The sequence below is a fragment of the Osmerus eperlanus genome, chromosome 21 (assembly GCF_963692335.1).
Source record: "Osmerus eperlanus chromosome 21, fOsmEpe2.1, whole genome shotgun sequence".
Taxonomy (NCBI): Eukaryota; Metazoa; Chordata; class Actinopteri; order Osmeriformes; family Osmeridae; genus Osmerus; species Osmerus eperlanus.
The window spans coordinates 895,193-1,033,090 of NC_085038.1; the positions used below are offsets into that span (position 1 = coordinate 895,193).

The window sequence follows — 137,898 nt, forward strand, 5'->3', positions numbered from 1 at the left end:
GTGACATACGAGGAACGTATGATTATGATGACATACACCTACTTTAACAGGGCTACTGGTTATTAATACAAATGTGGTGCAAAAGGTATCTTGACTTTAAGGCAGATCTGATATATCCTACTTTGTCATAAGAAATTAGCTTCGGGAGAGTAAGACCACACTGGTAAACTCCACACCCTGGAAATGTAATCCTATGTGATCATGTTATTTAACACGTATGGCATGACAGGCAGTGCGCACCTCAAGGAAAAGCCGAGTCTGTTACAGTGACACTATATGTTCAACATAAACGCCAACTGGCAGAAAATTCACATATGAAACAGTTTACTTCAACTGCACAAATTGATCAAAATGAAACAAGATTTGTATGAGCAATCCTACGGTAGATTATCAATCTGTATTCATTCAGTTATTATTCGTGTTAATCACATTAGGATGGTGTAAACCATGATAATATATCATAATCATGTCGTATATAGTAAATGATATGTCTCTTAGATAGATCCAATAGTTAAGACACAATAATACATTTTTTTAAACATTGTCATATTCAAAGGCATATTCTGAAAATAAATAAAACAATTTGCCGACAGCTAGTGAAAAGTTTGTAAAAATATAAATCAAAAGGAAGTTTGTATTCCATTTACATCTGTCATATAGCCTACAGTTATTAAAAAAATGTTTTATAGCCTACGTCACTTCAGGGCTATATTTAGTGTGACCGAACAATGTATATATGTATTTGACAAAATTATTCCACTAACTGCTACATTGAGACCATTTCCCTCCCTTCGGAATTTACATCAACAAATTGCTTCAATTGCCGACAATCGTGCATTGGCTACATTTTTCTTAAACTTCATATGACGTCATGATAGTAGTCTAACATTTCTTTCCGAGGTAAACTTTCTCTAGCCTGTGTAGCCTAAAACATGGGATGCGTTTTCCTTCAAGAGTGAGGCGCTTGGGGAATTTAAATCAACCAAGATGGCGAAAGGCTTGTTGTTTGGAAGGGCAGAAAAATGGAGGATATTGTAATGTACACAAAGGGATAAATTTCAACAACTCGACCAAGCAGCAGCTGCTCCTCGTTTGAGGAAGCAACAAAGATGTCGCGCGGACCAGTTGTAAAGAAGCCTCGAACTCGGCGGAAAATACCACACCGGTCAAAAGTGTTTTACCAATTCCATACACAATCTGTTGAAAAGGAAGAAGAGTGTATTTGTCCTTACTAATTATTTTATTTTCGCATTGAGGAACTATTAGCTGGCTGGATTTTGCCCTGTCTGTAAACGGACAGCTAAGTAGACCAAAGGTAGCTGTGTGCTTCCCACCTTCATTGACTCCCACAATATTGTGTCTTTACGATTCCGGTCAAAAATAAATAACCGGATACAACAGCGCATTATAACAGCAGCATTTCACTACAAAGTTAACAATCTGAACTTGATACAACTGTTTATTTTGAGGCATAACTGTTCAATTTAACAGCACAAGAGAGGACACAAAGACGGTTCCGACTATCAGGTCACCACTGGCATGATCCGAAGAACGACAAGCACTTCGCTTTTTAATCTAGCAAAACTTTGTATTATTCCACAATCGTAGAGTATATAAACAGCATGTTTGCTTGTATTATCAGTCTAACTGTGATAACTTTCTATCAATCTTCAATTGACGATTGAGGGACACACGCAGAAGGCAACGAAACTACAGATCGCACTCGAAAGAAATCAAGCCAGCTCCACACACATCGCTTGTTCTATGATATAACAGAACGTCTTTACCCGACCTCGAAATAAACAGACACCTACCTTTACTTTCGACACTTCTACTTATTTCCAACGGGATTTTAGTTCAAGTAATACTTCGGAGAGCCTTCTGGTCTCTTTTCCTTAGCGATTTCGTTTTGGTAGAGGTCGGTAAGAGATGATAAAGAAGGGAATTGGGCAGTAATTGAGTCGCGGTGTGAGTGAGTGTGTGTGTTAGTTACTAAGAGCAGATTGAAGCGGACTCTTCTCAAGGTTTATTCAGCTCCACTTCAAGGAACCTAAGTGACGTCAGCCTACAAGCTGCCACAAAGAAAACTTAAATCTGTGCCTAATATATATATATTACTGCACATGGAAAAATGGCAAATTGTTTAAATAGACGAGTCAATATTTATACAGTGAGTATAACTCAGTAGAAGTCATGTAGCGTGAGTAAAACCAAAACAAACAGAACCATCCTCGTTTAACCTATACTGTATTTGGGGAGATAGTTGCCCTAATATATCTATATTTAGTAATAACTCTAACGGACATGTTCTTGTCCCAGAAACCTGTTGTTCTAAAATGAGAATGATTTGATATAGATATGTTTCTTAAATAAACTCATTATTTTAGTGTCTCTTGTTGGTTTAGGTTATTATTTAGATCCCAAATCCCAGATAAGGATGAATAAATGTATACATGTTTTCTGCATGTAATTCATCTTTTTCAGATTTTTCTTTTTTTTGGGACTGCCAAACTTTCTGGATTGTGGTTCCTTAAAAATACTTCATTTCACATGTTAAAACAAACAACCAAAATGTTGAGTGAGAGTTATCAAAGTTTATCATCTTCAAATATTTTGACACGTGCAACTCCTGTGGAATTTCATTAGGGTTTTGATAGAACAAGCAAAACTGTAATCTCTCTATATGTTTGTGTGCCCCCAGAGAGTATTGTGTAATATTTGATCAAAGGCTCCTCTACCCATCCATATCATTGAAATGAAGGCACTTACAGCAAGAACCAAAATCCCTTTGGTTTCTATTACAATGCATTAGCCTCCCCCTCCTAAAAAACAGAAAAGAAAAAAAAAAGAATACAGCATAAATAATCAGGATAGTAGAGACAGATCTCTCTCTAAGCTAGAGATCAATACACTGCCTGGCTAAGTCGCCATCTGTGTCTAATTGTATCTTGTATTCTACCTCCTTCTCTGGAAACACAATAAGCAACAGGCTGAGCACAGGCTCTATGACCCAGACGGGCTCGAGACATGGCTTCAGATTATTTTCATTCAACTGGAAAACAACAAGGGGGCGGGGTGTATGTGTGTGTGTGTGGTGTGTGTGTGTGTGAGAGAGACAGAGAGGGGGTTGAACATGGACTGGACTGTTTGCCCGCTCCACCCTTGAAAAGATAACCAGTCCAAAGATGAGCTTGCTGAGTGTAGGACTGCCCTGCTAACTGCTGCCTGGACAGTCGACTAATCAAAAATTAGTTATTTATTGTGTATGCTTCATGAAGGGTTATTACAGGACTTATGAACTTATAGTCACAGCCTGACAGACCACCGATGATTGAGTAATAAACCAATACTAGTCACTGGTAAATCCATACAACTGCATCGTAAAGAAGGTTATTGATGTATATCAATATATACTGTATGTTTTCTTGTTTTGTTACGTTATTCATTTCACTGTAGGCATTTAATAAAAATGTGATTACAAATTAAAAGGACAAATCATGTCGGTTGATGGGTGCATTATCTCTGAACAACACTAGGCCTTTAAGTAACTGATACATTTAAATTATGCATACATATTATCTCTCAAGGCTGCAAATGTTTATATATATTTTTTAAGTCATAGAAACATAGCTTTCCCAGTGTTTTTCAGACACCAGTCCTTGTTCAGCTGTCTGGTGCTTAAAAAGCCATTTTATACAAGCTTGTTCTCCATGCTCTTTGGACATTGATTTTTCTTCATCCCCCCTTTCATTACCTGTTGGGGGTGTTGGGCCTCCTCTCTCTTCCTGTCCTCTCTCTTCCTGTCCTCTCTTTTCCTGTCCTCTCTCCTCCTGTCCTCTCTCCTCCTGTCCTCTCTCTTCCTGTCCTCTTTCCTCCTGTCCTCTCTCTTCCTGTCCTCTCTCCTCCTGTCCTCTCCTCCTGTCCTCTCTCTTCCTGTCCTCTCTCCTCCTGTCCTCTCTCTTCCTGTCCTCTCTCTTCCTGTCCTCTCTCTTCCTGTCCTCTCTCCTCCTGTCCTCTCTCTTCCTGTCCTCTCTCTTCCTGTCTTCTCTCCTCCTGTCCTCTCTCTTCCTGTCCTCTCTCTTCCTGTCCTCTCTCCTCCTGTCCTCTCTCTCCCTGTCCTCTCTCCTCCTGTCCTCTCTCTTCCTGTCCTCTCTCTTCCTGTCCTCTCTCCTCCTGTCCTCTCTCTTCCTGTCCTCTCTCTTCCTGTCCTCTCTCCTCCTGTCCTCTCTCCTCCTGTCCTCTCTCTTCCTGTCCTCTCTCTTCCTGTCCTCTCTCCTCCTGTCCTCTCTCCTCCTGTCCTCTCTCTTCCTGTCCTCTCTCTTCCTGTCCTCTCTCTTCCTGTCCTCTCTTTATGATGCAGCTGAGAGCAGAGCCAGTGTCTTCACCTTCCCCCTCCCCCAGCAGCACCAGAGATGAGCCAGGAGAGAAGACTGTATCTGTGTTTGTCATCCAGTAACAGGAGGGATGACGGAAGTTGTGTTTGTCATCCAGTAACAGGAGGGATGACTGTGGTTGTGTTTGTCATCCAGTAACAGGAGGGATGACTGAAGTTGTGTTTGTCATCCAGTAACAGGAGGGATGACTGTGGTTGTGTTTGTCATCCAGTAACAGGAGGGATGACTGAAGCTGTGTTTGTCATTCAGTAACAGTGAGGCGCAGGGATTTTTAATTGCGTTGGAGAATCTTCATTAAAGAGAGCGCATGGGGGCGAGTTTGAAAAAGGCGGGGGTGGGTTGAGGTGGGGGGGAGGTGCTGGTGTGTGTGTGTGCTCTTAGCAGTGTCATTAAATGAAGAAGGCACTTGCAGCCAGGCCCTCTTTGCATGCACAGCGAGAGTAGCGGCCGTACCTTGGTCATTTGTAACATAATAAGTGCCTCCACAATGACTGCAACACCAACAAGCCCGCCACAGGGAACACAGGAGGGGGAGGGGAAACGCACTGTCTCTCTAAAAAGGATTTTTTAAGAGTCTTGATTAGAAAGTATAATGAGACACTAAGAACTGGTAAAAAGAAGATATCCCCCGAGACTGATGGAAAACAAATTAATGTGGTGATTTGGATTTAATTATTATTTTCTATTAGTCCACGGCAAGACAGGGGCGGCCATCAGTACAGGGAGCCGTGCTTGCATTTATTGATTTTTTGACACATTCAGGGAATACAGATTCATCTATCCCCACACAACCAGTAACAACACTTGGACTTTCCAGCAGCTCCGAGGCCTTTAATTTGAGCTCACATTTCTGTTAGACTAAAATAGGCTTCTCACAGAAAAAGAAAACTGGCCTTAGGTTGTCTCTTAATATAATTGAATTAAAAGTCGCTCTTGTAATGCCCTATAAAGTACCGACTGAACAGCAAATTCTGCAATTAGGATTAAGATAAAGACTATTCCTCTGATGTTATATTTGGTCATTCTGTGATTATCTTTGTGAAATGATGACATTAAGCTATTATGTACAAATCTTCAACTGACGCATGTCTCATGTCATCTTTACAAAATTACACGGGATAAGATAGGACGGATACTCTGAGCAACGATTCACAAAGTCAATTAATTGAACTGCCTACAATTCTAACACCAGGGACCAATTGCCTACAATTATAGCACACTATGTGTGCTACATTACTATAACCAATACATTTAGATGTCTTGACACTCCGCAATTAAGCCAAGATGAACATAGCTATTGATCACTGTCATCCATCCCTGGGTGAAAGAAATGTGTAATAAATATGGCTGCCACTGTTCCCCCTCCCCTGTTCCTGAATGGCCCACAGGAGTGGAGCTAGCCTAAGTGGCTCATGGGAATTCATTGTGACAGTGAAGAATGTATCGACCTTTGACCTCAGCGCAAGGCCATCTACAGGAGGCGGGTCAGGGGATGAGGAGAGATGCCTTTGTACCTTAAGTGTTTTTGGACCCGGCAAGCACTTTTTAGTCGTCCGTCACAATGCCTGTGGAGAATATATAAAGTGAGTTTGGTCATGATGCAAACATGCAGTGGTCAGAATAATACAGTAGTTAACTGCTGCTTCATGGAAGGAATTACTATTGTAGTTTCTTCCTGTGAAGGGTAAGCCCAAGAGAAAAAATAATCATAATATAAGTATCCTTACAAAGTGTAAGCATGTGAATTTACAAAAGCAGTTAAGTGGACTTTCATTTGTGTAGAAAATGACAAATGAAGATGTATTAACCCTTGTGTTATCTTCGGGTCATTCTGACCCATCAGTCATTGTGACCCACCGTCGTATTGCTACAAATTTACTGCATACAAAGACAAAGTGAAGCATTTTCTTTTAACAGCTAGGCTGTCTCAGACCCCCCACATTGCAAAGGTTAAAAGAAAATTATTTTAATTTGTTTTTGTATTGGGTAAAATTGGGTAAACACAACGATGGTTCGTTATGAACCTTTGGGTCATGTGACCCGAAGGCAGCACGAGGGTTAAGCTCTCATTTAAAACATTAAAATTATATTTAAGTATACTCTTTTTCCACGTGGGTGTTAATGCAAGCAAGATGGACAGAGAAGTGAAGCTGTTTGTTGCATGATGTAATAGCCAGAAAGGAGAAATCATGTAATCATGGTAGCAGAGTTGTAGTGAATGATTCACTGATGAGACACTCAAAGACACATGCAGAAAGATAGAGCAAGAGAGAGAGAAAGAAAGAGACTCGGCGATAGATAATGCTAGTGTGTGTGTGTGTGTGTGTGTGTGTGTGTGCGCGCGTGTGTGTTTGAGTACAAGAAAGAGGGAAAAGGGAGAGGAGCAAGAAAACATATTGTCGTGCTTCTTTTTCTGGGAAAGCAGAGTCATTAAATTGGCAAGCCGGGAAAGTGGAGAAGCCCGACCCTGAGCGGAGTGAAACACCTCCTCAGAGGATGAGATCACAGCTCGTCACCATGACCTCCACTGAGACAAGCGTGCAAAAAGACAAAACAGACAAACACATCTTTACCCAGATCAAAGGTAGACAGAAGATCCCCCATTTGTCAGTTACTGACAGACTGGCCAAGAAAGACAGATGTGTGTACAAGACTGTCTATACTAACTGATGCAGATCACAGGCTATTGTCCATATGACATGCACTTAGCATGTTAAGAAGACAACTGGGGGATAATAATTGTTGGCCAATGCTCGCATGTGCATTTTTCTCACTGAGGGAAGAAGGACTTGTCCATTGAGGCGACATTAGCAAGATTGAAATGGAGAGAGAGCTGGCTGAGTATGGATTGACTACTCTGAGAGGGATAGTGAAACTAAATCTATGAGGACAACTAGAGTTCTGGATCTTGGCAGATAAAACACATAGTAATATGTCACCGGATGGTTAGGGGGGTCTTTAAACTGCAAATACATTCTTCCAAGATTGGCTTTCACTTTCAGTGCCTGCCCACATATGTTAGGTTAATTTAATTTGATGGTCGCTTCATAAGGTTTTAAACAATTTTTTGTCTCTAAGAAAAGTGTTTGCCTGAAGCATTTCTCTCCTTCAGGTAGTCCCCACTATGCCGCCAAGCACACAGGACGACATCGACACAAGTTGATAACATTAAAATTGGCTTAGGGCATTCTTTAGGACAAAGGCTGTCTTTTGTTATGTAAAGTGTTTCCGGTGTGTGGGGGCCAAACTCTTGTAGAATAAATACAGCACAGCCATGACATCTATTTCAATTATTCAAACAGTACAGCACCTCAGTTTAAGACATCTTTAGTACAATACATCTGTGCAGTTAGAATTCAGTGCTCTCCTCAATGATGGTCGTTTTTCTGCCTTTTTGACAGCTCCCCTTCTTGATCTAAAATGACACATAATTCACGGCTGGTGAATCCACAAGTCTCCCTCAACTGTGAGAGCTTTTGTCATTGTTTCTAAAGCAGTGTTACACAGTCTTTTGTGTCAGCCTGTCTTAGTGCTTGTGCAAATTGGGCCTGTTTTAATTAAAAGTGGCAGGTCGCTGCTTCCAGAGGCAGAGCTGAAGCGTTCTAGACGACCCTCTGTGATGCCTGGTCAGAAATAGGCCACCACAGCACCCAGTAATGATCACCACGGTGACATCACCGCTCTCGAAATGTACGCTCTCCTTTTTCCTGCGAGCTCTAGTGAACAAAGAGGAGCAGGGAGGGTCTGAGTGGGAGAGGCAGATGTCAGGAGAAGAGGGCATATGGGTTTCAGCAAAACGAACACAAACAAACGTTTCAGCTTGGAGGCTCACTGACTCAAAGAGGAGGAGGTGGAGAGCTAATGTTTCACAAGTGCCTCTGGTGAGATTTCACCTGACAAGATACAAGGTCCTAAAGATACAACGGCTGAAAGTGAAAAGTTGTTGTAGAAAACAGCACTGACAATCGTGATTCAGCAGATCTCCTCAGGTGTTTATCTACATTCTTGGTGAAGGATTGGCTTCAAGCAAGCAAGCAAAAACAAGGAATCAAATATGGTTCTGGTGAACTGAAACACAGTTGACACATGCAGACGACCTCTGTGTTCTGGACTGTGCCCCTTCAACATGTGGTCCCAAGTGTTAACACGTGTCTGTGGTTCAGAAATTTTCCTGACTGATCTGTGTGTCTGAAGCAGGCCTGTTAAAGTTTGCTGCAGCAAGGTGACACGGTTGGTCTTATTAAACAATTTAATTTTAAGGCATTATCTCTCTGTTCCAATAGAATATCTGGGAATTCAAGTAAGCTGCTCAAACTACTTTGCCCAAATCACAAGTAACATCATCTCATTTCCTGTATCCTCAAGGATAGTGTTTCAAGAATTCCACTCATGTGATTCACACCAGTTTCAAACCAGGAAATAAAAAAATTCTCCTAGAATTCCTTTTTTCTTTTTGCTCCTTCCTCCAAGATTAGACTAGACTTGAGGCATCCGTTCTGTGTGCTGGAGACTGCCACGGTATTGTCCTCTCCACTGATAAATTAACCTTTGTAGTATATTCATGTGTCTTTGGGAACTGAGAAGGGAAATAGTTTTTTCGGGTCCCAGAGAAACCGTGGGAAAATACGGGACTGTGGAAGAGGAAAAGCAGAAATGTCCCAGGGCATTCCTTTGTGATTACACATAGCTGGAGAAATCCAGACATTCTTGGAAACCGTTCAGTGTCTTTAGAACTCTTTCCATCGCCAAGCCCGATACAAAGCCCACTTTTAAAGTCATAAGCACAGTTGTTTACAGTTGCTAACACGACACGTTTCCTCATGCTCGAGGTGGAACTAGCTCGGCCGTTCATTCACAGACTACGGGTTCACACGCGAGCTGGAAAACTCCATCTTGACGTCTTCGTGTAGACAAGATTTCTATTTTGAAAGAGATGGTACCCCCTGATGGACAATGTCACTCCCTGTTCCCTGTTAAACATTCTGAGAAGCAGTTCTCAGGAATGCTCCTTTGTTGTCCAATCAGCACAATTGGGGGAGGAGAGTGCAGTGAATAGAGACATTGGCCTCCGAGACCTGTAATGGTTTCAGACTACTTTTCATTTGTGATGGATCCAGTGAAGAGAAACGTCCACATCGTGCCCGACAGAATTAACAGTTTCACTTGTCGTTCAACAATCACACTGTCTCAGGTTATAGTGTCTCCAGAACATTTCAATTTCCAGAGAAGCCACACAGAGAATGATACACCGGGCATCGCTCCCCTGCAACGTTTCCCAGGTCACGAGGTGTCCTTTTTGTCAGCAATTAATCAGTGGCACAACACACTCTCTCCTTCACCTCTCGTTCGCCTTCGCTGGATATACGCCTGACTGCGGCCCCACTATGTCCATGGGGTTAATAAGGCCTGTCTCAGCCAACCCATGTATGAGCTGTGTTGAGGAAGCGCGATGAGTATCTTGTTGACCTTGCACTGTAGACTACATATTCAGTTGTTGTTCTACACCTATGTTCACCCTTCGAGACCAAAGTGATTTCTGAACCGCATAGTAGGCCTAATGCGTTAAAATCATGAAATCGCACTACACAGCTTTATACATTTCATTAATATAAAGTGATATTGGTATTATGAGGCTACGAAAAGGTATCACACTTTAAAATTGTCAATGTGCCAAAAAGTGATGACTTGTTAATTTGTTGTGTTCAAATATGCAGAATTGGCTGAAATACTGCCAAGATTCTTTTTATTTACCGTGATGGAAGAAAAAGCGGCCCATATGAATACAGAAAACAAATATTAAGCATGAAAGCGTAGGAAGCTAATATCCGTCCTCTTGTTACTTTATATAGGATTTACTGTCATTACAGGGTCAAAAAATACTTTTATATCAATGATTAAAATTAATCTAATTAGTGCTGTTGGCAATGGCTTTAATTACCTCTCTGCCAACACAAACATGAAGCTCCAGAATGCAAATAATGGAAGAGCACAATCTGTTTTCCAAAGTGCTTGTGCAAAGTGTAAGGTAGGCTACTACCTCGCGCCCTCTAGTGAACATGTCTATGAACAAACGGAAAATGCAATAAATAATTGTTTTTTCCAGTTTTGGGCACATTGGTCTCATTTAATTGTTCACATTAATGTAGTCTTTAAGTTATTGTGTTTTAATTTGTATTATTTCTGAAAGCATTATTGATACACTGTTTTTTTTGTACTCGTGCCTAAGACTTTTGTCTTAGGCTTTTGAGACTTTTGAGTACAGTATTTTTCTTGGTGATCCAAATCACCAAATCATCTTTAACACCATGTCATCCTATTCTTCATCACGATTATCATCATCTACACATACATTTTCTCAACATCTTAAATTAAATCGCCAATAAGCCTGTTAACTGATCAACCTCCACTGGTCCATATGTAAGAGGCGGGTTCAAGATGGCTAACACAAATGTTATTGGCTAGAGCACATGCCAATAACTCTTGCTTTTTACGTATTTCCTTTTGGTGTCTGGTTCCATTGTTGTCACATGGCCTTCTGTCAGGGACAGCTAGAATAGTCCCGTCATGCGTGGCGAAAATGACTGATACACTGACAGGGACGATTTTATATTAATAAAAAAGGCCGAAGCATAAATACAGATGTAAATACTAGCCTACATAAAGTTGAAGTGCGTTGTTTATTGGTTACAATAACGAGTTAAACCAAAAAGTGTAATTGGTCTACTATCATGATCATTAAGTAAACATTGAAGTCATAAGAAATAATTGTGCCAAAGTCTTCAACACAGTTGCATTTAGAATTTTTATCACAACGTTTTGCAAGCCAGGTGCTATGTCAGCCTAAGGTTAAGAAGACTATAAGACACGCGATGTCGTTACCTGGATTCGTCAGTTTTAATTCGATTATGGACATGCTGAAGACTACTTAACATCAAAATAACATTCTCAGATGAGCGCCAAATCAAAGATCTAACCTTATTGTTAAGTTTAGAGTGTACATTTTTGTTGTACTTTAAACGCTATTTTGCTATATTTACAAAACAGACAAAAATACATAGTTTCCGGGTCCGTACAGCAGGAGTGGAAGAGGCGGATCTTCAGTGCTCTATATAAACACACAGACGCCATCGTTGTAAAATTTCAATGCAGAATCGTGGAAGTAAAGGTGAGCTTGTGTTCATGATGACATATTTAGGCATCATACTGTGTTCAGAATTTCGACCTAACTAGACTGCAAACATAGATTTACACGTCGAATTTACTTGACACCTTGCACGATTTCTTTTTTTGCATCGCGCAAGCTTCTTTGCTAGAACAGTGACATTGTAGCAAACTGCAAGGCTGCTGTCAACATAAAGACATGTACACGGGCTGCCTCTGTTTTCGCTAACCTAATTTTAGGCGTGCTTAAATTAGAATAATCTAGCTACATGTCGTTCGACTACAATAGTATGTTTAATTGTAGGGCTATGTCTGGAAGTGTTATTCAGTTTAGTCGTTTTTGCTGGCTAACTAGCAAACTAGCTTTGTAACATTGCGTTGAGGGCCACAGCAGAGCAGATAACAGCTCACTGCAGCCAGATACTTCCTGTTTGTGTAACTTGTCTATCTAGTTGTTCTCCTATAATCACGCTGGAACATAGACATTGATTTTGTTGTCACTTGGATTACTGTTAATAAACGACGCTTTGGGGCTAGGTCTTGTCAACAGGACACTACACAGCCACGTTATCGCTAGTACAGGACATTTTTTACGGAGTTGTCCATGTAGGTTGGGCGTCTTTTAGGCCAAGTGCTGTACAGAGTCAAACGCAGTCGTACATGGGGATTGCATTAGCTTGCAACTCACCGCAAATTTCGTGAAAACACGTTGTAGTGAAAACAGGCGTTGGTCAGATCCTTTCTGAGGTGACATTGCAAGGCCTTGCTGACAGGCCTTGTTATGTTTTCGTTTAAAGGATTCAAAGTTTTCCTCAGAACTTTGCCCCCAACCCTGAAGTAGATAACGTGCCAATTACCTTTCAACATGACACACACGACAACATGACGTGTGTGTGTGTATATATATATATATATATATATATATGGGGTTGTGGATTTTTACTAAGGATGACAGGTTCCAAGGAGAAAAGTAAAACTTAAGTCTTCAGCAACCAGCTGCAACTCTGATCAATGCTGTTTACAGCTAAGTCTGAGTGTTGTAGCTGAGCTGGCAACTTTAAGGTTTGGAGTCGCCAGCTACACTGTTGGCAGACCTGGTTTGTGCAGGTGCACTCTGATTCGCCAGCCTTAACGGTTTGACCAAGTTTAGCATCGCCTAGGTTTTATAACGTTGAGTGCAGCCCAGCTCGCGCCCCTTGCTCACAACGGCAATGGTCTATTTTAGGGCAGTTGTGGGCAGCATTACTATTTAAAGCAGAGCACCTTGGCCCCTTAACTAGGTCGTCTATCAGACTGAGCCACTAGCAAGGAAAACACAAGCAAGCTAATGAAACTCTGCTTGTTTTCCTGAGCAGGATCTGGGTGGGGCAGGCTTCATAAGAGGAGAGACTCGCCTCTCCCTGCCTATCCCTGCCTATCCCTGCCTCCTGCATGGTGCCTCTGTGGTCTTGCCTCGCACAGGAATGTAGCGTTAATAAATGATGTTGCTGTAGCTGTCTCACGTCCAGTCCCCCCCCCCCCCTCTCTCTCTCTGGAAATGTCACAATCAACTTCTCCAATCCGGTTCCAAGGACATGCATGTGACTTACTGTTCTGACTGTGTATAAACACGCTGCTATCTGCTACCTCAGCACTCCTGCCATGACTGCCCCTGCCATCACATCTCACCTGGCTCTGGTGTCTTCCTGGTATCAGCTGTAGGTGACAAGGAGTCACATTCTGAAGCTGGTTTAAAGGCGACATCAGTGACACATGCAGGACTTAGTCAGGACTGCCTGAATGTGTCATGTGCCTAATTGGAAGTCATTAATGTACTTTTTGGTAGTAAGATTCTCTCTCCCTTTCTGTTGTTGGTTCAGCAGTTGGATCAGTGATGGATTCCAAGCCTCGTAGACTTCCCTTCACGGTGTCCAGCTCGTCTTCCTACTTGCCGTCTTCCTCCTCGTCCTCCTCCGCGCTGAGGCCCAGCAGGGACAGCTACACCCATGCCAAAAACCTCAAACTAGATGCAGACTACAAGGTGAGGAAGCACCTTCAACCTAAACGAGGCTTTCATTTTTAATTAGGTGCAATGATCTGTGTTTTTGAAGACCGATACAAGTACCAAGTGTTTTTTTTAGAACGCGTGTTTACTTAAGTGTCATACACCGCCAGCGGAAGCAGTATCTGAAGTCCTGGCTGCTGTCGATGGCATGCAAGGTTAGGAACACCAACAACAGAAAACAACAACTGTTGTTTAAGATTCCAGGTCGTTCTAGTGAGTTCTCCCCTGACGGGACCCCTCTGTTGGGCCCCAGCGCGACGCTCGCCTCCCTCGCGGGTCTTTTTATAGGCCGGGCCCATTCCTGGGAGAGCAGCCGGGGGCTGGTATCAGCCTGCTCGTCAGACGGTCCTCAGATAGGGTTACCTCTGGCCTGCCAGCGCTCAGCTTGGGTCTCCAGGAGGGGAAAACCAACAGGCTGTGATGTCGGTGGCACGTGTGGTAAACAGACCTGGAACTCCTGAGCAGACTCCAGCATGTTCTCTCTGCAGCGTGACGTCACTGACCTGTCTGCATGGGGTGCACACACACACACACACACACACACACACACACACACACACACACACACACACACACAGTGCCTGGATAGATCACATACCTGTACATCCCATGACTGTCTCTCTCACTCCTCTCTGTCCCCCCCACCAGAGCTCCTGGCTTCAGCTCCCGTCTCGAGACTACACCCCATCTGATGTCCGTCCCTCCTGGAAGACCCCCTCCACGGCGCGTGACGCCCCCTGGTCCCAGAGCTCCCTGTCCAGCCGGAGCAAGCTGGTGGGTACTGACTGACCTCCAGGGTCTGAGGGGAGGAACACAAGTGAAACACTTAAACAAATATCAGTTCCTGTGGTTGAGTTTGGTGGAGCAGCACATGACTCTGTCCCCCCTGCAGACGGAGTCCGAGCGGAGGCTGGGCACGTACTCTGGCCTGGTCGGCTCCGCAGACGATGGAGACACCAAGAGAGCCAAGCTGTCCTACATGAACCGGACATCATCGTACACCAGAACCCCTTCCTCCTCTCTGAGCAGCTCCTCCTCTCTGAGCAGCTCCTCCTCTCTGAGCAGCTCCTCCTACAGCTCCACCTCCCCTCTCACCAGCACCTCAGGTACACCTCCCCCCTCACCAGCACCTCAGGTACACCTCCCCCCTCACCAGCACCTCAGGTACACCTCCCCCCTCACCAGCACCTCAGGTACACCTCCCCCCTCACCAGCACCTCAGGTACACCTCCCCCCTCACCAGCACCTCAGGTACACCTCCCCCCTCACCAGCACCTCAGGTACACCTCCCCCCTCACCAGCACCTCAGGTACACCTCCCCCCTCACCAGCACCTCAGGTACACCTCCCCCCTCACCAGCACCTCAGGTACACCTCCCCCCTCACCAGCACCTCAGGTACACCTCCCCCCTCACCAGCACCTCAGGTACACCTCCCCCCTCACCAGCACCTCAGGTACACCTCCCCCCTCACCAGCAGTCAGTAGAATCAGTCTTCATGTTTTGAATGCTGCTGTTTAATGTCATAGAATAATGACATTAAAAGCCTTGTTTACTCACTCCACTGATTTCTTTTACCCCCCAACTTGTCTTTTCCACCACACAGGTGAATAACAAACTGCCACCTTGTGTTTAGATTCCTCCTGGAGAACATACCGGCCTTTGTCCCACACCTCGTCCTCCTCCTCCTCGGAGGCGCTGCGCTCGTGGAGGGAGCGGGAGCAGAGGGCTGACAGAGGCCTGAAGGAGACCAGCTACAGGAGTAGCAGCCTGGGGCTGGGCTCCTCTCTGTGTAGGCCTCCACCACACACCACCCCTCACGCACCACACCCTTGATCTCTGGCTCTACTTAATATCCACTATCCTCAGGTCACTTTGCTCCAAAGCCAGCAGAACGCAGTGTGAGGACGTCCTGTCAGAACAGCAGACATCCTCACTCGCCTCTCTCGTTTCAGATCGTCCAGACCGCCTCTCCTCCAGCTACGCCCAGGGTGCCCGGCCCAAAGAGCCCCTCTACTCCACCTCCTCCTCGGTCCGCGAGGGCTCCTCCCTCAGTCGCCACCTCTCCTCGGCCTACCAGCCGTCCCCCCCGGCCCGGGACCCCCGCCCCCCTGCCCGCTCCCTCTCCTCCACCTCTTCTTCCTCCTCCTCCTCCACCCTTCGCCCCTCCCTGCAGCAGGTCAAAGAGGAGCACCCCCCCACTCAGGCTGTCTCCTCCTCCTCCTCCTACTGGTATTCCCCGGCCTCCAGCCCCCCTCCCCCGGCCTCCAGCCCCCCAGCCCCCCGCCCGGCCCCTGAGGGTGGAGACTCTGACGGCCGTCGTTCCACCCGCCGCCTTCTCTCCCGCCTCTTCTCCCGGCGCTCCAGCCAGGACCCCGCCCCCCCTCCCCTCCCCTCCTCTCCTCCCCCTGCCCCCCCACTCCTCCCTTCCTCTCCTCCCCCCGCACACCCATCCCTCCCCCACTCCTCTTCCTCCACGGATACAGCTCAGGCCTTTGCCTTCCTCCGGCGTAGCTGCCAGGGCATCTCCCCTGCCCAGGAGAGAGAGCCCCCCCGCGGAGGACCGAGCCAGCCCAGTCAGGAGGCCTGGCGCTCGGGCAGCGAAGGCCCCGGGGCCCCCTCCTGGCTCCGTTCGCGCTGCACTCCTCTCTTCTCCCGCCACAGGAGGGAGGGACGCGACGAGAGCGCCCTATTGGCCAGCAGCAGTTCGGAGGAGGGCCTCCGAGGCTCCCAGTATCCAACCAGGAGACGGAACGAGCCCGAGCCCAACCCACAGGAGGAAGATGAGGACGATGGTGAGGGTGCTGCGGGGGTGAGGGCTGCTAGCGCCGCCCTGCAGGAGGAGTTGAGGGTGGCGGGGAGGAGCCAGCGACTGGCCCGGGTCATGAGCAGCCCGCTCACCCTGCGAGGCATGATGGCCATTGACATGATGGGCATGGCCAGGAGCCAACCAGAGGGCCAGGAGAAGGACAAGCCCGCCCCTTCCAGAGATCCAGAGAAACTGCGCAAGATCCAGGAGAGGTGAAGGATCTCTGATTTGATGGGTGTGAATCTAAACACCCCCCATCCTCAGTCACATTTATCCATTTATAGGAAAATCTCAGGTGACTCTTTCAATCGTTAATTTTCTCCCCTCCCAGCCTGCTACTGGAGGACAGTGACGAGGAGGAGGGGGATCTGTGTCGGATCTGCCAGATGAGGGAAGAGTCTCCGGCCAACCCCCTGATGGTGCCGTGCCGCTGCACAGGCAGTCTGCAGTTCGTCCACCAGGACTGCATCAAGCAGTGGCTCCGCTCCAAGATCAGCTCCGGTACCTGGGCGCAGGCCTACCCTCTAGGGTCCTCGGGATGCCAATCCCACATTGTTCAGCTACATTAGATGTTTGTTTTATTACCTTTAAGTTGACAAACGGTGCATGTAGGAAGGGACCACGTCTAGGGTTGATGGGCTCAGCAGGTGATTGGTGTTGTGGTGTGTCCTGGAACAGGAAGTGATCTGGAGGCCATCACCACTTGTGAACTGTGCAAGAAGAAGCTGCAACTCAACATCGAGAACTTTGACGTCAACGAGCTGTACAGGACCCACGGCAGGGTAGGCCTGCTACACACACCACACACACGCCTAAAACTACTATCACATTGTCTGAACTCCCTCTCTCTCGTGTCCTTTCTCCCCCCCCCCCTCCAGTCAGAGTATGAGTTCATCTCCTGTGGGCTGTACCTGGTGGTTCTCCTACACCTGTGTGAGCAGAGGTTCTCTGATGTTCTGGGAGCAGCCAATGATGCAGGGGTAGGAGAACCGCCTCATCACACAACTGTTTGTTTAGGGGGGATTTGAACCTGCAACCTCTTGATTCTGTCTCTAATGCTCTACCCCTGAAGCTGGGTAATGCATGTAGACACCATCTGTATACAAGGACACCGGCCTGAACAGCCACATACTAATACTGTAGACATGGTTATTTGGTAATCTGAGTTTGTTGCCTACATTCATGTCCCTCAGAAATGGGGCCAAAGAACTATTGAATCACACTGGTTGAAATGCAACCAGACATGTTTGATACCCAGTGTGGCAGGGGTCCTTGTTCTGAAACTATTCTCCCCTCTCGCTCAGTTTTTCAACCTGGCGAGAACCCTCCACGAACACATGGACAATCTGGAAAGTACGTTTCTAAACCCATTCTCCCTCGTGTTTGATATTGGCGGTAGTGAGTTAGCCGAGCGGTTGTGATGCTAGCGGTAGTGAGTTAGCCGGTGTTGTGGGCTCCAGGTGATCATGACGCTGCTTCCTGTTCCAGGTTCCTATAGCGACTCAGACGAGGAAGAAACTCAGGACACCCGGCCCTCTATCGACTTCTGTGACCTTGACGACGACCTGGAGGATTGATTAGGGGAGGTGTGGGAAATGTGATGTTTTCTAGGTGAATGGTTGTCTTTGTTTTGTCTGTCTTATTTCAATGTAGCGGTATTTTCTTTTGCTTGGCCCTAAACAACGGTTTTCTTTATTTTACTTATTGCAATAAAGTTTTGAATGTATAAACTAGCATGTCTTGTTTATATAACCTAGATTTGATTAAATCTACACCAAATGAAGACGATGATTTTCAGGGAAAAACAAACCAGTTTATTGAAGAAAATGTCAGCAGGGTTGCAATTTTGGATTTTCTAAAGTATTTATTTAAACATTTTGCGGGTTTACCTTTTTGATATGATTTGGTTAAGAAGCAACTAAAAGACAGGTATGTCACAAGTCCAAAGCATCTTTGGTTTAAGTTTGGAAAACAAATTATATTTACAAGGCATTTTACAGCAGTTGAGGCAGTTTCAGGCCTCTAGTGCGATTGGCTCAGGAAGCTAAATCTTAGTTGGCTCTCGAACACAGAACTATTGTGCATGAAGATGGCAGGAACTGCTTGTAAGGCAACACTTGTAGGAACACAACTTTTTTTTTTTTTTTTTTTTAAGTGCATCATTATCAGTAGCTTTAGTGCAAAGGACAGGAAAGAGGCAGTCTAGCACAAACCCAACAACACGTTATAAATCAAGCGGATCGTTCTAGAATCTAGAACTACGCTTCGTTCTGCGGTTATATAGGAAGATTGGATGTCTGCAGCGTTTGCTGAGGAAGGGTCAACTTGGCACTCCGGTAAAAATAAACGCGCCCGAATGATTACATGACTTCCTACAGTAATATTCCAATCCACATAACTGAACATTTGCAGTGGTCAATATTTACATGACTGACAGTATCAACAATACTTTCATCTGACGTACCACTAAGACTTTCACTCAAACCAAATAGTGTAAGAATTATTCACAGGTCAGCAGAAGAGGGAAACGATCACTATTTGAAAGTGCAATGCAGATACTTTTCTGCAAGAATTATTCATTAAAAAGAGTTTGAAAGTGTAGCCAACCTTTCTAAACGTACAAAAGCAATAAACAAGTTAAACCAGACGATCCAGTGCTTAAATATTAACAGCCAAGAAGCCATTTCAATCCTATTTGACGGCTTGTTCCACAAACACTGGACAGACCAGCTTCCTCATTAACATTCATATTTAAAACAACTGCACTTTCAGGTCACACAATCCTGTCAATATTTACAACTTAAAAGACACTTCTTGGTCTGTCTACCTTTGTGTGTGTGGGGGGGGGGGGTCAAGGAAATAAATAACTTTGTCGTCAAAGCTGCGCTGTCATGTTTGGGGTTTGTGTGGGACAGCATCACTCGTCCTCGTTGATGATGCTGGTCGTGTCGGCTTCATCGAAGTTCCTCTTGTAGCGGACGGTGGAGGAGAAACGAGTGCGGTTCTTCTTGTACACGATGAAGGCGACAGCAGCCAGGAGACTGAGCAGGAGGATGATGAAGAAGCCCAGAGCCACGGGCAACCCTCTCGACCCTGCGCAGAGAGAGAGAGAGAGAGAGAGAGAGGGAGAGAGACACACACAGAGAGAATCAGCTAGGGTGTTCTCTCTTAGAAAAGATGACCTCTGACCTAAGACAAGCCTGTCAGCATTGATGTGTGCGTGTAGTGAAATCAGTCAGACTTGATGTGTGCGTGTAGTGAAATCAGTCATCCTTGATGTGTAGTGAAATCAGTCAGACTTGATGTGTGCGTGTAGTGAAATCAGTCAGCTTTGATGTGTGCGTGTAGTGAAATCAGTGAGCTTTGATGTGTGCGTGTAGTGAAATCAGTGAGCTTTGATGTGTGCGTGTAGTGAAATCAGTCATCCTTGATGTGTAGTGAAATCAGTCAGCTTTGATGTGTGCGTGTAGTGAAATCAGTCAGCTTTGATGTGTAGTGAAATCAGTCAGCTTTGATGTGTGCATGTAGTGAAATGTGTTGGCTCCTCACGTGTGCTGGTCTTGCAGACGAGGCGGCTGAGGCTGTCCTTGCAGCTGACCGTGGTCCAGGATCCTGCATCCGTAGACACCATGACCACACAGGGGGGCCCCACGCCCCGCCCAGACCCCCAGACCCCCGGCCCAGACCACTGCCCGCCCGGCCCGAAGTTGGAGAAGCTCACTGTGGATCCGTCCATCCAGGACACTGGCTGTCCTGGATGAGGAGAGGAGGAAGAGAGACAGGAGTGGAGAGAGACAGTAGTGGAGAGAGAGAGACAGGAGAGGAGAGAGAGAGACAGGAGAGAGAGACAGGAGAGGAGGGAGAGAGACAGGAGAGAGAGACAGCAGAGGAGGGAGAGAGACAGGAGAGAGACAGGAGAGAGAGACAGGAGAGGAGGGAGAGAGACAGGAGAAAGAGACAGGAGAGGAGGGAGAGAGACAGGAGAGAGACAGGAGAGAGACAGTAGTGGAGAGAGAGAGACAGCAGAGGAGGGAGAACAGCAGGAGATTAAGGATCAGGTGAGGAGTTCTAACTGTGTTTCATTGGTCAGTCAACAAACGCTCTGTATCTGGGCCAGGGTCAAAGGTCAGTCCCTGACCCCAGGGTCAGTGTCAGAGGTTAGCCCCTGACCCAGGGTCAGTGTGCGTACCCTCTGTGTCCAGGTCCAGACCCAGCCAGGCACGGCTGGTGATGAGGGGGCTCTTCTCCATGTAGTCCCTCACAAAGTCATTCTCCTCCTTGGTCTTGATGGTCAGCACCTGGGCACCTGAGGACCAATGACAGGCGAGCGTCTCGTCATCGTCGTCCAATCAGAAGTGACAGCAGGGACAGGTCAGAGGTCATGAGGGGGAGGAGGCTCACCCAGACTCAGACAGATGTCCTTGGCCTGCTCCATGCTGTAGACGGAGTAGTTGTAGAAGGTCATGTCGAAGGCGTAGCAGTGGTCCTGGAACTCCACCCACCTTGACTGGCCCTGGCTCTCTGGACAGTTGGTGGTCGTCGGGGGCAACTGCTGGGTGGCTCCTAGCAACCCCGCCACAATGAGAAAGACACAGTTTTAAAATGGTATTAAGTGTTAGTGTAGTTTATTAAAACAAAGTTTGAGGTGGGTGGTTGGTGAGGGAGATGTGTGGAGGGAGGGTGTGGAGGGAGGGAGGGAGGGTGTGTCGAGGGAGATGTGTGGAGGGAGGGTGTGGAGGGAGATGTGTGGAGGGAGGGTGTGGAGGGAGATGTGTCGAGGGAGATGTGTCGAGGGAGATGTGTGGAGGGAGGGTGTGGAGGGAGATGTGTGGAGGGAGGGTGTGGAGGGAGATGTGTGGAGGGAGATGTGTGGAGGGAGATGTGTGGAGGGAGGGTGTGGAGGGAGGGTGTGGAGGGAGATGTGTCGAGGGAGATGTGTGGAGGGAGGGTGTGGAGGGAGGGTGTGGAGGGAGGGTGTGTGGAGGGAGATGTGTGGAGGGAGATGTGTGGAGGGAGGGTGTGGAGGGAGATGTGTGGAGGGAGATGTGTGGAGGGAGATGTGTGGAGGGAGGGTGTGGAGGGAGGGAGGGAGGGTGTGTCGAGGGAGATGTGTGGAGGGAGATGTGTGGAGGGAGATGTGTGGAGGGAGATGTGTGGAGGGAGGGTGTGGAGGGAGGGTGTGGAGGGAGATGTGTGGAGGGAGGGTGTGGAGGGAGGGTGTGGAGGGAGGGTGTGGAGGGAGATGTGTGGAGGGAGATGTGTGGAGGGAGGGTGTGGAGGGAGGGTGTGGAGGGAGATGTGTGGAGGGAGATGTGTGGAGGGAGGGTGTGTCGAGGGAGATGTGTGGAGGGAGGGGTGTGGAGGGAGATGTGTGGAGGGAGATGTGTGGAGGGAGGGTGTGGAGGGAGGGTGTGGAGGGAGATGTGTGGAGGGAGATGTGTGGAGGGAGATGTGTGGAGGGAGATGTGTGGAGGGAGGGTGTGTCGAGGGAGATGTGTGGAGGGAGGGTGTGGAGGGAGGTTGTGGAGGGAGGGAGGGAGGGTGTGTCGAGGGAGATGTGTGGAGGGAGATGTGTGGAGGGAGGGTGTGGAGGGAGATGTGTCGAGGGAGATGTGTGGAGGGAGGGTGTGGAGGGAGATGTGTGGAGGGAGATGTGTGGAGGGAGATGTGTGGAGGGAGATGTGTGGAGGGAGGGTGTGGAGGAAGGGTGTGGAGGGAGGGAGGGTGTGTCGAGGGAGATGTGTGGAGGGAGATGTGTGGAGGGAGGGTGTGGAGGGAGATGTGTGGAGGGAGGGTGTGGAGGGAGATGTGTGGAGGGAGATGTGTGGAGGGAGGGTGTGGAGGGAGGGTGTGGAGGGAGGGTGTGTCGAGGGAGATGTGTGGAGGGAGATGTGTGGAGGGAGATGTGTGGAGGGAGGGTGTGGAGGGAGGGTGTGGAGGGAGGGTGTGGAGGGAGGGTGTGGAGGGAGGGTGTGGAAGGAGGGTGTGGAGGGAGATGTGTGGAGGGAGGGTGTGGAGGGAGGGTGTGGAGGGAGGGTGTGGAGGGAGGGTGTGGAGGGAGGGTGTGGAGGGAGATGTGTGGAGGGAGGGTGTGGAGGGAGGGTGTGGAGGGAGATGTGTGGAGGCTGTGTGACGGCGTGCGGGAGGGGTGTGTGAGGCTGTGTGTGGTCTCACTCTGAAAGGGGGTGGAGAAGGTGGTGTTGTAGCAGATGGCTCCGTCCACGATGTCGTGGCAGTCCTTCCTGTCCCAGGCCCCGGAGGGCGTCACCAACACGCAGCCCTTCAGACCCGGGCTCAGACGCTGGTAGTCGTTCTTGGTCCCGTCAGACCACTCGTACACAGAGCCCTGCGCCTGCACACACAGCATGGTGTCACCCCCCACAGCATGGTGTCACCCCCCACAGCATGGTGTCCCCCCCACAGCATGATGTCCCCCCCACAGCATGGTGTCCCCCCCCACAGCATGGTGTCCCCCCCACAGCATGGTGTCCCCCCCACAGCATGATGTCCCCCCCACAGCATGGTGTCCCCCCCCACAGCATGATGTCCCCCCCACAGCATGGTGTCCCCCCCCACAGCATGGTGTCCCCCCCACAGCATGGTGTCCCCCCCCACAGCATGATGTCCCCCCCACAGCATGGTGTCCCCCCCCACAGCATGGTGTCCCCCCCCACAGCATGGTGTCCCCCCCACAGCATGGTGTCCCCCCCACAGCATGGTGTCCCCCCCCACAGCATGGTGTCCCCCCCACAGCATGACGTCACCCCCCACAGCATGGTGTCCCCCCCACAGCATGGTGTCCCCCCCCACAGCATGACGTCACCCCCCACAGAGGGTTTACAAGTGAAAGCATATTATATTATATATTTATCAATATGTTACTTGAGGCTGTGTTGACGGTTTAATATAAAAGTGTAATATTATTCTCACGTCCTGACTGGACAGGCCGATCCAGAGTGGGAAGCCATCTCTCCTGGCGATGAGCTTCACGTGCGCGTCGTTCTGGGCGTCGTGCACGCTCGCCAGGTGCCCGCCCCGGGCGCCGCATGCCCGCAGCGCCTCGAACCAGCTCAGCTTGCTCCGCACCACCGAGTAGCTTAGGTTACCGTAGCGCTCGTACGCCATGGACGACTGGTTGTAGTCCGCTTTGGAGTCTGGAGGGGAGTGGTAATGTGGAGGGAGGGGTCAGTATCTGTTGACTACACAATGTTGTGTGTGTGTGTGTGTGTGTTGGGGGGGTGCGTACCGTTGTCCAGTTTGCAGGCCACGATGCTCCGCTGTTTGAGGGGGTTGAAGAGGCGAGCGTTGGTGAACATCTCCCACTCCCCGTCTGTGTTGAGGGCAGCCATGAAGTCTGCCTGCACCGGAGGGCGTCCGCCTCGCCAGTTAGAGAACTGCACGTTAGTGCCGTCATACCACTTCATCTGCTGGTCTGGGGACAGACAGGGTCATACAAGGTCACACGCTGGCCACTCACACACACACACACACACACACACACACACCACTCACCGGCGTGGTCTGTGAACACCCCCAGCCAGACAAACTGAACCAGGTTACTGAAAGGCAGCAGCTGCTGCTGGATGAACTTGTTCTCCTCGGCAGTCCTGATGGTCAGGATGTCAGCGCCCGCATCTGCAGACGCACGCGTGTGAGAGCGAGAGAGAGAGAGCGTGTAAGAGCAAGACCGAGCGTGTGAGTGGAATGGATTTCTAGAATTCTAAAACGTTCTAAATATCAACTACCAGGTGTCAGTGCCCTCCCTCCCTCCCTCACCTAAGTTCTTGCAGGTGTTTTGAATCTGTCCTTTGTCGAACTCGTCCCACCTGGACGAGCTCAGCTGGAAAGTGTAACAGTTCTGCTTAAAGGGGATCCAGTTGGGTCCGCCGATCTTGTGAGGACATTTCACAGCTCTGTCCTCCGGCGTTGCAACGGTCTCGTCTGAAATGGAAGGATTGGAAAGGAAGTTTCTCTCTTATAAGAGTCAGTAAACCAGTAGGTCACAGAGACACACTTCCTGACTGGATCCAGGGGGGTCTTACTGTTGGGGATGTGGCAGATGGCTCCAGCCAGCACCTCCTCGCAGGCCGTGGCCCTCCAGAAGCCCTGCGTGTCCAGGTAGACGCAGTGGCCGCTGTCGGGCTCCGACGACCAGCGGCTGAACAAGGTGTGGCTGTGGTCCGTCCAATGGTAGTGCACCCCCTCCTGGAGCAACACGGCGACACGGTCATCAACAACAATAACAACAACAACATCAACAACAACATCAACAACACTAACTAGTCCAGGAGAACGTACGTCTTGGCTGCTCAGACCGATCCACATGGGGCTGTGCGCTCGGCTCACGTGCACGCTGAGGACGGCCTGCTGCAGGGCGTCTTCCACACTGGCCAGGTCCATGCCCACAACCCGGCACTCCACCAGCGCCTCGAACCAGGTGAGGTTCTGGTGCAGCAGCTGGAAGGTGTGCTGCCTCACCTGGAAGGGCTCCGTGGAGACGCTGGGAGCCTCAGGCTTGTCTGGGAACGTGGCAGCAAAGAAAACAGATTTTTTGTTTTGTGTGTGTTACTTGTCTTTTGCTATCTCCATGTAAGTGTCTGTGCTAGCTGTGTGTAATAAGCATGTGTGTGTGTGTGTACCCGCGTTGGGTGTGTGTGTGTACCTGCGTAGTGTGTGTGTGTGTGTGTGTACCTGCGTAGTGTGTGTGTGTGTGTGTGTGTACCTGCGTAGTACTGGCAGAAGGACAGAGTCTTCTCGTCTGAGCAGGAGGTGTAGTCCCAGGAGCCCAGGATGGAGGAGTGGGGGTTGCTGGGGATGAACACACACAGGTCCATGCTGTCTGGGTCCAGGGTCTACACACACACACACACACACCAGGAACACAGGCTCAACAACAACACAGGGAGACAGGGTGCAGCTCAGTGGTTAGAGCACTCAACTGCAGATCAAGAGCTTGCAGGCTCAAATCCTCACTTTTGACTAAGGTGTCTCCTAAATGAATATGTGATAATATCACAGAGGTGTCAGTGGGGAGGGCAGGGGAGGAGAACTTGCATTGACGACCATGGGTCGGAGGAGGCCGTGAAGCAGGGGGTTAAAGTTAAGGAAGGAGACCGCTGTGTTGTCCACCCACTCAGGCTCCGAGTGTCTCAGCTTCAGGCCGATCCAGGAGGCCTGGGGCTCCGCAGGGAGCAGCGTGGTGACCAAGTCTAGCGGTGACACACACACACACACACACACAAATACATACACACACTTTGTCAACACTTTGTCAACAATCGTTGGAACCCAGTTCTAAGCCCACTCAGCAGGATGCAGCTGTGAAGCTGTTTGTTGCCCTCAGTCTGTGCTTATTGTAATATTGGCGTTGAGATGTTATTCTTGTTTGCGATGTGCCTGGTAAAAATACAGGACGTTCCTTGATTGTAGTAGTCATAACTACGCACTTCTGATCCTTTATCTTCTGTTGTGCTTTTCTACACAGACTATTTGTACTTTGCTTAGGATAACAGCGTGTGCTAAATGAAGACGGTTCAGGAGCAGAGACCCACCCTGCTCCATCTGGTCAGAGATGGACAGCAGCGTTCCTGTCAGGGACTGGCAGAACTCGTTAGCTTTTTTGAACGTGAAGACACTGGGCTTGACCACCTTGTAGCACTGGAGAGAGACACAGCAACACATTAAATACAGACGCCAGTGACGATAGTCTTTTATTCTGTTGTTATACCCGTCTCAAATCATAACTCACTGTGAGAGTGTGTACAGATTATGTTGGAATGGGGTGACTGTGGTATGTGTGTGTACAGTTTATACTACACTGTGTGTGTGTGTACTGGCAGGGGTCAGGCATTGACCAACCTTGTCTCTGAAGGCGATTGAATCGTTCCTGCAGGGCGTCCCCCAGGGGTGGGGATGAAGAGGGTTCCTCTCCACCAGTGTGCTGTTGTGTTTCTCACACACAAATGGCAGGTGGGTCCCACAACTACGCTCGTAGTCTGGTTTGGAGGAAGAGTGTGTATGTGAGAGAGAGTGTGTGTGTGTGTGTGTGTGAGAGAGAGAGTGTGTGTGTGAATAAGTGTGTGTGAAACAGAGGGAGAAGTCAGTACAGCACCACACTAATGATCAGTCAAGCTCTGTGGAGGGTCACTTATATCCAGACTTCAGACTTCCCAACGCCCCAGTCTGAGGTAGGAGCAGATGACAGCTGTACAGCCTCTATCTCTGGACAGGAAGCAGGAAGTGATGCGTACCTGGGAAGACACTGCCCAGTCTGAAGGAAGTACACCGGCCCAGGAAGTTCTGGTGGAAGTGTCTCATCTGGTTGAAACTGAGGAGACATCTGTTCATCAGCCTCTGGGGTTCTTGCTGTGTATGTGGAGCGTGTGTGTGTGTGTGTGTGTAACTTACGTCATAGGGAAATAACTTCCTGGATCCCTCAGATCAACCCACCAACTAGTCTCTGGCACCTGCTCAGTGATGTCACAAGACACAACAGTGAAGGCAAGGACAACAACCCACACACACACACACACACACACTTGTGTCCACACGCACGCACACACTGGTGCTGTCCTCACCTTGGGCAGGTGTGTGTTGATGAGCCTGGCTGAGTCGAAGTTGCGGGGAGAGGCAAGCCGGCTCCCGTTGGAGGAGCAGAAGAGACTGGCCTCCTCGTACGGCAGCACAGGCTCCGACACCAGCCAGAACTCTGAGCTGTCCATGAAGAAGGACGTCTGGTGGTGGCCGTCTGACACACACACACACACACACACACACACACACACACACACACACAATCACGTTCCTACGCCCTGGACTGCTCTTGACATTTGTACTTTTTTGGTGTGCACACGAATGTGGCATGTACATTTAGTCATTTAGCAGACGCTCTTATCCAGACATGTATGTTCGCTGAGAAGTATTGACCCCTGTGCTGAAGTGAGTGCTGAGTTTAGGCTGGGTGAGAGAGTGTAGGGGTGATATGTGGGTGTGGTGTCTGGGTGTGGTGTCTGGGTGTGACAGTGTAGGGGTGGTGTCTGGGTGTGGTGTCTGGGTGTGACAGTGTAGGGGTGGTGTCTGGGTGTGGTGTCTGGGTGTGACAGTGTAGGGGTGGTGTCTGGGTGTGGTGTCTGGGTGTGACAGTGTAGGGGTGGTGTCTGGGTGTGGTGTCTGGGTGTGGTGTCTGGGTGTGACAGTGTAGGGGTGGTGTCTGGGTGTGGTGTCTGGGTGTGGTGTCTGGGGGTGAGCTGTAGGTGTCGGTTGAGGTTCTCACCAGGGTTGTACCACTCGGGGGTCAGAGGAGTCCTTCCTGTTGAGACAAAACCAATCACACCATGAACTGAGACCATCCTGTGACCTCTGACCCTTGCTCCTATGACCCCAGGTTGTCAGGGGTCATCAGAGGCACACACAGGTTCTCGCAGAGACATACAGTACCAGTCAAAAGTTTGGACACATTTTCCCATTCAATTGACACTGTACTGTCACACACACACACACACACGCACACACACACGTAGACAGAGACACACTCACAAGCACAGATCGACAGGAGCGCACACACACACACACAGTGTCTAATCTTACCCCTGGGTATCTGGCAGATCCACTCCATCTTGGCGTCACAGTGGAAGGGGGAGGTGAAGAAGGGCTTGGGAGGAGGGTCTCGAAGCAGGTAGAGGAACAGGCTCCGGAACGTTCCTCTCGTCGTCTGTCGAGGAGGAACAGACAGACGTCACCTCCAGATGAACTGATGGTGGCTGGATAAGCAGCTCTGTCTTTCTGATGAGGGCTGGTGTGTTACTCACAAATATCCTCACTTTAGATAATAGGTGACCTGAATTCAGATCAGCAGTTTTCAGACTTACAATAGTCTCTTTATACAGACCTCTCTCCCTCTCTCCGGATGAGCCAACACCCCACGCCCCACACCAGGGTCAGTCTGGGTCACACGCCACGCCCCACACCAGGGTCAGTCTGCGTCACACGCCACGCCCCACACCAGGGTCAGTCTGGGGCCATCACACCTACCTTGAAAGCGGCACAGTTGCGGTCGTACTCGTCATCATGGTGGAAGTCCTGGTGTAGCACGTCCATGGAGACCTACCAGGAGAGACACCGGTAGAGAGGAGGAGAGAGACCAGGAGGGAGGAGGAGAGACACCAGGAGGGAGGAGGAGAGACACCAGGAGGGAGGAGGAGAGACACCAGGAGGGAGGAGGAGAGACACCAGGAGGGAGGAGGAGAGACACCAGGAGGGAGGAGGAGAGACACCAGGAGAGAGGAGGAGAAGGCAGAAGAGAGGAGGTCAGACTGCAGCCAGTAGACAGCTCGACAGTTATCAAAGATAAGACTTCTTTGTGTGAGGTGTGTGTGTGTGCTCCAGAGAGGGTTGTACCGGCCGGCCGTCGCTCCACGTCCAGGCAGGGTCAGCGGGGTTCCTCCGGTTCAGCCCCACCCAGAAGAAACGGTCGTTACTGCAACAGGAAGCAGGAAGTGACACGCCACGGTCAGGGAGGTTCTGACAGACCTCATTAGGTTATCCATGTGTGTGTGTGTGTGCGTACCTGATGGTGTCCCTCATGACAGAGTGCAGAGCAGACATCTCCCGGGGGTGGAGGAGGCTGGGGAGGTGAGCCCCCAGACCCTCACAAAACCTCTCAGCCTCCTCCCACGACCTCTTCCTCCCCAGCCTCTCCTTGTGGAACACCTGACACACACACACACACACACACACACACACTTAATGAAGGTATACACACCCTGTAATAGAACAGGCAGGTAGACAGGCCCACACACACACACACCCTACTCCTTGCAGACCTCAGCCTCACCTTGTAGCAGTAAGATATTCCGTCTCTGGAGACCCAGCTCTTTGGGCAGGGCAGCGAGGGGGAGGGGGGCGTGGGGGCTGGGGGGGGCGTGGGGGCCGGGGAGCCCACGTCTGTCCTGCAGATGGAGCCGGCCCTGAACGCACTGCAGTTCCTCACCTCCCACCTGCCCAGCTGGGCTGAGGACATCACCACGCAGCCCCCCACCGTGGCTGCAACACACAACAAGTTTGGTTTTCTATCCTCAATGGGCTCGAACATTCAAAAGTGTGTTATCTGTAATCCCTAACCCTTGATGTAATTATAATCCTAACCCTAACTCTAAAACTGTTAAAAGCATTTGAAGTCACAGGGTCCAGCTAAAGGCCCCCAACAGGTGAAGTCTTTCACGTCTCAATACGCTTGTGACAACATTTGGTCTCCACAAGGGTAGCTAAACAGGAACACAATCTCAAAGCCCCACACCACATCCTCACCGTCAGGCTGGTTCCAGCCCCAGTTGGCGTAGCTGAGAGGCTGAGGGCGCTGGGAGGGGCGGGTCCACAGGAACTCCCCAGTGTTGTTGACATCCTGCAGGCTGGTCCAGAAGAAGAGGCTCTGCTGCTTGTCCTGCTCCCCAAGCAGCCTGCTGACGAACGCCTGCTCATACCTGCAACACCCACGCAGGAACCAGAAACACACACGAGAGACTGAGAGATAAAGACAGTGAGACACAGATAACAGAGAGAGATAAGTGAGACCAAGAGACAGAGAGGTATGTAGAGAGAGAGAGAGAGAGAGAGAGAGAGAGAGAGAGAGAGAGAGAGAGAGAGAGAGAGAGAGAGAGAGAGACAGAGACAGAGACAGAGACAGAGAGAGGTATGTAGAGAGATAGTAGTCCTGTACCTGTTCCTGATGCTGAGGTTACAGCGCTCCTCGAAGGCGACCTGTTTGAGGTCCACTTTGTAACAGGAACTTCCATGTCTTTGCCACCCCTGGAAGAGAGAGGGGAACATCAGAGCCCTGCGCTGGGCTGTGTGTGTGTGTGTGTGTGTGTGTGTGTGTGTGTGTGTGTAAGGACGAGGGGCGAGTCCTCACAGGTAGGCATCCTGAGGCGGGGGTGCAGGGCTCCTGGCCGGGCCGCTGGCAGAGGAAGGACAGCTTGCGGTCACAGTCCTCCACCCTCCAACCATGAGACTGGAGAACACGATGAGAGACTCAGGTGGCAAGACAGGACTGGACATGCTCGCTGACACACACACACATCCGCCCTCACATTTAGTCATTTAGTCATTTTAGTCATTTAGCAGACGCTCACACACAAGCTCTCTCACAGACACTCCTTTACACACACACACACACACCCTCCCTCCCTGGTACCTCTCCTGAGTAGCAGACACAGCTGGTGTTTGCGGAGGGCTGCGTGGGCTGACTGGGCCCCCAGTGTGTGAAGCGGACAGGGGACCCGTCAGTCCACCTGAACACCGCTGGGTCCTCGCTGGCCTTCAGACCTGTCCACACGTCCAGACCCTCGCCTAGGACACACACACACTGTCACTACACACCCCGTCACTACACACACACACCGTCACTACACACACACACACACTGTCACTACACACACACTGTCACTACACACACACACACACACACAGTCAGTCTCTACACACACTGTCACTACACACACACACACACTGTCACTACACACACACACACTGTCACTACACACACAGTGTCACTACACACACAGTGTCACTACACACACACAGTCACTACACACACACAGTCACTACACACACACAGTCACTACACACACTGTCACTACACACACACACTGTCACTACACACACACACACAGTCCCTACACACACAGTCGTACAGCTCTTTAACAGAGGTGTGTGTAGTCCGGGTCACCTGTGTGGAAGTGTGTGTGTATCATCTCCTGGCTGTCCAGGCTGTGCAGGCTGCTAAGGTTCCCCCCCAGGGCCACACAGAGCACCTGGGCCTGCCTGAAGCTGGAGGCCTCCTTCCCCAGCCGGTAGCAGCTTCTTCCCCAGGACACCCAGCCTTCCTCACACACACACGACTCCTCTGCAGGGGCTGCAGGGACACAACCAGCACAGGAACTCAGGAGATACATACATGTTACATTAGACATGTTATATGTTATATATACATGTGTTTCAACTGCTTTTTTTGGTCTATTTTAAACAGTGCTGTCTTGTCTTGTTATTTATCTAGTTGAACTATGTTACCAGCAAGGGGGCTGGGGGAGGCTGGGGGAGGCTGGGGGAGGTGGTACCTGCAGGGGGAGGCTGGGGGAGGCTGGGGGAGGCTGGGGGAGGCTGGGGGAGGTGGTACCTGCAGGGGGAGGCTGGGGGAGGCTGGGGGAGGTGGTACCTGCAGGGGGAGGCTGGGGGAGGCTGGGGGAGGCTGGGGGAGGCTGGGGGAGGTGGTACCTGCTGGGGGAGGCTGGGGGAGGCTGGGGGAGGCTGGGGGAGGCTGGGGGAGGTGGTACCTGCTGGGGGAGGCTGGGGGAGGCTGGGGGAGGTGGTACCTGCTGGGGGAGGCTGGGGGAGGCTGGGGGAGGCTGGGGGAGGTGGTACCTGCAGGGGGAGGCTGGGGGAGGCTGGGGGAGGCTGGGGGAGGCTGGGGGAGGTGGTACCTGCTGGGGGAGGCTGGGGGAGGCTGGGGGAGGCTGGGGGAGGCTGGGGGAGGCTGGGGGAGGTGGTACCGGCTGGGGGAGGTGGTACCTGCAGGGGGAGGCTGGGGGAGGCTGGGGGAGGCTGGGGGAGGTGGTACCTGCAGGGGGAGGCTGGGGGAGGCTGGGGGAGGTGGTACCTGCTGGGGGAGGCTGGGGGAGGCTGGGGGAGGCTGGGGGAGGTGGTACCTGCAGGGGGAGGCTGGGGGAGGCTGGGGGAGGTGGTACCTGCAGGGGGAGGCTGGGGGAGGTGGTACCTGCAGGGGGAGGCTGGGGGAGGTGGTACCTGCAGGGGGAGGCTGGGGGAGGCTGGGGGAGGCTGGGGGAGGTGGTACCTGCAGGGGGAGGCTGGGGGAGGCTGGGGGAGGTGGTACCTGCAGGGGGAGGCTGGGGGAGGCTGGGGGAGGCTGGGGGAGGTGGTACCTGCAGGGGGAGGCTGGGGGAGGCTGGGGGAGGCTGGGGGAGGTGGTACCTGCAGGGGGAGGCTGGGGGAGGCTGGGGGAGGTGGTACCTGCAGGGGGAGGCTGGGGGAGGGTCTTCTTGCAGATGTAGGGTAGACGTTGTCCACACGCCTCCGCTTCAAAGCTGTGCTGAGAGTTCATCACCCCACAGTCCTGCTCCGTCAGAGAGGAGGGTGGCATCCCTGTTACACACACACACACACACACACTTCCTGTTCAGCGTCCGCTCTCACACACACACACCTAGCCAACAACAGCATGAACTCTAACCCTGGCCTCCAACCCTGGCCTCCAACCCTGGCCTCCAACCATGGCCTCCAACCCTGGCCTCCAACCCTGTAACATACTGAAGCTAGACCATGATACTATCCTCCACCACTGTAACATACTGAAGCTAGACCATGATACTATCCTCCACCACTGTAACATACTGAAGCTAGACCATGATACTATCCTCCACCACTGTAACATACTGAAGCTAGACCATGATACTATCCTCCACCACTGTAACATACTGAAGCTAGACCATGATACTATCCTCCACCACTGTAACATACTGAAGCTAGACCATGATACTATCCTCCACCACTGTAACATACTGAAGCTAGACCATGATACTATCCTCCACCACTGTAACATACTGAAGCTAGACTATCCTACTGGTGCACTCACCTGTGTCCCAGCGCAGGTAGGACAGGGGCGAGCCGTCAGACCACTGCCAGCCCTGGGACGAGTCGAGCTGGTGCAGGCCCACCCACACCCGGTCAGGCATCTGGCTGTGGCCCCCGTCCGCTGCAAGGCACAGCAAGGGCAAAACTACACAGTCACTACATTTGTTTATTATTCATTACAAAGTCAAGCGGGCCAGCACTGTCTGACGAAAAGCCTGTGATTAACTTGAAGTACGTCCTTTATTACAATGTGAAAATAATTTGTAAAAGTTTATAATCATTTTGCTTGGATTCAGAAGCAGCCATTTAAGTTCTCTCTCCAAAATAAACTTTACAATGATGATAATAATAGCCATGGTAACAGTTCTTTTCAATTGTGTGTGTGTCAACAAAAACAGCGCAAGCTCCACAGCACCCTGTAACGCAAAACAAAAGACATCCTGTTGGGTTTGAGATCACAGAGAGAGAGAGAGAGAGAGAGAGAAACAGAGAGCGAGAGCGAGAGAAACAGAGAGAGAGCGAGAGAGAGAGAGCGAGAGCGAGAGAAACAGAGAGAGAGCAAGAGAGAGAGAGCGAGAGAGAAAGTAGGTCTGTGGCAAGACTGACTGTTAGAACACTGCTGCTGCTGAAAATGAAAACCACTCTACCTCACCCGGTCCTGATGGCTGAGTCACTCTCTCACACCCCACACGTCCTCTCTCTCTCTCCCTCTCTCTCTCTCACCCCCCCAGATGAGCAGGTACTTACGGAGGGGGAAGGAGGCTCTGTCAGGGTTGCTCATGCTGAGCAGGTCGGACCCCTGGCTGCGACATGAGTCCAGTGCTTCCTGCCAGCTCACCGCCGCGCTGAACACAAACTGGTAGCACGGCCCTGTGCCCTGGAACGACTGCCCACAGCCTTCCTCTGCACAACACACACACACACACACACACACACACACACACAGCTGGGCGTCAGGACGAGGGTGTGTGTGAGATTTAGTGTGTGTGAGAGAAAGATTTAGTTAGTGTGTGTTAGAGCTTAGAATCGACTGTGTGTACATGAATGAGCCTGTATTAGATGGTGTGTGCATGTGTGCAGTGTGTGTGTGTGTGTGTGTACAGAAAGACAACTGTCCAAACGTGCCAGGAGTGAGACAGACTCCCCACTTGCGGTCGAGGTCGTAGTTGGAGGAGGTGGAGCACCAGGGCTGGTCGTGGTCCTGGTCGGACAGACAGCTGTGGGTCCAAGCCCCGGCATACAGGAAGGGGAACACACATGGCGCGCCTGCAGAGTTCCCCTTGCTGGTGTGGATGACTGGAGGCGGAGAGACACACTGTTTAGAAACCAGCATCCGCTAGAGAACTGACAGCTGGGGCCCCCCTCCCCTGGGGCCCCCCTCCCCAGGGGCCCCCCTCCCCAGGGGCCCCCCTCACCAGGGGCCCCCCTCACCAGGGGCCCCCCTCCCCCTGCACTAGTAGCCCCCCACACTAGAAGCCTCCTCACCAGAAAGAGAAACTTCCTGAACACCTGGAGGAGCTGCAGTCATTAGAAATTACATCTGTTGCTTAATGGATTTGTCCGTCACTCATAATATTCTTCCGCTACTTGCTGTCAAGTCATTCTAAAGTCATTATGTATTTACAGTAGGCCTACTTCCCCATTATGAAAGCTCTTCGAAATAGTCAATGAGTACACCCAGGAAGATAACACACGCCACAGACCAAACAAACTTCATTTTGTGTAGATGTGTGCTCACAATAAAAACAGACAGTCGGATTGCTTTCGGTGTGTACAGCAACATGGACATCAGAACAGGCGGTAGCATTTAGGGACTATACCAAGACTACTTGATTATGTGAAACTAAAAGGGTTTATTAGGTGTTGAGTCATTCGGGCGTTGGCATGGAAGTTGGTGGAAGAGAAACAATGTCACATGACATGGAGGTATTCCCCTCATGTTGCAAGAGCAAAACCCACTTCTTGGCTAAATCATATTGGCTGGTTAGATCAATTTAAGTAAAAAAAAATAATAATATATATATATATATATATATCCCGATCGAAATTCATGTAACTTCAAGTGTACCGTTACAGAATAAGTACACGGTAACAGGTGAAATTCACACAGAAAAGCAGCTGTAGCGTCATTTGGCTTGTTTACAAACAAGCCGTCTGAAGAGGAAAGACTTCGAGAGAGACTTCGAGAGAGAGACTTCGAGAGAGACTTCGAGAGAGAGACCTACCGCGGTACGGACGCTGGCAGATGTTGTCCTGAGACCCGCCCCTCATCCAGACATCGTCCGAGTCTCGCCGGGCCTGGACGCTACTCCCGGCTGCCACCAGTGATATCTGGTACTGGGTGTACACGGCTCCCCCGCGGCAGAACCATCTCAGCAAGTTGTTTCCCGTGGAGTTGCAGGGATACAGGCCCAGAGTCTTGGAGCGCACCTCCACGCCCAGGCAGCGGGTCGAGTCCAGGTGGAACAGCTGCTGTGACGAGCCCCACTTCCACTTGGCCTTTGCGTCGCACGCCCCTAGAGCCATCCCCAAGCCCTGCGGCAACATGCACTGCCCGTTGCCGTTGTGCTCGATGGTGAAGATGTCGTCTTCAGCTGGGGGAGTGGGCAGTGGGACAGGGTTCAGTATCCGGGATATCAATCAAGATTTTCAGGTTATTGCATTTTTTAGGTTATTTTCCGTGTTGTGTGGGGCGGATGCTTGGAGTTGCTAACTAGTTTTGCAGCCAGACGACCCAAAACAATACCGGTAGGACATTCTAAGGCTATGAAATAATGCTATTATACAAAAAAATATATGTAAACAAACCAACCTTATAAAGACAGAAAGCAAAAACATGAAACAAAAACAATAACGTGGGCAACACTGTTCTACGACTAGAATTGTTCCCTTATTCACTGAAATAAATACAGGTTCACTGAAGCAAAGTTGTATTACAAAAACAAACGCATCTGGTGATCGTTTGTAACTTGAGCATTAGAAACAGAGCTGTCTATTAAGCGGTGACTCGCACATTTCTAGTTGTAATGACTTCAACCCGCCCTAGTCAGGCTGACCAACCGCCTCTGCGCATTCCATTCTTTCAAAACAAAGTTTGATGTGACGATCGTCTTAGGTTAGTTTAGGTCAGTCATGCTGAGAAATTGAATAAACAACAGAATTTACCGCTACACTTGTTGTCCCACGTGCTTTTCCGCGGACTATACATTCAGGACTCAAACGCTATCTTAGCTTACTTCCTGCTTTTCCAAACTGAACAAAGGATTTGGCCCTTTTCGACAATGCGTTGAATATGCACTGACCATTTCTGCTATCAAGAGTAGGCTGCAACAATATTTCTTGAGGTATTGAATGTGCGTAGTTAACCGCTACGTTTCATTTCGCCGACTTGTATGCTTCAATACTATCAGGGCACAGCAATGGAAACCACCTCAACTTACCAAAACTTCCAGCTAATGCGCAACATCCAAACCAAATAGTTTGCTCCCAGACAAGTAGAAATAAATATAGGCACACCGTTCCTTTAAATCTTTTCTCCATGATTATAACACAATTCTTCTGTTTCGATTCATGTGTCCGTCGGCTTCTAGTTGTGCATTATCAGATGTGCTTGACTGTGTGAGCTGTAGTTTCACATTCAGAAGTGACAGCTGCTGTATTTACCCCTCGCCCCGCCCCGCTCCCACGTGGTGTTTGACGCTAAAGACAACGTCTACGTGATTGGCCAACAGTTGGTTACGCCTCTCCACCGTAGCTTCATCAGAGCCTGTCTAACTGTCAGCTGTGTTGTCGATGCCTCGAGAGAAAAAAGGAAGTGACCAGAACTTGCCGTAAAGCAGTATCGCTGGTCGTACGATGTCATTTACATTTTAAAAGGCTTTTTAACACCCAGCAGTGTGTATTTGTTTTGCCTCCCCTTTCGAATTCAACATTCAAATTACTAGACAAAAAATTATATCCTGAGAAAAGTGGATTTTGAAGGGTATAGCTCCATAGACCTCCATTCATTCTGCATTCGCCTATTAGCTCCCTCATATCAAAGAGGAAGTTCTTTGCTCATATGGAACTACAGTGGAACTGCAACCAGTTCAGAACCCGGAAGTTTCCCGAGAGTGGCAGTTCTCCCCATAGTTCTCCCCTATTAAACGTTCTCTGGCTTCATTTAGCAGAGCAACCAGCTTCCGATCACGAAGCCTCTTGCTAATCACATCAATTATTCATTGTTGTGGCATTAACATGGACATTGATATCTGAAATGATGATCAGGCATTAATTCGTTGACTGGGACGTAGCTTGAGTTTATTTACATAAACAGCAAGCCAGGAACATGAGCAAAAGTGTGCATTTACGTAGGCCCCTATCATTAACATGCACATTATTGAAATTATACAATTGGTAAAAAAGGTAAACTTTCAAGCATCATAATGATCCTCACGGAAAAACCATGAAAATTAACACTGACGTATATTGTAGTATCTAGTCTACTCTTCTCAAAAGCTTTTATTTAAACGCAATAAAAGTAACAGAATAACATTCAGATCGTTTTTGTTGTTGTTTTTTAAAGTGGTTTGCCAGGAAGTAACAGAGCTACGTGAACAATTTTGATAAATAACCATAAATAAAATGTCGTAATTGTCACATGGCACAAATTACGTTTTTCCAGAGTGTGTGTGATTGTGTTGTAACATTACAGAATAGCATCAATGTAAAACCTACTTGCATAAAAGTCATGTTGCTTTTATAAGATCAGATCCATAAGATACTGAGTGCTGAGATCAGTGGTTAGAGCATTTGTCTGCAGATCAAGTGGTTGCAGGTTCAAATTCCCCTGTGCTTTGGACAAAAACATCTGGTAACTGAATGCATTATTAATCAGGTTTGGTCTATTAAGTAAAGTGCTAACAAGGAGCATTTATTAAAAACTATGTTCAAACCGTCCATATTCACCTGTACCTTAGGATGTAGAATTAAAGCAGTGTTCCTTTTCTTTTTTACAATATTAATCATACCGTTTCAACAACTTCATGTTAACCGTTTCAACAACTTCCTGTGAAGCTCCTCAAACTTTCAGGTACTTCTTTACACAGATGTCACTTCCTGTGGGCCCTTCCTCCCCACGCAAACATAATTCCACACAAGTTTGACGCTATCTTTAAGCCAAAACAAGTTCAGTACCATCAGGCTTAACGATCATAAAAAAATAATTAAAAAAAACAGTTGTGTGTTATCAACTTCATTGTTCTGAATTCTGATGTGTGCTATCGCTATCAGTCTGTCATCACCCTGAGGAATACTGCTTGTCTTGAAGCCATGACACGGCAAGCTGGACTGCAAGTGGAACGGAGACAGTCACAGAGAGAGAGAGAGACAGTGAGAGAGAGAGAGAACGCAAGAGAGAGAGAGAGGGAGACAGTCAGAGAGAGAGAGAGAGAGAGAGAACGCAAGAGAGAGAGAGAGACAGTGAGAGAGACAGTCAGAGAGAGAGAGAGAGAGAGAGAACGCAAGAGAGAGAGACAGTGAGAGAGAAAGAGAGAGAGAGCGCAAGAGAGAGACAGTGAGAGAGAAAGAGAGAGAGAGCGCAAGAGAGAGAGACAGTCAGAGAGAAAGAGCGCAAGAGAGAGAGACAGTGAGAGAGAAAGAGAGAGCTACTCTCCAGAGAGAGAGACAGTCAAAGAGAGAGAGAGAGAACGCAAGAGAGAGAGACAGTCAGAGAGAAAGAGCGCAAGAGAGAGAGAGACAGTCAGAGAGAGAGAGAGAGCTACTCTCCAGAGAGAGAGACAGTCAAAGAGAGAGAGAGATAGTCAGCGAGAGAAAGAGAGAGAGAGAAAGAAAGAGAGAGACAGAGAGAGAACGCAAGAGAGAGACAGTCAGAGAGAGAGAGAGAGAGTGAGCTACTCTCCAGAGTGAGCCTCCAGCTCAGTAATGAGAACGTTTCCATCTGAGTCTGTTGTCTGGGAGCTGTCCTGTCTGTAGTACGCGTTGCCGAGCGTCGGAAGTCTCCGGAAGCGCGCCGCGTTCCTCTTGTAAACAAACCAGACCACTCCCACCAGCACAGAGAAAATCAAAATGGCCACCAGGACTGCAGCTAGAACAATCACATGATGAAACCCTGGAAGAAAACAATGGGTTTAAGGGAAGACAATCCTTATGTGAACTAGTATTTATATCCTGCAGTCAGTCAGTGATTACATGCAAAGAGCATGGTCGTAGGAATGTTTTGGGGATTTAGCTACAGTAAGAAAATCAAGACAAAAGCATCAATTGCTCTTAAAAGTTGAACTGTTTTTAGATGACAGAGGACATAGTTCCTACCATTTAATGGTTCAACTTTCACCTCAGTCCTGATGCCTGCAAAGAAAATCCTTTAGTTTCCAACTGGAATTTGCATCTCTATCAGCAACATTCTACCAAATCAGCCTTGTTCAAATCTTATGCCTTATGTTTTAATCAAAAGGCAGGTAACACACTTAATCTTCAGGACAGAGACACACAAATAGAGGTCGAGAGACTAGAGAGAGAGACTAGAGAGAGAGACTCAGCGAAAGAAAAAGGCATGTGAGGGCATGTGAGGGTGCGCTCACCAGGGTGTGCTTCACAGACGAAGCCGAGCCGTGCGGAGCAGGTGGACACGTGCCACACTCCGTCCACTATCCTGCTGGACACGCAGGCGTCCACCTTGAAGTCTTCAGGAGACGGAGCCTTGACGTTCCAGCTGGTGAACTCCACAGGAGAACCGTTCAACCACACCATGGCTTCCGCTGAAACAGACCCCCAAACCCAATCAATCAGTCAAGCTTATTTTTTGCCATTTCCTGCATCTCCTCTCATCTCTCTCTCTCCTATACATCCCCTGTCTCTCTCCACTATCATGAAAAAGCTGAAAGAAATATCTGAAACGATGACCAAGCAGTGTGTCAGAGACCAAAACCACATCTCAGCTACCAGGATGAGTGCAACCACAGTAACATGTCAGTGTGTGGAGCGAGCAGGGGTGTGGAGGAGAGCGAGCGTACCGCTGGTGTCATACAGCATGCCCAGCCACATGGCCTGGTGGCGGTCGAACCTGAAGGTGGACCACAGCTCCTCTATCTGGCTCATGATGAAGCGCATCTCCTCACGAGTCTCCAAGGTCAGAACATCGGACATATTCGCTGGAAAAAATAAAATAAAAAATACTACTAATGTGCTCCTTTAACAGATGCTTTTATCCAGAGCAAAGGTGTGTGTGTGTGTGTGGGGGGGGGATATGGTGCATCAAACAGCAAGAAAATGTGTGGATTGTAGTGATCAACAAGTTTGGAACACATGCAGATAAACCAGTTTGGCTGCTGTCGGCAAAAAGTACATGTGAATAAAAAGAAGACATAAAATACAAGCCTGAATACAGAGGCTTTGGAAACGACCATACAGCCTATAGGGGGTGCTATTACCAAACATTTGAATAAAGTCCTTTCAGAGAAAGAGAGAGGAAAAGAAAGGGGAAGAGAGCGAAAGAGAGAGAAAGAGAGAGCTAAACAGCTACCTTTGTTTCTGCAGATGGCTCTGGCCTCCTCCAGAGTGACTTCCTGGAGCATGGTGTCAAAGCTGTAGCAGCCATCTTCAAACTCCACCCATGCTGACGGACAAGCGTCCCCTGCTGATGCAGTGGGCTTCTCTGTCTCTACAACACAACACACACAACACTGTCTCTACAACACAACACACACAACACTGTCTCTACAACACAACACACACAACACTGTCTCTACAACACAACACACACAACACTGTCTCTACAACACAACACACACAACACTGTCTCTACAACACAACACACACAACACTGTCTCTACAACACAACACACACAACACTGTCTCTACAACACAACACACACAACACTGTCTCTACAACACAACACACACAACACTGTCTCTACAACACAACACACACAACACTGTCTCTACAACACAACACACACAACACTGTCTCTACAACACAACACACACAACACTGTCTCTACAACACAACACACACAACACTGTCTCTACAACACAACACACACAACACTGTCTCTACAACACAACACACACAACACTGTCTTACATGAAGGACACACAACACTGTGTAACATGAAGGACACACAACACTGTGTAACATGAAGGACACACAACACTGTGTAACATGAAGGAGGACGTTAGGACCGTAACCAGTCACAGACACGCTGCATGACCCTGGGCTATCACTTCACAGGAGGCACCTGTAGTTCGGAACTCGCTAAAACACACACATTCCTCCATGTAAATATCGCCCTGCTACAAATACAAGAAACATTCCAGCGCTATGACAATGTATGATGGGAGTCAGGTGGCTGAGCGGTTAGGGAATCGGGCTAGTAATCAGAAGGTTGCTGGTTCGATCCCCGGCTCTGCAAAATGACGTTGTGTCCTTGGGCAAGGCACTTCACCCTACTTGCCTCGGGGGGAATGTCCCTGTACTTACTGTAATTCACTCTGGATAAGAGTATCTGCTAAATGACTAACCCTAAATGATGAGATCTGGGTCTGCGTCCTGACTGAGGGACAGGGTGCATTGTGGGATACCCACTGTTAGGGGGGACGTGACACAGGCCTCCGGACAGCGGCGTGTCACAGTCTGCTCTTCTCCAGCCCCCGCTGCCGTCCATGTACACGCAGTCTGCCTCCACAGTGTCCCCACTGTCAGCTGCGTCCCAGTGGCTGAACACCGTGTCGCTCCCGTCCGTCCAGCGGTAGCTGAGGGAATCCTGAGAGGGAAACCAGGCACAGACAGAAAGTCAGACAGACAGGAAGTCACACAGACAGAAGTCAGACAGACAGGAAGTCAGACAGACAGAAAGTCACACAGACAGGAAGTCACACAGACAAGAAGTCACACAGACAGAAGTCAGACAGACGGAAGCCAGACAGTAGAGATACTGGGCGTGGCTGCAGGGCTACGTACGTCCTGCCTGTAGAGGCCGATCCAGAGCGATGCGTCCAGCCTGTTGACCAGCACAGTGAGGAAGGCCTGGTGGAAGGGGTCAGTGATGCTGACCAGGTCAGAGCCGTCCTCCAGACACACGCGCAGAGCCTGGTACCAGCTCAGGTTCCCCTGCAGCACTCGGTAGCTCCGCCCCCGGTACTCCGGACGCTCAGGCAGGGGGTGGAGGTAGGAGTGGGTGGGGGGGCTGGACGGGTCTGGGAGGGGGGTGGTGGGGAGGTGGTGTGTAGGGAGGGCAGAGGAAGAGGAGTAGGCAACAATGCATGAACACAGTTTATAAATAATTACAGTCAAAATAAGACAGACAAACATGCAGACAGACAGGCAGTGTGTCAGACAGGCAGCGTGTCAGACAGACAGGCAGCGTGTCAGACAGACAGGCAGCGTGTCAGACAGACAGACAGCGTGTCAGACAGACAGGCAGCGTGTCAGACAGGTAGCGTGTCAGACAGACAGACAGCGTGTCAGACAGACAGACAGCGTGTCAGACAGACAGGCAGCGTGTCAAACAGACAGGCAGCGTGTCAGACAGACAGGCAGCGTGTCTGTCGGAGAAATTGAGAATGTAACGTTTTATACTGAATAATACTTGTGATCAGATTTGTCTCCTTGCCAGCAAGCATTAAACTATTGTACTTTCTTTGAATCCGACGACTCTGTGCATTACTTGATAAAGGAATGATCTTAACAGTGTCTTACCTTGGGGCTTCTGACACACGAAGCCGTAGCCAGTCTCAGTGCAGACGTCATCGTACCACTTCCCTGTCAGGTGGACGTTGTGGTTGTTGGAGAGCACCGTGCAGAGCGGCTCATCTGCTGCTAGAGACCCGCTCAGCCACTCCTCCGACTGACACACACACATACACAGAACAACATACACCAGCACTTAATTGCTGAATGTAGCTGAAATTGTAAAGTGCATGTTCTGATCAGATGATGAGCTGTGTGTGTTCAGAGAGAGTGTGTTCTCACAGAGGGAGAGTTCTTCGGTTCCACCGGAGACCAGTTTGTGTAGCTCACAGGTCTGCCATTGGCCCATTTCATGGTGTCCTCATCTCGTAGGCCAATCCACACGCCCACAGCTCCACCCTGAAGGAGCATGGTGATGTAGGCTGAGGGCAGCAAACAACAACACAATATACAACGTTACGATATGATACAATCCGATATGTTACGATATGATACAATCCGATACGTTACGATATGATACAATCCGATACGTTACGATGCAACACGATACGATACATTACCATACTATACGGTCCAATATATTGCGATAGAATACAAGACAATACTATTGCCCATCCCAACAGTACAACCCACAGTACAGGTGATTTATGTAGCAGGATAATCAAGGTTGTTTAAACTAAAGTGTCTGTCGGCTACCTTGCTCTATCTCGTCCTCGATGGCCACCAGCGAGCCCTGGAAGGAGGAGCAGATGAACTGGGCGTCCCGCCAGCTCTTCCCCTCAGTCGGGCTGCTGGGGAGGTGCAGCAGGAGACACTGGGGGGGGGGGAGAGGTAGGCAGGGAGAGGCAGGCAGGGAGAGGGGGCAGGAGCAGGGAGAGCCGTCAGGACAATCTGGGGCTGCTGTATCACTCGGAGAGTGGTGATGTGTGCGTGTGTGTGTGTGTGTGTGCGTGTGTGTGTGTGTGAGAACCTTGTGTCCGAAGTACAGCCACCTCTCGGGACAGCCTCCGATGTAGTGAGGCTCTCTGGGGATCTCCACCACCGACACCGTCCGACGCTTACACACGTAACCATGGAGACCGCCGCACTCCCTCGCCGTCCACCTCCCTGTCCGCACAACGTTACAGAGCATGAGTGTGTGTGAGTGTGTGTGAGCGTGAGAGTGAGTGTGTGTGTACTAACCTGACTGGTAAGACATGGTAGTACAGCGTTTCTGTTTGACAGGAGCAGAATGGGAGCTGCCTTCAGCCCAGTGATGATAGTCCAGCTCTGACCCATCACTCCAGCTGCACACACACACACACACACACACATTAATCCCCCCCCAGTGACACATTAATCCCCCCCCAGTGAGACAGAGAGTTATGGTGTGTGTGACCCAGAGAGGCTGATCACCTTAACTTCTCTGTCACCGAGTCTGTAGACAGGCCGATCCACCAATCAGAGCTGCCCAACTGGAAAAGAAGAGAAAACAGGAAAAGGTAGATTCTCTCATTTAATGTTCCTCTTATCCCGTTTGTGAGTGTGTGTGTGTGTGTATGTGTGTGTGAGTTCCCCTCACCCGCCCCATGCGCTCTTTAACAAATCTCAGCTCCTCTCTGGAGTGGATGGACAGCAGGCTGGCACCCATCATCTGACACGCCAGCGACACCGCCTCCCAGGGAAATGGCTTTTTGGCCAACAAATATTCTGCTCCTTTGTAGAAAACCCAGGGTTCATCCTCTGCAGAAAAAAGAAAGATGACCCAAATATACAAACATGTCCCAAGTTTGATCAGCTTGAGGGGTTAGGAGGTTGTTCTTGTCCACATACAGGAAGTGAGGAGGTCATGTGATGATGTCACTCACGTTCTGTGTACCAGTAGGGCTTGTTCAGCTCAGCACCTGACGAACAAAGACACAGTACCCTCATTCACCTGCACTCCAAAACCTCCGCTCTGACTCATCTCAGAGGTCATGCGTGTGTGTGTGTGTGTGTGTGTGTGTGTGTCGTGAGTAGTAACACCTCGTGCCACGTTGCAGATCCACTCATGCTGGCCGTCACAGGGCTGAGGGAGCAGGGAATTGGTCAGATCACTGAACACAGCACAACTATGACTGTCACCCTCCTCGCTCTTATCCTCAATGAACGATGACACCACCTGGGGGGGGGGAGGGGGGGACATTAACATGGTACAGGGCAGCCCACTATGCGTGAGTGCATTTGCTTGTGATAGAACTACACCATCATCACCAAAACAAACAACAACTAACAACCTTAAAGGCTCAAGACGCACTTGTTCCGGGAGTACAACGGTACTTAGGAATGGTTCGCTTGACCCAATGTTAGTTTCCTCAAGGATCACAATGACTCTTGCTCAGAGACTTGTTGCTCTTGTGGTTAGTGGTAACTGATTTAACATTTTTGTACTCGCTGTGATATATTGTTTTTATTATTGTTGCTTGTTTTTGTTTTTTTTCCACAGGTACACTTGCACTTATAGCGGTTCATGTTGTTTAATTGTAACTTGTTTAACTACATGCTCTTATGGTTCTTCCCTTTGGCACTTATTTTGGTTGTTCACAATGTGTGCTTCATGTTTTGGCTACTCGCAATGTTTTTGTGGCTATCTTGTTGTTATGATCAGTGACCTGTGCACTTTGTAAAGCTCTCTCTTGGAAGTCGCTTTGGATAAAAGCGTCTGCTAAATGAATAAATGTCAAATGTAAATGTAACCAGAGAGTCTTACGGGCGTCCGGTCTGACCACTCCCAGGCTCCAGCCAGCTGTGGATCTCTCTTGTTCAGGCCCACCCAGAACCAGCGACCCTCTGTTCTGGAGAAGCACCACCACACACACACACAACACAGCTGGTTGGTTCACCACGCCACCCGGTTCCAGTGGTTCAGTAGAAGTACAGGACAGACGGAGCTGCTAACCCTTCCAACGTGTCCTGCAGCAGCTGCCGGACAAACTGCTGGTCCTCGTAGTGGTGGAAGCTGGCCAGCTCAGCACCCACCGCCTGGCAGAAGTAGTCAGCCTCCACCCAGGAACGCTTCATCAGGATCTTCTCACTGTGGAACACCTGAGGAGGAGGAGACAGGGAGGAGGAGACAGGGAGGAGGAGAAAGGGAGGAGGAGACAGGGAGGAGGAGACAGGGAGGAGGAGACAGGGAGGAGGAGAGAGGGAGGAGGAGACAGGGAGGAGGAGAGAGGGAGGAGGAGAGAGGGAGGAGGAGACAGGGAGGAGGAAACAGGGAGGAGAGAGGGAGGAGGAGACAGGGAGGAGGAGACAGGGAGGAGGAAACAGGGAGGAGGAGAAGAAGAAAAAGAGGAAAAGGAGGAGGGAGAGGTCAAACAAAAGAGATCATATCTTCAAATAGCTAAAAGGCATCAAAGGAGAACAAAAAAGCAAGGGCGAAAGGAGAGGGGGAAGAAAGAAGAGAAAGATTAAAAGAGAGAGAACTCAGACAGAACAGTGTGGTCTGACCTTGTAACAGTGAAGCAGACCAGAGTGTGATTCCCACCCCAGGGGACAGGGGGCGTACGCGTCGATGTGCTGCACTGGCAGCTGCACTTCCTGGTAGTTGCTGATGCTCTGCTTACACACCGACAAGGCCTTCTGGGAAATGCAGTCTTTCACCTCCCAGTGACCCAGGGCCTGGGCACCCGACATGGCAACACAACCACCTGAACTGACTAGAGAGAGAAGGGGTGAGAGCGAGAGAGAGAGGGTGAGAGAAGGGGTGAGAGCGAGAGAGAGGGGGGGTGAGAGAAGGGGTGAGAGCGAGAGAGAAGGGGTGAGAGCGAGAGAGAAGGGGTGAGAGAAGGGGTGAGAGAAGGGGTGAGAGCGAGAGAGAAGGGGTGAGAGAGAGAGGGGGGGGGAGGGATAGAGGGAGGGAAGGAGTCAGACATTTAAATTACATTAGGCAACACCTGCCATTAAGGTTACATTTACTAGCAAGTAATTACATAGCAACTCCCATAGCAACAGTTTTTCCAGTCTTCTCTGAGGGTTGAGGCTGGTTATAGGTGTTGATCGGTGGGCATCTGGGAAGCCCTCTGTGACAGTGCTTGTAAACAGGGCTGAACAAACACAGTCAGCTGTGATGATGGTGTGATGACTAGGAGGGTTAACGACAAACACTGGAGGGCAAAACAAACATCTTCTCCAGACTCCTTCATTCTTAGACTGCTCACCTGTGAGAACAAGCCGCAGGGACAGTGAGTCAGACCTGACAAAAGGTGTGTGTTTGTGTGTGTGTTTGTGTGTGTGTTTGGGTACCTACTGTGAGGGTTGTGTGTGATTGCATACACAGATAGGATAGATAGGTATTTCCCCTAGGGGAAATTGAAAGTGTGTATTGTGCATTTAAGTGCCTGTGTGTGTATTGTGTGTGTGAGACTGTATGCGTGCTGTCTGAGCATGAGTGTGTATATGAGAGTGTGTGTATGTGAGACAGTGTGTGTGTGAGACAGTGTGTGTGTGAGTGTGTGTGAGACAGTGTGTGTGTGTGAGACAGTGTGTGTGTGAGACAGTGTGTGTGTGTGAGACAGTGTGTGTGTGAGACAGTGTGTGTGTGAGTGTGTGTGAGACAGTGTGTGTGTGTGAGACAGTGTGTGTGTGAGACAGTGTGTGTGTGTGAGAGAGAGTGTGTGTGAGAGACAGTGTGTGTGTGTGAGACAGTGTGTGTGTGAGACAGTGTGTGTGTGAGACAGTGTGTGTGTGAGTGTGTGTGAGACAGTGTGTGTGTGTGAGACAGTGTGTGTGTGAGACAGTGTGTGTGTGTGAGAGAGAGTGTGTGTGAGACAGTGTGTGTGTGTGTGAGAGAGTGTGTGAGACAGTGTGTGTGTGTGAGAGAGAGTGTGTGAGACAGTGTGTGTGTGTGAGACAGTGTGTGTGTGTGAGAGAGAGTGTGTGAGAGAGAGTGTGTGAGACAGTGTGTGTGTGAGACAGTGTGTGTGTGAGACAGTGTGTGTGGTGTGTGAGACAGTGTGTGTGTGTGAGAGAGAGTGTGTGAGACAGTGTGTGTGTGTGAGACAGTGTGTGTGTGTGAGAGAGAGTGTGTGAGAGAGAGTGTGTGAGACAGTGTGTGTGTGAGACAGTGTGTGTGTGAGACAGTGTGTGTGTGAGACAGAGCGTGTGTGAGAGAGAGTGTGTGTGAGACAGAGCGTGTGAGAGACAGTGTGTGTGAGAGACAGAGCGTGTGCAGGTTGTGGTACCTGGTTGGTGCTTGTTCCAGTTGGTGTAGGTGAGAGGGAGGGAGGAGCCGTTGTGCCCCAGCCAACTGTACTCCCCGGTGTTGCCCTGGTCTTGGAGGGCCGTCCAGTAAGAAGTGCTCTCATTGGCTCCCAGCTCGTTGATCAAACTGTTGACAAACGCCTGCTCGAACCTGTCAGGGAGGAATAAGATGGTGAGGAGGCGGACACAGGGAGGAGGAGGGAGTGAGAGGAGATGAGCGAGGGGTGGGGTGAGAGGAGCGAGGTGAGATGAGCGAGGGGTGGGGTGGGGTGAGAGGAGCGCTGTGTCCCACCTGTCCTCCAGGGTCAGCAGAGGGGCCTTGCAGTAGTACCCCCGGACAGCGTCCTGGAACGTCTGAGGGTGAGAGGTCACCGTGTAACAGGAGTGACCCCACCGCCTCCAGCCCTGAACACAACATCACCACGGTTACTTTATACATTACATTCTTGTTATGGTTAGGACTGTTAATATGTTTTTTATTCAACAAACCCTTTTATCCCCAGTGACGTGTATATAGTGCAAATAGAAAGGACAGCAGGAGATCGGGTTCAAACTGTGTTTCTGTGGTCAGAGTCAAGCTCTGTATTTACCAGCCACATCGCAAAGTAACTCTGACAAGAGCAGCACCATAGTCCTGCTGTGATGGAAACACACTTTTGGACACCACTTCCCTTCAGAGAATTCCACATGGTGATATTAACCAATATTCTTCTAAGCTGAACACACTGGGAGATCACAGTTTAATGTACCCCATTGCCCCCTTCACACACCTGAAATAAGTGAGTTTTTTAGGAGCTGTCTACAGCACCACCACTGGATAGAGTACACCGACTATCAGGAGCAAGACTGTGGAACTAGCCAAGAACGGACTGCTGCTACTACAAGCTAACAGAGCAGCAGAGAGTAGAGAGAGAGAGAGAGAGAGAGAGAGAGAGAGAGAGAGAGAGAGACACAGAGAGAGAGAGAGAGAGAGAGAGAGAGAGAGAGAGAGAGAGAGAAGAGAGAGGGAGAGACACACAGAGAGAGAGAGAGAGAGAGAGAGAGAGAGAGAGAGAGAGAGAGAGAGAGAGAGACACAGACAGAGAGAGAGACACAGACAGAGAGAGAGAGAGAGAGAGAGACACAGAGAGAGAGAGAGAGAGAGAGAGAGACACAGAGAGAGAGAGAGAGACACAGAGAGAGAGAGAGAGAAACACAGAGAGAGAGAGAGAGAGAGAGAGAGAGAGAGAGAGACACAGAGAGAGAGAGAGAGAAACACAGAGAGAGAGAGAGAGAGAGAGAGAGAGAGAGAGAGAGAGAGAGAGAGAGAGGAAATGAGGAGTAGACAGGAGGGGCTGGAGGGTTAGGGGGGCTGGAGGGTTAGGGGGGGGCTGGAGGGTTAGGGGGGGGCTGGAGGGTTAGGGGGGGGCTGGAGGGTTAGGGGGGGGCTGGCTCGGGGGGATTGAGGGGTTCCAACACCAGTGGTGCAGGGCAGGGCAGGGTGGGGGCTGCATGCGGATATGAATTGGTGGAGCTGTGTTTTCACAGGTGGTCTCCATTTGACCCCTCCATGCCCCCAAGATTAACCCCAATGCACTTGGTGACCAACCACCCCAGAGCCAACACACTCGCGTGTGGAAGGAATGCACAACAAAGGAGCTGTTCACTGGAGCCCTCCTTTCAATAAGGAACAGTGGAAGTATTCTGAATCAAGTGGCATGAATTAGTATTAGTGATGGTATTAGTAATAGTATTAGTATTCATTATCTGAATCAGGTAGCATTTTTTGCTGTCACTGTAGTATTCCAACTCATTTGTTCTCAAATCAGACTCAAGTTTCTGGTCAAGCGAAGCTTCGGTTAAAACAAACGCGCTTAATAAAAAACGTCCTTTATGAGTTCTAAAAACGGATTCCATCCTCAGAGCTGTCGAGCGCGTCCACAGACTCTCCTCAGTCCGGAGCACTGAAGAAGCCTTCATGACTCCAGATGTCAGTAAACAAGCTTTCTTCTCGCCACAATAGTCAGACAGCACAGTAGGCTACGTCTGTCGGTGGTCGTTGAATCAGCTCATTGTTCGTCAATGCAAAACAGACTTTCCCGTCACTATAAAACCGATGTTCTATGGGCGACGTTCCACCAACTAAGTTAACCAACTAGTCGACGCTAACCAACTCACGGAGATGAGATCTGTTTCCAGATTTTTGTCCGAAACTGAGAAATGCATTTTACTTTACACTAGCTATGCATATAGAAAAAATATGACTGGGGACAAATTATTTGTGTGAGTCAACATGAAAGACTAGCAAGTAAGCTGACAGATAATTGAGTACATTATAATGTAGCTAAAAATTCTTATCCTAGCTAACGTTACTGCTCAAATTCTAGCTAAATAGCTAGAGCTGGCCTAGCTAGCACTAGCTACTTTTACCGTGTGAGTTAGCTCTCGATAAACCTTACCTTCGTAATTGTCGATGTTGCTCGAAACGTACAATTTGAACCCCTTTTCCCTCTTGCTTGAAGGGCAGCAACATAGACTCCTATGTACATCGTTGATTGTCATTTTGGGAAGACAACCCGAACTGCATTTTGTAACTTCTTTTGTAACTGCTCGCTACCGGAAGTTGGTCACCTGTCTTATGCATTATGCGGAGGGGCGGGGGGGGGGCGTATGCAAGTTCAGGCGGAAATGTCAGTTGTTTTTTTGTCAACGTGCCAAGCGTAACTATTTCCGTTTCGGTCATGATGAATTCAAGGCAAAATGTCATTTTAAAATTAGTAAGATTTGTAATAATCATTTAACAACAGTATATATATAGATATTTTTTATATGTATTCATTTTTCATACTTTATACTTTAGTTTTCATTGGTTTGGCGGTCCACCTGTATTAACCTAGCGGACCACTAGTGGGAATCGCTGCTAACCGGTTAAGCTAACGACCCAACTAACAGCTAACGACAGAGGATTTTCAAATGTCAACGCTCTCTAAATATGGGCATCAGAAGAAGATTGGTGCTGAATTTGCTGATCAGAAGATGAGATATAAGAAATATGTTGTGAGAGCACTTCAGAATTCAGACAGTGGCTCAGCCCAAACTGTAGGCTTACTGTAGCAGACCCTTATCAGGCTGTGGTGGGGAAAGTGTTATGTTGTTTACGCTGAATAATGATGGGTGTGTGTGTGTGTGCATGGGATGATACATGTGTGTGTGTGTGTGTGTGTGTGTGTGTGTGTGTGTTGACCTACCACAGGACAGCCCTCATCCCAGTCTTCTGACTGATGGGGAGGCAGAAGACCAGGTTTCCTGCACACTGCAGGCAGCCATGCATCACAGGGAGCCAAGGTCCAGCTGCCTTCCTGCACACACACACCACACACACACACACACACACACACACCACACACACAAACACACACACCACACAAATACGAACGCACAAGCACACACACCACACAAATACACGAACGCACAAGCACACACACCACACACGAACGCACAAGCACACACATACACACACACACACACCACACACATACACACACACGAAGCACAAGCACACACACCACACAAATACACGCACACAAACGCACAAGCACACACACCACACCATAATTTGCACTGCCTCCTCAAATGAACCACATTCTCAAAATATGTTTCTTGGCTCTAATTTATAGACACAGTTGGAGAGAGAGAGGAAATGCAGGAAATGTCCATGGCCGGAATCGAACCCGGACCCCTCCGTTAGGGGCTTAGCAGCACGCAGTCTTACCCGGTGAGCCACTGGGCACCCTTCCTCTCAGAAACCATGCACCAGGACAGTGGTAACAGCTTGCGTAGAGAGAGAGAGAGAGTGTGTGTGAGGTACCCACCTTCCTGTCAGCCTTGGCGCAGAGCAAGCCATTGCCATGGTGATAGACGGGCTGTTGAGGGTGCCAGAGGGTGAGGGTGACGGGGGAGCCGTCCGACCACTCCACCTCCGCAGACCGCACCTTCTTCACCAGACCGATCCACACCTCCGAGTGGGCGTCGGACACTGGAGAACACACACAGTCAGTCACAACAATAAAAGTAACTATGCTAACAGTAAAAGTGGTTTCCAGGGTGACAGCAGTTACTACAGTAAAAGTGGTTTCCAGGGTGACAGCAGTTACTACAGTAAAAGTGATTTCCAGGGTGACAGCAGTTACTACAGTAAAAGTGGTTTCCAGGGTGACAGCAGTTACTACAGTAAAAGTGGTTTCCAGGGCGACAGCAGGCGGTAGTTTCTCACGGTTTGCCAGCAGGCGCAGCAGTAGCTTGACCTCAGACAGGGAGTGGAGGCTGGCGAGCCCGGCTGCATCCGAGTCACATGCCGCCAAGGACTCCTCCCACGATCCTGCCTCCACTATCCGGTAGCAGAAACCGTTGTGGGCCAGCCAACCCTCCAAACACTCTGTACGATAGTACTGCCAGTTACCTGTGGAGGGGAAGGGCTGACTCAGTGCTCGGTACTATACACTCTCATAAAGTAAACAAGCACGTTTTAAGGAAAGTGGTCCTGATCCAGTTCCTACTTAGCGGTTCGGCCCGGCGGGTGTTGTTAGGCATCTTCTTACAGATGTAGGGCAGAGCCGACTCACACGCCAGGCTGTGCCACGGGGAGCGGCCCCCATGGGAGAGGTACACCCCGCACTGCCTGTTCTCCTTCAGGGGGGTGGGAGACAGCCCTGGAGACACACCAGAAGAGCCCATATTCACCTATCAAATATACAGACTAACAGTGTCCATGTGGTCTGTCCTGCCCTGGTCTGTCAGTGACCTGCCGAGCCTCACGTTACCTGAGGTGAAGTTGACCAGGCCAAGAGGAGAGCCGTCTGACCACTGCCACCCCTCTCCCTCCCTCAGGTGGTTCAGTCCGATCCACACCATCACCCCCAGGTCACCACCAAGACGCTCTGAAGGGGGGGGACACAAATATGAGTGTGTGTGTGTACCCTGGATGTATCTGTGCTCGGCCAGGTCTGTATACAGTTTACACAGTGTGTGTGTGTGTGTGTGTGTGTGAGCCTACCCTGGATGTATCTGAGCTCGTCCAGGTGTGTGATGCTGAGCAGGCTGGCTCCCTGGGCCAGGCAGGACAAGTGGGCCTGGCTCCAGGTGAGGATGGTGTACAAGTTGAACTGGTAGCACGCCCCCAGCTCCTGGCTCGCGTCCCAGAACGTGTCACAGCTGGAGTCTGCCATGCCCACACACACACACACACACACACACACACACACACACACGTGTTACCTTGGCTAGGACAGGTGTGTGTGTTACCTCGACTGGGGCAGGTATGTGTGTGTGTTACCATGGCTAGGACAGGTGTGTGTGTGTTACGTCGGCTGGGGCAGATGTGTGTGTGTGTGTTACCTGGGCTGGGGCAGGTGTGTGTGTTACCTGGGCTGGGGCAGGTGTGTGTGTGTGTTACCTGGGCTGGGGCAGGTGTGTGTGTTACCTGGGCTGGGGCAGGTGTGTGTGTGTGTTACCTGGGCTGGAGCAGGTGTGTGTGTTACCTGGGCTGGAGCAGGTGTGTGTGTTACCTGGGCTGGGGCAGAAGCCCCACTTCTCGTCGTAGCGGCTGGTGGTGGAGCACCAGAGGTGATGGTCCTCCCTGCCCTCGGAGGTGCACTCTGAGTACCAGCGGTTGTTGTACTTGAAGGGCAGAGCGCAGGGCGTGCCGTGGGCATTCCCCAGAAGAGGGTGGATCTCTGCAGGGGAGAACAGCCTTCATGAAGCTTGTCACCATAGCGATCTACCAGGGTTCTAGGGTTCAATGGACATTCTGAAGTCGGCAAATCCCCCCCCATACCCCTTTCCACACAAACACTGTTAAGAAAATTACATTTAATGGTGCATCTTCAGTTATTAAACAAGCTTTCCCTTCCACATTTGGAAACCAACCTATGCCCCTGCGATCAACAATCACGTTTACAGTGAGTGTGCGTTTGGAGAGGCACTGTTTGTATGTCGCTTTGGATAAAAGCGACATATTCATCGAAACCAAAACTCTTCTTCAACGACATGGACACTAATTAGTTTAACAGACGCTTTTATTCAGAGACATCAAGGATTAGAAGTGCAACAGTATTTTGGTGTCGATTCAAGGAATGGTCTTAAAAGACATTCATGTTTGTTCATTAGTTGACTGCCCCAATCCAAACCATGGTGATCAACGAACCCACTCACCTTCGTACGGGTAGGCGCACGGGCCCTCCCCGAGCGTGGATAACTTCCTCCACTTGTGGTACGAGTTCTTCTTCACAGCCACCAACCGTCCCTCCACAGACAGTTTCAGCTGGGACGCCCCGTAGAGCGTGTTGCCGTTACAGCGCCACCACAGGGTACGGAGAGGCGAGTCGCACTCGAAGGTGCCTAGCGGGTTGGTAACGTCGCTGATGTTCAGGCCCAGACACAGACTGCTGCCCAGGTTGAAGAGGCGGTGGCGGGAAACCCACTTCCAGAGCATGCGGCGCGTGGGCCGATCGCAGCTTTCGAGGGTCAGGTTGGAGTCACCGGCGCTGACGCAGCGCTTTAGCAAGGAGCTCTCCAGAATGAACAGGCCCTTGTCTGGGGAGGAGGGGGGATGGATCACCAGGATGAATTCTTATGATAAAAGATTATTCTTTGGCAAAGTTACGTCCAGCGTTGCGCGCCAGGATGACAGTGGGTGTTATCAGAAAATCTGAACCATTCTGAATGATTAGGCTACCGGACAGAGGTCCTGGTTCATATTTCACTCATGGAGAATAGTGCTTCATGGTCTAGACATGTGAGGCCCCTCAAGACAACCTCTGCTAGGGGCCATAATAGTGAAACTGGATCATGTCTTGTGGCACAAAGACATGTCCAAAAAGGAGGGGCGGTTATCAGTGATATGCACGTTGTGTGTGTGTAAAAAAAAGAAAGAACCAATAGCCTACTTGGTTCTAAGAACATACGTTTAACAGCTTGCATTTAACCACGTACTAAACATCTGTGTAGGCTAACTGATGAACGTTCACCGTTAAACATGTAGGCCTGCCATAATGATTTGAGTACAATCGTTAGGGTCAGCCAATTAGAAAATGTACATCTAGTGTTTGTGTTCTGCGAGTGTGTAATACATTTTGCGAGTGTCATGGAAGTCAAAGTGCGTGCGTGCGGCTGTGCGCGTTTCGTTGTGGAACAACTTTCACTAACCCTATTCATTACAAGGTCTCGGAACGCACAGATTTTTTGGTTCTAATATAGTGGCATGACGCTGTAACCTATGACTGAAACGTAACCTACTAAATTAGAATTACAATATATGGTTATTCAGCACAGCGCAAGCCATCCAACATGTAGGCTCATGCAAGTTGTCACAGAAACCTACTTAGGCTACTTTTAACATGAACCATGCACCATAGTAGCATAATGTTATTTTATATAGCCTACTTTTCCAGGTGTGCATGATGGTTAACTCGCAGTAATGTGCTGCTCAAACAAACAAAAAATTGTGAACCGGGTAAACTTACTGTATAATTCAGAAAGTTGATTTTTATCCAGAACTTCATCTTCACTAGCACATGCACAGTGATTCACCAAAAACAAAGCCAAGATAGAACCCAACAATGCTGAAAACTCGATGCCACGAGACCGCTGTATTCTCATGTCGACGACTAGTTGCAGTATAAAGGCAGCGGTTCGTACATTCCGAGGATTTCTAAGTCTGTTTCGGGTTGTTTTCTCCACAACTTTCCGCAGGTTTTGGAAAGCGCGACGTCACATCCCAGTAAGCCCACGGGGTTGCCTCAGTGGCCAGTCAAGACATAAGTTTTTCATGGGCGGGGGACAGACAGAACTGATGCCGAAAATCAGAACATTTCCAATCAATACTCATTTTTCAATAGTCACATTTGCACTAACAATTCGTTGATGTTTGTTCGTCGTTTGGATACTGTTAAACAAGTTTTAGCCCCACTGTTATGGACTTAACAGTCTAGTAAAACAAAATGTTTTACTCAAAAAGTTCAACTTTATTATTGCGTCACACAACATGAAAAAACACGTTCACTTCATTTCCCCCAAACAAAATACTACATCGTCACTCAAGGCACAGCCTCGATTTAAATCCAAGACAAAACATTACACAAAAAATACATATTATTGCAGTGGTTTCCCACTGCAATAAGATCTATGCCCAAATCCCAACAGTATTCTAAACGAGAAAAGAAATAAATCCAGTGTTAGACTATCATCCAGAGAAACCCCGTTAAGCAGCAAAGTCATCAAGATGGATGCTAAATGCTACTGTAGACATTTAGTATCTCCAAAAATTATTAAGATCTTTTGGTTACTGTCTACATTACCATGAATTTACTCTTACTCACTCACTCACTCACTCTCTTTCTCTCTCTTTCTCTCTCTCTCTCTCTCTCTCTCTCTCTCTCTCTCTCTCTCTCTCTCTTTCAAGCACACACAAACACACACACACACACACCTTACGTAAAAAATAATTGTAGGCTGTCGACTGTCTTGCTTGGCACAGACATCAGTGCACTTTGCAGGTCACCCTCTCCGCTCTGAATTCATCAGTAGCGATCCATTGAAATGCATTTTTCTCTTCCATTGTTCTTATAGGTGACGTTTTTAAACGTTGACGTGGAGCTTCGAAACAGAGGGTTAGTTCCCTGCGAGATGAAAAGAAAGGTGAAACTGAAATATGGCCTGGCAAACTGTAAATACAACTGTAGACTGTTATGATTGAGTGCCAAGCTATTGTACACTTTGCCACCTGAAGTCTAGTACAATAGGTAATGCTAACACGACCAACAGGGGGCAGTGTTCAAAACAAAAGGAAGCTTAGAGGGTCCCCGTTCGCTTCGTGTCCCTTGCAGACATTCCTTATACATGTACAGAGATGGCAAAAGCACACACATCCCTCACTCAATTAAAAGTACGGATATTCATGTTTAAAAATACTCTGGTAAAAGTTGAAGTACTGACTACACTTACTCTGAGAGGATTACAGAGTAGAGTAAAACAGAGCAGAATACAGTAGAGTACAGTAGAGTCCTCATCAAGTACTTATCAATTATGCAACATTTTTTTCGAAACTTTTTTTTGGGGGGGGGGGACTTTTCAAAAAGTTACGTTTTAGAACTTTTTTCCAAAATATTTTTTCAAAGGTTCCAAATATTTTTTTCAAAACATTTTTTCAAATTACCTAAAATAATAAAAGCAATGATTCGTATTTTCACCTCAGCAACACTCAAAACCATCATTAACCTTCAACAAGCCTGAGCACTTTCCATAGAAACTGACGAGACGCCATCTTTAACCAGCTTTGATTCTGGGTTTATTTAATAACAGGTCTAGCTGGAACTCCCTTTTTCTCTTCCTGCTCCCAACTGTCAAGGTCACATGTGTGTTTCTCTCTCCTTCAGAACAAGCTGTCATCTCACCTCAGCTTGGGGAGATATGCTATTTTGAAGAAGCAGAGAATGAAACACTGTCTTGTGCCCTTGACTGCTGGGAGGAGGAAGACAAACAGGGAGTAGAAGTTGGACCCTGTTATCTAGTGGCTCTGGATGGCAACTATTTCTGCACATACACAGCATCAACAAAAACGATACATTCACCTCCTGGACATACTCCTTTTAGAGCGCCACCTTAATTACACAGATATAAACAACACAGATCAAAGGAGAAAGTGAACACCTACTGACTGCCATTTAGCCTTGGCCCTCTCTGCCTCAAACTTGGCGACCTCCTTCCGGTCGTGGACAGAGACCAGAATCTTCCACACACCCAGAAGGATCAGGCCGATGGTGAGGATGGAGAGAGACACCCCCAGCACTATCATGGCTATGTTGGGGGGCTGTGGGCAGTCTGGGGGGAGGGAGGTGGGGAGTGGGGGAGGGAGGAGGGAGAGATAGATTTGCACAACATTTCCTTGGCTAAAAGCAAGTTGCACAAAAATCGAATTCAAAATAAATACACGGAACACCATACACAGTATTTGCTGTATATGCGTATATACAGTGTGTGTATGTGTATATATCTATATGATTATTGTGTGTGTAGGAGGACACCACACAGATCCATGGGCTGTTCCTCTGGAAGCGTGAGAGCTTGAGGTGAGAGTCTCAGTGTAGCAGAGAAGTCCGTACCGTGAAGCAGCAGGTTGGACACTGTTGTACCAGAGTCTCCGACCTCCACACTGAAGGAGATCAGACACTCGTTGTCACTCTGCAGGGTACACAGCATGGCCTGACTCCCATCGTACCCTGGAACAGAGATGTGGAGATGAATCAGCCATATATCAGCTTTCCTCTGTGTATTGTAGGAGCTTGTAAGAGGATATGCTTGTTGTTTTTCGGCTGCCAGTGTAATTTCCATATCAAAGGTAAAAATATTTTGGTGTGTGCGCGTATCTATATGTGTGTAAAGGATAGTGTGTGTGTCTGTATATCTATGTGTGTGTAAAAGTGTATGTATGTATAAGTGTGTGTGTATGCGTACATGTGTGTGTCCATGTGGGCTCCACACCATTGTTATACCTTCTTATCAGAGTCGTGACGATGATCAGATATGCCTCTCTGCTTACACTAAGAGGAACCAGGTTCAAACTAACCCTGCCTTCAAGAAAACCCCCAGGTCCTTCTCTATTCACTGCTACCACAAAAGGGTTGTCTGTCCGACAAGGTAAATAATGTTTTCTATTGTCCGGTGTCAGGAACCTAGACCCAGATAGTGTTCTGTGGGGGAGGGAGAAGGGCAAGGAGGGACACTTGAGTCGAAGCATGTTGGCATACCTCTGGCTCCCTGACCCATGGGGGAACTTAGCGTGCTAGTCTGTTTAGCCTCCTTCCAGTGTTCTGACCCATGGGGGAACTTAGCATGCTAGTCTGTTTAGCCTCCTTCCAGTGTTCTGACCCATGGGGGAACTTAGCATGCTGGTCTGTTTAGCCTCCTCCCAGTGTTCTGACCCATAAGGGAACTTAGCATGCTACTCTGATAGCCCCCTACTAAAGGATGTGGGTGCCCATGATGTGGAAACAAACTCCAGGTTAGGGCATTAGTTGCGGAAAAGTGAGTAGTAATGTGTCTCCTGCTGTTGCTGTTCTATAAGTTGTGTGTTTGTCCCAGTCCCCATTGTTCAGTCCAGGTGTCCCCACAGAGTTGGAGGAGAGACGGTATGTACCTGTGGTCTCGTTGACAGAGATGTTAGACACACTGCACTTGTGAAGACAATCCGCAGGGTGTTTCTCTGACTGGATGTGGCACTCCACACAGGCCCTGAGGACACACACACACGTCTGAGAGCTTGTCCCTAGGGTCCAGGAATTTCTATTCACATGTGGAGAGTAGAGGAGGAGGAGAGTAAGAGCCTGGGCTGTTTCCCAGAGTTCCCAAAGGCTGTTCTGTCTTTTTCTCTCTCTCTCTTTCTCTCTCTCTTTCTCTCCCTCCAGTCTCCATCCAGTCTGCCACAAAACATTGGTGTCAAATAGACTATGTCTGACAGGTCTTTTACAATGGAGAAAGGAGATTCTTTAGTTCAGTGTTGGGGGCATTAGCAGTCTTTTGATGCCTCCTGGATAGAGTAGGGAAGTGGGAATAAGAGAGGCAGAAACTAATATCCTTGTGCTCCGAAACAAGCGACAAACATGCGGTCGGAGAGGAGGAACTACCTCTTCCATCGGCAAGATGACCTGGTGACCCCAGAAATCAAATGTGTTTGTAGAGCCCTTTTTACAAGCAGTGTCACCGAGGACTTCACATATGCCCACAGAACTGCACCCTAACCAACCTCAACCCTCGAGGAAGCACTCCCAGGAAAACTCACTAAGGAAGAAATTGGAAGAGACCATGGAAGAGCGAGGGATCCCCCCTCTCTCTCTCTCTCTCTCTCTCTCTCTCTCTCTCTCTCTCTCTCTCTCTCTCTCTCTCTCTCTCTCTCTCTCTCTCTCGTCACACTTTACTTAAAAATCGGCAAAAACAAATAGCATAAAAATATAGTTCACCTCCTCCTGAGTGTCCTGACTGGACCTGGTGCGGGTGTGGCCTCACCTGGCTGAGCTACAGCTGTCTCCGCAGGTGGGGCACTTCTCACAGGTGTCCCCGGAGGCTCCAGGTATGGCACACACACACCTGCCGCACACACACCTCCCCCTGCCACTGCACAGTGCTCCGTCCTCCGACACACACCTCTCCGTACTGGTGCTGCAGTTACAGTACTCCCCTGTCCATCCACTCTGACACACACACTCTCCACAGTCACAGGCCCCATGGCCTACACACACACACACACACACAGACACATTTACATTTAGTCATTTAGCAGAGGCTCTTATCCAGAGCGACTTACAGTAAGTACAGGGACATTCCCCCCGAGGCAAGTAGGGTGAAGTGCCTTGCCCAAGGACACAACGTCATTTTGCACGGCCGGGAATCGAACTGGCAACCTTCAGATTACTAGCCCGATTCCCTAACCGCTCAGCCACCTGACACATGCACCCAGAGTTAGAAAGGCCTGGAGGAAGATCAGAAAAGTTGCTAGATCGGCATTGATTGGGGTGACTGGATTGTTAAGCCATAAAGACTGTGATGCCCAATGTCTATCGACATGTTTATGTTAACTTGAATGATCAATAAAAACATTAAATACAGAAAGGCCTGGAGGAAACAGGGCTAACATCTCTGTCAGCGGTCTGAGCGACCCACCTCCACAGAGCTCCCCCCGGAAGCGCAGGCAGGAGAAGTCGTCACACTGGCAGTAGGGCCCGTACACATGCCCGAAGCTGGACGGCTCGCACACACACCTCCCGCAGGAGCACTCCCCCTGTCCTCCGCACGCCTCCGCCTGCCCCTCCGCCCGGCAGTCACTGCTGTGGGGGCCCTTCTCCTCGCACTCACACCTGGAGCCCACGTAGCCCGGACGACAAACACACACCCCGCACTCCAGTGCCCCCTGGCCCTCGGAGCAGAGGCTGCTGTTGGGGGCCGAGGCGTCCTGGCAGGGGCAGGAGCACAGGGCCTCCAGGGTGACCTCCAGGGAGTCCTGGACACCCACAGGCTTCAGGGAGAAGCGCCGCGGCCCGGACAGGCAGGACGGCAGCTCCACGGTCACATTGAAGGACACCTTCAGAGGGGAACAGAGTCGAACTGGTTAAACTCACTCCTCGGTATGAATACAGCCCACCCGCGCCTTCGAAGAGATAGCTTTTGGGTGGCATAGTCGGTTAAAGCAGTGTTTGTAAAGGTGGTGGTGGCGTTGTGTGGCACAAGTTCAAACCGTAACTGACCGTGGCCCCGGCCTTGACGTTGGAGCAGCGTTTGAGGCCGGGCTGGGCCTGTCCGTCGGGGCAGGAGGAGGAGAAGCTGATCTGAAGATCCTCCGTGTCGCCCAGCAGCTCCAGCTCGATCTCAGAGCGAAGCTCCTGGAGGATGTGGAGAAGAACCACAAGATGAACACGTCTGAGGACGAGGACATGAACCACACAGATCAACACGTCTGAGGACGAGGACATGAACCACACAGATCAACACGTCTGAGGACGAGGACATGAACCACACAGATCAACACGTCTGAGGACGAGGACATGAACCACACAGATCAACACGTCTGAGGACGAGGAGATGAACCACACAGATCAACACGTCTGAGGACGAGGATATGTCAAGGGAAAGCTCTCCGGAATCTCTCTTCAGATGCCCAGAATGGCCTTCAGAGCGGTTTAGTAGCAGTAGTAGTTTAGAAGCATTTTATAAACTTCATCAGTTCGTATGAATTCATAGTTTGATGAATCTTATCAGTTTGTAGGATTTCTGGACTGTGTATTTGATCCCAGGACAGATCAGACGTCAGCTAAACATAACAAAGGCCTCAGTCAGACCCAGTGAGAAGCTGGTGGACTTCCCCCAGTGAGAAGCTGGTGGACTTCCCCCAGCCAGTCAGGTCCACACATGGGCCTGCAGCTGTCTGCGTGAGTCAGGATCAAGGCTTCTCCAGGTGAGGAGCGCAGGGCCTGAGGATACACCTGAGCTCCAAGCTGGGACAGGGAGCTGACGGAGGGTTCCTGCACGACTCATCCCGAGGCTGGTGTGGTCTGAGGTCATGGGAGGTTTAGTGGTGCCACGGTACGCTGCAGCTCACCAGAAAGCTCAAGATATCATCCTCAAACCTCAACACACTGTAGAAATATGACGATTGTCTGTCTCTGACCTTGTGTGACTCTAACCCTGGCTGCCTCTAATCCTGGCTGCCTCTAACCCTGGCTGGCTCAGACGTGGCTGTTAGGGTTGCAGAGGAGGCATCTGATGAAGGGATTTAGGGGCAGCCCGGCCCCTCAGCCAGGAGGGGGTTAGGATGGAGGAGAGGAGGGGGTTAGGATGGAGGAGAGGAGGGGGTTAGGATGGAGGAGAGGAGGGGGAGGGAGGGAGGGAGGAGAGGAGGGGGAGGGAGGGAGGGAGGAGAGGAGGGGGTTAGGATGGAGGAGAGGAGGGGGTTAGGATGGAGGAGAGGAGGGGGAGGGAGGGAGGGAGGGAGGGAGGAGAGGAGGGGGTTAGGATGGAGGAGAGGAGGGGGTTAGGATGGAGGAGAGGAGGGGGAGGGAGGGAGGGAGGGAGGGAGGAGAGGAGGGGGTTAGGATGGAGGAGAGGAGGGGGTTAGGATGGAGGAGAGGAGGGGGAGGGAGGGAGGGAGGGAGGAGAGGAGGGGGTTAGGATGGAGGAGAGAAGGGGAGGGAGGGAGGGAGGGAGGGAGGGAGGAAGGCTGAAGCAAACAAGAAAAAGCTAGAGGGGGTTCAATCAGCAAGGGCATGTACAGGCCTGCTGACAACATACTGACGCTCTGGACAAAGAGAGAGAGACACAGAGAGAGAGACACAGAGAGAGAGAGAGAGAGAGAGAGAGAGAGAGAGAGAGAGAGAGAGAGAGAGAGGGGGGGAGAGAGAGAGAGAGAGAGAGAGAGAGAGAGAGAGAGAGAGAGAGAGAGGGAGGGAGGGAGGGAGGGAGGGAGGGAGGGAGGGAGGGAGGGAGGGAGGGAGGGAGGGAGGGAGGGAGCGAGGGGGAAAGAGAGAGGGAGAAAGAAAGGGAGAGCAAGTGCAGGAGAGAGAGAGGGGAATAGGCTGGGGAGAGAGACTGAGTGAAAGCAAGCAAGATGTAATGCAAAATGGAGCAAAAACATGTTATCAGATACACCGACGGACAGAATCTATCTCACTATCTCACTGACAAGGACCTAGCTACATTGCTAACTCCTTTATAAAACTACACACCAGCTAGAACACTGCGATCATCAAATGCAGGCCTATTAGAGGTCACCAGAAGCAGTCATAAGAAGATTGGTGATTCGGCCCTTGTCAATTACGCCCCAAAACTATGGAACAAATTACCCATAAATATTAGGGAAGCAAACACTCTAGACATTTTTAAAAGACAGCTTAAAACCTACCTTTTTACCAAAGCATTTAAGTAATTTTATCTCAAAAGGTTTTTCCTACTTTTTAAAGTTGTTTTCTCTCTTGAACAGAGATCTTATTGGGATTTTTATTTTTGTTTGAATTGTTTATCACTTGTATTATTGTTTTTATTGATTTTATGTAAAGCACCTTGAGCTACAATTCTTGTATGAAATGTGCTATATAAATAAAGTCTTACTTACTTACTTACTTACTATAAAACACACACAAACACACACACACACACACAAGAGAAGTGCTGCCTCCGACGTGGGCATTACCCTTACTTTATATGCTGTCACAATAAGTTCCAGAATGTTCCCAGAATCAGATTCCAGTATTCCGACCGTGGCGCCAGGTATGAGGTCTGCATAGTTCTGTGGGGGTAGAGAACAACCTAGGATCAGAGGAGGAACGCTTAGGCCAGCGTATCTGTCGCAACCACCCCCCCCAGGAGGAACAGAGGAACAACGGGAAGACAGAAAACCTGTTCTGACTCGTCACACGGGAGTGCTTACTGAATCAAATATGCTAACCTCACTGATACACAGAGACAGAGTTCCCCACAGTCGCTTCTCTATCTTTCACCCACATGGGGGTTTTGTTTTCTCTGCGTGAATGTCACCTGACAGATGAAGGAACTGAGCTCACCTCGTAGTTGTGTTTCTGCTTCTCCGTCACGGCAAAGATGAGGAGGATGTTGTTCTCCACCAGCTTGTCAATCAGCTGGCCGAGGGTTGGGTATTCCTGGAACAAACAAGACAACAGTAACACATACTGCAGTGATGCTAACAATCTAATATGTACAGCCTTGTTTTACAAGCATCACACAGAGAGCTTCACATACGTCCTGCACCTAAACCAACTCAAACCCTCGAGCCATCTCTCCAACGCTTAAAAAACAAACAGACAAACGCTGTGACTCCGGGAGCCTCCTCACCAGAGAGTCGGACATGGAATACTCGTTGTTGCTGTCCAGGTGGCATGCCCCGTCGTTGGGTATCACGATGCCCGCCATCCTGCTGTCCATGCCGATGTGAGAGTCTGCGTCGCTGGCAAACACCAACAAACGCATGGAGTTGTTCCTCCAGCCAATCTTCTCCTGCCCAGACAAACACACCGGAGCTGTGGGGTCTGCAGAAAGCTGGCTGACATGGGCTCACTCACCTGGACCCTGACCACTGAAACATTGTTAGAACTGAAACACTTCTGATCCTTGATCTTCTGCTGTACCTTCCATAGGCCTACTTTGAACACTATCGCTTTGGATAAAAGCGTTTTGCTGAATGAATAAAAGTGTTTTGCCGAATGAATAGAAGTGTAATGTTGTGTAGATGAGTGCAGTGGAAACGACAGCTCACCCCACACACTGCCACCTGCATGATGGCGTCGAAGCCACACTCGGGCACATCGATGTTGGCGGACACGCGCTGCTTGGTGATGATCTGGTTGAACTTCTCTGTGCTGCTGGTCAGAGGCAACACGTGCTTGTAGCCAAACGTTGGCAAGCAGCTATTATCCACGCCCCTGGGAAACACCGGAGAGGAGCATTCAGTATCATGTCATAATAATGATCATGTGTTCATTTAGCAGATGGTTTCATCCAAAGCGATGTCACACAAGTGGGTTGTCACCATATGGTGGTTAATTATGTTGGTGTATATGCTGGTTATCACTTCACTATATGCCACACTCTTCAACACACGTTTTTATGCATGTGTATCACTTTATAACGCTGCAAAATAACACATTTCCACGATATAATTGACTGAGAACAGGACCCGCAGGTCTACTTGGGGCAGATATAGCTCAGCATTTTATAACAAATCAAGAAATTGCAGGTTCAAATCCCCTCCCTCAGTCCCTTTTCATGATCAAATCGTATGTCATCTGCTAGATGAGAACACTGCTGTTGTTTCTGTTATCAGTAACCGGTTCGTGTAGTGTTTGCCTCTTTATGTAAAGTGCTCTCCCAGGAAGTGGGGACTTCCACCAGGAGGATGTGGTGTGAAGAAGCTCCAGTTCCCTCATCTTCCTCTGAACATATCCTCCCCAGGAGGGAGGGAGGGAGGGAGGGAGGGAGGGAGGGAGGGAGGGAGGGAGGGAGGGAGGGAGGGAGGGAGGGAGGGAGGGAGGGAGGGAGGGAGGGAGGGAGGGAGGGAGGGAGAAAGGCGCTATGTCAACAAAGGTTATTACTAATATCATTGTTATTATTCCTGCTACCAGCACGGGTTGGCTAGCTCCTCTGGGGTTATCTTGATGAACGGCAGGACCGGTTTCTCCACGAAGGAGCCGAAGCCCAGGCGGAACTTGCTGGTGAGCTTGGCCATCTCTCGGGACAGCGAGGAGCCCAGGTCCTTGATAGTCTCCAGGTCGTCGATCATGGAGGCGGAGAGATCCATCAGGTAGTAGATGTCCACAGGGTAGTCCTCTGTCTGACGCACTCGCACCTGGAAGGTCAGCTCACTGCCTGTCCAAAATGATCCAAGTTAACGCCTGACTAAAAACGCAGGAAAACACATAAGCTTATGACTGTTGTAATTTTTAAGAATGGTGATATGGACACTACAATCTAACTCCTTGACAAACTTCCATATCGCTATCAAAAAGTTCAAATCAACTTTACAAGGCCTTTACGCAGGTACCCCGGTTCAAATCTGGCTTGGGCCATTCCCTGCATATCTTCCCCCTCGCTTTCTCCCTGCATTCCTTTCTGTCTCTCTGCCACCTCACAGAAAATACAGCTTTAAAAAAGGCCCAAAATGATCATGATAAGGAGTACCAGGTCTGAGTTTGAGGGCCATCTTCTGAGGGGAGATGTGGGTGTGGTTGAGGTTCTCTCCAGATCTCCCCAGTGGGATCTCTTGAAGAACCTCGACACTGGTGACCGGAAACTCGAGCCGTTCCGGCGTGCACCCCCTCTGGAGCAGGACGTCCGGCGTGTCACAGCGCTCGCTGACCAGGTACGAGTCCGTGAAATTCTGAGAGGTTTCAAAAGACAACACGACAACAATCTTTAACCTCTTGACCGCACCCTGACACAGCGCTGATGGGATCAACATGGCTCAGTGTTTGTAAAGTAGTCACTTAGCAGATGTTTACATTGAAGCAAGGTACGCAGGGGGATTTGAACCTGCGCTGAGCAGTCAAATGCTCAACCACTGAGCTATACCCATCCCCATGCTCTACCACTGAGCTATACCCATCCCCATGCTCTACCACTGAGCTATATCCATCCCCATGTTCTACCACTGAGCTATACCCATCCCCATGCTCTACCACTGAGCTATACCCATCCCCATGTTCTACCACTGAGCTATACCCATCCCCATGTTGTACCACTGAGCTATACCCATCCCCATGCTCTACCACTGAGCTATACCCATCCCCATGCTCTACCACTGAGCTATACCCATCCCCATGCTCTACCACTGAGCTATACCCATCTCCATGCTCTACCACTGAGCTATACCCATCCCCATGTTCTACCACTGAGCTATACCCATCCCCATGCTCTACCACTGAGCTATACCCATCCCCATGTTCTACCACTGAGCTATACCCATCCCCATGCTCTACCACTGAGCTATACCCATCCCCATGTTCTACCACTGAGCTATACCCATCCCCATGCTCTACCACTGAGCTATACCCATCCCCATGCTCTACTACTGAGCTATACCCATCTCCATGCTCTACCACTGAGCTATACCCATCCCCATGCTCTACTAGGTAGGGAGTCAGGTGGCTGAACAGGTTCGATTCCCGGCCGTGCAAAATGACGTTGTGTCCTTGGGCAAGGCACTTCACCCTACTTGCCTTGGGGAGAATGTCCCTGTACTTACTGGAAGTCGCTCTGGATAAGAGAGTTTGCTAAATGAGTAAATGTAAATGTACTACTGAGCTATACCCATCCCTATACTGAGCTATACCTTTCCCTAGTGAGTTCCACCCATCCCTTAGCTACACTCACCCCCGGGATACACCCACCCCTGAGCTGAGCTATACCCCCCGTACAGCTGCCTGCTGCCCTGCCGGGGGTGGCTTACCTCCTGGGAGCACCAAGCACAGAGGGGCCCCAGCTGGAGGCAGGCGTCACAGGACGCCGCGCTGCCCGGGGAACATGCTCCTGCAGGGAGCAACATGGAAGTGGTCACAGCGTGGTTAGCTAGTCTCACTGCGCTGGGCTCTCCCACGGCTGCACTTAACAAGCCGGCGCTCGCTGAGTCAGGAAAGGACTGACTATCACTGATCATCTCTCTGATGTGGCGAGAGAGAGTCCCGGATAATATTTGACTTGTTTGTGTTACCAGAGAACTGTAAATCATATTCTGTGCGGGATTTTGGTAAGTAGGCTATTTACAGTAATGATTTACTACTGCTTCTTAGTAAGTTTTAGATGTAATAGATGTTATGCACTATGAAATACATGTTATCATTAAAGGGGAAAACTGAAAGGCTATATGCAGAATAAGTGATTAACTGTGACCTTCAACAGATAAGTATCTTATTGGAGAGAAAGTATGTAGGGCACGATCCATTATAGACTCACCCTCCACGTTGTTGATCCAATACTGAAGAATTAGACTGAGTAGTACAAGCCCCATTAGTCCTCGCGGTTACTGCTGCAATGTGAGAGATCAAAACAATTGTTTACATTGAAAATCCTTAATTAATATTTAACAGAGTAAAGTTTCAAGCAGCATTTTCGGGCGCACCGGCGACAGTAACCACCTGTAGGTAAACGTTGTTCAGAACGTTGTCTTCTTTGCTCAGGCATTCTTACCTGCCCAACCTTTTATGTTCACTTCCGTACAGGTGAGAATTTAGACGGAGAGGGAATACACGAGCAAATCGCAAAGGCGGGAGGAGAGGAACAACGAGTAAAGTGAACCGCATTTATTCATCGGATAATATGAATTGTATACTTGTATATTTGATGCTGAAAAGTATGCTATAGATTTGGAAACAATTTAGTACATTAACCCCTGACGTTGCTACTATAGTAGTCGGATTAAAATAACATTTAAAAAAGCTTTATAAACTATTTTTCCACGTAGCCTACTGATACTTACTGAAGGCCTAGGCCAGATAAGGTAGTTTGAGACTTTGAACAACCGGATGTATGAAAAATCATCAGTCATTTAGAATTCTAATCCCGGGTTAATGTTAAACTTCAGATTGTGGTTCATGTAGCCTACTCCAAAACTAGGCTATATTCTTCTTCTACTGTAGCGTGAACCTTTTATTTTGCTTTGCCCTTGGACTATAAATCAGAACATGTTCACACTGTTCTCGATAAAGAATGTTGTAACGGATGGCAAGAAAGTATCGTATTCTATTGTGTGAGATTTAAAAAAATAATTTTGCAGTAGGCACGTGGCAGTATCCGCTCTATTATCCTACAGATCACTGCCATTAGTAAATAAGATATGTTATCATCAGTGGACAAAATACGTGCCATATTAAGTGGCAGTAAACTGGATATTTACTTTACGAATTTGATTATCTGTTGTTCTAGTCGAGTAAAGTAGCTTTGCATAAGTATTTTGATGCGGATCAAAGCGATGTAACCAGTTCTGTTGCGCGTGATATTCTGCTGCTCAGGCAGACCACACCATGAGTCAATATGACTACAGGACCCAGACATGCCAACTAAAGAGCTGTTAATATTTTACATTTGCACAAAAGAAAAGGCCATTGTCATACTAAAGGGATTATTTCAGTTTGATGATTAACACGTGGATGGGAAATACACTTTGAACAGGTTGTGTTGCAAAGGGTGTGCGTTTCTCTGCGAGTGTGTATGTGTTCATCTATGCATATTATCTGTGAATCATTGTGGAGTGCGTGTGGAATCATTGTGGGGTGTGTGTGTGTGTGTGAGTGTAGGGGAGTGTGTGTGGAAGGCATGCGTAGGTGGTGAACCACTGACAGCTGCAATACAGATTTCTCCTCTTGTCCAGCGCTAGCGGTGTCTAATGCAACACCACACCCTCTATCTCAGTAAGCCCCATCTGTTACCCTGCACCCCTCTCGTATCCCCCTCTCCTCCCACCCCCCCTGCCTTTTATTCCATACATACTTACTGCGGTGGTCTCTTCTATTGCCTTCTTTACTAGGATTTTCTCCCCAATATATTTCTCTTTCTCACTCCTCCCTTATCATTTAGACCTGTTATCTTATCTCCCATCTCCTCCTCTCCTTTCCCATCTCCTCCCCTCTCTCTCGTCAGTTGTTCCTGGACCCGTCACCTCTGAGCCAGAGATACTCCTTTCCCACCAGTCCTTTCCTACGTGTGTCAGGTCATGTCTCCACACACGCCAGGAAGCTCAGGTGAGACAGATCCTCCCTGACAGAGCCTCAGGGTCACATGAGAGAAGGAAAGCAAATATCCCCAAAACACAATGACACTGGACACGACCAGGCATGGAATCAGTCACCTAAACAACAGTTCAATCCCAGATTCTCAATCTCCAGATTCAGTTTCCCAGTGTGTTCTCCTCACTGGGTGACGGTTGCAAGGTGGGCTGTGGGAGGGGGGGGGGGGGGTGTAGGAAGAGGACTCACCTGTAGGGGGTTTCCTCTGCTACCATGCTGTCCCCGTGGAGACGAGATTCCTTGTCGCCGGGTAGAAAACGAACGGGCAAACCCGTGTGAACAAACAGAGGCGCTCACGGAGGCGTCCAGGCCAGAGGAACTGTCACCCTGCAGGGACGGAACTCTTTATGAGGCACGACACCGGCCTCTACTGCCCATGCCCACTGGCTGCTGTGTGTGACATGTATAAGCTTGTCTGTGTGTGTGTGTGTAGGGGGCAGGGAGGCTGTGGGGCAGATGAATGACGGTAACAACTGCTGGGCTAAATAACAGCCGCCTTCATTAGAAAGAGACGGCCAGAGACCTGGACTGACAGGCCCAATGTGCTGCAGTGGCACTCTGCTCCTGCTTGGCCTCACAGGCGTTTCAGAGTGTGTGTGTGTGTGTGACTGGGGAAGTGTATGGATGTGCAGGTTGTTTCTGCTGACTGTGTGTGTGTGTTTACTCAAGCATGGTGAGTTAATTGTCTCCAGAGGAGAGGAGTTAGTTGAAGAAAGAAGGGACATTATTACTCTGCCTGCCTTCCCAATAGCGGTATGACTGGAATGTGTGAGTATTTGTTTGCATTCACGTGTATAAGACTTTGAGTGTGTGTGTGTGTGAGAGTGTGTGTGTGTGTGTGAGAGTGTGTGTGTGTGAGAGTGTGTGTGTGTGTGTGAGAGTGTGTGTGTGTGTGTGAGTGTGTGTGTGTGAGAGTGTGTGTGTGTGTGTGTGTGTGAGAGAGAAAAGAGACCAATGGCCAATGTACAGAAACACACAGATTCTTTCCAATACAATGATGGCAGGTGAGTCTACATCATGTAGACTACATGACAAATGACAATTGAATATTTATATTATTTTTAATTACAGAATACCACAGCAGAAGACGAGGTTATTACGCTTAGTTCCAAAGTTAACCCTTCTCCACATTTACACACCCAAACTGACCTTGACCCCGCTACGGGGAATAATACCATGTGTCTCTTCAGCTGTGGAGAATTAGAGAGAGAAAGAGAGAGAAGCGGGGGGGGGGGGGGGGGGGGGGGTTTAAAGAAGTTGATATCTATGGTTGTTTGACTGGCATTACTGTCTGCCGGGGGTGGAGTGTAGGGTAGTGGGGGGTAAATTTGCACCCCGGATCTTTTTGATCCGTGATACCGGTTGGAGATGGTGCCTCAGAGTCTCTCGCGTCAGCCGCACTAAGCTACCGGCTTAGAAGGACGATCCATTAAGACTGACACTTCAAAGGATATAGTACTACGTGATCCCCCGGTGAAAAAAAGTGTCCAAAAATAATGCTGGTTACATTTGCGGTGAAGGGATTAAAAATCCCCAAATCACTCGTTCTGGACCGAGTTGCTGACCTGGAACGTGGATCGTAGTAAATGTTTTAGCAATATGAGGTCGAACGCAATGTGTTTGAACGTCGTCGTCACTTCACAGTAACTACACAGCCCCCTCTGCTGTTGTAATGTAAGCAGTACACCAATCAAATCATACAAAAAAAATTGTTGTAATGGAAAACTTTTATTTTGAGGCTTTAATGAAGGAAATCACAAGAAGACTGGTAGTTCTGAGTGACATGGAAAACAATGACTGTAACAAATCGTTACAGAGAGAAACAAAAATACTAAGTTTTTTTTTTACACTGGTTATATCACCAGCAAATGTTCCTGACATACAAAACACACAATAGAAAAACGACTCTTGATTTTCTAGGTTTCTATTTCCGTAGTTTATTTAATTGTTTTCTTTTTTCACCCAGCCTATCGAAAGAGAAAAAGCTTTTTGCGTTGTCATCCTTACTACCAGCATCTAACACAGAATGGCACTTGGTTCAGACATTGCTAGCTAGCTTATCAACCGCATTAACGCAGTGAAAGCAATCCAAACTTCCATTGTTGGGTTCCAAGCAATGGTATACCAATAAAAAGCGAATAAAATGGTTTGTATCCCGCTTAAATCCTGTCGTTATGCCGTTAGCATTCCTCATTTATTGCACGTGACTCGGCAACTACTGCTGGAATCAGTTTGCTTTTTAACTCACCAGAAAACAATTTTACACTCCCCTTGTAAAAAAATAAAGATACTAAAAACGGTGAATAGAACGAGAAGGTGAAGCGCTGTGTTTTAAAAAGGACAAAGGAAGAAATTGAAGTCAGAAAAGATGTATCTTAATTGGCCAGCTCCTGAGCTCTGCTCCCATTCCGCTCAGACAAGGCGGGCTAGTCCTGCGAACCCTGGCCTTCCAGCCGAGATCAAACTGAGGTAGATATTCGGCCAAACTGACCGCCAGAGCAAACGTCTTTTGAAAGACTCAGTATTAATATATTTTTTTGTAACGAATTATAATTTCATGTGTGACTAAAGCTTTTAGTTAACATTACCTCTCAAAAAGATATATAAAAAAAGATAAAAGATATTGCCACGATGTAGCTAATCTCATTCATTTCAAGTTTGCATGTATGGATGTGTTTGGATATCAAATTGTCTTGTGGCCGTGTTTGTTAGTGTAGAACAGACTGGGTTGCGCCTACATCCTTGATCGTGCCAAAAATTAAAGTAAATTAATTTGGACTAATACAAATATTCCAACCCTAGGTAGGCCTACTTTGTGAGTGAGTTTCTGAATGGTTAATGTGACACAAAAGAAGGCACATTTTCCAACCTATCATCCATTTGGAAAAATGTCAGCATTTATCACATATTTATCCTCCTACGTTTGATTTTCACTAAAGCCTACAGGCCTACTTCAAAGGACACCTGAAAGACCATATTGAAACCAGTAACACCTCACCTAATAAACACTCTTTGCAAGCAAAATGTTTCATATATCTCACTAATAAACTACCTATAAAATCACTGAAGCCTTGGAGAGAAAAGAATCAGGTTCATGCATTTAGAACATCACATCACACAGTGGGCGTACCACATCCACTTGAGAATCCCAGGTAGAAAATAAACAGTTTTTTTTTGTTTTTTTGTTATCAAAATAAAAAATAATATTCCTGTCTCTTTTTTTAATGGGAATAATAACCGTTTTTTTTTTTTTTTGTCCATTTACACATTTGTCAGTCTCCTTCCTAGACGTTCTACATAATTCCAGCACGCACAGATGTTTGGTTGAAGCTGTCCGAAGACTTCCTGGGTCTGGTCCAATCAGAGGAGTCTGAAACCGTTCATGGTCGTACAACCTTCAGCACTGCACCAAGGTCATCTGCCACGGTCAACACACCAACAAGATTAACACCACACACACGACCATGCTACAACCATCATCACGGTCATCAGCACTGGTTACAGCAATGTTGCCACTGGGTCAAAGCCCTCAATAACAGGTAGGGTAGGTAATGTTGCTGTGAAGCACTTTTTGTCATATTTGCTTAAATAAACGACACATCTTGTTTTGGACACAACAATAGCAACCGATACATCTAAAAGCTTGACAGTAAAGTGAAATCAATACGATATCTGTGGGCGTCACAGGAATGTGATAAACACGACAAATCTTTAATGTCAGACCGGCACTAATGATTGGACGGCATTCGGACCGAATGCAATGATTGGACAGGCTACTTGTCTGTCTACCTCCCGGCTGTAGTCAGGCGTTCATGTGTTTTGGAGGAGTGGCTTTGAAGGGAGGGGGTGGGATATTTTGGTTTGAATTCCTCTGAACTCAAGCCAAAATGGATAATGTCACAAAACATACCTACCCTGCCTTTAATTCTTTTTTTCCATTAATCGTTTGAGTGATTGAGTCGACGTCACCCTACTGGATGTTGAATGCTGATTCATTCAAACGGAACTGAACTTGTACCTTACTTTTACTTGCTTTGTTGGCTGTAGGGAGAGGAGTTATTGGATGAGTCCACTTGCTGTTGTGATGCGCTGTCCTGGGGAGGGAACAGTTGAATGTTAGTTACCACCACCACGGGCCGTGACAGACAGTGTCTTGTGGAAAGAGAGGTGTTTCCTTACGGTTGTCTGTATGTGTTGGTAATGCGGGACATAGCCACCATGAACAGCAGCGTTGGCAGAAATGTACTGAAGCAAAGAGAGAATCAGACGTTCGTTTATTCAAGGCCTATCGTCAGAATATTGTAATCGTTCATAAGGTATAGGTATATAAAAAAACTATCTGCCGACCTCCTGTTTTCAAGTACGATCCCTTAATCTCTGTTTACAATCTTTCTCAAGAATATGATCTCATTTGATTTATATATAGAGCACATGTATTTCCCAGAATGCTCCTCACCGCCCCGCTGCCACCCAATGAGAGATGACCCATCTGCTGAGTCATCATGGCTGCCGGCTGCATGGTCATGGAGTGGTCAACAGAGGGAGACATCACAGCTGTCTGAGAGAGAAAGAGAACGATAGGGAGGGAAAGAGAGAGACAGAAAGGAAGAGAGAAAGGAAGAGGGAGGGAGAGAAATTGAAGGAAAGAGAGGGAAGGAGAGAGAGAAAGAAAGGAAGGGAGTGAGAAGTATAGAAGGAAGGAGAGAGAGGAAGTTATTTTAGAGTCAAGCAGACGCCTTCACAAATGTTCTTTTAATGATGGCCGATTTTCTGGGTCAGACTCAACGGTGGATTTAAAGCTCAGCATATTCATGAAGATTTGCAAAGAGAAATGCGAAGTGGGGTGTGGTTGGTTTTAAATTTGTTTAACCATTTTTTTTGTCCCTCGCTCACACAAGCCAAGCTTAATAGGAGGTTTTCCCTATAAAGAAAAAGCCCTTGAGGGAATGTACCATTTCCAAGTATGAAGAAAAGAGGGAGGGAGGGGGTTCTGTGGATACAACATAGACACTTGTTCTACTGCAAACCATCTGTTAGCAGGAGATGCTAGTGGCCTCAGTCATGAGACCACGTCTGCTGCTGGCATTTCCTGTTGGCTGCTGGGAGCTGAAGGCCAGACAGACCAGGAGACTCTGCTGAACGACAGGCTACTGACTCAGGTGAAATTCAACTCACATTGTTCACAGCTAATAGGAGAGGAGAGAGGAGGAGGGGGGAGGGGAGGAGGAGAAAAGGGGAGGAGAAGAGGAGGGGAGAGGAGAAGGGGAGAATCTCCTTGTTTTGTTCTTCCACAACAGCACCACCACAAAAAGAAACAATAGGAAAGAGATCTCAGACTAAACCATTTGTGTTTTTTTCCATCCCTAAATAAACATCAGATCAATTTTCACCCTGTGGAAAACGTGATTCCTGGAACTGAACTCCGCTAGCTTCTTCTCTCTTCCCACATTGGTTTAGGGTTGTACAGCCAAGTCAGAAGCCAAGACCTGATTAAAGTAACATGCTGTGTTTTTCTACCGGCCGCTGTGTTGACTGCCGGACATTTGCCCTTCTCACCAAATACAGTGATGACACGAGTGGGAAAAGACGATTCTCTTACCGGGTGCTGCATTATATAAGGCTGGTGCTGCATCCAAGAATGATTCTGGACCTGATATACCAAGGAGAGAGAGAGAACGAGAGAGAGAGAGAGAGGAAGGGTGAGAAAGGGGGGAAGATGGTGGAGGAAGGAGGGGGGTGATTACAGGGGAAAAAAAGGTTGGCGAATAAAAGGGGAGGGGCAGAGGAGAAGGAGGGAGAGGTGGGACAAAGGGAGGTAACAACAGTTAAACCCTGTGACAGATGTACACTGTCTGCTCAGCTAAGCATATTAACAGAACACTGAGTCTGGTTCCATGTGGTCACGGAAGGTTCTGGAAGCAGCAGAAAACCACGGTACCTGATAGGAGGAGACTGGAGACATGTAAGGAGACATGGTGGTCTGGGCGATCATCCTATTTGTCAGGGCGTAGGGGGACGGATAAAACCTGGGTGAAGGAATTCATCCAGATATCAAAACATCTGCTCTGGTAGACACATCCAAGCACTTCTGAATACAGTTGAAAAGTATTCGAATCACAACAATTTTGACAGGTTCAAATTTGAAAAATTCGCTGTATCCGCAAATTTAAAAAAAATGACCGTAACCCTAGATTGGGGTAGGTAGCAATTTCCCCATTACGATTATATCTTGAGACCCCTTCATCCCCCCCAGCCCTGGAACTCACCCGTTCTGCATGGCGGCTGAAGGGTCGTAGGTGAGAGTCACCCCACCCTGGAGGAGACACACAACACACAACCACGTTCACCACCAGCACCCAGCTCTGAGCACACACTCACTTATAATACATTATTCCTTTTATCTTCTTAATTCAAATTCATTTCAGAGGTTGTATGTTGTAATGCTCTTGTTGCTGTTTGAGAGTTGCCAAACTAAATGTTGTTGTATTGTATACAGACAATAAGGCATCTACCTTACTGTCACGTTAGGATACCTCAACACCGCAAACCATCAGAATAATTATGTGTTGATTTAGCAGATGTTTTTATTCAAAGCAACGTAAAGGGGGTGTGTTCGGACCTGCAGCCTTTACAGTCTAAAGCACTACCACTGAGCTTTATTCTCATTCAAGGATCTACACTTGTAGCGGTTGAAATGTGACGTGGTAACAGTAGTCAAGGATCTACACTTGTAGCGGTTGACGTGGTAACAGTAGTCAAGGATCTACACTTGTAGCGGTTGACGTGGTAACAGTAGTCAAGGCTTCTCACCAGCCGCAGGTCGCCCTCCCTGGTCCAGGTGCGCCCGCTGGGGATGAAGGGGCTGTGGCTACTCCTCTTCCTCTGACCGTCTGCAAACTTCACCAGCAGAGGCTCAGAGGGAGCTGTGGAGGGACACCATCATCATCACCCTCATCCTCACAATCTTCATCACCCTCATCACCACCACCACTACTATCACCATCATCATCCTCACAATCTTCATCACCCTCATCATCAGCACCATCCCTCACGATCACCACCACCATTACTATCACCATCATTATCACCCTCATCATCATCATATTTTTATTATGATGATTATCATTATGGTCATAACAACAATCATTCATAAAAATTAAATAACCAACATGTGTCTAGATATTCACCAACATGTATGTCTAGATATTTACCCAGAGTTCCAGGAGCAGTCTTGATGAACTTCCCGTTGAAGTGAGAAATCACTGCGTTACACTTGTCAGTGGATTCCATCCTGGGAGAGAGACCAAGGAAACTTAGTTCACACAGGAAAGACAGATCGCCCTTTGATCGCTGTCCCACTGCCGGTAGAACGACAGGCAAGTAGCCAGTCCAATCATTGCATTTAGCCAAAACGCAACGACTGCTCGTGTTCATCACTGTCCTGAGACGCAGATATCGGATTTATTTGATTTCCCTGTCAAACCTCTAGATTTATGGACCAATATCAGGAAGTTCATGTCAGAAAATGCGCCCAAAGTTTCTTCTCAAAAAACGTGACCTATCCTAGCTTTGCGTGGCGTGGCTCTCGGGAGCGCTGGCTCACCTGGCGAAGCCCACCCCTCGGCTGGCCCCGCTGAAGTCCCTGAGGACGCGCGTGGAGACCACCTGGCCCAGAGGACGCAGCAGGGACTCCAGCTCGGCCTCATCCACACACACAGGCAGGTTGGAGATGTACAGGTTGGTGAGGTCCTGCTCCTGTTGCTAGGGGTAGAGAGAGCAGGTTCACATATACACACACACACAGACACATGCTCACAAACAGACAATCACACACACACACACATACAGACACAGACAATCACACTGACAGAAAAACACATCATAGCATCACAGCTTCGTTCAGCCCCTGACAGTGGGGCAGGCCTGCTCTGGCTAAGGCTCTCCAGGAGCTGGCTGTGTCGTGTTTCCAGAGCGGCCGGTAGGACGCCTCACCCTCCAATCCACTACAGTTTCTCCCTGAGTAACTCACACCTACTGACTTCACATCGGATTGTTCTGAGGCTTCCCAGCCCAGCCAGCCTGGAGGCATACGGAGCTGCGGAGCTGCAGAGCTGCAGCTGTACACGGCCTGTGTTCTGCTAGCCTCTGCAGAAACACAGGAGACAAACACGGCATGCTAGGTCCCTCTGGGGGAAGGGCCTTTATCAATGAACTCCCTGCTCTGCATTTAAACACAGGAAGAGAGAGGCAGGGACCAGGGGAAATGCGCTGACTGGGAGAAATTCCACTTTTCACCAAGGAGAACTCTCCAAATGTCATCTGGTCGGAGCAGAATAGCCAACCCTTCGCTCTGATTAAGGAATCGAGCGAAACAACTTAGCCATACGACCTCTAGTCAAACTGTGAAGGGTTAGCATACAGAATGCTAACTGGGTGTGGCTAGGTTATATAATCACAGCACCGTGTTTAACTGCTTAGCTTAATTATCATGAATGCTAACAGCTAATACTGAGTGGTAAGCTATGAAATGCAGCTTTGGTGGGTGAGATTTTGGGAGACGGGTGAGAGAGAGGCGCCGGCCGTGTGACGGGCTGGTGATCTGGCAGTGAGGGAGGACATTTAGTTTCGGCAGCAAACATGAGATCACGAGCAGAGCAGATAGGCATCCAGGGTCATGTGACCACCATGCTGTCACGCATGTCGCCAGCTAACACAGACACACTCAGAGACAGATGCTGACCAGACACACACGTGCACAAGACAGACACACAGATAGACGTGGATGAGACACAGACGGTTAGACAGACAAGCAGACAGACCGACAGGCAGACAGATAAACAGACAGGCAGGCAGGCTAGAACTAATTCCTCACCTTAGCCATCTGGGCTTGTATCCCGCTGGTTTTCAGGGCATGAACTGCTTTCAGGGCGGCCGCCGGGCTTTCGAAGTCTACAAACCCGTAACCTGCCATTCAGGAGAACAGGCTTCAGCACACCATCGCATTACATTACCTTTAGAACTCTTTCCTGCCACTCAGCATGTTCCTGACACCCAATCCAGGTACAAACACACTGACCTTTACATTTATTTGTTGTCTTATCGAGGATTGCCTTAGCGGACACGATCTTCCCGTATCTGTGAATACAAAAACGACGACGGAAAACTTACAACCTGTGTTCCTTGTTCAGTTTCATGGTGTTTGAAATGAGCCTTTGTCTTTAGTGCACCTCGTCCACTAGTCTTGGCCTCTGCAGTACAGCTGCACACCAGCCAGCCCAGGGCCCAGGAGACACAGAGACTGGTACCAAAACAATATACCTAGCAACAGATAGCTAGCATGCTATCCCTCTGTGTGTTACTGTACGGAGGGGGATGGGAAACACTGACTGCAGATCCAGAGGTTGCAGGCTCATCGAACAATATCTCTTTGTACGTTTCTTTGAATTTACAAAAGCGACGGCTGGATGAATACATTACTATTATCATCATTATTAGTGCATCATTTCTACGCTACTTTAAACTTAGTCCAAACCCAAACTGTCCACTAAACAGCCATGTTGAAGCTAGCTCCTGTCCAGCACATTTAGCAGAAGGGATATTTTTAGGACATGCATCATGCTATCTCCATTTGAGCCGTATTGCAAAAGAAAGAGTCTTTCATTTCTGCTTTCTACTGAGCACCACTGGGAACAAAACACGAGCAAAACAAAAACAGCTGCTGTTGCCGCTGGTAACATGGTTGAATGCCTCCCTCCATATGCTAGTAATCCAGAAGGGCCACATGAAGGGGGATAACCACCTAAACATGGCAACCGCTGAACCAGAGAGGGTTATGGGAGAGACAGATAACATTTGATAGCTGTCTCATAACAGTGTAAATGCTGCAGGGTTCTGATCTCAGCTGCTGACATATCATCATGGTATTTGTATAAAAAGCACAGTAAGTTCTTTGCTCCCTAGACTGTGTTTTTGTTCTGTGCGTATGTTTCTGTGTGTGTGCTTGCATGTGTGTGTCTACGTGTGTTTCTGTGTGTGTGTCTGATGCCTAGGTGTGTGTGTGCTTGCATGTATGTGTTTCTGTGTGTGTAGGGGGTGCCTTGGTGGTCTGTGTATATATGGTTGTGTGTGTGTGTGTATATATGGTTGTGTGTGTGTGTGTGTGTATATATGGTTGTGTGTGTGTGTGTGTGTATATATGGTTGTGTGTGTGTGTATATGGTTGTGTGTGTGTGTGTATATGGTTGTGTGTGGGTGTGTGTGTGTATATGGTTGTGTGTGTGTGTATATGGTTGTGTGTGTGTGTGTATATATGGTTGTGTGTGTGTGTGTATATGGTTGTGTGTGTGTGTGTATATATGGTTGTGTGTGTGTGTGTATATATGGTTGTGTGTGTGTGTGTGTGTATATGGTTGTGTGTGTGTATATGGTTGTGTGTGTGTGTATATATGGTTGTGTGTGTGTATATGGTTGTGTGTGTGTGTGTACTCACTGCTGGCAGAGCTTGACCAGGTCCAGATCAGTGGTGGCAGGGGGCAGACCACGTATGTAGAGGTTGGTCTTGCTGAGCTGATCCCAGCCGGTGGTGCTGCTGTTACTGCTGCTCACTGTACTGGGGCTTCCTGGGGCCATGGGGTACGACTGTGCACACGCACACACACACAAATAATTCACAAATAATGTCATCTCACACCCACAAACTAATGTGGGTCAGCTCAACCCACACTCACACACACAGACCCACACACTTCAACCCACGCTGACAGTTTTGTTAACAACCATCCTGAACAATATCAAGAGTATTTTCATGGTACTAAAAGGTTTTGGGTTATTATTCTTGATAATAATCAAAATCATAATGATGCCTTTCATCAACAGTGAGCTCTTCATTGTCGAGGCGTTCTAAATACATAGTGGCAAATAAAGAAACACATCAATATAAACAAAGAAAATTATAAATAACATTTTAGAAAGGACAGCTAGACAACACTCTTGATCTCAACAATTTAAGACAGGAATGAGCCTCTCAACTGGGGGGAGATGAACCAGGAATGAGCCTCTCAACTGGGGGGAGATGAACCAGGAATGAGCCTCTCAACTGGGGGGAGATGAACCAGGAATGAGCCTCTCAACTGGGGGGAGATGAACCAGGAATGAGCCTCTCAACTGGGGGGAGATGAACCAGGAATGAGCCTCTCAACTGGGGGGAGATGAACCAGGAATGAGCCTCTCAACTGGGGGGAGATGAACCAGCGGCCGCTCACTGGGACAGCACCGATCACTCGCACCCAACACCTGATGTCCCCAAAACACAAGGACGAGAGTGCTTCTGTGCTGTGTCTCCCAAACACCACAGCCACCACAGCCGTGTCACACAAGGAACCAACAGCCACATGCTCAACTATCTCTGCCAAACCCAGTTCCTCCTCTACAAAACATTTCCTTCCTCTTACTCATTCATGAAAATAACTCCTGCCCAAGTAGCCTGCTGGGCCCGCGTCAGGGCTGCGGTCATATGTCATCTGTGATTGGCTGGCGGCTGTTCTCCAGCACAAAGGGAGTGTGTCCCAGGGTAGGAAAGAACGAAACTACCAGAGGAGAAACCAAACACATACCGAGCTCGAGCAAAGAGAAACCGTTTAACGTTTGGTCAGGGGAGATGAGAAGTTGACTACACTTGAGTTCTTACCAACCTCTGATACAACCGCACAATTAGTAAGAGTAACTGACGACAACTAGACAGAAAACTGTGTAATCCACTGTGAACGACACGGTTGGAACTCCATGTATACATGTGGACACATCTAAGACACTTGATCTGAACCAACTAACACCACAAATGAACCTCAGATGAACCACCGCCTCTACCGAAGCTAAGCAGAGCCTTATGATAGGGTTACTCATTACACAAGGCCTTTTACCAGACCAGCTGCATGGTTTCATCTTTCCGCTTACTAAGTCACTGAACCACCGACTCCAGGATCAGGTGAGATCACCCATGAGGGCCAGGAGACTGTCCACAGAACACACAACAGCCCCCCCTCCTTGTTAACACATACAAACCTGACAGGACACGCAGGAAAAAAGCACCTGCATTAATATTAACACCCGAGAAGGCATCATTAAGGATGCATGAATGCTTGCATGCGTGTTCAGTCCAGAACACTGAAACGCATTGGCAGATACACGAGCGTAGACTGTGCACTCAGGTGATGTGGCAAGAAGAAGAAACCTGAAGCCAATGTCCTGTTTAAAAGCAGGATAATGTCCTGTTTAAAAGCAGGATATTGTGCTGTCCGTTCTACATCAAATTACAGTAACTGGTTAAGCGAATGAATTGTAATCGTGTCCGGAAGTCCCATTATAGCTCACACGAAGATAGAAATGTATCCGTGGTCGTAAGGGAGTAATACGTGCTGGATGTTATCCTTTAATGATCAACAAAACAAACTGTACACTTGTCCCAAATGGACCATTTCTCCCTCTCCCTCTCTAGTGTCCTCCTCTCACCCTCCTACCCCCCTCGTTTTCCTACACCCCTCTCCCTCCCGCCGCTGAATAGGTGCATAATTCCCACATCTGTCACCTTAAATTGGTAGGAAAAAACCATAACGGTCACAAAAGCACGGTTCATAGCTATATTCAGTATAGATACATGTATATTCAGTTCATGGCTGAATGTTTTGTGTTGTCGTTATAGTGAATGCCTGTCTTGTCTCCTTGGAAAAGGCACCGGATAGTGCTATGCGCACACAGCTTTTGGCCTACCTGCTTGCGATAAGCGGTCTTCAATGGGTTGGCAGTATTAGCAAAAATCATCCTGAATATTCTTGTTGTATACTACTGATTGAAACTGTTTCGCAATCTGATAAAGCTACATTCGGGGTTGTTTAATAAAATCCAAACGCTGGTTTAGAAAAAATCCGCATATTGACAGTTTCAGAATAAATATCCGGTGTACGTAAAAAACCTTTTCGATATCCTTGACTCGTTGTCACATCTGTACATTTGGGTAGAGTTTACTGTAATCCCCGCCGTGTGTCCAACCCTGAAATTCGTTCGGTTCATTGATCTATGACGTCCTGCTGACCGCTCTAGAGTCCCACCTACTACAGACGAAACCATTTACTCTACAAACGGAGGACACGTTGAAAGCCGTGTGAGATAATACCGCAAACTAAATCAAATAGGAACATTCTGTGCTTTTCATAATTGAAGGGAGCACCAGCGCATCGTTGGACATTCGTAATAATGACATTTTCCGGTAACAGGCAAGTTCGTAGCTTTAAAAAACGTGCCAGGTTCCCCGCTCGCTCAGTTTTATTCTCGCCCGCGCATACCGAACATTCTTCACCCCTCCCCCAACCCCTCCCCCCCAACTACCGCGCTGTGGTTAGGGGGCGATGAGAACTGACAGGTCAGGTCAGGATGGAGGGTCCAGCGATAAAGATGTTTAAGATGGGCGTAGGAAAACAACTGGAGAACATATGAGTCTCATTGACTTTTCCCATTCGTGTGGAAGTGAAAGCCAGGCTGAATGTACCCTTCTGTATGCCCTTTCCTTCAGCAGGAATTGGTTTGTCTCAATCTAAAATGGAAGTTGGTGGCAGGATCATCCCACGGTGATGCTTAGCCGATGTCAACAGTTAGAATGGACGCGCCATCGTTTAGCAGGAAATAGGCAAATGCAATTCAAATACAGTTCGCGTCAGATCAATTAAATCTCTTAAGTTTATTATTTCACATGTATTTAGAATAGTGGACCCGGAGGCTGACATTCTAAGCCTCGTGGCCTTTTGTATTTTTGATCGTGGCGTGAATTATTTTGCCATAGTTCATGTACTGCGATGTGTAGCTAAATGAAATATGTTCTATGATTCAAAACAAGTCAACCTAGGGGTAGATCACGTGTGCAGGGACAACTAGACACAGTATCTCCCTCATGTTTGTATTCACATCACAACAGGTATAGACAATATTTACAACAGACGGACGGTCATGCAGATCCAAACTGTTGCAAACATACAAACACTTAAAGGACATAAGAAGTTTAACACATGCCGTTGTTACATTATGCCAAACCGGCAGATTGGCCTATAAGAATGCATAGAGCAACCTTCCATAGGTTGGCTAGACTCAGGATGTTTTTGTAATACGATCTATGTTCTCTAGAAGCATTCCTTAGGTATAGCCCTCCCCCCATTCGTTTAGCTTTATTGTTGTCCCAACAAGCCTGCCCTATTATCAGTGCATTTACAGTTGAACAATAACAAATGCACAGTTGTCGCTCTCCTTCCATGTTCCAGCCTTTCATACCAGTTGTTCAAACACAGTATATAGATCTGCAGTACAATCCAGTTCCCAATGCAAGATAACTCCTGTGACAAACTGAGACATTAAACAGATAAACAAAACTCTCGTACAAGGAGAGATCTTTCACGTTGGTTTTCCTGAAAGCTTTGCCGGGTTGATCTGGAAGGTTTCCTGAATGATCAAGCCACTCACCTCAGTGTGCTCAGAGACTGAGGGGGAAGTGAAGGTGCGCTGATAAGAGCAGGGTGGGCTGTGGTGGATATCCTGTCTACCATACCCAGCATTCCTGTTCTATGGAGAAGCAAAGAGGAGCATGCATTACTAGCATACCATAGAGAACATGGAATAACAACAGCAACTACAGGGCAGACGCCATTCAGAAAACACATCTATGAAGCAGATCTTTGGCCCTTGTCACTGGTTATACCTTTGTGCTTTCTGTACAGTTTTGTGGAATAACAAATGTGATTTTAGCTCAAGCCTACCCCAACGTACTCTGGAACATAAGCAGGTTAGACCTTCAACACAATCTATATTCTCATTGCGGCCATTATGAAACTATGCATTCAACGATGATGGGGCGGATGCTTGTTTCTTCAGATGGACTGTGCTGAGAGACAAAACCGACACACATCGATCTTTGTTAATGTCAGTTTCCTCTCCAAAGATGGGTGTTTGTTTCTCCACCACACACGGCTTGGAGGACCAGCTCTGTGGAGCCAAATCCCCTCTGTGTGGAACCCTCCATCCAGGCTCAGATTTCTCTCCTCCCTAATGCCCTCTGCCGTCTGGATTATAGTGTCAGGGACAGATCAGGTTACAAAGCCGCTTCTGATGTTGCCAGAGGAGTGAAAGGTTGAACACTGACTGGGTAAAGGGTTGCCTACAGCTGCCACAATGTGGAGAATGGTTTTCATCCTTCTGGTCAGTTATAGGTTCTATTACATACATATTATATCATAGATAATATATTAGACAATACAATATATCTACAAACAGTATATGTTGTTTGATTTTTCATGTCTGGGTTATTGTCATTGTGAATTTAGCAGGATGGGTTTTTTTAAATGTTGTATAGGACAGAATTTCTATTGAATTTATGAACTAAAACTAAACTAAAATGATGTTCAAATTGTGCATTTCTAACTACACCAGCTGTATTATTCCAGCCATGTATTAATTCACTCATTCAGTGTTAGATTTGAGTCTGACAGGAACTCTGCACTAGACTGACCCAGTGGCCTGGGTGGTTGGGCAATATTCTCTCTTCAGGTTGTTACTCAAATCTGTGGCGCCTCTTCTTTTATGAATTAGCCCGGTGACTAATGATGCTGCTGCTTACTGTAAAACACAAACTGTCATTAGGATAGCCCATTTGTTGTTCCCTACATGGACACTTCCTTCCAGGTGTAATTGGTTACAACCTCAAATGTGGTTGAAATGCAGTTCCTCTTTCCTCATCCCAGACTGCTGTGACGAGTTCCTAGTAACTGACTCATTATCTTGTATACAGTGTGTGGTATACACATTTGCCATGAATAAAGTGTAGGCTGTTTCACTCCAGTAAACTGTGAGTCATACAGCATCAAAACGCAGACCTTGACTCACTTTCTTAAATGAACAGAGATAGACTGAGGGTGAAACTAACAATAAATCTAGTTTTACAAATATTGATGTTGTACACACAAAGTCCTATCTGGTTGGAGGATAAGAGGACATGGGAGTCTGTAAATGACTAAATGAGTCTGGCAGCCTGGTTGTGGGAGGGCAGGCCTGGGGATGTTTGACCCGGGATTTACACGCCCCTCAAAAGGGGCACACAGTCCCCCAGGGGATAATGAAATGTACTAAACCAGATTGAGGAAACCGAGGAAGCTTCCAAGAGTTAAAACCGGGGGATGAAGGAACCATTGTTTGCCTTCATCCTCTCGACCGACCAAAGCTCTCAAATAGTCAATCTCTTCCGTCAAACCTCGGTTAAACGGCGCATGGAGGCTTTTGAACCGAAGACGAATACTGAAGCAAATACCCCCCCCCCCTCCTCTTGAACAGCCATTCCCAATCTTTTCCACTGTGCGGCCCACATAGCTCAAATATTTTTTCGGCCGCCCAACACATCCGTTCACTTAATCGCTTATCACATATGTTAAACAACACCACGGGAACCAAGTTCGCTTTCACGGCTAAATTTATTTGAGCGATCAAAAAAGACAGTGTTCATCAGCGCCACAGTAAGCACACATTGTAAAGAGAGGTAACCTGTAACTACAGCCAGGCCAGTTATAGAAGTTAGAAACGTGACTTTTAATAAACATAACAGGTTGATAAGCCTTAGCTGTTGCTCTCTTATTAACCCTACACTCAGATTTATCCGCTTCTCAATTGTTTTCATCAACCGATAACAGGTCGCCCCTCACGGAGATCTCTCCCGGCGTTTCCAGATTTTTGTTAGAAACTGAGAAAGACATGTTACATTACAATACATAGGGAACAAATATGACAGACCAATTATGTATGTGATATAACATTAACGACTAGCAAGTAAGCTGACAGATAATTAACTAATTTATAATGTGGCTAAAAATTGTTAGCTAGCTATCCTAGCTTAAGTCTAATCCTAGATAGGCCTACCTAGAGCTAGCCTAGCTAGTAGCTACTTTTACCGTGTGAGTTAGCTCTAGATAAACCTTACCTTCATAATTTTCAATGTAGCTCGAAACGTACAATTTGAACCCCTTTTCCCTCTTGCTTGAAGGGCAGCAACATAGACTCATATGTACTTACATAGTCAATTGTCATTTTAGGAGGACAGCCCGAACTCTTCGTAAAAACCGGCATTTTGTGTTTGAAAACTAATGTAACTGCTCGCTACCGGAAGTTGGGCACCGGTCTTATTGAAGAGGGCGTATGCAAGTTAAGGCTGAAAAGTCACTTTACATTTACGTTTAGTCATTTAGCAGACGCTCTTATCCAGAGCGATTTACAGTAAGTACAGGGACATTCCCCCCGAGGCAAGTAGGGTGAAGTGCCTTGCCCAAGGACACAACGTCATTTTGCACGGCCGGGAATCGAACCAACAACCTTCTGATTAATAGCCTGACTCCCTAACTGCTCAGCCATCTGACCCCAGTTGGTCTTTCGTCAACGTGCAAAGCGTAACTATTGGCATTCTAATATAATAATAAATATTAAATTGGAAGAACAAAAAAAGAGTTAAATGTTGCGAAAGAGTTTATAGGTAAAATTAAAGGTTTTATTTTTATTTTTTTATTTGTTTTAAGAAAAGCGTAACCATTGGCGTTTTGGTCATGATGAATTCAAGGTAACATTTCTAAATTACTAAGAAATGTTATAATCATTTACCAACAGTATATAACAATATTTCCATATTTATTCATTTTTCATACTTTAGTTTTCATTGGTTTGGCGGTCCACCTGTATTACTCTAGCGGACCACTAGTGGGCCGCGGCCCACAGGTTGGTAATCGCCGCTCTAGATATTACTGTAGGCCTATTGGAAAAACTGGGAGTAGGGTACTTCTACCATGAATGTTACAATGCTTCCATCTACTGGTTAAAGTTATATGAGTCACTATCAGATAGGCGTTATACAGTAGCAGTTTGCCAATATAGAATTGTGCTATACAGAACAATATAAGTAGGCTAATGCAAGCTAAAGTAGTCTATTGTTTACAGAACGCGGATTTAAAGCAGCTCTCGCTTGTTCAGATTTTATTAAAACATTCACTTGTGCTCATTTTAATATCACAACCACTGATTTATAATGTGTCTGGAACAAGTTGACGTCTACATGGATTCCTCTAATTAAGTCGCTTGGCTGTAGTCACACTCCAACACAATGTGAAACTGCCACTGCGCTTTCTGCATGTTAATTAAATCCAGAATTGCCAGGAAGAAAGACGTGCTCTGCATTTTCACACGAACAAAAACCAAACAACCCTATAGACGTTCATTAGGCTACATGAACATCAAGTCTACTTTGTAGTTGTCTAGCAGGACAAGTGTGCGGCTAAGCGGATGGTGTGGTGACCACAAGGAGTGTCCTAAAACGGGTGACCCCCCCACCCCAGCTGATGTGACGTGACACTGAGTAGGAGAGGATGAGGAGCTGGGCGTTCTGAGGGGAGGTGTCGATGAGGAGATAGACAGAAGGTTGTACAGGTTAGCAATCCAACGCCTTCAATGATTGACTTGTGTGTGTGTGGAGGGAGGGGGGGACAGTTTTATTTAAAGGACTGGCAATGCTTTCATACTGGAGCTGCCACACATATTAATCACACATTATGCTGTTTTCACGGGGTTCTTTTGAGACGTATATGTTTAAATAAGATACCCACTTTGTTGTTCATGGTCATGACTCAATTTCTCAATATTTTATGAATTTTCATTTTACTACAGACTTTATAAAGTCTTCTGTGATGTAAAGATATTTTATGAAAGGTGAATGATTGGTAACATCATTTCCTGACCATTTATCTTTTATTGTAGCGTAAACTACACAACTGTGCATATTTCTTAGTAATTCCTGATTACAGGGCGACTGTCGTTCACCAGATTGACAGTTGTACATGCATGCCCCGAGACAATTCGCAGGTGAAGCTCTTTAATTCTTGATCGACAAGAAAAGAGTCTTGACGAAATGTGATAATTGTGTAGCAGAACACCTATAACAAAGTGGTCACAGGTGTGAAATTGTCATAATGTGATAACTCGTCACTACTTAAACTCTATTTGCTTTCTTAATACCCTGTGGGAGAAATCAGGAGTTTCTATAGTAGATGGAGAAATATGATACTGAGAAATACAATATTGTTTTCAGTTACTGTACAAGAGTAACAATGATTTTCCCTCCGCTGGATGCATGCTATATTTCAGTACAGGTACGGTATATTAATACAGCTGGTATCAATTAACGTAACTTTCGTTGTAAATATGTAGGCTGGATCTCAAGGGACTAAAATGACGCATAGAAAGATGCAGCTTTCCAATTAAAAGGTGTGGAAAAGCACTGGGGCAAGATAAGAGGTGAGACATGTGGGGATGAGCATAAAATCTAAACGAGGATTAGGGCAGAGAACAAACTCCCATCTCCCGGGGACGCTTTACAAGTCTAAACGCTCTGAGATAGACAGTAGGTGACAATGTAATCTGAAATGGAAGGTAGAAACACAGCCAGTGTGATGTCATTGTCATCAAAGGTAGCAATGAAAGGGTGTTTCTTAAGTGAATATGTAATTAGTCCAGATCCTATTATGGGCAAGCTGGTGATAGGACCATTCATTAGATGTCCTCCTCTAGCTGTTAGACACATGTGGGATATGTAAATAAATAGACCCTTCCGCCCCACCCTCCCTATATTATTTAAATAATGTACGTGAGAATTATATATTTAGACATTTTCCAAAATAACATAGTATCCGTCGATGAGGTAGCCTGTTTTTAATAGACTTTTTAAAAATAAAATAAAAACAAAAAAAAGATCTGATGACGGTGTGGAATGTAGCGGAAGCTGTAACCCATGCGACGGAAGTAGAATTGTTTAGAATGCATTCTGGCTGATTCATTGTAGCCAGCAAGCTATCTACTTGCCGGAGAACGTTTCTATATCTAAACTACCTTTTTTGCCAAATTGACAACAGGTGAGCGTAAACTCTACATGATATACTTACCACATACTTTGCAATGCAAAAAAGTTCTACTGACTTAATTTTTGCTTCGAGTATGTTTTATTTAACTTTCTAGATGTGCCGAGGTGCTAGCTATCAGGCTAGCTAGCTAAGGTTAGCTCGTCGGCAAGTTAACGTTATTTCACTAACTGAATGAACAATATTACGATCATACACTATTACAAATATTTGTTGTCATGATGACATATTATATTTGATTGATGGGCTTTTCAACACTAACGGTGTTTGGACTTGCCTTACAGATTTAAGCGACCGGGGAAGCTAGCTAGGATGATTGCTTGCCATGTCATTTTCACCCACCTGAAAATGGGCAGCTAGCTTAGCTAGCCTAGCAGCTACCTCGCAACGCTAACTTGTCAGCAGAGAAGGCTAACAGCTAACTGGCTATCTATCGTGTTTGGCCTAGCAAACGTCACAGTCTAGCTCGCATGAAATCAGTAACGTCAGGGTTGCTGTATTCACAAGATGTGACAAATTTTGTTTGAATCGTGCAATTTTACGCTTGTATAGAGATGGACCGGCTGTTAAGGCTCGGAGGTGGAATGCCGGGACTCGGTCAGGTAACTATCCGATCTGATCCCCCGTGTTTATGTTCTGGATAGTTTGTGAAATTAATATACTGAGTCAGTTCAGGTTTGTTTGACTAGCCTTTAAATTGAGATTAAAGAGATTTGTTAAGAGTTCTACAACTGAGTAACTGTTAAAAATCGAATACAATTCTTAAAATAATTATAAAGGTTAGATACACTTTGTTAGTTTTCGTCGTTGAATGCTGTCCCACTAGTACCGATGATTGTGAGTATCAGATCAACGGAGCTCTTTTCCCCCATGCTCAGGGTCCACCAACAGACGCCCCTGCTGTGGACACCGCAGAGCAGGTGTACATCTCCTCTTTGGCACTGCTAAAGGTAAGCAAACTGTCTGGACTCCTACTGGGGAAAGGTACAGCTCAGTGGTTAGAGTATTGGACTGTAGATCAAGAGGTCGCAGGTGGGGTATAATTGAGAGAGGACAAATTAGTTGCTACTTTAATGCAACAGTACTTTCTATCTTTTTTAAGCACTGTTTAGGCATGAAGTAAATATATTACAGTCCTAGAGATTACAAAGTGAAGTCCGTCATTTTTCATGTTGCTGCAAAAGCTTGGTATAACAATATTTTTATGTATATATATGTATGTTTCCTCAAACAACTTTTACTTAGATTGTAACTTTTTTTTAAATGTAAGTGTTGAAGGTACATTGTTTCTATATAAAGTATAATTTCTTAGGCACTATCAGGGCTTTCACCCTTGTGAGGACGGGGTGGAACTTCTGTATGTTACAAGAAAATAATAATGCAAATTCTGTCCGTGCATTGAGGCCCGGTTGGAATCGGCAAGTCGAGTAACCGAGCGTGGAAGTCCTCTAATAAATATGTTACATGTTATGTAATAAATAAAGAAGCCGCTGCTGGTGTTTTGTGTGTGTTTGTAACCTCGTCAGATGCTGAAGCACGGCCGTGCTGGGGTCCCCATGGAGGTGATGGGGCTGATGCTTGGGGAGTTTGTGGACGATTACACCGTGCGAGTGATTGACGTTTTTGCTATGCCCCAGTCTGGAACTGTAAGTTTTCCATCTTCTTATTTAACAGCTTGGGCTATTATCTGTGAAGGTTCTTTTTGGATATTGTTTTTATTTTATGTGCCCCCCCCCCCCCCAACTGTGTTCTGATTAGATTTTTCTTATCCAATAGGGTGTCAGTGTTTTATGTGCCCCCCCCCCCCCCCAACTGTGTTCTGATTGGATTTTTCTTATCCAATAGGGTGTCAGTGTCGAGGCTGTGGATCCCGTATTCCAGGCAAAAATGTTGGATATGCTAAAACAAACCGGCAGGTGATAAACCTATTTTGACGACAACAACAATAAAAAACAGGAGCCATATTATTTTTGTCAACTGGACGTTCCCTCACGTGTCTGGTTCCCCTCACCCCCCTCTGCCCCCATCTCTCTCTCTCCCCCCTGTCCCCTTCTTGTCTGTCCCCCAGGCCTGAGATGGTGGTGGGCTGGTACCACAGTCACCCTGGATTTGGGTGCTGGCTGTCGGGAGTGGATATCAACACCCAGCAGAGTTTCGAGGCTCTGTCGGAGCGGGCCGTGGCCGTGGTGGTGGACCCCATCCAGAGTGTGAAGGGGAAGGTACGGACCGCACCGCAGCACACCACCAACACACTGCACCACAGCACCAAGCACTGGGATCTGTCTTCGGTGTCCGGTGTCGTTTTAGTTGTGATGAGGTTATGGGGGCTCTGTGGTGCGTCTTCTCTGGGGGGTGGGGGGCGGGGGGGGAATGTTTAGTGTGACTTAAATAATTAAATTATGTTCATAAGAGCTTCTTTTAAAGAGCTGTGGGCTCCATAAAATATACCATGTCATATATAAACCGCAAAAGGGTGCATATTTGAATCAAGATGTCTTCATCTTGATCGTCAACACCTATATGATTAACACCCATCCCCCCCCACACCAGTTTCTTTTTATATTCCTTCCTTCCCTCTCTCTTATTTTCCCCCTCTCTCTCTCTTGCTTTCTCTCTCTCTCTTCCTTTCTCTCGTCTCTTTTCTTCTTCTGGCCCCATATGGCCTTCTTCATCTCCCGCCGGTGTGACAGGGAGTGTTCCATTAACACCTCCACAGAGCTGGGTGTGGGTGTGAGAGCCAACTCAATCTCAATGTGTGATACGCGCCGAGAGAGAATCCACCACTAGAAATGAAAACTAGCTTTCCCAGGTTTTACATTGGGATCCTTTTTTTTTTGTTCTTTACCTCAATTCTTTTAGAATTCTATCGAAAATAACTCATTAGGAGTGTGAAAGTCGTTGTTTGTCCCGCCTCTCTGTTTGTGTAGACCGTTAACCAGACATGCATATTCATCTAACGGCCCATATTATCACAAAATACCAGCATTTCCTCCCCCCCCAAAAAAATACTGTAAATGCTCTAATTCAAAGACGTATCAGTGAATTATTCATAGGTCAGGTGTTTGTGCATGTTCCAGACCTGCTGTAGGAGAAGCTCTCCCCTCTACAGAAAGAGACCATGCGAGTGCAAAGCGCACATCGAAAAACGTGTTGGTGCCACGTAGCCGCTGTTTCCCTCCCCTCTATCTGCAGCCTGTCACAATGTTTCTTAGTAAACGTGATCTGGATTACGCGGTTAACCGCGCTCAGCGTCGCAGCGCTATGGATGTGGCATAGGTACCTTGCCGGTTATATGGCCCAGATAGGGAACAACAACTAAGGTTGACCTGGTCTGGTGACGGCATCACAACACCGGCAGGGGGAACGCTGCATGAGCACAAATGTTTTGGGGTACATCAGTCGTGACAGAAAGATCAGTTGGTGATTTATGGACCCGGGTTCCAGGGTGACACAGACAGAGAGAGAGACAGACAGAGAGAGAGACAGACAGAGAGAGAGACAGACAGAGAGAGAGACAGACAGAGAGAGAGACAGACAGAGAGAGAGAGAGAGACACAGAGAGAGACACAGAGAGAGACACAGAGAGAGACACAGAGAGAGAGAGAGACACAGAGAGACAGACATCTGGTAAACAGCTCATAAATAAGTCATCGCTGTCTCCAGAAACGTGTTGCTAAATCCTCGCTAAATTTCGATAGCGCCGCAAACCGAGGCATCTTCTCATGCCATGTCTGGCTGCTTCCCAGTGACGAGGAAGCAACGGCTTAATCCACCAGGCTGATGGCCAGGCAGTGCTGGTGCTGTACTACAGTTTCTGTGTCATTGGGAGTGCTCGAGTCATGTGACAGGAAGGGTCATTGGGAGTGCTCGAGTCATGTGACAGGAAGGGGCAGCCAGAGTGACAGGCGGGGTCCCTGGTTCAAACTCTCACTAAATGGAACAGCTGCATTGTGTGTGAGATAGAGCAAGAGAGAGAGAAAGAAAGAGACTCTGCGATAGATAATGCTTGTGTGTGCGTGTGTGTGTAGACAGGCATGCCTTGATCTGTCCTCTACAAGAACGAGTCTAAACACATTCAAATGTCCGTTGCAGGTTGTAATTGACGCCTTCAGACTGATTAACGCCAACATGATGGTGCTGGGCCACGAGCCCCGACAGACCACCTCTAACCTGGGCCACCTTAACAAGCCCTCCATCCAGGTAGGCCGGAGGCCCCCTGCTTGCTCCCCACGTCAGGCTGCTCCTGCTGGGAACCATCACTGTACACCTGAGGCTCTGGGCTTTCTGCTAATTTGTGTTTCTCTCCCCCTCTCTTTCTCTCCCTCTCTCCTTCTACCTCTCTCTCCTCTCAGGCCCTCATACATGGACTGAACAGGCATTACTACTCCATCACTATCAACTACAGGAAGAACGAACTCGAGCAAAAGGTTTGAACGAGTTTGACAGAAACAAGCGTTTTTAGGGCTTTTTAAGACTAATTTAAATGTCAGGGGAGTGGCGGTGGTAATTCACCTGAGTTAAGGTGTGTGTGCCTGTGTGATGCAGGACCTTGTAGTCAGGGTCGTTTGGCACTAGGATGGATATGAAGGATGAGACATTGAGTGATTAACCCTAACCCTTTGCATATTTAGCGGTGATTGACCCCCCCCCCCCCCCCCCCCCTGTATGACCTCTGACCCCAGATGCTGTTGAACCTTCACAAGAAGAGCTGGATGGAGGGCCTGACCCTGCAGGACTACAGCGAGCACTGCAAGCTCAACGAGACCGTCGTCAAGGAGATGCTGGAGCTGGCCAAGAACTACAACAAGGTAAGCAGGAAGTGGAGCCTGATTGGTTCAACGAGTCACTTCCTGAAGAGGAAATAGAAAATAATGGTGGCTTGTGTACTGGAGAATAATGGTGATGTTTTGACTGTCTCAATCATCTGTCCAGGCTGTGGAGGAGGAAGACAAAATGACCCCAGAACAGCTCGCCATCAAGAATGTTGGAAAGCAGGTAATTACATAATAATGTGTTCATTTAGCTGAAGCTTTTGTCAAAAGCAAACACGGGTTGTGTATTAGAACCTGCAACCTTTTTAACTGAAGTCGAATGCTCTTCCACTGAGCTATACTCGCCTACCTGCCACTGTGGTTACTCTGAATCTGATCAACTGAAATAAATGACTGTTGTGGGAGTTTGTGGTCCTGTCGGTTGACAGAAAGGATGCTGACCTCCCTGCAGTGTCGAGGTTTGTCACAGTCCTGACGTCTCTCTGTCTTCCTCAGGATCCCAAGAGGCACCTGGAGGAGCATGTAGACGTTCTGATGACCTCCAACATCGTCCAGTGCCTAGCCGCCATGTTGGATACAGTAGTCTTCCAGTGAAGAGCCTTTGTTCAGAACTGTTAATATCCCAACCCCTTGTTTTTCTTTTATATAAAATAAATGTGTATGAAAGGTCTGTCATGGACTCTTAATGGATTCTTCTTACTGGTTTTCCAAGGCTGAGAAGTTTGCTTGAAGTGTTCACATTGTTGAGCTCTTGTCCATATTGTGTTTGTTGGAAGGAGAGAGAAAAAGAGAAACAAAAAATGCTTTGCTGCTTGAACAGTTTTTTCTTTTGGAGGGGAGGGGTTGTGTGCGTTTCATATAAGCTACATTGTAGCTTACTAACGAAGTGTGGCACTTATGTGCACTATTTGTACGTTGCACGGTGTTTTCTGAGTATGAAAGGCGTTAGCTTGCATTCAACGTCTTAAAATGTGATGTTCATGTCGTGCTTTTACCGCTCCTTTTGTTTCGCCTGATTTGGTTTCTCAACGCCATTCTTTATTGTAATGTGTTAGTAAGTGTGTAAGACATTTTAATCGATAGACGTCAGGCTTTGAAATTTAGAATTGTATTGACAAACCGATGATCTTTTCCTTCCTTGACTCATTTGGTAACGGAACCCAAGGGATGCATGATTTTTTTTTTTTGAGAACACACACTCGTGCACCATATGCAGTCCCGTCAGAAGAAAATCTCACAGACTCGTCACAACATCCATGGAGCCACAGAAGAAAGGCGCCCCTTGTCTGTGCCCAGCTGAACTCCGCCTCGCACGATGTATCCACAGCATCTGCCACCCGGCTCTTCCCACCCGGCAACTTCGACTGGTCAAATGCCACACTATTCGCTAACAGCGCAAGGGACATTTAACGGCCTATTGGCCTCCTCTGCTCAAGGCTTTCCAGCTTCTAGTTACTTTTACGCACAGCCGTACGGCCGTGGACAGCGGGGAGACGCTTTACACCAGTCCGCGTCGCAAACAGGACTGTTTTTTGGACAAGCGCAAGTCTATCTCTGTAACCGAGCTCTGTGGCTTACTTTCCACAGGCACCAGACTGAAATGATCATCACTAAACAGGGTCGGTGAGTATTTGTCCGATATCCCGTTTATAACTAATGAAGATTGTCGGCTATACAAGTATGGGAAAATAGTTCCAATATAAATCATGGAATTAGTCCCCTCAAAAGAAAGAGTTGCTTGGAAAAACTAATATTTCAGTCTTCTGCTTTCCGTAGACGAATGTTCCCAATTTTAAGTTTTAATATATCTGGACTTGATCCAACTGCGCACTACAACGTTTTCGTGGATCTGAGCCTCGCGGACCCGAATCACTGGCGTTTCCAAGGGGGACAGTGGGTGCCTAGTGGAAAGGCGGACACAAACATAACAGGTAGGTCTAATCTACCGAAGATTTTGCTTTTCACCCATTTTTGTTGAGAAAACGACCGTTGGCATTAATGAACCTGTGTGGGTGCGTTTTACAGGGAACAAGACGTACATGCACCCTGACTCCCCAAACACTGGGGCGCACTGGATGCGTCAAGAGATTTCGTTTGGAAAACTCAAACTGGCAAATAACAAGGGAGCCATGGATGGGCCGGGGCAGGTAGGCTATGTGGACGACGACAGTGAAGTGTTAAAGCTTGAAAAAAGAAATTAAAAAAAATCTGTGATTTACATTTATTTTTTATTTTTATAACACCTTTTGGCCTTCGACGTTCAGAATTGCACATTGCCGTTGCCATAAGGCACCCGTGGTTCTTTCCTTCCCTGCGTCCAGATGGTGGTCGTGCAGTCACTGCATAAATACCAGCCCCGGTTGAATGTGGTGGAAGTGAAGGAGGACGGCACGGAGGATACCTGTCACTCCAGAGGCCTTCAAACGTTCACTTTCCCAGAAACACAGTTCGTTGCCGTCACAGCTTATCAGAATACAGACGTAAGGAAACAAAAGAGAAGCCAAGGCCATATTTTATTGCCACCATTCTTCCATATTGTCAGAGATGATGATTGTGACATATTTGCTTACAGATAACGCAATTGAAAATTGACCACAACCCATTTGCTAAAGGCTTTCGGGACAATTATGACAGGTAGGTCTATTATTCTTAGATTCTTCTTGTTTTTACGGTAGTGAAATGAAGCTGTTAAAGTAATTTAATACTGTACTAAATAATTGACAGTCGAGGACTAGGCCCATTTTATTTTGCATAATTGTACTTTTATAAATAAAATCATTTAGCCTATTTAATTTACATTTCCTTGAAACCTTACAAGCCATCCATACATTTTAACACTGTCACATGGGTGTGCTCAAGGGCTCATTGGGTAATTAAATAACAATTTGTCCATAGACTAACCTACACTTTCAGGAATTTGAATATATTTCATTATTGGCCGGACATATTTTTGGGGGGATTTTCATAATATGGTACTGTTCTCTTGTTCCGTACAGATTCTATACCGGTTGTGACACTGACCGGTTGACACCTCCTAGTGACTCATATGCCAAGCTCGTGCCCAGTGCTAGATATGCCATTGCCAACTCCTTCCTGCAGCATCAGTTTTACAACACTTACAGCAGGTCAGGTTTTAGCCCACTTTCTGGCTTCAGTTATGTCCCCTTCAACCAAACTAACGGCATGCTTTCGCCGCAAACGGTCCAGGACAACCCAACGGCTCCACCGAGGTGGTTTGGCAACGAGAGACTTGACTTGGCCTCACGCGCGTACGAGGGGCCTTCCTCCTTCGACTTGGCCACAAACGCCGCCGCTTTGGCCTCATATGCCGCAGCTGCCAAACCGCTTCAAATCCCGTCCACTGCTACCGAGTGCGCTGGGGGAAATTTCGGTTATTACGCCGAAGCCTCGGGTTTTACGCGTCCTTCCCTCCAGTACTGTGGCTCGTCAACCTCTCCACTCGCACCTTGGATTAACGGACACACCGGCGCGGTGGACTGCGTGGCGGATGTGGAGAGTGCGCGTCCGGAGGATGGTTTGCAAACAGATGTACCTCGCGACACCAAACAAAGTGACCTATCAGAATGCAGATGGCTTGGAACCTCGTCATAATCACATCAGAGACTTGATATTTTGATAAAAGTGGGCCATCCATGGTTTTCTTTCACTTTGGAATTCAAACTTGGTTATGTCAAATAAGAGTTGCTAATTACTATCTTTGGTAAATGTGTTTTTGTTTGTAAAGTGCTTATAGATTGACCTGTTTATTGTCCTTATTGTGTTAAATTAAATTATATAAAGTTGCGTTTTAGACCACGGTTATTTTTCGTTGGATATGATGACATTACATTTAGAATGTTTGTAACGCCTTTTGTGAATCGTCGCAAAGGAAATAAGATATCGAAAAACCTTGGCGTTTTCTGACGTAGGCCTTTACAATCTCCTCAAAGATTTGTTTGATGAAAGGCGAACTTCTTCCCCTCTTTCACCACATGGGGGCGCCAGTGTTTAATTAGTGGCAGCAGGAGAAAGGCAGAACAGAAAAAGCTTTGATGGAGGGAAAATGAGTGCATCCTTTTATGACCCACCATATTTATAGATACAGCCGAACACAAAACATGTTATGAGCCAGGACCATACGGGTGAACATATAAAAATGGATGAGGACGTTAAATGATGGAATCATATATGATGGGGATGAGTGTAAACTATAAACGCCATACGACATAAGCTACGATAGAAATAAATAGGCTAAAAGTCTGCAAAATGACAAAATCTAAATGTCAGTGATATGTAGACGTGACGAGATGTCAGCAGAGATGAGATCTGCTCCTCATAATAGACTATCTTAAAATATGCTGTTGGACAGACTCGTTTTATGCCCATCTATGATGCGAATCTCATCTCGTATCAAAAGAAAGAAGTAGTCTACTCAGAGGTAGACTATGACATGACGGGATTTTAAAAGAATCACTATGAAACAGTTCAAAGACAACGAGCTCAGATTGTGCGTGGCTCGTTATTATCTCACGTGTGGTCAACCTCGTCGTAGGAACGTAAATTGCAAGCTCCCGGTTTGAACGTGTGAATGGGGAGTTACTCTCCTCAACGTTTACATTATGTAGGACACAGCCATGATGCTTACTTCGATTTTGAAAAAAAATAAAAATAACAGATTTACGTGAGAAAAATCACCTGCTATAGCCAGCATAACGGGAGAACATAACGGGAGGAGCACAGCACAACTGCAGGCTACCGGGTGACGAGAAAGATGGACATAACAGACCAAGGAGCCCAGATGGAGCCGCTACTACCGACGGTAAGGATGCTTATCATTTATAACGGATATACTAATGAAATTGTAATGAATTGTATTTTGTTGGATGCGCAAATTAGTTTCCATGTCGCCAAGGTAGAGATGATAAGATATGGTGTTGTTCATATGACTCATTAACTATGACCCATAAACAATTAAGCTCAATCAATTCGCTCACATCATATTTTAAAATTACCAATAGCATTTCAAAGCGGTAAACGTTGCGGTGTTTTGTCTCGGTAGTACGTCACGGTATTATTATTTTTGAAAGACAATGGTTTTATGTTCAAGATGGGGCCACGCGACGTCTTGCGCACTCTATAGGCTAGATGGCACCGGAGTTGCCATATTGTCTCTTTCATAATTGCCAAGTAGCCCAAGCTTAATGCAAATGTATGGACAATGCTTTTACACACCTCACAAAGACCCCCACCACAAGACTGTTACATTTTTTATAAGGCACGATGGACTAATGATTACATTATAATTATATGGACCTAACTATCCGGGTCAGATCTCAATGATCCATAATCGTCAGCTGTCAATTATACTTCCACGCTGATTGGAATTCCATTGCGTCATTCGAGACGCCGTTCTGAAAGGCGTTCCAACTGGAGGCTGAGATTGGAACAGCTAATGATAAATTATCTCTCTGCCAGGTGAACAGTCATCTAATTTGAGCTTCATGCTGACAACAGACTCATGTCGACGCCGACTGTACTACATTAGCTCCCGGGCCCGGTCTAGCTTTCTTTCGCCTCTCTCGATGCTCTCTGACCGCACTTGAAAAAAACTTGTTGAATTACCAGTTCGATCTGTGCCTGTCCTTTCTTATTACCATGTAGGCGGTAAACTGCTGAGGAAGGGGGAAATGAGCCCATTTGAAATTATAAAAATAAATACATAGCCTACTGTGTTTTCTAAAATACTGTCTGTTTGAAACCTCTTAAACACAGTTCAATTGTACCTGACTGGCCTCACATTCAAGTCTAACATAGACATACGCCTTTCTTCTTTTTTATCGGTGCTCTGGCGTTTTATCTTTTATCGTTTAGGAATGGATCGTATTGGATCTCGGTTTATATCTCAGATGCGCAAAAATTGGCCTAACTTTAACGTTGATGTGGTCAAGCGCTGTAGTTTGACAGGTAGGATAGAATTCGATAGGTAGGATAATGTTTGGCCACCGGTTTTACAATCCAGATTAATATTCGTGTCCGGCGCAGCGGCTAGGGCCAATCAGTATTCAGGTTGTGTGTGGAGAAATGGCTGCCACACAGGGAGGGGGGGGGGGGTGGATATGGCGTTTCATTTAACCGCCGTCCCAAACAGAGGTCTCCAACAGGACAGTCTCTGATTGTCTCGAAATATGGCCCAACAGTTAATTTACGTACTACATTGAACATGTTATTAATTTCCCCGTCGCTTTGTTCAAATCATGACTACAAAGTAGGCTACAGCAGAAGATCAAGGATCAGTAGTACATTGTTCCAACAGTATTTCGATGGTCAGACTACAGGCGCTGTACCCTATACTACATATGTACAGAGTTAATCGCTGAACATTGCCTACCTGTAGGACAGCGATAGTTTTTGAGGTTTGGTAGAGGGACAGTACAGACAGCAGACTTTAAGAAGACTATCCTACAGTACCTACAGGAAGGATTTTACGACTGATTCTCTGCTCTGTGCAATGCGGTTAGCGTGTGATTGTATAGTCAATCATTCCATCCTCACTCGCATGTGCTGCATCCTAATGTGTAGTCATGGTTATCTGGGATGTGCGATGGAATGTGAGGTGAACATAAACAATGTCAGTGGATCCATAGTAGGCCCTATGTGTTGTAAACATTTGATTTGTACCATCTATGGAACCAAATCAGGGACAATGTTTTAAATGTTAAAAGGCATTGAATAGGCCTATTTAATATTGACATTTAAACGCCACCGAATTTGTTGCTTTTGAATTCACCTCGTTAAAATGAAAAATATTCGAATTTCAGTTCTATTTGAATTTCTGAAGCTTGAATTTTTGGATCAGATTTTTTTTTGTGTTTCATATTTCTATTTTGAAGGGGTGAAAAACCATTAAAATGATTATTTTTTTTAACCAGAGCACCATTGGAGTATATTTATTTGTGTTTCTCACAGAAGCGCATAGTTTTGTTTAGACAAATCCCCGTTGACAATATTTAAGTGCTATAATATTGTTTTAGTGTTGCAGATATGTTTCTGTAGGCTCTTTTGACCTGGAGACCTTGAAACACTGCAGGGCCTCGTTACTAGGACCCCTGCACTGATGTCTGTGCTTCTCTTTTACAGGAACAAAGTTCCCAAGGGGACAAGTCCGTGGTGAGTACTTCTGTTATTTCCCCCCAAATCGACTCACTTTCCTTTGAAGGACTTTTAACCTCTGCTATCAGTCAAGTTGATGGATAAATAACAGTTTCTGAATCAGACAACATGTGCCAGTTAATCTGATGTTCTCTCAAGAGTGTGGATCTCATTTCTAAAAGGAGCGGGCGGCCTATTTTCAAGCCTGAGTTGGGATGTGTTTGTTTTGTGGAACGAGCTGGAGGGATGGGAGAGAGAGATGCGTCGTGTTTGGTGTAAATGGTGCAGACATGATTACAGATCTGATGTTATCAGATGCAAGTGTTTGTTTTGTTTAAGTGGTGAAAGAAGTGTATGAGGAACAACAAACCACAATGCACAGGGTTAAGCACGACAATCTAAAACAGCTGGGGTTACGACAGTAAGTAAAGTAACATGCGGATGCAAAAGTACTAATAAAAACATTAGGCTCTCTTGATTTTACTTATCTAGCAGAGGTCCATCATGCCTGAACAGAGTTTTATTGGGAACCTTCACAAACCATGTTAACAACATCCAGAGAGTTCGACTTAAGAGAGTGTTCTCCTATTGTGACAAGTGGTTCTAGAACGCCCCTGTTTTCTGAGGACGCGTGGGAGTGTGGCTGGCCTGGCTGGACTGGGGCCAGGCCAGTCTGGACGTGGTTAGAGCAGGGCTGCTTCCAAGGACACCCTGTTCCTGGACTAGAGGGAGATGTCTGTCCTGCTGAGTGGACCGATGGCTCCCCACAATAGCTGTGAAATATCTCTGCTTCTGCCCTGTGTGTGTGTGTCCATCTGTGTGTGTGTGTGTGTGTGTGTGTGTAAGGCAGGGGGCTGGGGGGGTGGGACAGAGAGAAGGAAGAAGAGACACGAGTGAGGGAGTGAGAAGAGAGAGGGGAACGAAAGCTGTGTGAAAAAGAGAGATGAAGAAAGAGAGAGAGGGCTGTGAGAGGCAGATGGAGAGAGAGAGATAGAGAGAGGAATGCATGCTGTGTATGAGTGTGTAATGGAAAGAGAGAGAGATGGAGAGAGAAGTTGAAGCTTATCAGTGCTTCTCAAAGTGTTTATCTCAAGTCGAGTTCTTCTATCCCATCCGAGGCAGGCTGTCAGACATGAGGAGAGTGACTGAGAGACAGTACTGCTGTTAATCAGCAGAGTAGCAGGGGTAGCATACTCTTTGTAGCGCTGTCTATTTTTAGCCCTGCATGTCCTGCTGACGGTGCAGAGAGGCAGCTCTGCATCTGCCTCAGGTGAGGGCTCGATCAGAGGCAGTTCTGCGTCTGCCTCAGGTGAGGGATGGATCAGAGGTGGGCTGCGGACATCAAAGCCTCCAGCATCTCCGAGTTCAGCCGCTCCGCCTTGCGTTCCGTCGTAACATGGGCTTCCAGCGTGGAACCCTCTGGATGGACCCCCCCACCCCGGCGCCCGGAGCAAGGAGGAGGAGGAGGAGGGAGCTAGCTGGTTTGGTTTCCCGTGACTTAGACGGAGCCTCCCTTTGAAAACAGAGCCCCAGCCCTGCACAGCACCCGTGATGTCAGCGCGTTAATCTCACCAGGGGATTGGTGGATGGAGGCTTGTCAGGAACATCGGAGGCTGTCTGGATGAGAGCCCCAGCCAGGCTGTGCCCAGAGCTGCTCGACGCAGACCAGAGAGAGGACCCGCCTGGGTGACAAGCAGGAGAAGGCTCCACCAGGGATAAAACCTCCGTCCGAAGGTCAGAGGCAGGAGACAAAGATATCCGAGGGACTAGGGGCCTTGTGCCTCCACCTGTCAGCGTTCAGCTACCCTGGAGCACAGAGCAGGGACTGGAACATGCTCGCTGGTAGTCTGGACCCCCAGAATGGCTTCATCTGTCAGGTATGGTGCTGAGATCCGCCTGAGGAAGGGAGCAGAGCTGGTGCTCTCTCAAGCATGTCTGTGCGGTCGAGTTTCCACATCTGACTCCTTAAAAGGGTCAGAAATCTAGTTTGTTGCAACAGCTGTTGCCAGGTTTGAATGATGGATCTGGTGTGGATGGATCTGGTGTGGATGGATCTGGTGTGGATGGATCTGGTGTGGAGGGTTGTGACAGGACAGAAGCTCTGCTGTCAGAACGGGACTCATACGGGTCCAGAAACACAGTTGTGTTTCCATCGTTCACTGAATGAGCCTGAGCCCTAACGGGGCTTAGAGGATATTTAGTGCCTGTGTCCTGGGCAGTCTTGCAGCGTGGATGGGGGTTATGTTTACTGTGTGCGATGCTGGTGTGGAAGGTTATGTGTGTGTGTGTGTGTGGTGCTGGTGTAGAGGGTTATGTGTGTGTGTGTGATGCTGGCCAAGGGCTGATCTGGAAGGTTCTGATGAGGGACTCATGCCAGATGGACTCTCATTCTCTCAGCTTAACCCTTGTGTTATCTTCGGGTCATTCTGACCCATCAGTCATTGTGACCCACCGTCGTATTGCGACAGATTTACCGCATACAAAGACAAAGTGAAGCATTTTCTTTTAACAGCTAGGCTGTCTCAGACCCCCCACATTGCAAAGGTTAAAAGAAAATTATTTTAATTTGTTTTTGTATTGGGTAAAATTGGGTAAACACAACGATGGTTCGTTATGAACCTTTGGGTCATGTGACCCGAAGGCAGCACAAGGGTTAAAACCTGCTGCTTTCAACCCATTGATCTTTGAGCGAGGCGAAGGGTAAACAAGTGTGTAGTTTGTGTGGTATGTGCGTTCTGTGCATCTGTGTTTGTATGGTGAGTGTGTGTATGTGTCTTTTCTGGCTAGACGTAGATGGGTTATGTCATAGAGGCACAACCACAATGTGTCTTGTGTGTGGACTCCTTCCTCCTTCTCTCTCCCATCTTTTCTCCGTGGTGCTGAGGCTGATCCTGCTGCCATCGCCACGGTAACCGCAGCCATCAGCAGGGATCAGAGCCTCGACCGACCAATCGCGCGGCATCCTCCTCCCCAGCTAATCCGCCCCTCGCCCGCTGGTATCTGGAGCTATAGAATGAGCACATTGCCCGATCTGTGACAGACAGATTTACGTCAAATCTCCTCTACTCTGAAGATGCTTGAAAAGCCACATGGAATGTCGTGCCATGCGTAGCTCAGCCCTGGCCCGACCCAGCGGACCTCTGCACATCTGCTCCTAATGGCAGTTGATTTAAAGGTACTGTATGACTTAGACTGGATATCGTATGAACGTAAACACGATCAACCCTGCGGTTCCGTGCGTCAGAGAATCCCCCGAGAGAGACAGGGAGGGGGCTGGACACAGAGGCCCGCCGGGAGCCGGTCTCTGAGAAGTCTTCTGGAAGCACGTGGTGAGGATGGTTCTCTCTAGGATAACAGAACCTGAGCTACACCCTCCTTTACGTCAACATAGGAGACCTAGGCTGTGTTTATTGTTCCTCTGACTGGAGAAACAGTTCCTGCTAGCGCTGTCCGTCAGCCCTGCCACCTCCCACTCGCTGGAGTCATTCAGACTGAAACAAAGACGATGTAATATTAAACAAATAGCTCAGTGGTAGAGCATAGGGATGGATATAGCTCAATGGTAGAGCATGGGGATGGGTATAGCTCAATGGTAGAGCATGGGGATGGGTATAGCTCAGTGGTAGAACATGGGGATGGGTATAGCTCAGTGGTAGAACATGGGGATAGGTATAGCTCAGTGGTAGAGCATGGGGATGGGTATAGCTCAGTGGTAGAACATGGGGATGGGTATAGCTCAGTGGTAGAGCATGGGGATGGGTATAGCTCAGTGGTAGAACATGGGGATAGGTACAGCTCAGTGGTAGAGCATTTTTGACTACAGATCAAGAGGTCAAATGTTTGAATCTCTTGTATATCGCTTTAGATGAGAACGTCTGCTAAATAAACATATAATAATGCTGTCCAGGTAGAGAGCTAGACATTCACCTGGATGGTGAACACCTTCCTGTTGTCTGATCAAACAATATAAAACAACATCCACATCAGACAGGCACCGGCTTTTTTCAGTTTAACAACGCGCCTAGTTCCAGTATTAATCAATAATGAATGTTGGTCCATCTGTAGATCCTGTGGAGGGGATGCTGGTGAACAGGGGCAGGGAGGGTGCTGCAGAAGAGCTGGCAGTCATGACGAGTGTCTGGTGTATTTATTTCTAGGTCTCATCAGATAGTTTTAGAGGGTACTATGGCACCTGCACGTTGCTGTTGAGATGAACGCAAACGATTGACTTGGAGCACAACATGCAGCACAGGTGACACACCGGTGTGTTTTACTGTGAGGGGCAGAGGAGCAGGACACACAGTCAGGGAGAGGTGTGTGTGTGTCTGAGTGTGTTTGTCTGAGTGTGTGTGTTAATCAAGGTATGTCATCCCCCCAGCTCCTTCCCCCTCTCCTTAGTGGTTACAGACAGCAGTGATCATCTAGGTCATCGTCCTCTCGTCCCCCAGGCCCTCTACGGTCCTGTCCCAACCATGCCTCATCACCAGGCGTGGTTCCACTACGGACAAATGAATCGCCTGGATCACTCTCTTGCCCACTGTGTGTGTGTGTGTGATTTGGGGCAGTGTCGCATTGATGGACGAGGGATTGAAAAGCACCGCCTGGAATCTGTAACTGTTCTCTGTCAGATTCTAGGCCACCTGCTCTGCTCCTGGTGAATGTTTTAATCCTTTTGGGGATTTCAGTCTTGGAGGATTTTGTTGTTATTCTCTAGTTTGTTTTGTTGCTGCTAGGGGAAATAGAAAATGGTGGTATTTAGCCACTGAAGGGGAGTGTAAAGAGAGGTGGAATCTTGAGTGAATAGCACGCGTTAGCAATGTCTGTAATGAGCCAACGTGCTGTCTTTCAGTTAGGATATATCTATAGATATATAAATGATATATCTATAGATATATAAATAATATATATATGTATATAAATGATATATATGTAAATGATATATATATATATCAATTATATATATTTGAAAGCCCTTGTTTAAGTTCAGATACAACCCATCCTCACCCTCCAGAACCATTAAGTGGATTGGAGTCTTTAAGGATTAAAAGGCAATTGTGTTTTAAGCTCATGTCCTGCAATGTGTGTGTGTGTGTGTGTGTGTGATATCTGCTAAATGGATATCATGGTACTGAACTCTGTTTCTGCTGTTCTGCTTGTGTGTTCGGATGCCCTGAGGAATGACACAATATCCCAATGTCAGCCCACCCCCTCCAAGGTCAACATGGTGCGCCTCTCCTCCAATCACAGAGCAGGCCCTGCAGGTTCCATGCTCCAGTCCTCCAATCACAGAGCAGGCCCTGCAGGTTCCATGCTCCAGTCCTCCAATCACAGAGCAGGTTTCTCTCGGTTGCCCCTCCCAGGATGCTCTCTCATCCAGCCTGCTGCCTACACAGCTAGAAACGTTAGCATATGCCCTGTGTTCATGTCTCTGGGAGCGAGTTTGCTTATAACTGTGTGTGCACGGGTGTGTGTGTGTGTGTCACCCCTCCTCCACCTCCTCAAGCGTTGAGCAGAGTCACATGACCCTGATTAGAAGCAGAAGTGCATGCTGGGATCTGGTTTCATCCTGTATTTTCGAACAGAAGAAAGGTATAATGTTAGACGCCCCCTTAAGATCTGATTCCAGGTCAGATTTTGCGTTATGCTGTGCTATGGGGAAGGGCAGGATTTGGGGGAGATTAATCTGATCACAGATTACTGTGCTGTAATGAAAGCGGGGAGGTGTACTGGAGGCAGTCCCTGGCCTAGTATTGGTTTGGATGCCGACCCCTGGTCTATAAATAGACACAGAAAACCACAGGCAGAAGTTCAGTCTCATTTGTCACCCCAGCCCCAGATGTACTGTATTATTTAGGATGCTTCAGTTTTCATGCTGTGACTGCATTGGCAGGAGAACAATGTTCACATCAAAGATGTGCAGTTTCATTGTGTTAATGACAGTGGTTCCACTTCCACAGTATTCTGAACATTACATGACATTTGATTCTGGTTTGACCAGTTTTGTTTTAGCAAATCAGGGCTGGGTGAAAAGCGATTTCAGACGTTCATTGTGTGTGTGTGTGTGTCACTGTACGTCTCAGGGAATGCAAGGCAGCTGTGTGTGTGTGTGTGTGTGTGTGTGTGAGAGCTCTAATGATATTACAGAGGCTGAGGTATGACAGTGCAGGCAGAAGCAGTCTCCACCCTGTAGGTCCTCAGATGAGGGCTGTAGCAGGCTGGTACGCTAATCTGATACCGTTGTTTGTGTCAGCCAAACATTGTGCTCAGAGAGCGTTGATTGTGTCTAGCCAGACGACATGGACTCTGATGGAGGTTTGAGATATAAAATAGCATACCACCTAGGTTGTGCATAAATGCAGGGTGATGCACAGCGATAATAAGACTGAAGTTAAAATCCTGAGTCTTTGATCAGTTATCTGAGACCATTTATCTGAACGCTACAGTTCGGTCCAACTCCTATTCTGTGTATTTTTTGTAATTATGTCAAGTGCCGACAACACGTAGGCCCAGTCCGATTACATCGTCAAACGAATACAATATGGAGAAGGGTCAGCACCCAGCAGGGTTCAGATTTACTCTGATTTGACAGGGACGGGTTTGTGTTTTGAGATTATTATGAATTAATTTTGATGGTGTGAGAAGGCCCTCTGTGGTATGTTTTAGGCGATTACAGACGGCGTCGTGCCAGGACCGGCATTAGCCAGCGTTAAGCGGCAGCCTTCACAATCATATTACACAGACTCAGCACACTCACAGGGGAAAGGCACCGATAAAATGATGATGGGAGGTATAGAGTGGCAAATTAAAGATATATTTCACCTTGGATCGATCTTTACAAGTTCAAAAGCCCAGAGACACTCACAAAGTAGGCATGGCTTCGTTTATTTGCGTGGTCACCCGTTTGGACAGAAAGTCGAGTCATGAAACCTAACGCAGAGAGCATCTCCATTACTGTAGAGCCAGCTAGCCTCTTAGTAAGTAAGAGTCGTACTATCGTACAGTAAGCATCCGTTCCGCTGTTTTAACAACCGTCTACTGAATGCACAATTTCCCCCTGCTGAAGAGGTAAAAGCTTGCCCGAAAATCTGACACAGATCATCCTCAACACATGGGAGCGTTTCTGGAAATAATTCAAACGGGAGACTAAGACATTAACATCGGAATCTGCCAGCCACTCGGAGAAACGAAGGAGGCTGGCGGAGTTAGTGGGCCACGCTGGTTACCATGGCGACTGTCTTGCCGAGTTATCCTCACGTAACTTGTGTTTATTTCCGGAAACGTCGTCTTTGATGGGGGGTGGGGGGGGGGGGGGGGCTTACGTAACACCGGGATGCTCGTGATTACGTGCGTGCGGTGTTGGGAACGGGAACTGTGGCCTTGGCATGTTGAATGGTCACGACCACCGTTCCCTCTCTAAAGCGAGGCCCAAAGAAATGCTGTCCTTGATAACTACTGCATCATTACTGAGCTCCAGAACGCATGTGTGGTGAGGATGGTGGTGTGGAGGATGACTTCAGTGGTGTGTGTGTGTGTGTGTCCTAGCGGTCTTTATGAGCCGTGTGTGTGTGTGTTGGTACAGAATGTGTGACTGTCTCTTGTCTTTTCCCCTGTAGAGGGCTGATGAGGAGGCGGTGGTGGACCGTGGGGGCACGCGCTCCATGCTCAACACCAACTTTGAGAAGGAGGAGCTGGAAGGTAAGACTCCTTCACTGCCTCCACGAATACTGCCACTCTCATGCTCGGCGTTGCCATGGCAAACCCTCAGAACGCCGCCATGGAAACATCAATAGAGAATTGGCAGAGACAGGGAGAGAGGAATCCTTCCCAGCGAACATGCACGCACCCACACACGTAGATGACCCTGTATTTTTTAGTAGGTGTAGGGAATCAAAACTAAACCACCACACACACTCCATATATTCCATGTATGGGCTTCTTTTTAAGAGGAATGGAACACACACAGGGAGGTGGCGTTCTATGACATCAGCATGTGCACAGGCCTTGGGAGATGTTCTAGTTAAACACAATGCCTCTCATCTTGACTCACCACTGGGTCCTTGCCATTTTTAGACCGGCACATCACCAGCTACCCGTAGTGTTGTTACTGTGAGAACTCAGATCCGGTTCTGCTTTCTTTATCCGTTTCCACCACACCGACATTGTTCCCTCCCTTATCTTATTTCAAGGTTTCTGTTTTGTACCCAAGAGACTAATTATTTAAATAGGTTTTGCTGTAATTATTTGGATTTTTTTTTACACACAAACACAGTTTTGTGTGTAAAATGTAATCATCTCCAGTTCATATGGAGTCAGTTCCACTGTGCTGTGCTGACGAGTCGTGTCCAGAGATGGAGGGCTGTGTGGATGGAAGTCATCTTGTCCGAGTCAGCACTCTCACTCAGAAGCCACTCAGAGATGAAGCCTGGGGGCCAGCCCTGGACACCAACCATGGAGTCAGCCAGCCTAACCCTCACTGTCCCTGACCCTGGGATACACACACACATGCTGACACACACACACACACACACACACACAGAGGAAATGGTGAAAGGAAGAGAAGGAAAATTAGAAGGATGAGGCACGGAGGGAGGGACGGAGGTCGATCGATTGAACGTCCTCCTGTTTCAGCAAGGGATAGTAATCACGACCATCCAAACAGTGATCAACAACAGCACTTCCTCCCGGATGATCTGATTTCCTCAACCAGGAGGATTGTGGGTATTGTAGTTCCACAACATTGACCGAGTGTCTGTGTTTGTGTCCAGGTCACCGGACTCTCTACATAGGAGTCCATGTCCCACTGGGCCGCCGGTCTCACCGACGCCACCGTCACCATGGTCACCGGCACAGGAAGAGGTCCAGGGAGAGAGACTCCGAGGTGGATGATGGGAGAGAGTCGCCCTCCCACAGTAAGACTAGGGGGTGTGGCCTGTCCTAGGGGGTGTGGCCTGTCCTAGGGGGTGTGGCCTGTCCTAGGGGGTGTGGCCTGTCATAGGGGGTGTGGCCTGTACTCTGTGTCTGCGCTGGTTGATGTTGTCTTGAGTTCTTTTGTGAGTTGTGTGTGTGTGTGGTAGTTCATGGACATGTTAAGGGTTGTTGTGATGGGGTGTGTCAGGGTGTATCAGAGTAATGATTTATTTATTTTCCTTCTGTTTCTCCTCCCTCATTTCTTTTCATCCTTTTGCATCACATGACATCCCCTCCCTCTCTCCCCCCACTATCACCCCTCCTCATCAGTGGACACCCCTGCCCAGAGGGTGCAGTTCCTGCTGGGGACCGAGGATGGTGACGAGGAGCATATCCCCCACGCCCTGTTCACAGAGCTGGATGAGATCTGTCTCCGCGAGGGAGAGGATGCAGAGTGGAAGGAGACCGCCAGGTAAACGGTCATGTGATGGGCCCCTTAGCCAATCAGAGCTACTGAGGCGTACGTAAGGTTCTGTCACTGCAAGTTGTTTGACCGTCACTGACCGTCTTTCTACTGAGCTTCTTACTTGGACTTAAAAAAATAAAATTAAAAAAAGGATTTTGACATTTTGACCTCTGGTTTTGGAACTGTTTTCTGGGACTGTTAGAGGAATCACACTTGTGCGTGCGTGGTGTGTGTGTGGTGTGTGTGTGTGGGTGTGTGGTGTGTGTGTGTGGGTGTGTGGTGTGTGTGTGTGTGGGTGTGTGGTGTGTGTGTGTGTGCTCTCCAGGTGGCTGAAGTTTGAGGAGGACGTGGAGGACGGGGGCGAGCGCTGGAGCAAGCCCTACGTGGCCACGCTGTCCCTCCACAGCCTGTTTGAGCTGCGCAGCTGCATCCTCAATGGCACCGTGCTGCTGGACATGAGGGCCGGATCCCTGGAGGAGATCGCAGGTACTGCAGCCCTGGACATTTACATTTTACATTTAGTCATTTAGCAGACGCTCTTATCCAGAGCGACTTACAGTAAGTACAGGGACATTCCCCCGAGGCAAGTAGGGTGAAGTGCCTTGCCCGAGGACACAACGTCATTTGGCACGAACTGGCAACCTTCAGATTACTAGCCCGACTCCCTCACCGCTCAGCCACCTGACTCCCTGACACGGTCTGACCTGGACGCTCACCACAACACCGGCCTGGGTGTCTGGGTTAGGCCTGGGTGTCTGGGTTAGGCCTGGGTGTCTGGGTTAAGCCTGGGTTTCTGGGTTAAGCCTGGGTTTCTGGGTTAGGCCTGGGTGTCTGGGTTAGGCCTGGGTGTCTGGGTTAGGCCTGGGTGTCTGTGGTTAAGCCTGGGTGTCTGGGTTAGGCCTGGTCAGGGTTAGGGTTGGGTTGGGCTTGACGATGTGTTGGATTTTGGTTTGACTGGGTTATAAAGTGTGTGTGTACGTGTGTGTGTGTATGTGTGTACGTGTGTGTACGTGTGTGTGTGTATGTGTGTACGTGTGTGTACGTGTGTGTGTGTATGTGTGTACGTGTGTGTACGTGTGTGTGTGTATGTGTGTACGTGTGTGTACGTGTGTGTGTGTATGTGTGTACGTGTGTGTACGTGTGTGTGTGTATGTGTGTACGTGTGTGTACGTGTGTGTGTGTATGTGTGTACGTGTGTGTACGTGTGTGTGTGTATGTGTGTACGTGTGTGTACGTGTGTGTGTGTATGTGTGTACGTGTGTGTACGTGTGTGTGTGTTCCTCAGACATGGTCCTGGACCAGCACGAGGTGTGGGGGCCTCTGGGCGAGGAGGCTAGGCGCAGGATACGAGAGGCCCTGCTGAAGCAGCACCACCATCAGAACCACAAGAAGCTGGCCAATCGCATCCCCATCGTACGATCCTTCGCCGACATCGGCAAGAAGCAGTCGGAACCGCACTCCATGGACAAGAACGGTGAGGCCTGTTACATCATCTGATCAGCTGCTGTTCTTCAGTGTGTGAAATCTCCTTTAGTTGGTGTTTTGTATATAAGTGTGCGAGTCTGTCACTGCATTTGTGATGTGTCTCATGGTGTTTTGTGTGTGTGTGTATACCTCTATCTGTGTATCTGGCATGTGAACACCTCCAGAGCCCCCCCTCCTGTGGGCCTTGGAGCCCAGGGGCCCTCCCCCCAGCAGGCCCTCGTCTCGCTGGCTCTGGCCACGCTGTGTGTGTCTCCAGGCGTGCGTCTCCACCCCTCCCTGCCCCCTCCCTCCCCCCTCCCTCCCCCGCGGGCGCCTCCCCAGCAGAGCCCAGGCCGACCGCCTCAGTTTCCTCCAGGCTCTGGCTCAGGGCTACTCCCCTGTCCCCCTGCTGGACACAGACCAGGACGTTTACACAGGCAACTAGACACGACGCCTTCTCTGACTCAAACACTCATGTCGCCCGCTCAAGTTCTCATGTGTAGATGCTAGCGTCTCTGGCACTGAGAGTGAATGGATGGGCTTCTGAACGTAGACACAGGATACTTCACGTCCCAGGATCATACTGCCGCCCCTTCCACTGTTATTCAACCCAGAGATGAGTCACAACCACTCACATCCATTCATAACCTCCATCTGGATGTGTACCAGGGTTGTGGTGGCTTCTTTACTAACATGACTTTAACTCCCATCTGTTTGACTAGACTCACAGGGTGTTTTTAGTCTGATCATAGCTCTCGCATAGATTCAGACCTGGGACAGTTGCACTAATTCATTGTGAGAAATATGGTGCTAATGACACCAGTTTACTGGTTTGGTAAATAAGGAAATGGGTCGCAGGTTCAATTACCGACCCTTTACACTGCTTTGGATGCAAGTATATTTTAAATAAATACATGATAAATATTGAACCTTAGTATTTGAATTTATTTACACACAGTCATTGACCCAGATCTGCATCCCGTGTAGCAGGATCTCACACTAGCTGTTTGAGGGAGCTACAGCTATTAGCTGGTACCTACTGTACCTTGTTACTGTCGTCCTGCTTCTCTAGTGGCCTGTCTAAACACAGACCATGTATGTGTAACTGTGTCTGGTCTCTCCTCTCCGGTGGTCTCCCAGGCCAGACGGTCTCACCCCAGTCCCAGCCGGCCAGCATGGAGGTCAAGGGAGACGTGAGCAGGGAGAACAGCGCCGTAGACTTCAGCAAGGTAAGACCATCTAGCGCTGAGTAGCTAGCAACACACAGGCTATAGGAAAGAAAGAAGGGTGAGGTTCTTGCCAGATTTAGATGCCAGATTTGTTGACAATATTTCATCAAGATGAGATGTAACTTTTTTTGGGAGGTTACTGTATTGATAAATAGTAATATTATAGATGTCCTGGTGTTAATTTCAAACCAAGAAGAGTAAGAAATAATGTAACCCACATGCTGCGGTAGCTTAGCGCGTATGCTAACAGTAATATAACCTACTTGCTGCGGTAGCTTAGCGCGTATGCTAACAGTGCTGTCCGTCTGCTGTAGATAGACCTCCACTTCATGAAGAAGATCCCGGCGGGTGCAGAGGCCTCCAACGTCCTGGTGGGGGAGCTAGAGTTCCTGGAGCGTCCTGTGGTGGCGTTCATACGCCTGGCGCCAGCCGTGCTGCTCAACGGCCTGGCTGAGGTGCCCATCACCACCAGGTACCTGTTAGCATCACCACCAGGTACCTGTTAGCATCACCACCAGGTACCTGTTAGCATCCTGAGCAATCCTCATGTGTTATAAACATGTTATAACTCCTGTGTGTTCTCCGTCTGTGTGATCCCTCAGGTTCCTCTTCATCCTGCTGGGGCCTCTGGGTAAGGGACCCCAGTACCACGAGATAGGCCGCTCCATCGCCACGCTGATGACTGACGAGGTGGGCGGGGCTGGGGGCACACCGAAGCACATCTTATTAGGGCCAGAAAGGCAGACAAGGGCAATCAAGAACAGATTGAAGTGACTCTTCATTCTCCCCTCACAGGTCTTCCATGACGTGGCGTACAAAGCCAAGGACAGGAAGGACCTGGTGGCGGGTATCGATGAGTTTCTGGACCAGGTGACGGTGCTGCCTCCAGGAGAGTGGGACCCGTCCATCAGGATAGAGCCGCCCAAGAACGTGCCCTCGCAGGTCAGCCCCTCGCCCCCGCCCCCTGGGAGAGCTCACACTGGACCAGGGTTTAGAAACCACAGGGTTAGATTTTTATAGGTTGGATCATTATATGTTAGGCTATTATAGGTTAGATGATGTATTTTAGGTTTAGATTATTTATTATAATTTTCGATTGTTTAATAAAAGTTTAGATAGGAAACTGTAAAGAGGAGTAGGACCAAAGAACTCCACTATACCTGTTCTATAGGCAAATAAACTGGTTCTCCTGATCCTGGTTCTAATCCTCCAGCTCTGCAGATGTTCCAGCGTCTAATTCAGGCCCGTGGTCGAGCGTCAGCGCTCGAACCCGATCCCAGATCCGCTGGACTCGCAGAACACTCTCCAGAGATCTGCTCTCAATCCTTTTTTACATCTGTTTATGCCCTCACTAATACCAGCTATTCTGGGACGGGAGGAACATTCATCCATCAAATAAGTGGTTCATGTTAGTCTTGGCAGAAACAACGTTGGTCTTTACAGCGTACAGTAACCACCCTGTGTGACCCGGGTCCCTGTTCCCAGTCCTCAGGACACAGCAAGTCCCTGAGGAGCCTCCAGAGCACAGGAAGAGGCAGGACTGACTTGTGGTATGCTTGATTGACTCTATGATTGATTCTCACCCTATCAGGAGAAGAGGAAGATTCCTCCCATGCCCAATGGGGTGACGGATCTGGGAGAAGCAGAGGAGTCTGAGGGCCACGGAGGACCGGAGCTGCAGCGCACTGGGAGGTCTGTGTCTCTGTGTGTGTGTGTCTGTGTGTGTGTGTGTCTGTGTGTGTGTCTCTGTGTGTCTGTGTGTGTCTCTGTGTGTGTGTGTCTCTGTGTGTGTGTGTGTGTGTCTCGGTGTGTCTGTGTGTGTGTGTCTCTGTGTGTCTCTGTGTGTCTGTGTGTGTCTCTGTGTGTGTGTGTGTGTCTCTGTGTGTGTGTGTGTCTCTGTGTGTCTGTGTGTGTCTCTGTGTGTCTCTGTGTGTCTCTGTGTGTGTCTGTGTGTGTCTCTGTGTGTCTCTGTGTGTCTCTGTGTGTGTGTGTGTGTGTGTGTCTCTGTGTGTCTGTGTGTGTGTGTGTGTGTGTGTGTCTCTGTGTGTCTCTCTGTGTGTGTGTGTCTGTGTGTGTCTGTGTGTGTGTCACTCTCTCTCTGCTTGTCCCTTCCTCTTTGTCCTGTTTCTGGCCCCCACTTCTGTCCCGTCAGTAAATCAATCCCTCCTTTCCTCAGCAGACCCGGCCGTGGGCTCCTCTCCCCCCTCCCCTTCCCCCCACTCCGCTAGATATCCATCCCCTCTCTGAAGCACACTTCCCTGAGTGTGTTCAGAGTCAGTGAAGCAGACTGTCCTACATGAGGGCCATCTCTTATTCAGCGCTCCCAAGACCAGGTTAAGCAGACGGTTATCCACGCACCCACACAGTGAATACCCCTGTGGAGCTTTAAAGAGATCCTCCCGACATTCATTATTGATCAACAGTAGCGTTTACTCACAACCTCACCTGTTTCGCACATGCTTAGTCTAACTCAGCGCTGAAAGAGGTGCTAACCACCTCCAGTCATTCACAGGGACTGGAGCTATGTGAACATCATGTACAGAAGCATTAGGTACAGTACACACCCTAATTAAACTCTTGGGCAACGCTATTCCCAGACACAGTGCAGTGCAGACCTAGACACTGATAAGAGGTACAGAGTGAGGTGAGGTCCCAGGGTCTGGTCCAGTGCAGTGTGGTAGAGTCTGGTCCAGTGCAGTGTAGTAGAGTCTGGTCCAGTGCAGTGTAGTAGAGTCTGGTCCTGGCAGTGTTTGGCTCTGAGCCCAGCTCTGCTACGAGCCTCCCCAGAGATGCTGAAATACCACTGACGGGCACGCCCCCACCGTTGCCCCGGAAACCACCTCCAGCGAGGCAGCCATGCCACCTGCTACCAGGGGCGGGGGGGCGGGGGGGCGGGGGGGGACTGGAGGCCCCTCCCTCCCCCTTCATCCCCCCTCCTCCCATACCTCCATCCATCTCCCCTCCCTCCCCCTTCATCCCCCCTCCTCCCATACCTCCATCCATCTCCCCTCCCTCCCCCTTCATCCCCCCTCCTCCCATACCTCCATCTATCTCCCCTCCATCCATCCATCCATCCCATGTTTATTTAACCCCCCTCCATACCCTCCCCGTTTCTCTTCCTCCTCCCTCTGCTTTTCTCATCCCTTTCTCCCCCTTCCCCCTCCACAGTTTTCTCCCTCCCTCCATCCCTCCCTCCCTCCCTCCCTCCCTCATGCAGTATTCATGTGAGCTCGATGATAAATCAGCGATGTGTGCATACACACCATCTAACCATCCGTGTCTGTCATATCCTGTCTGTGCGTGTCACTTCCTGAGTGTTGAAGCGTGCAGTCACACCACCTCACGTGTCCTCGTGTGTTTTTTATCTCCAGGTTTTTTGGAGGCTTCTTCATGGACATCAAGCGCAAGGCTCCCCACTACCTGTCTGACTACAAAGATGCAGTCAGCCTGCAGTGTCTGGCCTCCTTCCTGTTCCTCTACTGCGCCTGCATGTCCCCCGTCATCACCTTCGGGGGGCTCTTGGGGGAGGCCACGGAGGGACGCGTAGTAAGTCGAGACAAGTGCACCTTCCTGTAGAGCAGTCACGGCAGTCACCCCCCCCCCCCCCACACACACACACACACAGAACTGAGAAAACCATTGTACAGAGACTCCATCAGTATTAGACTAGGCTTGGTCATAAATATAGCATGGTCCAGTATGATGCAGTATGATCCAGTATGATGCAGTATGATCCAGTATAGTCCAGTATGATCCAGTATGGTCCAGTTTGATCCAGTATGGTCCAGTATGGTCCAGTATAGTCCAGTTTGATCCAGTATGGTCCAGTATGATCCAGTCTGATCTGTTTGTGATCTGCTCCTCCAGAGTGCCATCGAGTCCCTGTTCGGAGCCTCCATGACAGGCATCGCCTACTCCCTGTTCGCCGGCCAGCCTCTCACCATCCTGGGCAGCACTGGACCCGTCCTGGTGTTTGAGAAGATCCTCTTCAAGTTCTGCAAGTAGGTCCCCGATATAGTACTCAGAGACTGCACCTGTTACAGTACACAGATGCTACACCTGTACACAGATGCTACACCTGTATAGAGATCAGCGATGTTAGCGCTTCACGTGGCCAGGCTTAGGTGTGAACATGTGACTGTGCTCATATGAACATGTTTGTGTGTGTGTGTCTGCCTGTGTGTGTGTCTGCCTGTGTGTGTGTCTGCCTGTGTGTGTGTCTGCCTGTGTGTGTGTCTGCCTGTGTGTGTCTGCCTGTGTGTGTCTGCCTGTGTGTGTGTCTGCCTGTGTGTGTGTGTGTGTCTGCCTGTGTGTGTGTCTGCCTGTGTGTGTGTGTGTGTCTGCCTGTGTGTGTGTGTGTGTCTGCCTGTGTGTGTGTGTGTGTCTGCCTGTGTGTGTGTCTGCCTGTGTGTGTGTGTGTGTCTGCCTGTGTGTGTGTGTCTGCCTGTGTGTGTGTCTGCCTGTGTGTGTGTGTGTGTCTGCCTGTGTGTGTGTGTCTGCCTGTGTGTGTGTCTGCCTGTGTGTGTGTCTGCCTGTGTGTGTGTGTGTGTGTGTCTGCCTGTGTGTGTGTGTGTGTCTGCCTGTGTGTGTGTGTGTGTGTCTGCCTGTGTGTGTGTGTGTGTCTGCCTGTGTGTGTGTGTCTGCCTGTGTGTGTGTGTCTGTCTGTGTGTGTGTGTGTGTCTGCCTGTGTGTGTGTGTGTCCTCCCAGGGACTACGGTTTGTCCTATCTGTCCCTGCGCGCCTGTATCGGTCTGTGGACGGCATTCCTGTGCCTGGTCCTGGTCGCCACGGACGCCAGCTCGCTGGTGTGCTACATCACGCGCTTCACGGAGGAGGCCTTCGCCTCGCTCATCTGCCTCATCTTCATCTACGAGGCGCTGGAGAAGCTGATCCACCTGGGAGAGCACTACCCCATCAACATGAACAACAACCTGCAGAAGCTCACCCAGTACTCGTGAGTCACACACACACACACACACACACATGTCCTCGCTTTATGGCAACAGACGCTGTTTATGGGTAGTTACGTGTGGTTGTGTGTGCGTGTGGATTTGTGTGTATGTGTTTGTAGTGTGCACGTGTAACAAAACAAGACCAGCGTTAAGCTACAGGCATTATGGGTTCTTCATCTTTTTCAGTAATTCTACAAGATTATTGCTTTATGTAGAATAATCCCAGGGAAGGACTGCATTAGTATGCTGCATAATCTACCGCAGGTTGAGATAAGGGATAGTCTGTTTAGTTGTTTTATTCGTTTTTTTTATAAACATTTGATAAATCCTATAGATTAACTACATAGTAGGAAAGACATGTTTGGTCTGGAGCCATGAAGGTGGATAAGGATAACTTTGTTAACGTGTGTGTGTGTGTGTCTCTCAGGTGTGTGTGTGTGGAGCCCACACACCCCACCAACGAGACGCTGAGGTACTGGGATGAGAGGAACATCACTGCCTCCAACGTCAACTGGACGTCCCTGGAAGTCTCGGTACTGAGCTAGCACTGTGTGTGGTTCTTTGTGTGGTTGTGTGTGTGTTTCTGTGTGGTTGTGTAAGGTTGTGTGTGTGTGTAGTTGTAGCCAGGAGAGACAGAGGGCAGCTGCTCTCTCCTGGCTTGGATCACCACGGTTCTCCAGCTTGTCTCCCCTGTCTGTGCAGGAGTGCGAGGTGTTCCGGGGTCATTTCGAGGGCAGCGCCTGCGGCCCTCACGGCCCCTACATCCCAGACGTGCTCTTCTGGTCCGTGATCCTGTTCTTCTCCACCGTGGCCATGTCCTCCTTCCTCAAGGAGTTCAAGACCAGCCGATACTTCCCCACCAAGGCACGACTCCTCCTCGCCTCCTGCCCTCCTCGCTTCCTGCCATTTGCCTCCTGCTTCCTTGCCACCTTCCCTGCCACCTAGTGTCCTAGCATCTTAGCGTCCTACCCTACTAGCCTTCTAGATTCCTAGCCACCTTGGATCCTATTCACTTAGCATCTTAGCCTCCCTAGCCTCCTAGCCTCTTAGCCTCCTAGCATCTTGGTATCCTAGCCTCTTAGTCTAGCCTGTCAGTCATTCGAAGGCCACACAGGAAACAGCTTCCCCGTTTTATTCACAGACTTCATAGTTATTTAGTTTCTGTGGTTTGTGGTCATCGAGAGTACAGTAATGAATCCCAGGTGTCATTTTGAGAACAGTTTGGTTCGTGTGGAAAGAGTCGACTTCCATCCATGAACGACTGACACCACCTGGTGGTGAAACAGCAGTACTGCATACACAACCCCATTCAGCCTGACCCGGCCATCCTTTTCCCTTTTTCTAGTGACAACCTCTAAGCCATCATGGTTATATAATGAATGTGATATATATATATAGATGGCTATGAACAATTCCGTCATAAAACTCATACCTCACTCTGGATTAAAGCGTTTGCTAAATGAGTCAAATGAAACTGAGTTGCTGTTGGTCCTCCTCTCCAGGTGAGGGCGATCATCAGTGACTTTGCTGTTTTCATCACCATCCTCACCATGGTCCTGGTGGACTACGGCCTGGGAATCCCCTCCCCAAAACTGCAGGTCCCCAGCAAGTTTAAAGTAAGTACACACGCACACAGCACACACACACGCACGTATATAACTCTTATGACTTTTGTACACGAATAAAATGAGCAATTTTATGTTACAAAAAATGTATTGTGTTGTGTGGTCGTCTCCAGCCCACCAGGGACGACCGCGGGTGGTGGATCAACCCGGTGGGGCCGAACCCCTGGTGGACCACCATCGTGACGGTTATCCCCGCACTGCTCTGCACCATCCTCATCTTCATGGACCAGCAGATCACCGCCGTCATCATCAACAGGAAGGAGCACAAGCTGAAGGTACCATCCTCAAAATGGAGGGAATGTTCTTTGTCCAGTCAGGAATCTCGTTTAGGATGTTTCTCGACGGTGTTGTTGATGTACCTCAGTAGTATTTGACGCAGATCATACCCTACCGCACCATTGCAAGTTCAGTCGCCCCCTAAAAAATACTTTGGATAAAAGCGTCTGCTAAACAAACACCTTATTCAGCATCCCTGAACCAGGAGGTGCCCAATCAAACCCCTCCGTTAAACAAATACCATCAACACTTCCTCCAGAGCGCGTCTTAACTCCTCTCCTCTCTCCGTGGTGCAGAAGGGCTGTGGCTACCACCTGGACCTGTTTGTGGTGGGGGTGATGCTGGGTGTGTGCTCCCTCATGGGCCTGCCCTGGTTCGTGGCGGCCACCGTCCTCTCCATCTCCCACGTCAACAGCCTGAAGTTGGAGTCGGAGTGCTCCGCCCCTGGCGAGCAGCCCCGCTTCCTGGGGATCAGAGAGCAGCGCTTCACCGGTCTCATGATCTTCCTGCTCATGGGCTGCTCCGTGTTCATGACATCCGTGCTCAAGGTGAGGTCAGAGGTGAAAGGTCAGAGGGAGGGAGTCGAGGGGGACGGAGGTGTGACTCGTTAGATGTGAGGGAGAGAGCTCCGTCATGCGTGTGTACAGACACACACACACACACGCTCACACACACTGTTAATAAACCTCTGGGTATAGTGTACAGCATCATTAACAATTCTTCCATAAAAATATTTTTTAGACCAGTGTGTCTGCTAGTCTGTTGACTGGGTATCTGTGTTTGTATTCACAGTTCATCCCGATGCCAGTGCTGTATGGGGTCTTCTTGTACATGGGAGCTTCTTCTCTGAGGGGAATTCAGGTGAGTGGTTCCCCCCAGTGGTAGGGGACCGGTACTGCATGCTGCTGCAGATACATTTAGTCATTTAGCAGACACTCTTCAAGGAGATGGTACAGTAGAGTTGTCTCAAAAAACTTGAATGTCCTCAGAGAGGCACTCAGTGGTACCTCGATACTGTAGCAGGCCAGCCCAGTCTCTAGTTCCTGCCTGACTGAGTTAACCCTGTGTGTTAGAGAGCCCAGTCTCTAGTTCCTGCCTGGCTGAGTTAACCCTGTGTGTTCTGCCAGAGTTCCCAGACTGTGTGGGACTACGTAACCGACAGTGACAAAGTTGACGTTGTTTATCAGAAACTTTATAAGGTTTGACTTTCTCTCGTGTCGTTATTTCATCTCTACCATGCCGACGTCTCTGTGGTCCAGTTCTTCGACCGTCTGAAGTTGTTCGGCATGCCGGCCAAACACCAGCCGGACTTTATCTACCTGCGGCACGTGCCCCTGAGGAAGGTGCACCTGTTCACCGTGGTGCAGCTCACCTGCCTGGCTCTGCTCTGGATCATCAAGACCTCCAAGGCTGCCATCGTCTTCCCTATGATGGTGCGTGTGTGGAGATGTGTGTGTCCTTGTGTGGAGATGTGTGTGTCCTTGTGTGGAGATGTGTGTGTCCTTGTGTGGAGATGTGTGTGTCCTTGTGTGGAGATGTGTGTGTCCTTGTGTGGAGATGTGTGTGTCCTTGTGTGGAGATGTGTGTGTCCTTGTGTGGAGATGTGTGTGTCCTTGTGTGGAGATGTGTGTGTCCTTGTGTGGAGATGTGTGTGTCCTTGTGTGGAGATGTGTGTGTCCTTACATTTAGCAGATGCTCTTATCCAGAGTGACTGTGTCCTTGTGTGGAGGTGTGTGTGTGTGTCCTTGTGTGGAGGTGTGTGTGTGTGTCCTTGTGTGGAGGTGTGTGTGTGTGTGTCCTTGTGTGGAGATGTGTGTGTGTGTGTGTGTTTGTAGCTGTATTTGTTGAGTCTCTGGGATTGTTCCAGATGTTTTTTCTAAAGCTTTTCTGCTTTCGAAATCCTGCGTCTGCCATGTTCTCCTGCTCCAGGTCTTAGCCCTGGTGTTCATCCGGAAGCTCCTGGACTTCTTCTACACCAAGCGGGAGCTGAGCTGGCTGGATGACCTGATTCCTGAGTGGAAGAAGAAGAAACTGGAGGATGCGGAGGAGGAGGTGCCGTAGAAACTGTTACTGCTCCGGATTCACTGCTGGAGACTTTCTGCTTTATCTGAGTAAAAACGCTTGTTAGGCATTCAGCAGGTAGCTGTCTTAAGGACACTTTCGCTCCGGTGCAACGTGAAATAGGTCGAACTTCTGTCTGTGACGTCATACTGCTAACTGAGGTGAACCTCTGGTCTCTTGGAGGCTTGTTTTGATGCTGTGTCCCCCCCCCCCCCCAGGAGGAACACAGCATCGTAGCGGAGGAGGAGGGGATCATCCAGGTGCCGATGGAGGGACACTACAAGTACGTCTGACTTGTCACACCGTTGGGCTCACTAGCGGATATTCATGACATCACAGATCTTACATTATATTTGAGTTCAGCAGTTGCTTTTAGCCAAAGCGACATACAAATAGCATGTAGAAAGTACAGCATTAGATCAAGGATGTGCACAGTCCTGTGGTGCTGTAATGTGTGTACCATGTAGCTGTGTACCCTGTAGCTGTGTATCCTGTAGCTGTGTACCATGTAGCTGTGTACCCTGTAGCTGTGTACCCTGTAGCTATGTACCATGTAGCTGTGTACCCTGTAGCTATGTACCATGTAGCTGTGTACCCTGTAGCTGTCTACCATGTAGCTGTGTACCCTGCCGCTGTGTACCATGTAGCTGTGTACCCTGCAGCTGTTTACCATGTAGCTGTTTACCATGTAGCTGTATCATGTAGCTGTATCATGTAGCTGTTTACCATGTAGCTGTATCATGTAGCTGTGTACCATGTAGCTGTATCATGTAGCTGTTTACCATGTAGCTGTATCATGTAGCTGTATCATGTAGCTGTTTACCATGTAGCTGTATCATGTAGCTGTGTACCATGTAGCTGTATCATGTAGCTGTATCATGTAGCTGTATCATGTAGCTGTATCATGTAGCTGTGTACCATGTAGTTAAAGCCCCATCGTAGCGGCCGGGTTCCAATCCAGCTCAGGTACTAAAGGCAGCAATGCTCCCTAAAGATATCAAGAACAACTCAAAAGCATAATAGTTCTAACAGTGTTTCTGTGTTCAGAGGCAGGGAACCGACTGTGTTTTAGATGTGTCTGCTGGACCTGAAGAAGCTAGCGTGTTCCCTGGTGTTTTACAGGACGGACCTTAGTGACCCAGCCACAGTAAACATCTCAGACGAGATGTCCAAGGGCTCGTTCGGAAACGTGTGGAAGAGTGTCAACCCAGAGAACGCAGAAAAAAAGAAAGATCCCAGCGCCAAGAGGTAAAACGCTCCAGCCGCCATCTCATCCTCCCAGTCACCAGGGCCCACACGCCACAACACCAAACAGTGCGACAGAACGACCTACAAAATATTTGTAAAAAAACAAAAAAACAAGCAGGACGACTTGCTAAATGTTAACCCGTTCCCTCATAAAAATTAACCCCTTCACTGCCTTTGTCATCCTGTCCCATTCATAAGCTCCCCTACCTAGCCTCCCAGAGCCGCCTGCCAGAGGTAAGTGGTTCTGTGAAGGCATGACGAGCTTTGTCCCGCTGACGAGAGGAGGGCTTGTCGTTGCATGTTGTGGAACACGAGGAAACTGTGTCTGATCTTGTCACCTTGGTTTCCTGCTGTGCTGTTTGTTTTACTGGGGGAATAATGCCTGCTCACCTGCTTGAAACTGTGAATGTACACACGCACGACGACTGTAATGCATGGTGTACTTGTTTTTCCATAAACAGGAAGCGCATGGCAGTGATGCCCCCCACAGTTTGAGGGCTGTACTGCACCACTCTTCCCTGTCTACTTCTCAGTCCAGCCTGTTCTAATAGGCATTGTGTTGTGTACTTATTTAGGAATGGTGTCATTATATGCATGCCTGGATAAAACACACCCACCCCCCTGATCACACCTACAGCCCTTACAGTCTGTAACTCCGCCCCTCAGTCTGTGTGACTCCGCTCCTACAGTCTGTAACTCCGCCCCTACAGTCTGTGTGACTCCACCCCCTCAGTCTGTGTGACTCCGCCCCTACAGTCTGTGGGACTCCGCCCCTCATCTGTCTGACTCCGCCCATGTCCCCTTGTCTTCCACAGTTTCTCCCCTGGCGGTGAGAAGAGATTCAAGCGGAGGAGCAAGGGAGAGAAGGGTTTGGACCGGGAGACAAGTTTGTGATGCTTCCCCTCGGCTGCCGCTCTGGCAGACGAAGAGCAGAGCTCCGGAGTGCCACCAGACCACTGTCCTGTCCTGTGCGTCCTTGTCCTGATCGTCTGTGTGTGCAACTTGTGTGTGAACAGGTCTGTTAGAAAATGGATAACCTTTTAGCGGAAACCAAGAAACATTCAGTGTCATGTGTTTTACAATGTATGGTGAAGCTAAGAGTATGAGTAAGTGAGAGATTTACTGACACTTCGTGGGGTTGTGTTAATGGGCCAATTCAGCAACAATTTTCAATGCCGGTTTTTAAAAACGTATTTACTTTTTGATGGATTATTTGTATTTTGTATGTTTTTTCTATTTTTCCAACAAATATAACTGTTTATGATCCTTATGATAACCTATCAGAACAAAACCTCCAATTAATGGAATTTATGTTTGGTGTTAACGGGATATCACTATTGAATAGATGCACTTGACACAAAAGATTCTTTAAAAACTTCTAGCTAGATATTTGCCACTAACAACCTACTTTGAAAACATGAAAACCTGTGGGGTATAATTGAAGAAAATCCTGAAAAACATTTTGAAGGTGAAACTTTTTTTAATATATAAATCTACATATACACTGTATATCTAAATGTTTTGAAGCAGTATTTCATGAAATATTTTATCATTGCTATTTTACGGTTGACACTGTATGTTCATAGCACTGTATTAACCAGTGAGTTCAGGACAGTGTTTTAAAGGCACTTGTTGGGGTTAGTGGCTGTAACTGAACCATAGCCCTGAAGTTACTAAGGTACTGTACATTTAACTAGCTAAGTTTGGGGAAAAAAACAAAAAAAACAATGTTGTCTTAGCTTCTCCAGATTGATTTTGCAAACGATTCTTTACAGAAACTGTAGAAAATAGTTTATTTTCATCTGAATTTGGTCCTCATCACGTGTCATCGTCATGATGTTTCATTGCGTTGCACATGTGAACACTCCCTCCAAAGCAACTCCATGTCTGTTTAAACAAACTGTTACTGTCAAACACCTGCACAAAGGTAGCCTGCTAAACCACCCTGATCCTGCCAGATCCCACTAGTTCACCCTGAGGTGGAGCAAGGTTAAAGGTCAGGCTGGTTTACCTGGTTAGCAAGAAGCCCAACCAGCCTTGTCTTGTTCCTGGACGGGGGTTTCTCTGAGAGATGCAATAAACCTTTGATGAGAAAAGGGTAACGTAATAAATAGTAAAGATTCTTGATGTACAATACATAGTATATTTTATTCATGTAAAATGTTAACTAGTATATTACTAACTTTGAATTGATGTTACGAAAAAAAAAAAAAAAGTTTTGTTCTAAAAGTCTTTCCCATTGTGGTGTTGTATTGATGGATTTTTTGTTAGGTAGAAAAAAATACATGAAAGGGTCAAAAATATATCAATATCAAATTTTGGCCACTTCAGTGTGGAATTCTGCCTTAAAATGTAGTATTGATAGCTGAAGACTTGCACTCAAGAGTTTGAATTATCTGTGTAAAATATCAACAAATGTGGTTCCAAATGTGATTTGCTACACGACAGGACGCGTTAGAGAAAAGGTTGTGTGAGCCATTCAAATAAAGCGACTGCGACACTGATCTGAAATTGGGTTCAAATGATTATTTTTATAGTTTAGTCTGTGACGTGCTGAGCTCCGAGGCCTCGGGGCGTGCTTGCGAGGCCTTGAGCAGGATGGCGTCCTCGGGGCGGGGTGGAAGGCGTGGGACGGGCCTGGTCCTGGAGGGGAGGCCCTGGAAGGAGTAGTGTGAGGAGGAGAGCTGCTCCAGGGTCATGGTCTGGGCCTCCTCCCAGGAGGGCATGCTCAGGGTGGAGGAACGCCAAGTACTGGGGCTCGTAGGGGACGTGCCGAACCACTCAGCCTGGAGAGAGAGGAGGAGAGAAAAGGGGGAGAGAAGAGGGGGAGAGAAGAAAGGACAGAAGAGGAAGGAAGGGAGAAAAGGGAGGAGGAGGAGGAAGAGGGAGAAGATGTAAAGGACTAGGTTCTACTCACGCCTGCATCTCGTGGTCTCCGTGACCCTCAGGCATCCCCTCTTCCCACCTGGCTGTGTGTGACCCAGGCCTGCTCCAGCCTGTTCCCCTGCTCCTGGCTGAGCTGGAGGCCCCTGGAGAGCAGCAGCTGGGCCAGGGCCTCGTGACCGGCCAGCAGGTACAGGTAGGCCTTCAGGTGCAACACCCTAGGAGTGAACATCTGGACGCGGGAGAACTTCAAGTGGAACTCAGTGAAGTGCTGTGAGGGACAGAGAGTGTTTTTCAACCTTTTGAAACCTTTTTCCCCACAATAATTTTTTCAACGTTTCCAAACTTTTTAATCAACTTTTTGGGAAAATATTTGGTCAAACATTTTGTGGAAAATATTTGTTCAAACTTTTTGGTGAAAGCTTAAAGCTTGGGAGCTTACGTTGTTGTGCATGATAGCCAGTAAATGAAAAAAGGTGCGCAATGAAAATAAATAAAATACAAAATACAGATTCAAACTAAGTAACAAGCCTGGCTTGAATAAGTAAGAAGTAGAAAGTACAGAATATTTGTGTAAGAAGTGAAAGTAAAAAGTTGTAAAGTACTGTAACCAGAACAACCTCCAGTACAGTACCGTTTCCCATGTCTGTGTGTGGCACCTTCTGAGTTGTGTGGTAGATCAGGAGGATGTGTTTGTTGTTTTCCATCAGGGCCTTCCTGAACAGCAGCACGCTGGACTCCAGGAACATGGCTCCTCCGCTGGTGGACTGGATGGATGCGGGCGTCTGGGGGACGATGGCACACACTCTGGTATAAAAGAAACGCGCCCTCTCCCAATCACACAGCCTTGTATACCTGAGTACGCAGACCACACACACAGGGACACACACACAACCAGTTAGCATCAGCAGGATAAGGGTTGGCGCTGTGGTGAGGTGTGGCGTTGTGGTGAGGTGTGGCGTTGTGGTGAGGTTCACCAGAGGGCCAGAGCAGAGTACAGGTCACACATCAGGCTGTGGTCCAGCAGCAGGTTGGGGTCAGACTGGGACTCCTCCACGAAGCGGCAGCACCTCTCGAAGCTTCTGAAGGAGAAGCCTGAAACACAGACGCCACCGTGAGCCGGCCTGTTCACACCACGCTGGCCCCAGAGATCACCTCCCTGCTGCTGGACCCAGAGATCACCTCCCTGCTGCTGGACCCAGAGATCACCTCCCTGCTGCTGGACCCAGAGATCACCTCCCTGCTGCTGGACCCAGAGATCACCTCCCTGCTGCTGGACCCAGAGATCACCTCCCTGCTGCTGGACCCAGAGGAAGCTGGATGCTGCTCTAATCTATTCTGCTATTTCCTGTTCTGTTCTATTCTAATCTGTCCTGTGCTGTTCTGTTTGTGTTGGTCCTGGTGTGTTCAGAGCTCTGCATGCCTGCGTAGAGGAGTGTGTGTTCAGAGCTCTGCATGCCTGCGTAGAGGAGTGTGTGTTCAGAGCTCTGCATGCCTGCGTAGAGGAGTGTGTGGAAGCAGGAACTGTAGAACCATCCTGTGGCTGAGCTGACTCCACTCCTGCTGCCCACATCCTCCAGGACCTGCATGAGCTGCACACACTCCTTGTACCTGGACACACACACACATGCACACACATCACACAGACACATCAGTGTCAACTGTGTGTCATCGCCCTAAACTTTCAAGCTGGAGAATCTCTTAGATACTGAAGTGTGATGTGTGTGTGTCTAATCCCGCAGTGCCGGGTGGCTGAGGTCACCTCTGTAGGAACAGCAGGGGGGTGTGGAGGATGGCTGTAACCCGCATGTCCACTCCTGACTGGCTGATCACCCCCACATCCACTGCTGATTGGCTGGTCACATCCCTGTCCTCTCCTGATTGGCTGGTCACCTCCCTGTCCTCTCTTGGGTGGCAGGTCAGCATGCTGATTCTCTGAGCCCGGTAACCTGACACACACACAAGCTCCTGAGATCCACCTGTAGACATCCTGTCTGCCTTTCACTAACACACACAGATACACACACTCGTACAGGCACACACACATCACTAACACACACGCACCTCACCTTACCGTACTGGATGGAGCCAGCCAGGTCTCCGGAGCACATCTTGACGATGCAGAGCGTGTGGACCAGGTGACTCATGATGAACAGCCCCTCTGGTCCCCCAGGCAGCTGCAGGCACGCCCCACACAGCAGGCGCTCCAGCCTGCTGCACTCGCCCTCACAGCCCCGCAGACGGCAGAACAGGAAGTAGTCGATGGTCGAGAAGAGGACCTGGAATGCCACAGGAGGAAGAGGGAAGAGAGAGGAACTAGAGGAGAGATTTGGTCTGCTGGTTAGACTGGAACTGTTTTAATCGCACACCTGGTACCCTGAATAACACCTCTCCAGTTCTCTCCAGAACTGAAATATTTATGTCAAACTCTATGAACTCCTAGCTCTATGCGTCTCTCCAGATGTATATTTAGGAGCTTTAGTATATTATATGTTAGCTTATCATAAGTGTAACTAGGACTGGGCGATATATCGAATATTAGCGATATATATCGCAATAATTTTTATGTTGATGTAAAAATATCGTGAATATTAAAAATAAAAAATACAACTTTGGGGGGCAAAAGAAAATCATGTTTTTTTCTTATTTAAATGAAAATGCAAAGATATCGAGATATATCAAATATCGTAAACATTTTGACAATATCGAGATATCATATTTTTTTTTATATCGCCCAGCCTTGGTGTAACCTATGTTCTGAGTACTTATATGTAATGTTATGCCAGGTTGCTTTGCGTTGTCTTGTCCAAAGAATTTCAATGCCCAGTCTGACCCTGTGTTGTTCTGTGCATCTGACAAATAAAAAATTCTAGAACTTGAAGATGTGTTTAGTGTTGTTTTGGGACAGCTCTCCCTGGGTCAGCTGACCTTGTACTCCTGTGAACTGAGGCAGGCAGAGTTCCTCTCCATGGCAATGGCGAGCGAGGCGTGGAGCGTGTGATTGGCCGAGGACCTCATGCAGCAGATCTGCCACAGGTAGGACAGACAGGACATCTGCTCCCGCAGGCGGGCCAGCTTCTTCTTCCTGGTAAAACACAACAAGAAGCACCACTGTCCATGTTTCTGAAAAAAGAAGGCATCTCTAGTGTGTTATATAAGCTGGAAACATATTGATAGTTTTTAGTTTTAAAATAATACTAATACTTAATACTAGTGGCATGGTTTGTTTAAGATGAACTCACTCGCTTTATTTTGTGTTCATGTAGCTATAGTAATTTCTATGCACACTATTTGTATGTTGCTGTGGATGCAAGCTGCTGTGGCTGAATGACATGTAGCTGGTTAACTTGTCTACAGGGAACAGCCATCAGAAATCAAATAGATTTCTACAGCCCTTTTTACAGGCAATGTTACAGAGGGCCTTACATACGCCCATAGAACTGCCCAGGGTCCACGCCTGTGTCTGGGCAGGGCGGGGGACTGACCCTGGGGTCCTGAAGGTTGTGGACGCGTAGCAGCGGCTCTTCAGCCTCTCCAGGGTGAGCTTCAGCACCGCGGCCAGGCGGTTCCTGGGGAGTCTTCTGTTCAGGTGCTTCAGCGCTCGCACAAACATCTCCTCCGCTTCGCGGATCTGGCCTGTGCTGTACAGCACCTACATACACAGAAGCACAGCCACACTTGTAATCTTGACACCACAGCAGGCGCTGGGACATAGTGTGGGACACTAAGACGGAACACACAGGGTCCTGTACCTCTCCACTAAGACGGAACACACAGGCCTTCTCAAAGCTGCAGATCTTCACCCTCACCGAGGGCTCGGCCGTCTCAAACGCAGGCAGGCCGCAGCGGAGGTTGTCCAGGATCGCCTTGGCCTCGTTCAGGTAGGACAGAGCCTGGAGGAGAGCAGGGAACAGTAGGACAGAGCCTGGAGGAGAGCAGGGAACAGTAGGACAGAGCCTGGAGGAGAGCAGGGAACAGTAGGACAGAGCCTGGAGGAGAGCAGGGAACAGTAGGACAGAGCCTGGAGGAGAGCAGGGAACAGTAGGACAGAGCCTGGAGGAGAGCAGGGAACAGTAGGACAGAGCCTGGAGGAGAGCAGGGAACAGTAGGACAGAGCCTGGAGGAGAGCAGGGAACAGTAGGACAGAGCCTGGAGGAGAGCAGGGAACAGTAGGACAGAGCCTGGAGGAGAGCAGGGAACAGTAGGACAGAGCCTGGAGGAGAGCAGGGAACAGTAGGACAGAGCCTGGAGGAGAGCAGGGAACAGTAGGACAGAGCCTGGAGGAGAGCAGGGAACAGTAGGACAGAGCCTGGAGGAGAGCAGGGAACAGTAGGACAGAGCCTGGAGGAGAGCAGGGAACAGTAGGACAGAGCCTGGAGGAGAGCAGGGAACAGTAGGACAGAGCCTGGAGGAGAGCAGGGAACAGTAGGACAGAGCCTGGAGGAGAGCAGGGAACAGTAGGACAGAGCCTGGAGGAGAGCAGGGAACACAGCCTGCTGTCTCCCCCAGCAACACACACACTACACACACACACGCATACATACACACTACACACAGACATATTACACACTCACAAACACATACAGACTACACACACACCCTGAGGTTGTCGTGTAGGTATATGGAGGCAGCGGCGGTCTCCAGGAGGTAGTAGAAGGTTCTGGACACGTCGCCCACGCCGGCCCAGTGACGGATGATGGGTTCCAGAACACACTGGACCACCTGCTCACAGCTGCAGCCCCTCATCCGCTCCCCTGTGCTGCATCGCCTCATCCTCTCCACCCTGCTGCTGCCCTCATCCAGCATGGAGTCCAGCCTGGCCAGGAACTGCTTCTCTGTGCTGACACACACACACACATACACATAATTACACAAATCAAACATAGCACATTGCTCCAAGGTAGCTCCACACAGACACACACACTCAAACAGACACACACTGCTACTGCATACACACAGTTAAGACATGTTACCTGTCAGGAATCAGTGGCTGCACCTGGTTACCTCGGATACCATCTGAGAGAGAGACAGATCGACACAGAGACAGATCGACACAGAGACAGATCGACACAGAACGACACAGAGACAGATCGAGGGAGAGTGAGAACCGCTAAAGAAACACCCACATCCCATGGAGAACACAGGAACCTTCTAGATCGTTCTCCAGGGTTCTTGCAGGTTTCAGCAAGTCAAATTTAAGACCTTTTTAAGACATTTTAAGACCATAAAGACTGAAATTTAAGACCTACACTATGCATTACCCCAAAACATATTCTAATCAAAGAAATTCTGAAAAAAACATTTTATTTCAATGAATTCAGTCATTGAAAAGTATAAATGTAATTTACAGATAAAACAATCACATTAGTAATTTTTGAATATTTTTTAGGCAAAGTTTGCAGCGAGCCTTGTACCTGGAGCTGGGTACCGCTTGTAACCAACAGCGGAAATCGCTGTGATCTAGCCATGTCTCGTTGAAAGTACACTTTCCCATTTTCCACACGTAGCCGAACTTTAACAAACTCTGAGGAAGCGCAGACGTATTTCGCGGGCAGGTATTGCATTTATAACAGGATTTGTAGTTTTATCACCGTGTACATACCAACACCAATATCCCCCAGAAAGAACTACAACACACCGAACCAACGTTCTGAGGGCAGCGTTCTGCTGGTTTCGTTTGTAGAGCTCCGCTTTGTAGGCTGCAACTCAATACTTTTTTGCTACTTTGTCATAACTTTCTGCGGCCAGCGGTTCTGGAAATGAACGAGGGTAAAACCTTTTTTAGACCTGACTAAATGAAATTTAAGACCTCGGATGAAAATCTGGCCGTTTTTAAGACGTTTTAAGGCCTTAAATTTCAAGTTCCTAATTTTTATTTTTTTTAAGACTTTTTAAGACCCCGCGGGAAACCTGGTTCTCCACTCACCGAGGCCCTGGAGGTTATGGAGCAGCCCCGTGGGCCCGGCCGCGCCCTGCTGCGGCGGGCTGGGCTCGTCCTGGGCGCCGGCCACGCCCACGACGGCCCCGTGTCCGTAGATGAAGTGTGCATGGCGGCAGCTGGGGCAGCTGTGCGGCTGCTGCTGCAGGTAGCGGGCGCAGCGCGCGTGCAGATCCTTCCTCTGCTCCCGCAGCCACAGCTCACACGCTGTGTCCTTCACCAGCACCGTGCAGAAACGCATCACCTGGCAACACCACACACCCCCCCCAAACGGCATCCTCGCCCCCTCTGAGACAGTGGGGGGGAGGGGATAGGGAGAAGGGGATAGGGAGGGAGGAGGGTGAGGGGTTAGGTAGGGAGTAGGAGAGGGGTTAGGGGTGACAGATTAGGCAGGAGGTAGGTTGGGGTTAGGAAGTAGGGTGTGAGGAATCACTACTGTGTCACACTCAACACAGTCTAATCTCCCTGGACACCTGGCCCTCTACCTGTGTTGACGTCCTGGTTGTTGTGCTCACAGAAGCAGCTCAGCGCCCCCCAGCGCCCGGCCTCGCCTGCCTGCCCGCGCTGCCTGGGCTGGGAGCCGCACTCCAGGGTGCCCGACTGGAAGAGCAAGGCCAGCGAGGCGCCCAGCGTGGCCTCTGACCCCTCCGGCATGATGCTTCTCAGTATGTGGGTGGTGAAGGTGTGGCCAATGATCGCAGCACACTTCACTACCATCTGCTCTGTGGGCCGGAGGTGGTCCAGGTGGGCCAGGGCGATGCCTGGAGACACGCACATCTTCATCACCACCATCATCATCATCATCATCACCATCTTCATCACCATCATCATCACCATCATCTCTCATTTGGAAGATGCTTTTATCCAAAGTGACATTGAGTTCAGGGGGGAATTTGAACCTGCTGTTAAATGCTCTAAACGCTGAGTTACACCCATCCCCCACTGAGAGATCTCTGGTCCCTAGCCTGGCACGGCTGTGTGTGTGTGTGATGGGGGGGGGTACCTTTGAGAGTCAGAGGGATGGGGAACTCGTGGAACTTGGCGTCCTCCCTCACACAACAGACATACTGGGGCTTCTTCTGAGGTTTATCCAGACACGTCATCTTCCGAATTCTGGAGGGCTTCTTCATCACAACTGAGTCTGGGACAGGACACAGTCAGAGAGCGTGACCGTGTGTGTGTGTGTGTTAGTGTGTGTGAGAGTGCGTGACAGAGTGTGTGTGTGTATTTAACAGTCCTGTTAAACCAAGACATCATACAGGATTCTAATCAAAACCACCACACCCCACTAGGGGGCCCCCTCTGATAAGAATCACATTCTCGTAATATCCATGAAGAAGACCTCAACTAAACACAGACAGTAACAGAGCCTGTGACTAACATGCTCCACCAAGCATGTGGCGTGTATAATAATGTATAATATAGTATACTCCCACCATGTCCAAACGTCTTCTCAATTCTCGATATGCTTTCAGCCACTCCAGGTGTGGTGTGGGCGTGGCCCCCATGTGTGGTGTGGGCGTGGCCCCCAGGTGTGGTGTGGGCGTGGCCCCCAGGTGTGGTGTGGGCGTGGCCCCCAGGTGTGGTGTGGGCGTGGCCCCCAGGTGTGGTGTGGGCGTGGCCCCAGACGCTGCTGGTCTGGGAGCGCAGCGTGCCCACGCTGGGGAACAGGAGGGGGCAGGGGTCATCCTGCGTGTCCTCCCTCCTCCTCAGCCCGATCATCTGGGACTGGTACAGACTCCTCAGAAGCTCCTCACAGTAGAACGGCACGCCATGACTTCTCTCTACCAGGAAGCTACACACACACACACACACACACACATTATATCATGTTGTATTATACAATCCACATGTTAGATTACATCTAAAAGCTGTCCATCACTGCCTGATCCAGCAAGTGTGAGTCTGTATAAAGAGTGTGTGTTCACTGCAGGTGTGTGTGTGTTCACTGTGTGTGTGTGTGTACTGTGTGTGTGTGTGAGTACGTACACCTCCACCTGGCTGGGGATCATGTCCACGCCCAGCATCTGGCAGGCCATTTGCGTGATGATAAAGGGCTGCAGGGGCGCCAGCCTGAGGCAGCGTGAGCGGGGGAGGCTGACCAGGGAGGCCAGCGGGGAGCTGTGCCGGGCCTGGCTGCTGGGCTGGGCCTGGCTGCTGGGCAGGGCCTGGCTGCTGGGCAGGGCCTGGCTGCTGGGCAGGGCCTGGCTGCTGGGCTGGGCCTGGCTGCTGGGCAGGGCCTGGCTGCTGGGCAGGGCCTGGCTGCTGGGCAGGGCCTGGCTGCTGGGCAGGGCCTGGCTGCTGGGCTGGGCCTGGCTGCTGGGCAGGGCCTGGCTGCTGGGCAGCATGGACATGAACAGCAGCACGTGAGCCTGCAGCTGCAGCTGCAGCAGCAGAGACCAGGATGCACAGTCCACATAGTGAGCCTCGTCCAACACAAACACACAGGGCTGCTGCTCTGCAAACTGACACACACACACACACACACACATACACACACACACATACACACACATACACACACACACATACATACACACACACATATATACACACACACACACATACACACACACACACACACACACACATACACACACACACATATATACACACACACACACATATAAACACACATATACACACACACACACACACACATAAGACACATTACGTTGCTGCTGATCTGTGAACATCTTTGTTGTGGATTATAAACATCACCACATTGTGCTACCTGGCAGAGCAGCTTAATGAAGTAGTTAGCCGTCTCCCTGTGTTTCTCCTTGTGGTCCATGTCAGACACGGCTCGAGAAACCGGAAACTGCACACAGCAAAACAAAATACATTTCATCATTAAACCCTCCAAAAACGACCTACACAACAGCGAGCACCCCCCCCGCTGGCCTCCTGTGTGTGGGCGTGTGCACCTTGACCAGCAGGATGCTGTTGAGCAGGCAGAGGTTGTGCCTCATGTGTGGCTCTGTGATGTGGTCCAGGATGGCCCTCTCGCGGGCGGCGTAGCTCTTACAGTCCTGCATCCCCAGCAGCCTGGCCAGCAGGAGCCTCAGCGTGTAGCACGACTCCTTCAGGTCCACCTTGCTCAGCTCCAACGACACCACCCTGACAAGACCACCAGAGGGAGGTGCTGGCGTGGAATGCTCAGTGTGTTTTAAACTGAGGCACTCGTTTGTACGTCCATTCGGGTGAAAAAGTCTGATGAGTTCAATATAAATGCCCCCCCTGTCTCCTCCTCCTCCCCCTGTCTCCTCCTCCCTCTGTCTCCTCCTCCCCTGCCTCCTCCTGTCTCCTCCTCCCCCTCTCCTCCTCCTCCCCCTGTCTCCTCCTCCCCCTGTCTCCTCCTCCCCCTCTCCTCTTCCTGTCTCCTACTCCTCACCTCATCCCCTCCTTGGTGGCTCGGTAAGCGATCTCAGCCAGCAGACGGCTCTTGCCGTAGCCGGCAGCTCCTTCGAAGATGACGATGTTGGTGTAGTCCATGTGTCCGGCCGACCTGGCCTCCAGGTAGCTGCTCACCGTGCTGGAGTACACCTCCATCTCTGGGCTGCGACCTGACAGCCACGGCAGGTCAACATGTCAGAGATGTGTTGGTAGAACAGGGCAGGTGGAGAGCAACATTCAGCCACTAAGATGGAGATGTTTGGGTGTTTGTGTCTGAGAATTTGAGATATGGTGCAGTGAAGACCTGTTTGGATCTTCTCGTCTCACCTAGGAGAGGATACCCCTCCTCTCTCAACACAGATATGGCCGCTTTGCCCACGTTCCTGCACAGGAGATCACAAACAAGCACGTCAGGACTGACCTGCACATGCATGGGTGGATATAGCTCAGAGGGACAACATTATATTATAGCTCAGTGGCAGATGAAGAGATCACAGGTTCAAATCCCACCCGTGCTTCATTTTTTTTAAACAAATACATAACTCCAGAGGGTGACAGTCTGCGGAACCCTGCTGGTCTTACATCTGGTCCCTGCGAGCCACAAACTGGTAGACTGGCCCAGGGTGTTCCACACCCTTCATGGGCTTCTCTGGCAGCCTGCTGAAGTACATCTGTGGCAGCTTGGAGTAGTGGCAGGTCTCCTGGTCACATGTCACCACGCCTGGGTAGTACATCATCAGTCTGGCCGCCAGGTTCACCTTCCTGCCGATCACTTAGACACAGACAGAGATCACACACAGGAGGACGTGAGGCAGGGACAGAGATCACACACAGGAGGACTTGAGGCAGGGACAGAGATCACACACAGGAGGACTTGAGGCAGGGACAGAGATCACACACAGGAGGACTTGAGGCAGGGACAGAGATCACACACAGGAGGACTTGAGGCAGGGACAGAGATCACACACAGGAGGACTTGAGGCAGGGACAGACATCACACACAGGAGGACTTGAGGCAGGGACAGAGATCACACACAGGAGGACTTGAGGCAGGGACAGACATCACACACAGGAGGACTTGAGGCAGGGACAGAGATCACACACAGGAGGACTTGAGGCAGGGACAGACATCACACACAGGAGGACGTGAGGCAGGGACAGAGATCACACACAGGAGGACTTGAGGCAGGGACAGAGATCACACACAGGAGGACTTGAGGCAGGGACAGAGATCACACACAGGAGGACTTGAGGCAGGGACAGAGATCACACACAGGAGGACTTGAGGCAGGGACAGACATCACACACAGGAGGACTTGAGGCAGGGACAGAGATCACACACAGGAGGACTTGAGGCAGGGACAGACATCACACACAGGAGGACTTGAGGCAGGGACAGACATCACACACAGGAGGACTTGAGGCAGGGACAGAGATCACACACAGGAGGACTTGAGGCAGGGACAGACATCACACACAGGAGGACTTGAGGCAGGGACAGACATCACACACAGGAGGACTTGAGGCAGGGACAGACATCACACACAGGAGGACTTGAGGCAGGGACAGAGATCACACACAGGAGGACGTGAGGCAGGGACAGAGATCACACACAGGAGGACTTGAGGCAGGGACAGAGATCACACACAGGAGGACTTGAGGCAGGGACAGAGATCACACACAGGAGGACTTGAGGCAGGGACAGAGATCACACACAGGAGGACTTGAGGCAGGGACAGACATCACACACAGGAGGACTTGAGGCAGGGACAGACATCACACACAGGAGGAC

General features: G+C 48.5%; 9 protein-coding genes across 25 annotated transcripts in view; 4 read left to right on the top strand and 5 right to left on the bottom strand.

Moving 5' to 3' along the window:
* The first annotated feature begins 11,419 nt into the window (after positions 1-11,419).
* Positions 11,420-18,992, top strand: marchf7 (membrane-associated ring finger (C3HC4) 7). 7 transcript variants are annotated; one of them, XM_062447365.1, is made up of 11 exons: positions 11,420-11,559; positions 13,415-13,575; positions 14,248-14,373; positions 14,492-14,705; positions 15,234-15,389; positions 15,553-16,618; positions 16,738-16,907; positions 17,085-17,188; positions 17,285-17,386; positions 17,711-17,759; positions 17,895-18,992. In XM_062447365.1, exons 1-11 carry the CDS (start codon positions 11,538-11,540, stop codon positions 17,981-17,983), a joined length of 2,259 nt encoding a protein of 752 aa, XP_062303349.1. In that variant the 5' UTR covers positions 11,420-11,537; the 3' UTR covers positions 17,984-18,992. The 7 variants fall into 7 exon arrangements, with proteins under 7 accessions (XP_062303349.1, XP_062303354.1, XP_062303351.1 ...); XM_062447370.1 differs by lacking the exon at positions 11,420-11,559 and adding an exon at positions 13,127-13,252; XM_062447367.1 differs by lacking the exon at positions 11,420-11,559 and having other exon boundaries at positions 13,408-13,575; positions 14,492-14,611; positions 14,648-14,705.
* A 238-nt stretch (positions 18,993-19,230) lies between these two features.
* On the bottom strand, positions 19,231-36,699 carry ly75 (lymphocyte antigen 75). The gene is made up of 35 exons (XM_062447349.1): positions 36,488-36,699; positions 35,273-35,641; positions 34,173-34,343; positions 33,795-33,950; positions 33,049-33,168; positions 32,427-32,558; positions 31,129-31,314; positions 30,595-30,749; positions 30,313-30,411; positions 30,121-30,209; positions 29,712-29,884; positions 29,239-29,447; positions 28,972-29,114; positions 28,803-28,881; positions 28,437-28,508; positions 27,993-28,116; positions 27,679-27,714; positions 26,984-27,153; positions 26,814-26,872; positions 26,657-26,733; positions 26,265-26,401; positions 25,958-26,063; positions 25,461-25,615; positions 25,129-25,258; positions 24,705-24,925; positions 24,449-24,611; positions 24,183-24,347; positions 23,919-24,041; positions 23,653-23,838; positions 23,337-23,560; positions 22,581-22,758; positions 20,808-20,969; positions 20,596-20,712; positions 19,956-20,159; positions 19,231-19,499 (listed from the first exon to the last, which is right to left on the bottom strand). Exons 1-35 carry the CDS (start codon positions 36,585-36,587, stop codon positions 19,324-19,326), a joined length of 5,166 nt encoding a protein of 1,721 aa, XP_062303333.1. The 5' UTR covers positions 36,588-36,699; the 3' UTR covers positions 19,231-19,323.
* A 630-nt stretch (positions 36,700-37,329) lies between these two features.
* Positions 37,330-55,837, bottom strand: pla2r1 (phospholipase A2 receptor 1). Its single transcript, XM_062447387.1, has 30 exons — positions 55,455-55,837; positions 54,145-54,525; positions 53,499-53,666; positions 52,988-53,152; positions 52,755-52,871; positions 52,491-52,643; positions 52,208-52,393; positions 51,807-51,970; positions 51,183-51,293; positions 48,248-48,360; positions 47,937-48,106; positions 46,204-46,412; positions 45,653-45,798; positions 45,464-45,548; positions 44,740-44,875; positions 44,583-44,618; positions 44,297-44,457; positions 44,131-44,189; positions 43,918-44,021; positions 43,706-43,842; positions 43,432-43,549; positions 43,018-43,157; positions 42,745-42,892; positions 42,007-42,242; positions 41,632-41,809; positions 40,570-40,707; positions 40,061-40,198; positions 39,629-39,805; positions 39,360-39,395; positions 37,330-39,156 (listed from the first exon to the last, which is right to left on the bottom strand). Exons 1-30 carry the CDS (start codon positions 55,588-55,590, stop codon positions 38,939-38,941), a joined length of 4,464 nt encoding a protein of 1,487 aa, XP_062303371.1. The 5' UTR covers positions 55,591-55,837; the 3' UTR covers positions 37,330-38,938.
* Positions 55,838-55,934: 97 nt separating this feature from the next.
* Positions 55,935-70,101, bottom strand: itgb6 (integrin, beta 6). Of its 4 annotated transcripts, XM_062447362.1 has the most exons (17): positions 68,459-68,651; positions 68,118-68,190; positions 67,936-68,008; positions 67,433-67,512; positions 66,166-66,364; positions 65,607-65,853; positions 64,745-64,910; positions 64,324-64,485; positions 64,035-64,130; positions 63,671-63,760; positions 61,227-61,361; positions 60,646-61,063; positions 59,992-60,214; positions 59,126-59,220; positions 58,092-58,208; positions 57,644-57,810; positions 55,935-56,609 (listed from the first exon to the last, which is right to left on the bottom strand). In XM_062447362.1, the coding sequence occupies exons 3-17, from the start codon at positions 67,988-67,990 to the stop codon at positions 56,511-56,513; spliced, it is 2,349 nt and encodes a 782-aa protein (XP_062303346.1). In that variant the 5' UTR covers positions 67,991-68,008; positions 68,118-68,190; positions 68,459-68,651; the 3' UTR covers positions 55,935-56,510. The 4 variants fall into 4 exon arrangements, with proteins under 4 accessions (XP_062303346.1, XP_062303348.1, XP_062303347.1 ...); XM_062447364.1 differs by lacking the exons at positions 68,118-68,190; positions 68,459-68,651 and adding an exon at positions 69,954-70,101; XM_062447363.1 differs by lacking the exon at positions 68,118-68,190.
* Positions 70,102-72,991: 2,890 nt separating this feature from the next.
* Positions 72,992-86,920, bottom strand: rbms1a (RNA binding motif, single stranded interacting protein 1a). Of its 4 annotated transcripts, none has more exons than XM_062447379.1 (15): positions 86,767-86,920; positions 84,267-84,365; positions 80,254-80,402; positions 78,841-78,899; positions 78,637-78,728; positions 77,368-77,519; positions 76,976-77,055; positions 76,575-76,687; positions 76,031-76,077; positions 75,703-75,790; positions 75,364-75,414; positions 74,221-74,322; positions 73,944-74,009; positions 73,788-73,858; positions 72,992-73,182 (listed from the first exon to the last, which is right to left on the bottom strand). In XM_062447379.1, exons 1-14 carry the CDS (start codon positions 86,770-86,772, stop codon positions 73,790-73,792), a joined length of 1,173 nt encoding a protein of 390 aa, XP_062303363.1. In that variant the 5' UTR covers positions 86,773-86,920; the 3' UTR covers positions 72,992-73,182; positions 73,788-73,789. The 4 variants fall into 4 exon arrangements, with proteins under 4 accessions (XP_062303363.1, XP_062303361.1, XP_062303362.1 ...); XM_062447377.1 differs by having other exon boundaries at positions 77,368-77,525; positions 86,767-86,918; XM_062447378.1 differs by having other exon boundaries at positions 73,783-73,858; positions 77,368-77,525; positions 86,767-86,918.
* A 2,673-nt stretch (positions 86,921-89,593) lies between these two features.
* On the top strand, positions 89,594-95,182 carry psmd14 (proteasome 26S subunit, non-ATPase 14). Of its 2 annotated transcripts, none has more exons than XM_062447381.1 (11): positions 89,594-89,734; positions 90,293-90,342; positions 90,619-90,690; positions 91,267-91,386; positions 91,586-91,656; positions 91,809-91,959; positions 93,833-93,940; positions 94,093-94,167; positions 94,423-94,548; positions 94,673-94,735; positions 95,008-95,182. In XM_062447381.1, exons 2-11 carry the CDS (start codon positions 90,295-90,297, stop codon positions 95,104-95,106), a joined length of 933 nt encoding a protein of 310 aa, XP_062303365.1. In that variant the 5' UTR covers positions 89,594-89,734; positions 90,293-90,294; the 3' UTR covers positions 95,107-95,182. The 2 variants fall into 2 exon arrangements, with proteins under 2 accessions (XP_062303365.1, XP_062303366.1); XM_062447382.1 differs by having other exon boundaries at positions 91,809-91,860; positions 93,869-93,940.
* Positions 95,183-95,509: 327 nt separating this feature from the next.
* On the top strand, positions 95,510-98,316 carry tbr1a (T-box brain transcription factor 1a). The gene is made up of 6 exons (XM_062447376.1): positions 95,510-96,135; positions 96,289-96,443; positions 96,538-96,659; positions 96,834-96,992; positions 97,085-97,146; positions 97,509-98,316. The coding sequence occupies exons 1-6, from the start codon at positions 95,828-95,830 to the stop codon at positions 98,122-98,124; spliced, it is 1,422 nt and encodes a 473-aa protein (XP_062303360.1). The 5' UTR covers positions 95,510-95,827; the 3' UTR covers positions 98,125-98,316.
* Positions 98,317-99,023: 707 nt separating this feature from the next.
* Positions 99,024-126,400, top strand: slc4a10a (solute carrier family 4 member 10a). Of its 3 annotated transcripts, XM_062447359.1 has the most exons (27): positions 99,024-99,331; positions 101,650-101,679; positions 109,275-109,356; positions 110,427-110,570; positions 110,899-111,040; positions 111,360-111,520; positions 112,320-112,508; positions 113,639-113,727; positions 114,042-114,199; positions 114,330-114,417; positions 114,523-114,669; positions 115,319-115,419; positions 117,099-117,273; positions 117,595-117,728; positions 118,436-118,681; positions 119,107-119,212; positions 119,382-119,543; positions 120,182-120,295; positions 120,418-120,579; positions 120,877-121,128; positions 121,373-121,441; positions 121,840-122,013; positions 122,510-122,632; positions 122,860-122,924; positions 123,764-123,889; positions 124,088-124,123; positions 124,705-126,400. In XM_062447359.1, exons 1-26 carry the CDS (start codon positions 99,284-99,286, stop codon positions 124,098-124,100), a joined length of 3,300 nt encoding a protein of 1,099 aa, XP_062303343.1. In that variant the 5' UTR covers positions 99,024-99,283; the 3' UTR covers positions 124,101-124,123; positions 124,705-126,400. The 3 variants fall into 3 exon arrangements, with proteins under 3 accessions (XP_062303343.1, XP_062303341.1, XP_062303342.1); XM_062447357.1 differs by lacking the exon at positions 124,088-124,123; XM_062447358.1 differs by lacking the exons at positions 99,024-99,331; positions 101,650-101,679; positions 124,088-124,123 and adding an exon at positions 103,172-103,538.
* Positions 126,360-137,898, bottom strand: part of LOC134007717 (adenylate cyclase type 10-like) — a 15,665-nt gene continuing 4,126 nt past the window's right edge. The window contains exons 11-32 of one of the 2 annotated variants that reach the window (XM_062447351.1): positions 136,689-136,878; positions 136,434-136,489; positions 136,105-136,276; positions 135,638-135,830; positions 135,445-135,531; positions 134,700-135,175; positions 134,147-134,505; positions 133,714-133,851; positions 133,196-133,471; positions 132,699-132,998; positions 131,746-131,788; positions 131,372-131,612; positions 130,525-130,665; positions 130,258-130,424; positions 129,701-129,857; positions 128,847-129,051; positions 128,535-128,721; positions 128,268-128,383; positions 127,750-127,867; positions 127,432-127,627; positions 126,855-127,043; positions 126,360-126,675 (exon numbers count right to left, since the gene is read on the bottom strand). In XM_062447351.1, the coding sequence (XP_062303335.1) occupies positions 126,421-126,675; positions 126,855-127,043; positions 127,432-127,627; positions 127,750-127,867; positions 128,268-128,383; positions 128,535-128,721; positions 128,847-129,051; positions 129,701-129,857; positions 130,258-130,424; positions 130,525-130,665; positions 131,372-131,612; positions 131,746-131,788; positions 132,699-132,998; positions 133,196-133,471; positions 133,714-133,851; positions 134,147-134,505; positions 134,700-135,175; positions 135,445-135,531; positions 135,638-135,830; positions 136,105-136,276; positions 136,434-136,489; positions 136,689-136,878 (4,262 nt within the window). In that variant the 3' untranslated portion in view covers positions 126,360-126,420. Of the gene's footprint in view, positions 126,676-126,854; positions 127,044-127,431; positions 127,628-127,749; positions 127,868-128,267; positions 128,384-128,534; positions 128,722-128,841; positions 129,052-129,700; positions 129,858-130,257; positions 130,425-130,524; positions 130,666-131,371; positions 131,613-131,745; positions 131,789-132,698; positions 132,999-133,195; positions 133,472-133,713; positions 133,852-134,146; positions 134,506-134,699; positions 135,176-135,444; positions 135,532-135,637; positions 135,831-136,104; positions 136,277-136,433; positions 136,490-136,688; positions 136,879-137,898 lie in introns of those variants that run through there. The other variant, XM_062447350.1, reaches the window with a different exon arrangement.

Excerpts from the sequence above, each read along its gene's own strand:
- rbms1a (XM_062447377.1), bottom strand. Across the intron at positions 75,791-76,030 it reads TCAGCCGCCATGCAGAACGG|GTTTTATCCGTCCCCCTACG; the intron begins GTGAGTTCCAGG and ends TCCTTCACCCAG. Across the intron at positions 74,010-74,220 it reads CATTGGGTGGCAGCGGGGCG|TACATTTCTGCCAACGCTGC; the intron begins GTGAGGAGCATT and ends TCTTTGCTTCAG.
- slc4a10a (XM_062447357.1), top strand. The coding sequence starts at position 99,284 with ATGGACATAACAGACCAAGGAGCCCAGATGGAGCCGCTACTACCGACG. Across the intron at positions 114,418-114,522 it reads CCACGCTGATGACTGACGAG|GTCTTCCATGACGTGGCGTA; the intron begins GTGGGCGGGGCT and ends CTCCCCTCACAG. Across the intron at positions 120,296-120,417 it reads AGGTCCCCAGCAAGTTTAAA|CCCACCAGGGACGACCGCGG; the intron begins GTAAGTACACAC and ends GGTCGTCTCCAG.
- tbr1a (XM_062447376.1), top strand. The coding sequence starts at position 95,828 with ATGTATCCACAGCATCTGCCACCCGGCTCTTCCCACCCGGCAACTTCG. Across the intron at positions 96,444-96,537 it reads GGCGGACACAAACATAACAG|GGAACAAGACGTACATGCAC; the intron begins GTAGGTCTAATC and ends TGCGTTTTACAG. Across the intron at positions 97,147-97,508 it reads TTTCGGGACAATTATGACAG|ATTCTATACCGGTTGTGACA; the intron begins GTAGGTCTATTA and ends TGTTCCGTACAG.
- itgb6 (XM_062447364.1), bottom strand. The coding sequence starts at position 67,990 with ATGGGGCTTGTACTACTCAGTCTAATTCTTCAGTATTGGATCAACAAC. Across the intron at positions 63,761-64,034 it reads AGCAGAAACACAACTACGAG|AACTATGCAGACCTCATACC; the intron begins GTGAGCTCAGTT and ends CTACCCCCACAG. Across the intron at positions 60,215-60,645 it reads CCGGGGGGAGCTCTGTGGAG|GCCATGGGGCCTGTGACTGT; the intron begins GTGGGTCGCTCA and ends GTGTGTGTGTAG.
- ly75 (XM_062447349.1), bottom strand. The coding sequence starts at position 36,587 with ATGGAGAAAAGATTTAAAGGAACGGTGTGCCTATATTTATTTCTACTT. Across the intron at positions 33,951-34,172 it reads GGGAGTCTGTCTCACTCCTG|AGGAAGGCTGTGGGCAGTCG; the intron begins GCACGTTTGGAC and ends TGTGTTGTGCAG. Across the intron at positions 19,500-19,955 it reads CGTCTGCAAGACCAGCACAC|GGTCGAGAGGGTTGCCCGTG; the intron begins GTGAGGAGCCAA and ends CTCTCTGCGCAG.
- pla2r1 (XM_062447387.1), bottom strand. The coding sequence starts at position 55,590 with ATGAGAATACAGCGGTCTCGTGGCATCGAGTTTTCAGCATTGTTGGGT. Across the intron at positions 51,971-52,207 it reads GCTGCGCCTGCTGGCAAACC|TGTCCGACGCCCACTCGGAG; the intron begins GTGAGAAACTAC and ends TGTGTTCTCCAG. Across the intron at positions 45,549-45,652 it reads CTGCAGGACACGTTGGAAGG|AACAGAGGGTCGCTGGTTCT; the intron begins GTTAGCAGCTCC and ends GTGCTTCTCCAG.
- marchf7 (XM_062447365.1), top strand. The coding sequence starts at position 11,538 with ATGCAGAATCGTGGAAGTAAAG. Across the intron at positions 16,908-17,084 it reads CCGCTCCAAGATCAGCTCCG|GAAGTGATCTGGAGGCCATC; the intron begins GTACCTGGGCGC and ends GTCCTGGAACAG. Across the intron at positions 17,387-17,710 it reads GAGCAGCCAATGATGCAGGG|TTTTTCAACCTGGCGAGAAC; the intron begins GTAGGAGAACCG and ends CCTCTCGCTCAG.
- psmd14 (XM_062447381.1), top strand. The coding sequence starts at position 90,295 with ATGGACCGGCTGTTAAGGCTCGGAGGTGGAATGCCGGGACTCGGTCAG. Across the intron at positions 91,960-93,832 it reads TCCAGAGTGTGAAGGGGAAG|GTTGTAATTGACGCCTTCAG; the intron begins GTACGGACCGCA and ends TGTCCGTTGCAG. Across the intron at positions 93,941-94,092 it reads TTAACAAGCCCTCCATCCAG|GCCCTCATACATGGACTGAA; the intron begins GTAGGCCGGAGG and ends CTCTCCTCTCAG.